Below are 144,179 nucleotides of genomic sequence, written 5' to 3'. Positions count from 1 at the left end.
AACTGACAAAATAATTCTTTGTATTCCACAATATAGCGTCTATAACCATCACTCTGTCGATGAAACTTGCAATGCGAGCATTGGTCAAGCAAAACAATTCCTTCTTCTTCCAGAAACACATCGCCAAACGACATAACTTCCAAAAACAGTGTTCTGAGCATATTTGTTGGAAGCTGTACTTGCTCGAAATATATGTTTTTTAATATTTCTACCTAAAAAGCAATATTTGTATCATTATTAATTGTAACTGTTAACGACCAGAGAGTTAATAAGTTTAATAACATAGGTACTCGGTTACTCTTACTATAAAGTCAGTCAACATAGGTACGTGTAATCGCCAAATTAATCATATGGCTATGATTGATTTAACGTACCTACATATTTGTTCAGAATTTACTTATATTATTATTGTATAAAACAAACACATAAGTTATCGTACAAAGAACTTAAAAAGAAGTGTGCTTACGTTTTCCTCTACGGACAGCAGGTTTTTTTCTATATAATCGATCGCATATTTGCGTAGCCGTTCGCTGATATTACTAAGAACGTAATAATGTAACGATCTTGGAGATTTGGAGAATATTTTGCGGATAATCTCCTTTTTTTCCATTGCAAAACTAATATTTAACGGAACAGAACTCCTTAATAAGCCGCGTTTCCCGCCTTTTTTATTTTTTAATTTCGTGACGTGACACCAACTAAGCCGCATACAGCCAATAAAAATATGAGTTATTCCTTTTGAGCAATTTGTCACGTTCGAAATTCAAATTCGTACAGAGCGGCGGAAGATCCGGGACCGGGCGAATTCTCCCTGCACATACACATGGTACTTTTACCCTGTTGATCCAAGTGAATGTTTTTGAAAAAAATATATGTTATAGAATATTAGTTTATACATAATATAACCAAAATTGGTGGGTGTCCCTATCACGGAAATATAAAAAAAAAATTTTTGAAAACTTTAAAGTGAAAATTTCACTACTTATAAAGATATTTGGAAATCCATTTTTTTTTAAATAATGCATCTTTATTGCTTACATAATGTGTGTAAGTTACAAAAAAATCGGTTTTGTAGTTTAGATAAAAAAAAATTAAAACCAATTTTAGATTTTTTTAATTTTCTCAAAAACCTGCAGCAAATAGGGTGTTTTTTTTTAATGAAAAAGCATCTTTCATTTGGGTTTATAAATTGGCAAAACGGCAATCGATTTGGCTTCTGGGGCCAATGTCCCATACAAACACGGCTATAACCTTTCAGCTTTCTAGTGCTAACGGTTACAGAGATTATCCGCGGACGGACGGACGGACGGACGGCCGGACAGACAGACATGGCGCAACTATAAGGGTTCCTAGTTGACTACGGAACCCTAAAAAAGGCATTTAATCATGCCTTTTTTAGGGTTCCGTAGTCAACATCAGTTTATGTAAAAAAGGGATGGTAGAGCACATGAAACTAATCAATTAAAGCAAGCTAAGCAATGAAAGGGTCGAAAGAAAACGAGCATAACTATCAACGAAACCATGTTTACAGTACATTGCTGCTGAGAGAATTAAAAATCTTTTTTCTCAGCCTATTTGAGTGTCCCACTGCTGGGCAAAGGCCTCTCCCCTGGCTCTCCATGACGCCCGATTATCCGTTTCCTCCGGCCAGTTCTTCAGGAAGGCGTCATAGTAAAAAAATATTTTGTGAAGATTAAGAGTAGCTTAAAAACACCTATTCCTATTAATTCATGATAACACTAATACATTATACAGGGTGTAAAGCTAATACGGGCGAACCTCTTAACGGTGGTGAGTAGATATAGGACATAAAAAATGGAATTAGATAACTTTTATTTAAAATTGAAATATTTTTTTTATCCATACAAATTAATTTGGCCCGTAATGTAATGCAAACACACTCGCGTTAAACGCTCGTTGACAGTTGTCATTGATTGTCATCGCAACCACGTTTACAGTACATTGCTGCTGGGAATTTTTTCTAAAATTAATTATAGGCTGAAAATTAAGAGTAACTCAAAAACACCTCTTAATTAATGATAACAATTTTGAATTATATGCCTGGTTTCATTTATCGCCCTTATTACGTTTACGCACTGTATAATATCTGGTTTATCTTCTAGCCCGTATTAAGGCATACGCACTGTATGAAACAGTAGATTGTACAACAAGGGTATAAAGTGACCAGGGTAGTAGTAATTTAATTTTATTTATTTAGGATTACCAACAGATTATACATCTTACATGCTCTTAAATCTAGTTACAAAAATCTAAACTGATGCTTATCTAATTATAAAATAAATAATAAAAATAAAAATAATTAATAATAATTAATTATATTACATTTCTAGTAAAGTACCTAGACGAGGGTAAACATGGACATTTATGCCCTAGTTGTACACTCTGCTTTTCACTTCGATTGCGAGGAAAAAAAATATTTTTTACTGCAATTTACACTACAAAATTATCGTAAAGCGAAAAAACATAATACATAACCAATTCTCTCCAACTAACTTTTTAATATTTTTTTTAATTTTCAACATGTGATCAAATTCAGACGCTTGGTTTTCTGCTAAATCAAACATTTCGGAGCATTTTTGTATAATCGACTCCTATTTTATGTGATTTACTAAATTTAATGACATAAAATACGGAATTTTAATAAATTGTAGCAATAGTAAAATAATGTAACAAGTTTTGTCATATACACAATAATATTTATTGCTCATTAAAATTATGCAACATGTTTTAACTGTTTGGCTGTTGAGACCAATTACCTTAGGCTTACATGAAAATTCACTTTTATGCTCTAGAGCATAAAATGCGATTTTATGTCGTCTACGCACGACATAAAGGTGCACATTTTGAGCATGAGAAGTGAAAAACCGGTTTTATGGCGGTCGGCGGTTTCAGTGGAGAAACGATCCGTAGCAGCCATATTATTGTGATCTAAAAAAGTGCTACGAGTTTTTGGAATTCATTTACATAACCTATACGTAAAATCAATTTCAATCAATCAATCAATCAATCAATCAAAATATTTATTCGTAATAAACTTAAAAACTACACATTATGCATTAAGTATGACTAAAACTACAAATGTACATGGGATGGATAAGTTTATCACGAAATGGTCCCGTCTCAGCATAATGCCGACCCGGAGGTCAGCGCTGATCTTCCGACGAGACCATTTGCGAGACACGAACGCAGCCGCACGGTACGGCCCTACTGTAAGTTGAACGCGTCCTTACTGAAGGCGCCATTTTGTCTATTCCATCAATTGACATTTGCATGATTTGCGTTACTTACAACATGGCCATACCGTACTGCACAATAATAATAAATTATTACATTACGCTATGACATAGATAGTTCAACTATAAATATTAGTGGTAAATCATTAAATAATGTAAACAAGTGATAAAAAACAGTAAAATAAATATTTGGTATAAGAAAATAAATGATTTGAAAACAACACAACGTAACATGGAGACTTATAATTATGTACATCTAATAGCTTTCCCGTTACCAAGGAGAAAGTTTAGGTAAAAAAATTAAGTGGAGTGATCATATCAAGTTTATATTATGCACACTACGGAAGATATAAAGAGAACAAAACACGGCTTTAAAGACAATTACAGGATAGAAACATAACCTCAAATATGATACAGAAGAAACAGACTAATCAAAACTATGAAAGGACACGAACATTTACATTACATTTGATAGTGAGGAAAGGACAGAAAAACAGGTACGCACTATTTAATATGTTAACATGTAACAGAGATCGAACATCAGACATAACTTGTGTCATGCCGTAATACTTCCTGTGACTGCTGGTGTTTGAGTATAAGTTCTTTAAATTTGGTTTTAAAACTTGTTACACTTTGTAGGTTCCTGAGGGGCGGAGGAATGATGTTCCAGCACTTGGTCGCTAATTTCGCATGTTAGTATGTAAGGACATAATGAAGTTTTTGTACGCCATCAGGCAGAGTATAGTGCTACATATATCATATTGTTTACCACCACTGTAATCAGTTTGACATATACTTACAAATAAAACACTTTGGACTTTGGACTTTAGAAATTTAACCCACAAATTTTACCTTAATGAAAATGAAATTATTAGAACAAAGAATAGGCATAAAATTGCAAACAGGGGGCAGTTTTTTTTCATCTATAATTATGGGCTTACTCGTGGCCGTGGATACTAGCCGAGGCACAGATGTCATATACATATACCATAGATCAAGCAAACGTATCTCCTTAGCGTGTCAATGCCATTCTCATCTGTAAGTACTTCAGAATCATCCAAATTTCAAAATTGGTTCAGAAATGACGGAGATATCGAATAACAAACATAAAAAATATATAGACAAATTGATAACATAATCCAACATTTGAAAGTATTTATCACCAGAACCCCAAAGGAAGGCGGTTTTTTTTTCTTAAAAATTATTTATATTGTGCCGTGCTGTTTTTGACAAATTATTAAAATGATTTAATCAATGTCAATAACCTAAACAAATACTTTCTTCACGCAATAGCCTTTATAAATAACCTACATCTATCTGAGCTCAAGGTGAGCAGAATATGGGATTTTCAGAATTTGTCGGTCTTTATGATTACTTACGAATATTAGATTTAATTAAAAGCTATTTCTTACAATACCTTGAAATTGATTAGGTTTTTGTTTGGATTTATAAGTAACTTAAGTAAATTATTTACACTATAATTTTATTCGCATGCGATTAATTGCCAATTACGAAAATAAAAGATTAAAACACTTATCTTAAAAAGTAACTTATTAAAACTGTGTGAAGTTTTAAAAAAAATGTTACTTTGGTTACTTGGCTTGGCAACAATGATTCAAATTTTAACATAACATTGATCTTCGCCAACGTTTCAATGTCTCAAGTCTATAAAGTGTTCTAAAACGTCAAAAAGTTATTGTAGACGCTTGGTTTAGTACCACGACGACAACTAGCATGTAAACTTCATCAATGGCCAACATCACAGTGTCACTCAAGCAGTCTAAGATTGAGAGGCACTAGGCCTCGCTAGCAACTTGCACTGCATTGAATAGCTAGTGGCTTTGATTCGATAGCTGTGTCACGTCAAGCAGTCTGACTGAGACTAAGAGTTGCAATGAATTGATTCGCTAGTGGCATACCTACCTAACAGGTACAAATGCTGCCTGTGCCGCTGTATACCTACACCGTGAGCCTGAATAACCCGAAAGATGGTTAAACCACGCATTTTTGATGTAAAAACAAACAAAAAAATATTATATGACTTATTTAGTATTTGAAACCAATGTTAAAATTCTTGCAAGCTTTAAATTAAATTCCAATGTTTATAATACTTATGTCTTTTCTAGTCAATTCTTAAAAGTTAGACCCACTTCACACATTTACTACATTAAGTAAATACATAGTTATATGTTGAATACTGTGACAATACTGACAATGTAATTTTTGTTATGAGCTGAGCTGAAAAAAAAAACTCTAAATTGTGTTTTAGTTTGCTAGAACTATTTCAAATATTTTTCTGTTAAATGAGCAATAAAAACTTGTACAAAAGAAAACAAACTTATTGCAATACAACATTAAACTTACTGTTTTTAAATTCCAAAGGTAGTATATATTGTGTCCACACTTGTTTTAAATATCCATGTCCGTGTTATGTACGGACGGCACTACGCAGCCTTCTCTGCACTACATAAAAAAAGCAAAAAAAATCTAATTCAGAAGAGTTGTTTGTAAAGTAGTGTGTAATCGCGATTCGCCTCGCCACGGCCACTGCGGTTCAGTTCAGTAAACACGTCGTAAACATCTGTGACGAACTAAGGAGCGGGTGATCTAACACATAATAGGATTTAGACTCATTTGCAGGCAAGTGTGAGTATACAAGAAGCGGGACATAAATATGACAACTACAATAAGGTTCTAAGAACAAATAAAATTATTTTCATAGAAAATATTTTGATTTATATTTTTTAAATAGTCACACAACTATTATGTATGTTATAAACATTAAATAAATGTCACGAAGTCGATGGCCGAGTGGTTCAGGCATCCATCCGGTAAACGGAGTACGTTGGTTCGATTCCAACACTTGGAGGCCTTGGTCACTTTTTCTTTGTAACATTTATTTAATGTTTACAATAAGGTTTATGGAAAATGCAGGCTATCCAGGCGGCAGAATGCACAAAGACTGCACAGCTTCCTTTGTAATTTGTAATTGCAGCCGGGTTACAGTTCATGTGTACCGGCACTTCACATTCACTGTTAATTCATAGTCAGAAAAATACTTGGGAAAAGCCGTCTGACTGCGCGCTGACTGCACAGTGTCCTTGCAGTCGGTTTACAGTCTGTCCCTACCGCCTCTTAAATACATGTAGTTACTCGCAGCAGGTCCAGGTATCACATATGCCTACTTGATTCAAATGAAATGAAGCATTCAGACTTGCTATAATAGAATAAAATTACCATAATTGGATCGAAAAATGTAACATTTTTACCTTGTTAAAGAACGAGAGTTAGGGCCCATTTAGACGGTACGAGAACTCGCATACGAGTTTTACTACATTGCGGTATTTGACGGCTGTGCTGAATATATTTAACCTCCACAGCCCGCAATGTAACTAAAATCGCATGCGAGTTCGCACGCCGTCTAAATCAGGCCTTAAGCAAGTCGCCAGAAAACGGTACGGCAACAACAAAGGTACCTTTTATCTTTTGAACTAGAACTTTTAGCCGAGTTTTCCGTGAAGTAACAAAAAATCTTAACGACATGTTGAAAAAAAAAAATTGAGCTTTGAATGCTTTGATAAATTTCAAAGAAAATTCACAGTAAAAATATAGGTAATTAAAATTTATTGATATCCCCCTGAAAGCTTATAAATGAAATCTATGTTGCTGTACGCCGAGCACTGAAAAAAACATTTTAAATTTATGCTAATATCTTCTGTTAACTTATGGCAAAAGATGAAAGTAGAAAATTCGCTTTCAAGTCAATGAACTTCTTGATTGAATAATGATGAGGAAGTCTTATTTTCGAACCCCTTAGTCAAATTTGCATTCCATGTAAATGTTTTCCAATTGTGTTGTAGCAATTTTAAATCAGTTCGTTAGATAGTTATTCATTTAAAACAGATAAATTCATTCGGATAGTTTGCTACCTACCTATGTATCACATCATCTAAAATCTAAATCGTATTTTTTTTTCAATAAATATTACTACCACAGGTTAAGATTAGAATGAATCCCTAAGTCCGTTTCATTATTGCTTGTAACGTTCTGTTAAAACAAAAGTTGGAATTATTCCCTTCCATTAGCAAGTTGCAAGCTCTTACGAAACGGTCCTTATTTCATAAACCTACAAGTTTACAGGCGTGACTAACCCGGCAATATGTGAGTGTGCTCGGAAAAATGTCCCAATTTGTCAATTGCTATAAAGCCGCTTTGTCAGTTTATTCATATAAAGATACAAGTAAATCTCGCCTTAATGGTAACCGTCAAAGTGTGACGTTTTACTAAACACATTCACATATGTAATTGTCACCTGCATGGTCAAGGATTTTCGGCCAGTGTTGCGAGTTTAGCTTGTAAAATTGTAACTCTATGAAATGGGTAGAGTAGTTTCTACTACCTGGCAAGAAAGAGTAGAAATTAAAAAGTGGCAACATCTTAGTGTCGTCCCGTTTACTCACACAAATTGATATGAAATTATAGTCTCCGTATCCCAAAACACGCAGTATTTATCTATAGAACAGCTAACTTCCTAAAATACCTACTTCTTACAAAGAAACAGGAACTTAATTACGGAAAGTTGTAAATGAAGATCTGACAGTAGTGTACGTACGTGAGGGACAGACTAACTATTGTGAAGTAAAAAAGAAGAGAAACGACGAAGAATATCAAAGGTCTACGGACAACCATGCAACATTTATTGAAAAATAGCTTTTATTCCAAAACAGATACTGACGGGATACATATTGCGCGAAATATTCCAAGAAACGGCGCGGAGTCTAGAAATAGTGCGCGTCCAACTTTCAAGAAGTGTCCGGTAAACAACGAAGAGTTCTGGAAACTTTGGTTCAACATCGTCGTCCTAGCTTAAACAATAAAATTAAAAATCTATAGTAACGGTTGCCTATGAGCAATGAACTGTTAACAGATTATGAAGTGGTTAGTGGGTGACGGACGTATGCACCGCGCAATATGTATCCACGTGAAGGTCGCGGAGGCTGTGGCCGGGAGGGCGGCGGGGCGGGTCGGGGAGGGGTGGGGGAGCATGCGAGATACCGCGTACCGGGGCGGAGCGCGCGGCGTGCGCTCGGGTCGGCGGGCGAGCAGTCACTGCCGCCGCGCGCGCCGCGGCCGCGCTCCAGCCTCCCGGCCGGCCGCCCGCCCAGCAGCTCGCCCTATTCTCTTCGAGATCGAAACGCCATCGAGACACTTAGTTGCGTACCTGAGGTACGTTACTGCTGTTAATGACCACACTAAAATGACGTGTGCCGGAAGTTATTCCGGGGCTTCGCGTTAATTTGCGCGGAACATCGTGACGCGCAAAACCACTTCTTATGAGGCTGCATTTTTTATTGGCTTCCTTCGCCTTTCTTTTTCTTACTATCTTTTAAGATTGTTAACAAAATATTTATTAACATGTTAATATATTAGCTAACTCGTAAAAACTAAATATCTGTCTAGTTCGAGCAACAAGTGAAAAGCGGCGTTCGTTGCCGTCTCGTCACTCGCGGCGGCAATTTGATGAATTCATGCACACACGGCATATTCAACAGTATTCATTCTACCAGTTCACTTTATTGCATATCATCGTAAGCCATTATAGGTATTCAAATATTTAAAAACACGGATGTAGTCATGTTAATATATCGCGATTGGCGACATGACTATATTTTTGTTTGATGTGCATATACTTAGAATTTGTATGATATCATATTTTAATAAAATCACCAACTTTGATATTAAAATCTAGTGACTCGCGAGTTTATGTTGCATCAAAATCTCATCACATCCTGCCGCGTTAATCTTACGGAGGTTGAAACTTTTCCATGCATGCTTATAACTTAAATTTTCGCAATTTTCATGTAAAATCGTTGTACATTTTATTATCGTTATAGTAAATTAAATATGTTTGTCATAACGTAAGTAGGCCGTTAAAAATATGTGTTTTTGATGTTATAGGCTATGTAAATTAATCATAAATTTAAAGTAGTGCCATGAAAAAGTTAGTTCGCGTAATTATATTAAATAAGAAATCCATTCCATGGTTGTTATTTTATTATGTGTTACATGAAATTACTCTTAATATAAATATTTAGGTATGAATTAAATTCAAGTATTTATTAACCTACCTACCAAACTAAGATAATATAACAATAGGCTACTTTTCTGCTAGTTTAATCAGCTTTTTTTTAAGAACTGTCAAAACGAATTTGAACGATTTACTAATACCATGGAATTAATATGAAATCGACTTGAGAGACGTCACAGTCAACTAATTTACTTTATATATTTCTATCCAACTTATGAAATATAAATTGGGTTTAAAAACGACTATTATTTCTGTTTTCATTATAATTCTCTGATGCCTTATTTCAAGTTATTTCGTACATTATAAAATATTTAAATTTAAGGACAGGCAAGTTCGCTAATCTACGATTCAATAGGTTATAAAGTAAAGTGAAATTTAGAACGGAGAAAATCATATTGTATGTACTACGTTGGAAAATTGAATGGGGAATAAATTGCGAGAAGCCCAATATGGAAATTGAACGCCAAGGACCCCTTGTCGGTTTCCCGGCGCATACTTCCTGCTCCAGCGTTTAATGTTCAAGCCAACCAGAATTGTAAATATTATAGATGCTTGTGTTGTGCGTAATATGCAGGGCCCGTAACTTTCATGCCGATGACATCACGCTGCATATAGGATGATTCAAATAATTTTATTGTAATAATTAATCATTATTCATCAATCAATTTAATCATGTACAAATGACTTCAAAAGTGAGCTACTCATACGTCAAATAATTAATACCTACTTGATACGTGAAACGAAAAGGAAACAATTTTGTTTTGTTTTTATAATTTATTGAAATATGGTAACAAAACTATTTAATAAAAGGTATGTATAAAAATAAACAAATAATTTAATTTACTATTACGTATCAAGTAGGTATTTTGCGTATGATTAGTATTGAAGTCATGATTAAAATGATTGATGAATAATGATTAATTATTAAATAAAGCTCTTGAATCATCCTATATGCAGCGTGACGTCAAATTTATGTCATCGGCATGAAAGTTACGGGCCCTGGTAATATGCAAATAGTTAAATAGGTACTTACGTAAAAAACAGCCGTGACTCAGGAAAATATCAGTGTTCATGACAATCAAGGTTGACTGGAAGATAATGCCATGTAGCATTAAGTCCGCCTTTTGTAGCTGTATTTCTTACTGTGCAGTTTAAATAAATAAATAATCATGATTTGATCCCAGGACCATCGACTTACCAAGTAAAGGGCGATTATCCACTAGGGCAGTTCGGTAACTTAATCTAAGTGTCCTTTAGTTGTACAATCCTAGAGGTCACTGTTGAATTGATGTACTTACTCGTATTATTGATTCTTGGACAGAGTGAGCAATCATATAGGTATATGTACTGTACATCCTGTATTAGAGCATTTTCAGAATTTGGGACCCCCCCAATTAGCGTAAGTTGTTAACAAAAATTAACTCACTGTCAGTTTTGTGACGATAATTAAGCATGACATTTGTATAAAAATATTGTTTTTGTGTTAATTACATAAACTTTAAGCAATAATCTACATTCAGAATGTGAAAAAAGTAAATTTTTAGACAGATTTTATGCTTAACTGTCGTCACAAAACTGACAGCGAGGTAATTTTTGTTAACAACTTACGCTAATTGGGGTGTCCCAAATTCTGATAATGCCCATTAATACATTCCTTGAAAAGAGAAAAATGTTTTATCAATGATAATAAAATAAGTATAGTCAACCAATTGGAACCCTAGGCCACTATAGAACTATGTTACAGTGACGTTATAAATCAGATTGTAAGAAATCTCTTATTGCTTGTCATTTTGACATGGTTGTAGAGTGGCCTAGGGTTCCAATTGGTTGACTGTACATAGGTAAATCTTTAGTGAGCAGCATCCGGGGACTACCTCGGTTTGTAGAGAGTAAGTCATGTTACTAATGTAACTACAGTTTTATGTAAAAAAGTACAATTATATAATATTGTCTTCGGTTACCGCAATAGTTACTCATGAAATAAAACTATGGAAACGGATTAAATCGCGTATAATGAATTTAAAATACATCCCGACGTTTCGAACTCTTTACAGCGTTCGTGGTCAACGGGTGACTGAGGAAAAATTACAATGTGCAAAAGCTACCCACATACAAGAAATGTTAACAAACCATGACCACAAATAATATAGATTTCTAAGGCAGGTTCACACACTATTAATAAATGCCTTAGAAATCTATATTATTTGTGGTCATGGTTTGTTAATATTTCTTGTATGTGGGTAGCTTTTGCACATTGTAGTTTTTCCTCAGTCACCCGTTGACCACGAACGCTTTAAAGAGTTCGAAACGTCGGGATGTATTTTAAATTCATTATACGCGATTTAATCCGTTTCCATAGTTTTATTTCAAGTACAATTATATTTATTCAAAAGACCACGGTACCTGTAAAACTAAATTAAAAATACTAATTAATGTAATACTACTCTATTAAAACTAACATTACTATAAAACTAAATTCTATTCACAAAACTCGTTCCGGGCCCTCTCAGATGCAAAGTAAGTGAAGCTGAAGTTTTATACATTTTGTGTAACGTTTAGCTGGACGGTCTTCAAAACGTTATTTCGGCATTCCTCTAAATTTTACGCTGATTGTTGGTATTAGTTAACACAAAGCGTTTGGTAAAAAATATAATTATCAACCTATTCGCATTCTGTGCGAAACCTAGTTTGACTTAAGAAATACGATCACACCTTAATCGAATATTTTTCTAACCGATCAGATTACAAATAATTCAGTTGAGTAAAATTATTCAGCTGAATACAAGAAGCAAAAGCAAATATTTACTTGTCTACATGTCTCGTCAGTTTTTATACATTTCGTGTGCCACCAATGTACGCAGCAAATAACGCAGAATAAGGACGTCTGATTGAAATCCACCCTGTCAATACCAAATGCCTGAATCTCTAAATCTAAATCTGAGAGTTTATTGCCTCAAGGGATTTAAGAATTCGGTACGCAGCGGTTCTGCTTAATGGACTGAAAGTAGCAAAATAGTTATGCTTAATACTGTTACTCGAAGTCCATATCATTAAGGTAAGGTACCTATTGTTTTCAAAATAGAAACGACAGTCGGAATCGTAATTTATTCGACATATCTAATTATCCGTAGTAGTCGTACTCAAAAATATTATACTTATAGGCTATTCATATTCAATTTGTCGGCAGAGTAATTGCTGTCTAAAAATAAACCTCATTTAAGTTGAGGTGTATTTTTAAACATTATTAATTCACAATCTCGAAAAAGGACGTCCGTAAACGAGCCTTAATAAAGCACGGAGCGCGTGTGTGGAATGCGGACGAATAATTAGGAGAGCAAAGAAAATGAAGGCGGCTGTCGCGCAGAAATAACGTGGGAGTGATATCACCCCTGAGTTATAGTGTAGACGGGACGTGATCCGAAAGAGGGCCGACTTTTCCGACCAAATCATCGGAGATAAACCTTTTTCTCATAATCCCTGTGAGTAGAGACCCTGTTGTTTAGCTCGGAAGACTCAAAATATAATTACAGTTTTAGCAAGTTTTCTTGTTTGAAATAATTTCGACCATTGAAGCCCCGCAAATCGGACGAAAATTTATGAGCCCAGGACCTATTCACCGAGCAGAAAAGTTTTTCGGCAAAATAACTTGTGAATATTGTCGTTCGTTATACGACAACGTCGGTTATCCTGAGATAATGATCCCTTCGGTGATGTTTTGTCAAGCGGGAGGAAAGTTAACACGGACTCAATTAAGGGTGAGAGAAAAGGTATAGTTTTAGTTTTAGTTTTAGTTTTATTTATTTCATAATGATAAATTACATTATAAATTATGCTATGTTAACCTATACGAATTTACATTATGATCGTCAATATAATTATTTCACATGCATTCATTCAATTGTATAATATCAATAATAATAATCAAAACAAAAGGAGTTAACATAAAATCGAATTCAAACTAAAAAAAATTAATACATAATGGAATACATTTCAAATGAACAAATCTAATAGGTGGGTATAGATATCTCATAATAATGATCGTCATATTAAAACTAAGAGCATTAATTAAGAAAATCACAATGTCGAATAATATAAATTTGACATAACATAGGTAGTACTGTCAGTTAATACAGTTTTAATTATAAATTCATGTAATCATTCACTGAATATAACGGATTATTCAATAAAAAGTTCCTCAATTGACGTTCAAATGCTTCGTCAGATATTTCAGTTCGTATTTCGGCGGGTAGGCGTTCATAATAAGTTGGGCCTATTACACGGGGATTCTTACATGAAAGTGCCATGCGACGCGGCACTGTCCGCAGTCTTCCCGTCGATCTGATTTGTTTGCCCATAACTTCAACACGCTTGAACATAGGCAAGTTTTTTCTGACAAACATCAAGACTTGGAACATGTATAGCGAAAAGTGCGTCATTATACCAAACTTTTTAAAAAGTTCTTTACAGTGGTGCATTTGTTTTACCCCAGCCAGTAAACGGATTGCACGTTTTTGTAGAATCAGTACTCGCCCGGCATCTGTGGAATTTCCCCAAATCAATGTACCGTATGACATCAAGGAGTGAAAATGCGAAAAATAAACAGTTTTAAGTGACTTCCCTGATATCAGAGGTTGTAGTTTTTTCAATGCAAATATGGAACTACTTAACCTGTTACAGAGCTGATCGACATGGCACTTCCAATTCAGATTTGAGTCAAGTATAAAACCCAGAAATTTTGTTTCCTTACATAATGGCATTGGAACACTACTGATCCACGGCGGTATTGAGGTGCTGCGACCAGAGAACATCATCACATTGGATTTAGATATATTTAACAGTAGGCCATTTGACGAAAACCATGTCTTTAATTGGTCACAAGCTTCATGTATTTTCTCAGCTAACTGCTCGTGTGTTTTTGCCCTAACAACAACAGTGGTGTCGTCTGCAAATAACACCGATAGCCCATTTGTGATGGCAGAGGGTAGATCGTTGACAAACAATAAAAAGAGTGTATTTCCAGCTGCTGACCCTTGAGGGATACCTAAATTGATATTGCCAGTATCTGAAATATGTTTTTGGCCATTTAGTGACGTTTGAACCACTTGTCGACGACCAGACAAGAATGATGCAAACAATCTGTGCGCGGACCCATTTATGCCATACATACTTAATTTATTCAAGAGCAGATTATGGCTAATGATGTCAAAAGCCTTAGACAAATCGCACAGTATGGCAGCCATCTTGTACCTATCATCTAGACCAGTCAAAATGCAGTCGACGATTTTGTGTGCTGCAGTAGTAGTGGAGCGTTTTTGTCTATAGGCATACTGGTTGTCGGTGAGTAAATCGTTCTGTTCTAAGTAGGTCATTAGGGACGATGACAAAATGGACTCCACAATTTTCGAAACCGTAGGTACGATAGTTATGGGCCTGTAGTTGTTTACGTCACTCTTATCACCCTTTCCTTTATAGACCGGACACACACGTGTATTTTTAAGCACATTCGGGTATATTCCAATTTGAAAAATGTCATTAACTAAAACTACTAATATGTCAGATAAAATAGGCCAAACACTTATTAAGATGTTTAAAGACATGTCATATATATCCAATGTGGTACTGGTCCTTAATATTGATTTTATAGTGTTATCCAGAAGCTCACGTGTAACAATAGGGAGTGCGAATGACGGCATATCAGTGCTGCCCAAGTGCCCACCGACGTACTGCTTGGACAAGTACTCATCACTGCTTATTGCATGTTTCTTAGCGATGTTCAAAAAGTGTTTATTGAATGCATTTGGAACCTCGCCATAGGACATATAAGTATCATCGTATTGATTTTTTATGCATACCGGCTGAGAAGTTGATTTTTTGCCTATCTCCTCATTTACAATCCTCCACAGTTCTTTTGAAGGGTTCGTGCTTTCTGCCAGTCTGGTTTCGATATGATTTTGACGGGCGCGGAGAGTCTCAGACTTAATGAGCCGAGAGTAATGGTCTATACAGTCCGATATGATTGTATTATTTGGATACTGACGTCGCAGTTCGTGAAGGTCACGGTGTTTTTGCATGTATTCAAACAGCTCGTCAGTTGCCCACGGAACAGGAGATTTATTTTTGGATCTTAATTTTTTAATAGGAAAATGCAAATCTATATAATAAGTCAACACATTAAATAATTTGTCAAATTTAGAATTAATGTCAATATTGCAATCATAAATAAAATTAAAATTATAATAAGAAATGTCCGTATAGAATGAATAAATAGATTCGGTATTAAATAATCGACGTTCAAATATTTGATTTGCTTCGGATTTTTGAACCTCACTTTCTAAAGTAAACACAAACCGCTGCGCGTTGTGATCGCTGATAGCAGTGTCCACTGGTGATACGGTTAGGCAGTCGCGCGCATAGTTCGCTAATCCGCAGTCGATGGATGACGCACTTTCGTCCGTTACGCGAGTGGGAAAAGTTACAGTGTTCAAACATCCAAAACAACCAAGTATATCGTCAACCTGCCGTTTTGAACTATTGTCAGATAAGTAATCCACATTTTGATCTCCGACTATGAGGAACTTTTTATTTTCGTCAGTTATCTTACTTAATAAAAATTCAAGTTTTTCCAAATAAATGTCGAAGTCGCCATTACATGTCCTATATAATACAATAATAATCAAACGGTAACAAGGTATTTCAACAGCAGTAAATTCTATGTGGTATGGGACACAAATACTATGAAGGTCGTTGCGAGGTATAAAGTGAACATCGTCCCGTAAGAAAACAGCTACCCCGCCGTGCGCAGCTGCGCGAGCGCGGCAGTAGCTGTTTGCGAGCGTGTACCCACTTAACTTAATGAATTCTAAATCACATTTACGACACCAAATATCACTTAATCCAAGAACGTCTGGATTTTGATTACAACATAATATTTCTAACAGTGATGTTTTACTACAAATCGATCGAACATTCTGGTGAATAATAGTAAATTGTGTTGTTACCGCATCGTAGTTCTGGCGCGTTGTACATTGGCGTTTTTTGGCTGTACGATGTTAAAATACCGTACTCCAACCCCCGTCGGCCAGTTTGCAGTATCCCTGGCAGCTTTCACCTTGTCGGCTGGCACATCCAGACGGAACGATGTGTAATTGCCACGAGTGACTACCAGCTGTTGGCAAACCGGTGACGCGATGCTCATCTTATCCTGGACGTGGCGGACGACATCCTCTGTGGTGGTAGCCTCGCTGAGATTGTACACGTGAAGGCTGACCACGCGGGGACCCGCCGCACGCAGGCTGCAGGACGTCAGTGGAGCTGGGACAGTGGGCTGTGCTGGAGCTGATGACGATAGCCCAGGATGACCAGGATCTGCTGCAGGGACAGCGCTAGGGAGGGGAGCAGTTGGAGCAATGTCAGCTTGCCTTTTGTGTTGGACTTATCCTCTTCTGACGCGGCAGCGGCGCGCCGAGGTCGGAGTCGGCGCGTCTCTGGCAGATTGGTGCCTGACTGTACCGGGGTGGACTGTCCTGACGCCGGGGACGGCATCACAGGGCTCTTGCTCTCCTGGGTTACAGCGACGGAGACTGCTGACTGATTAGCGGATGTTGCTGGTGTCGATAAGTGATCTTGGCGACCAGTGTCTAATTGAGAATCGTTATCGAGAAAAATGAGACCCTCAGGGCCAGATTCATTGAGCAGTTCGTGATGGTCAGTTGAACTAGTCAGTGGGAAGTCTACCTCAGTGCTAGTGACAGTGCTCAGGATTTTTTGTATGCACCTGCTTTGGTATGTAAGTAGCCTATTCTGTTGACTAATTACACTACTACACTGCGTAATTTCGTTTTTCATTTCTGAATAAGAATAAGAATAAGAATAAGAAATTTATTTGCTAGAATACTTATAACTAAGGTACAGATGTTCGTGTAAGAAGACAAGTAAAAGTATTCAGTCATCGTCATGACGACATGCAAATGTTTCTTAAAACTAAGTATTAAATTTATTAATTATACAAAATATATAACTAATATTAAAAAATTACAAAATTAAAATCTACACATTCAACAACAATAATAATTAACTTCATTCCATTGTTATATAAATAAAAAAGTATGTCAACGACTAAATATAATTAAAAGAGTTAATCTCACGTTAATCACAATTATTATTATTCAATATTTCAATATGTTTTAAAATTACAATTAAAAAAAAAAAAAATTCAAATTGATTTATAAAATTCAATATATCATTACTAGGATGTAAAAATAAAAATTATAAAATAAAACAATATTCCATTCAGTCACTTCCGTTCATTCGTTCATGCTTCCTTCCCGTTCCACTACCATCCATCCCTCATTCATTCCACGATATTGGCGGTAGCCACACATACCTTTGAAGTTGGCTCCTTCTTCATTTTTATTATCCTCCATTTTGAAAAATTATCTTAAAAATAAAAATTAATTTTAACTTACAAATCGAGATTTTGTGAACCCAGAACAGGCTGATCATGCTACAAAAGACCGTCTTCAAGTGTTCGTCGAGACTACAGGGTAAGTCATTAATCTTTTTTACTTTATACGATACTTGGATCTTTGTAGATTTAAAAGATGAGAGTACCCGTTGATTACTAAAAAATAATTATATATGTAAAATAAATGAAATTAACTATGTTTTCCCTTGTTACAGGACGAGAAACCGGGTGAAATAGACAGCCAACATGTACCCCTGCCGGACCAGAAGATGCACGAGGGTGATTTTATTGCGCCATTCGCTTACTAAAGTCAGTATATTCTTGTACACTATAGAAACAGTGCTCCAAGAGAAAACTAGTCAAGTTCTTTTTAAATTGCGTACCATTCAAAAGTTTTATACTATTTGGCAAGGCATTATATAGAGTTATGCACATATTATATGCGTTCTTTTTGTAAATGGCTAAGTGGCATCGAGGTTGGTGTAAAAGATTTAGATATTGTGATCTCTGGCTGCAGAAAAATTCTGACCTCATTTTAAATAAATCTGGGCGGGTTTTTACAAGTATACATGCTTTTTTTATATACATGCATGGCAGTGGCAATATATTTGATCTCTTAAAGAGCGGCTGACAATGATCATCAAACCACGCATTCATGATTGCACGGACACAACTTTTTTGTAATATTAAGGCTCTGTCGACATCCACCGAATTACCCCACAGTAATAGCCCGTAATTGAGCACAGACGACACAACACCATGATATGCAGTGAGTGCTGCTTCCATGCTAACAGTATTTCTCAGTTTTCTTAATGCAAATACGAATCTGGCTAATCTACTGCAAACGTTATTGATATGTTCCTTCCAATTTAGATGCTCATCTATAATTAATCCTAAAAACTTTATATTTTCACATTTTGATATAGGTACACTATTATAATCTATATTTAATTGAATTGGCACACTGTTATACGAATGAAATTGAATATAGAATGTCTTAGTCATATTAATATCTAGATTATTGTTACATGTCCAATTTTTTATGTCAGCTAACGCATTGTTTACAGTATTTTCGTAGGAATCAGCGTCTTCACCCCTTACTAATAAAGTTGTGTCGTCCGCGAAAAGTAAACACTTATGTGAGATGGCTAGAGGAAGGTCATTAATGTATATTAAGAATAAAAGAGGCCCTAAGATGCTCCCCTGAGGGACACCTGATTTAACTTCACGAACTGTTGAACGGTAATTAATTTTTGTAAAGGTTTTCCCGACCTTTTCAATTTTTAGTATTTCTGTACATTGTTTTCTATGTGACAAATAGCTTTTTATCCAATTATTCGCCAATCCTCTAATACCATAATACTCAAGTTTGGCTAGTAGTATACTATGATCAACGCAGTCGAACGCTTTGCTTAAATCCAGAAATATTGACAATACAGGTAATTTGTTGTTTAGACTTTCAGTAACATATCTGACAAAATCAAAGCACGCCAGTTCAGTTGAAAGACCTTTTCTAAAACCGTATTGTTCTGGTCGCAATAACTTGTTTCTTTCGAGAAATTCCGTTAGCCTTTCACACATTGCCTTCTCAATTATTTTAGAAATAACTGGAACAATTGTTATGGGCCTATAATTATTGGGATCTTTGCGGTCACCTTTCTTGAATAAGGGCTTTACCACAGACAGTTTTAACTGTTCGGGAAAAACCGCTTGGTCTAATGATAGGTTGATTATATGGGCTATAGGGTGACATATCCATAGAGCGCTTAGCTTGAGAATGTATGTTGTAATGTCATCATATCCGGACGTCTTACAATTGTTAAGGGACATTATGATTTTGAAAGCTTCTTGGGCATCAGCTGGTCTTAAAAATATTGTAGAAGGAAAGTTATTTATATTATTTGTTACATTATACACATTGCCATTTGGATTAGATTTTGATAAAGTTATGTCAATAAAATAATCATTCATTAAATTACAAATATCTTCGGGCTTACTAAATGTCATATTATTATAATTTAAATAATCAATTTCATTATAACTGTTAATGCTTGCAAATTTTTTTGTGATAATGTCCCATGTAGCTTTAGACTGATTTTTACTACAAGATATATGGTTTGAATTGTAAATTTTTTGCGATTTGTAAATACATTTTCTTAAAATTTTATTGTAATGTATTAGTTGATTTTTATAAATTGATTTATTTGTCTTGGAAAATTTATATTTTAAATACAGTTTTCGTTTAGTGTGACATGACTTTCGTAGTCCTTTTGTTAACCATGCAGTTCTTCTGAAGAGATTATTCATCTTGACCTTTACTATTGGAAAGCATAAGTTATAAAATAAACACACTATGTCATAAAAAGAATTAAATGCTTCCGTTAGGTCAGTTGAAGACATAACATCGTAGAACGATAACGCAGATATACACTGTATGAACTTATCAATATTCTCTTTATTGAAATCTCTCTTGTATTCAAACCATGTTTGACATATATTTTTTTGCTTTACCCTAAAAGTGATAGTTTGAGCCATATCGTGATCAGATAAGCATAATTGATGTGTAGCTACCTTAACTTTCTCTATGTTACTAGCTATCTGGTCGATACATGTATTTATTCTAGTGGGCGAATTAATGTGCAATGTAAAATTATAATTATGGCATGTACTTTTTAAATCTTTTGCGTGATCTGCCAACTGATTTTTGAGATTCGAGACCTCTTCCACTAACCTTGTAACGGCCGCTGCCTTTGTCACTTGTTTTGCCATCGTTGGTGCCATTTTTCGAATATAAATTATCGTCACTAAGTTTGTAAATAGCGTAATTCTTAATTTGGTTATAAAATTATATAAGAAATAATGATTTAACTATTTAAAATAAATAATATTCACAGGAGCTTTCAAATTTAAACTGCTCTACCGCACAGTGGCGCCCTCATTGCCCCTATACTTTATACATACAGTTTATTATACAACATTGGCCTACAAATTCATCGTTGCAAAAAAGAAAATTCACTTTACTTTTAAGTACGCAAATATGGAAGTTTGACATTATAGGTACACTTATTTTGGTAGTGTACATATTGCGTCATAGTCTGGTTCAGAGTATCAGGTCAGGTGGCAGTCGCTTTCGTAAAATTAGTGCCTACGACAAATCTTGGATTAGTTGTCACGTTGGACCCCAGGCTTCTATGAGCCGCGGAAAATGCCGGGATAACGCAAGGAGGAGGATGAGTTTGGTTCAGAGTATCTAATAAAATATCGTGAAATATTTTTTCAACTCTGTTTTTTGATCCATAGACGACTAACTAAAAAAAAACTGAATATTTATAACAGTAGGTCAATTCTACCTATATGTTATTATGTTTTACGAAAATAAATGTTAGATTAATATTTTAAGCTAGGAAAAAGGAAAGGATTTGTAAATATTTACTTAGATACTAGCATACTACGTAGATACTGCCTAACACGTTCAAGTCTATCGTTGTCTGATTGGTTGAGTACCACCATGTGAGCTTTCTTGAGCCGTGTGTGAGTGTGCGTTTACTGTGGGACTCAGTCAATCTGTGTAAGGATGGCCTTATGATATTTATTTATTTATAAATACAACTTATTATATTATAGCTTCGAACTTTTGGACAATCATCATTTCTCGCTGTCAAACTTCCAGTGACTCTGAATTTGATATCATATCTCACTTACTTTGATTGATTAATTACCTAATGCCTGTGGTGTATTTTATTGCTGGTAATAATTTACTAAAAGAACATGAGAAGTTGTCATTGAACGAAACACATTTATATCTGTAAAAGAACAGCGATATTTGGGTACCTTTTTGTCAGTTCAGGTTCAATAACGCGAAGGCGGTAAGACAGATAAGAACGCGAGTAAGGCTCGCTCGCTGTGACCTTTATTCCTATTGCAAGGTACTAAAATCAGACAAATATTCGGATAAGCCGTTTCAGAAAAAAGTTACTTCAAGATCTGTAAGAATTAGATTACGGGCAGTTCCACGTAACTGTAATGTAAGTGTTCATTGCAGCTTTATTTATTTATGATGCAAATTGAAATCTTAATATGTCTCTAGATTAGCTTACTTTTGATTCATAGACATTCTGATATTTAAATTTGCACCGTAATTAAAGAAACATGTCAATAATTGGTCACTTACATCTGTTACTTGGAATTGGCCCTGCCATTATTCTGTTTTCATTCCACTTGGTTTTGTATTTGGTTGGTTAACCGAAAAATTTTGTACTTACCCAAAAAATTACGAATTATTTGTTTACTTCTTCGTAAGTTAAAGCAAAACCTTAAAGCACAGGATATAGGTAAGTACAATTTTTATTCAATTTCATGCTTAGATAGATAATATATTAAATACAAGCTGTACTAATTTAGTAATCATGGATTGGATGAGCGGGTCGTCTCAACACAGGCGCTGTAAGCCTAAAGAGAAGTCCCCGCAAATTGTATATGCATATGTTACTATTTAGATAAATATATTTTTAATTTTTTTTTTTTCATTTTTCATGCGTGTCAAAGTCGATGCTTAGTTAGCGCATGGTTCCCATACCTATAGGCACTGGTCATACCGCTAGCTAGGAGGCTATGAGCTATCGCCTATGAAAACGAACAAAAGATAATCACTCCCGTGTAAATAAAAGAGACACGGCGATTTTGATAGCTCACCGCTGGGCGAGGAAGCTGATAGCTCGTAGCTTACTAGCTCGCGGTGGGACCAGTGCCATAAACTGCTGCCGGGTTACAGTCCGATTGTATCGGCCCTTATTTATTGGCAACGTGCATGAAGAAGTGGCGCTGATTGTCACAAATTCACGTTATAGGTATTAATATTAGCTAGCGACAGCCGTTGTCTTGAGAAGTCGACTAATTCTCAAGATTTAACATACATAAGAACACTCCCGACAAACAAAAAAAACTAAATCGAAATCGGTTCATCCGTTCGGGAGCTACGATACCACAGACAGACACACACACAGACAGACAGACAGACACACACACACAGACAGACACGTCAAACTTATAACACCCCGTCGTTTTTGCGTCGGGGGTTAAAAATGAGGGCAGCACCAGTCATGCACGCAGTGAATATTGGTTTACCTTAGACGAACGCTTGTCTCTCAGCCGACGACGTGAATAGGGAACCTGTTGCTCGGGGCGCCCCGATAAATACCTCGAGGCACGGAACGCCGATTACAAATGCTAACTTGACTTAAATAATGTTCGGGCTTATTTACACGGAGATTGTATCATGAATTCATCATATTTGAATTTTCGTGTTTTGAAAAAAACAAAGACTCATATGATGTAAATCAGTTTTGGCAACCAAGAAATGTAACTAAATGATGTAGTTACATTAGAACATTTTTAGGAACACAAAAGAAACAACATGGTTACAGTGGCGGTCAGTTACGTTTACACACACATACATATTTCTGCTCTGTGTACAGATGTAGCGAGAAAAGCTTTTTCTGCGTATTATTACGGAAACGTAACGAATGTGTCATGCTATTTCAGTCAGCCTCAGTACAAGATGTACTGACGCTAAGTAGCATGACAAATATGTACGAACGTTTACGAAAAAAAATACGAAGGAAAAAGTTTTAGCACTACATTTGTATCAAATATCTGGGCGACCGAGCTTCGCTCGGTTCTATTTTATTGCATCGCGTCTTTAGATAAAAAAAAACTTATAAATACAAAAAAAAAAAACTTTATTTCTGGCCGGGATTCGAAACCCTGACACCTGCGATGTGTCGAATTAGGCCGACCCTCTTAGGACTGAGCTACGTGCAGTCGATGCACGGGCGACGAAATTAGCGACCATTAACTTACATTTACTAACGCGAACGAAAAACGCATGAAAACTCGCGTTTCACCCCCGAAAACCTAGATCGATTTTTCACCCCCGAAGTCCCCCACATAACAAATTTCAGCGAAAAGTTAGAGCGGTTTCCGAGATCGTCGGTATACAGTTATAAATAAATATACAAGAATTGCTCGTTTAAAGGTATAAGATAAGATATACATTATACATAAACAGACACAGAGAGATGCGGCGGGATGATGTTTTACAAGGTGTAGTAATCTGCGATATATTTACATACCTATATTCGGTCCTGAATAATTGCAATTCAGGCCGAGCGCTCAATCCGCGCGCCACTAATGGCCGCCGACGCACGTCACTCGCGCACAAAATCCAATTTCACACAAATCACCCGCTTTCCGCCTCAAAATTTGATTGTGCATATGGGCAAAGGGACATGCAACACAGTTAACTCTATGTAGCACCACGATCTACATTATGCCACGTGGGGCGGAGGTTGAATATTGTTAACGAGAATATGTTTGTTGAATACTGTTAACGAGAATACGTTAACATATTTAAAAATATTATAAGCGGGTTACTCACGTGTTAAGTCGATATAACGTTCGACATTAAATGGATCGAAATATGTCGAACGTTATATCGACTTAACACGTGAGTAACCCGCTTAAAATATTTTTTAAATATGTTTGAGTCTCACGGGAGTTTCATAGTTAGAATTAGAGAAGGGCCGAATACGGACCTTTGCCGAATACGAATATTCGGTTCAGCTGTTACCGAACCGAACATTCGGCCGAATATTCGGATCCACCATATTTTAAATCCTAGCTTAGAGTTTAAAACTTTTCAATGATTGGTAATGTTTGGTTATAAAGGATCGTAATTTTGTTATAATTTAGTGCATAAGAAAATTTTGGTTTTTGTTTCTTAAGCTATGTTATTTTTACTTTTTTACATAATTATTGTAGGTATTATTTGTAGGTACCCTTTGGTGGTTCCATAGAAAGCTGAAAATAGGATGTCATTATCCATTGAATTACGAAACAACATACGCTATTTATTTACTTTGTTTATTCGGTAAATATTCGGCAATGTAACCGAACTATTCGGCCGAATACGAACATTGAAAAACTTGCCCAATATGCCGAATACCGAATATTCAGCCCATCTCTAGTCAGAATACGTTGTTTGCAATATTCTTATGCCCCGAGTTACACACAATGTTTTTCATTACACTTGCAATGTAACAAATATGTAAAGACTTATATTGACCGGGATATAGACCGTGATTACCTTTTTGATTTTTGTCGAGCTCCCGATATTTCGACGCAGTTGCATGCATCATGATCACGGAAAACTGACGAAGGCGGGTGGATGTTAAAGTTGTATAGACAGCGCGCGATCTACCCTCCTTCGCGCGCGTCGGCTGCGTTCACTTTCAGCGTTACCACTGGTCGCGTTCACACTCGATGGTCTGTCCAAACACACTATACTCACAGTGTCACTACGTTTGTTCAATTCTGACTTCACCGGTTTTTTACACAAACAAATCACTGGATTCCATACATTAGATAGTTTGAAGCCATGCTCACGATTGAAATTTTTATATTTGTGAATCTCAATGGCTTCTCTTACCAATCTCGGTATGTAGTGGCGTTCCGTCGAAATTACCTTAGGACTATGCAACTCGATCCAATGATTTGCACCCGACTCAATGAGATGTTGAGCAATAGCAGACTTGCGAGTATCGTTCTTTTTGACTGCAGCAATGTGTTCTTTAATTCTGCAGGCAATAGTGCGCTTGGTCTGCCCTATGTAAGAACTGCCACAACTGCACTCAACTTTGTACACACCAGGTTTTCCAGAGGAAAATTGTCCTTAGGTGACCGCAAGAACTGTGCAATTTTCCTGTGTGGGGTGAAGATAGTTTTTACAGAGTAATTGTTTAGTATTTTAGAGATCTTATCTGTCACTCCCTTTACGTACGGCATAAACGCTGGTTGTCTCTCTACGCGATGAGTGAGGTGCTTGGGTTTTGCATCCCGTTTATTAACGTTAACTCGGTAACCATTTCTCCTCAGGACTCTCTGAACATGGTTCAACTCCTGTACAAGATGAGAGGAGTCACACAAAGCGTGTGCTCGATTGGTTAGTGATGTTACGACCGAGTTTAACTGTCTGGGATGATGGTGTGAGCTCGCATGCAAGTAACGATCTGTATGCGTCGGTTTCCTATAGACAGAGTGTCCCAGCATGCCCTCGGCTCCAACCTTCAAGCTCACATCAAGAAATGCAATACCCCTATCTTTTTCCATTTCCAATGTGAACGACATGGATCGATGCACGCTGTTCAGGTGTCGTAACAACAGATCAGCTTCCTCCTTGCTACCCTTTATTACGCAGAACACGTCATCCACGTACCTCTTCCAAATTTTAACGGGAACTGGGGGCGCAGCGAGGGCTTTGTGCTCAAAATGTTCCATCCAGATGTTAGCCACAACTGGTGCCACTGGACTGCCCATCGCTACTCCCTCTGCCTGTATGTAATATTGCCCGCGAAACATTGAGATTGTACAGGACATTAGGATTGAACCAGATGAAGTGATGGTCAGTTTTGACGTAGAGTCACTGTTCACTAATGTACCTGTAACTGACAGCATTGAGGTAGTACGAAATATGATGCAGGAGAATGGCATCCCATTAGAATACGTGAAGCTTCTCGAACACTGCCTCACTACAAATTATTTTCTGTTTCGCGGGCAATATTACATACAGGCAGAGGGAGTAGCGATGGGCAGTCCAGTGGCACCAGTTGTGGCTAACATCTGGATGGAACATTTTGAGCACAAAGCCCTCGCTGCGCCCCCAGTTCCCGTTAAAATTTGGAAGAGGTACGTGGATGACGTGTTCTGCGTAATAAAGGGTAGCAAGGAGGAAGCTGATCTGTTGTTACGACACCTGAACAGCGTGCATCGATCCTTGTCGTTCACATTGGAAATGGAAAAAGATAGGGGTATTGCATTTCTTGATGTGAGCTTGAAGGTTGGAGCCGAGGGCATGCTGGGACACTCTGTCTATAGGAAACCGACGCATACAGATCGTTACTTGCATGCGAGCTCACACCATCATCCCAGACAGTTAAACTCGGTCGTAACATCACTAACCAATCGAGCACACGCTTTGTGTGACTCCTCTCATCTTGTACAGGAGTTGAACCATGTTCAGAGAGTCCTGAGGAGAAATGGTTACCGAGTTAACGTTAATAAACGGGATGCAAAACCCAAGCACCTCACTCATCGCGTAGAGAGACAACCAGCGTTTATGCCGTACGTAAAGGGAGTGACAGATAAGATCTCTAAAATACTAAACAATTACTCTGTAAAAACTATCTTCACCCCACACAGGAAAATTGCACAGTTCTTGCGGTCACCTAAGGACAATTTTCCTCTGGAAAAACCTGGTGTGTACAAAGTTGAGTGCAGTTGTGGCAGTTCTTACATAGGGCAGACCAAGCGCACTATTGCCTGCAGAATTAAAGAACACATTGCTGCAGTCAAAAAGAACGATACTCGCAAGTCTGCTATTGCTCAACATCTCATTGAGTCGGGTGCAAATCATTGGATCGAGTTGCATAGTCCTAAGGTAATTTCGACGGAACGCCACTACATACCGAGATTGGTAAGAGAAGCCATTGAGATTCACAAATATAAAATTTCAATCGTGAGGATGGCTTCAAACTATCTAATGTATGGAATCCAGTGATTTGTTTGTGTAAAAAACCGGTGAAGTCAGAATTGAACAAACGTAGTGACACTGTGAGTATAGTGTGTTTGGACAGACCATCGAGTGTGAACGCGACCAGTGGTAACGCTGAAAGTGAACGCAGCCGACGCGCGCGAAGGAGGGTAGATCGCGCGCTGTCTATACAACTTTAACATCCACCCGCCTTCGTCAGTTTTCCGTGATCATGATGCATGCAACTGCGTCGAAATATCGGGAGCTCGACAAAAATCAAAAAGGTAATCACGGTCTATATCCCGGTCAATATAAGTCTAATGAAAATAACCGTGAATCATTCGAAACTCTTAATATGTAAAGAGATAAAAAAAAGTAGAATACGGTACTAGATATTTCATAACTCCCTAGGGAGAACGATTTTTATACATATAACGCCCGTTCCGCCTGCGTGCACATTTATTGTCGGAGTGTAATGAAAACTTTATTATACGCTTAAATTGCTTATTATGTAGTGTAAAAATATGTATATTTACTCCGTACACGTACCCGTGTGATGACGGGCTAAAGAAGTTTGTGTTGCAAAGGAGCAAAACTACATATTTACAGCGAGGGTGTAAACAGAATTCTGAACGAAAGGAAGGAAGGATGAAAAGTACCCATTCCGAATGGGTGATGTAAAAAAAAATTACAACCACAGATAAGTAAAATAGCGCGGGTAGAATCTGCAATTTGCCGATTGTGCCCTGTGTTTCACGGAAATTAGATATCCATTTTCAGAATTACATCAGTTGTGATTCCGTTTTTAAATTAGTTATTTCTATTTGTCGTTCCTACTTGATTGATATCTATTTATTTACCATTTTGGCTGTATGCGGTAAACTTTAATACATTTTTAATTGAAAGGAACCATTTTACATACCTAAACTGTCGACGTTGAATTTCTACTACAAGTACTTGTTACACAAATACCCGCATGTTTCTGACTTGTAGACAAAGACAGAAGCAAATAGGAGCCTTTTCAAACTGTGCGGCGTCCCACTAACGGTATGCAGTCGTTTAGAAGTAAAACAGATTGCGGCGGTGTCCTGGCTCTTTGAATAAAACATTAATGGCATACCTTTCACGCGGCGAACCACGCAGACCTTGCCGCCTATTCTAAACATTATTCGAGCATTCGACGCGGTATCAGGACGAGTGAGACCTCGGGAACTATTTATTAACTATACGATAATCTTTGTTGACGTTCTCAATCAAACACTGTCCGGTTTAAAAAAAAAATGGTGTCTATATTGGCAACGTGAGCGAAAGAGTGGCGCTGATTGACACAAATTCACGTAACCCTAAGTCCGTTTTCACATTATCCGATCCGGTCGGAAGGATTTCAATGGAAAAAATCCAAGATGGCGCATGTAATGTATGGGATATTGGTCCTATATCCGTTATCGGATCGGGTAATGTGAAGACGCACTAAGGGTATGGCCAGAATTAACGCTAGCGGCGGCCATCGGAAATAATGTGGCTCCATAAGATTTCACATAAGAAAGCCTACAAAATCAGGGCATTACCAGTCGTATACAAATTTCGATGGAAACATAACCAGAAAATGTACCAATTGTGGTAGGCTTTCGGTAGCTTGTCGCTATGCGATGGTAATAATGGCGCTTTTATGTGTGTCAAAGGTAACAACACCAAGGCGCCTGATATTATCAGAGCATAACATGAAAGAATGCCGTGACTACACGTGTTGAAAAATAAAAATGATATTTAATATTAATGTTAACATTCCTTCCTTTTTTGTTTAAAAAGGTAACGAGAATAAAATTAGATTACGGAAGATAAGATACACGAGTTATATTAAAGGATCTTCTTAGCATGATCAAAATATAGAAGCGATGGGTCTGGGTACTGAGCGATAAGATAAATAAACGCGTACATCTTTTCTGTGTCACTATCTACGCTTTTAGTTAGAATAAGTTGCTATTGCGTAATTGCATAGGTACACTCTAAAAAATGAAGACCAACTAAGAGCAGTTTTCTCTTAGTTGACATTAAGTTAATCACTACAATTACGATCTTATACAATTCAAATAAAGCTGATTACTAAAAACAACAAGGAAATGTATGATTGAACTAATTACTTAGGTGTTTTGTTATTCCTAACCATTGTACACCTTGAATCAATTATTAACTTGTTAGGCATAACTATGTAACATAGGTTGATTCAATCCTTAGTTGAACTTACTAAGGTAATTTAGTTAGCATAATTATTTTTCATGGAATTATTGAACAAGATCTTAATCGATTCAGTTACGTTGCAAAAGTAAGAGCAATCAAAATTACCTTATTTGATTTGTCTAAGATCTTATCAGGCTCGTATGGAATCAAGATGCTTGACTACGACTATCAAAATATTGATAGGAGTAACCAATTTTTTTTTAGAGTGTAGGTATGTCATTTTATGGCATTCTTAATGATGCTCAGACGCAACCACTGAATTACATAAGTGCCTAAATTAAATTAATTGCGTTTAATCTTAACAAACCTCAGACAATATGATATAAAATAAAACTGAAAAGGTTTCATTGTGTGATTCTTAGTATTTTGCATGGCGCAGCCGGTAGGATGAAATAAAGTATATACATATACCTGTGAATACCAACTACGGCTACTTAATGATTGTCCGAGAATTTTTTTGCCGACAAAGATTCCTTGAATGTCATTTCGCAGAATAATCAAACTATCGATGTCACTTTTGGTTGACTAACGTTACGTAGAATCTTGGTCCGCAGTTCAGATCACTTCTGTGTAAATTATCAGATCGTTATTATTTTATACTGGCGGCTTTGCTCCCTGCTAACACTACAATTTGTGAGAGTTTTTAATGATTCACGGTTATTTTCATTAGACTTATATTGATTGACTTTTCCGTGATCATGATGCATGCGACTGTGTCGAAATATCGGGAGCTCAACAAATATCAAAAAGGCAATCACGGTCTATATCCCGGTCAATATACTTAAGCCTATATTATATGGGTATATAACGACGTGACATGAAATACAAGTACCTAACCGTTATGGTTCAGTCTATAATTAGCTGAAAAGGTTTCACTCTGATTCCTAGTATACAGATGGCTCATGTAGTTTTCAGCGTCGCACCCGGCCCTCGTATGAAGGGTCAATTAGCGTGGCGTTTATGTGTTAGCCACTTTATACGTGTCATGCGCCTCTTCTTCCTTGTTCGAGGTTGCGAGTAGGACGACTTTTCATAAAACATAAAACAGTGCTTACATTTGTGTGTATAGGCTACTTGCCTTCTAGTCAAATCAGCTTCTTTTTAAGAACTGTCAAAACGAATTTGAACGACTTGTTAATATGGAATTTATATGAAATCGAATTGAGTAAAGTCACGGTCAATTCAGTTACTTTATATATTTCTTATTTATGACTTTATATATGACTTATTAAACAGAAATTGGATTTAAAAATCACTTCTATCTATGTTTTTCTTAAAATTATCTGATGCTTTATTTCGTGTATGGTATAAAATATTTTTTCTACTTGTCGCCTGTAATCTGTCAATTAGGCCACCACAAACTAAACTATAAGTGCTAACTTTTCAGTGTTGGATACTCTATGGCAGTTCCGACTCAATTATAATAAGCTCATTATAGTTGACTTTAGTTAACTGTAATAATTTCAAAAATAGAACTTCATACAATTTGTATACTAATTTGCGATACCTGGCAAATTTTCCTGCATCAGAAACACATTTTTTTTTATCTGTCGCGTTATCGGCCAATCAGAGACGGTTATTACAAAAAATTGGTTGCTAGGTAATTCGATGTTGATACAACGGTGAACGACTGTATTAAGGCTGCTTTCAAAAAAAACGTCAAAAGAATGTAAAATTGTTAGTTTTAGTCGGTGAAATACTACACTTTCCGTTATCCAATAGATTTATTTAATTCAAGTTCCAGTTAGAGCATCTTATTATCTTGATTTTTATAAGACTGGATTTTTGAAAACTAACCCACTAAATTAATTATGAATTTTTCTCTAATGCACGTTTAGAAAAACGCACGTATAGAGCTGAATCAGTCGATCTTATTTGTAAAATTTGGACAATTTTGAATATTAAAACGGGTAAATTTATAATTCGTATATCCTGTACCACAATCATTTCAGACTAGATTTTTATTTTAAGTTTTTGAAAAAGAGTAAACTAGCCTAAGGCGAATTCAATTTTTTTCAGAAATCACCTAAAATTAAGTGACAATTTCTTTGAAAATCTACATCACATCGAAGTAAGTTTTGTACTAAATTAATCTGCAACGTTTACTTAAATTGCTGTTATGCCTTAGTGATTATAAATTGCTATTATTGATTTTTGCCAATTTTTTGAAAACGAGCCTTCACCGGTACAATTATTACCACTTTTGGACATTTTCTCATATTTTGTTAGACCAAGTAGAAAAAGTCCTATAATGTGATATATATTTATAAACTACTCGCAAAGCCCTTTAATTTGATACCACACACGGTATGATCGAGCGCTCGGTTGCGATTTCACTATTTTTAACACGAAAGCCCTCTTAACATTAATTTTAACTTGAATGAATGATGATATTTCCGTCCATTGATGATGAAGATGATGACTCGTAAAAAAAGTATTGTATACAATAGTGATATAATTAAGCTTTTCAGTCTCGTACCGTACTATTAGGCCACTCAGCAAGCTTCGTGGCCTAAACATGGTACTCGACTGAAAAGCTTTGTATTATATCACGATTGTATAAAATACTATTATTTTACTACAGTCAAGTTCCCTATTGCCACGTGCACGAGGCGTCCTTATCGCTTCAATGCTCTTTACATTGCAGGTTTTACTTAAGTGTGTTTGACACAGTACTGACTGAAGAAGTTAACAAATGCTCTTAAAAAATACCTCGTATTTAAACTAGAACACTTTAATATTGTCTTCGGTCACCGCGATAGTTACTCATGAAATAAATAGTTTTAGAACACCTTAATCCAGTCCAGTGCTTACTAATCCCAACATGCTCATAAGTATGTGTTTCTAGTTAGACCTTGTGTTATCCAATATTTATTTCAAAGTGTCAAGTTGATTCTTAAAGTTGATATTTTCATGACAGATGAATGTGGGGTTAACACGTTATTGCTCATGATTATTTTTACCCGTAAAATCTTTCTTAAGGTTAAAAATTCCTATTATTAAATTAAAACGGGACTTAATCGCGTAAAACTTACGTTTTATATTTAACCCGACGTTTCGGACATGACATTACGTCCGTGGTCACGGGTAGACTGGCTGGGAGTTGTATCAACATCTTCTAGCTGTACGAGTTTTTCGAACTACCCGCACTTGATTGTCATCAGTCACTTTTACGCTAGGGTTGCCACTCTGCCTACATACAACACTCACGACATCCGATGGTATGAGACGGGAAGTTTTCTCACGTTTACACTTGCTACGCTTACGCTTGCTTTGCGTTTGCTTGCTTGCTTGCTTGCGTTTGCTTGCTTGCTTGTTTTACGCGATTAAGTCCCGTTTTAATTTAATAATATGACTGAAGATCGTGTTAGTTTAAATCAATATATTAAAAATTCCTGTTTCATTTTTCCAATTAGTCCCTTATGGAAAAAGACTCGTAACCTATGATTTCTTGTCTAAGCTCCAATAAATTATATAAAAAGTCGCCCTCAACAATGGTGTCGAAAAGAACCCTAGAAAGGATGGAACTCGGATTCCACGGCCCAAGATATTGGAACGTGTAAAAATAGGAATGCTTGAGTAAATTGAAATCGAAATCAATATAGGGTAGGCGAGACCAAGGCAAAGTGTAAACAGGACGAGATTTAAGATGCTTGGCACGCCCGTTTGGCATTTCCTACCGGGCTTGTTTTGCGTCTCCTAATAAACTTGGGGTTTTTGAAAGTTGCGTTGTAATATGACACATGTATATTAATGGCGTTCTTGGAATATTAGTCCTTAGGATAGACCGGGGACAATAGTACCACGAGGCAATAGAATTTACCAACGTTGATATCGTATAGCTAAATTTACACCGAGTCTCAACGGAGCCACGCTGTTACGTCGTCTCCCATGTCTAATGTTTAATTTTTATTATTTATCGTTTGTGCCTTGTTTTGTATTTCGTCGTTTCACATGTAATGCTGTGTTACTTTTTGATTAAATAATAAAAAAGAAAAAATCTTCCTATAGTGCTTATTTAGAAGTTTAACTTACAATATATTATAGAACAATATCAACGCGGAAATGCTGCGAGCGTCATGGGTACTTTTGCACCGGGAACGACAGGGAATAGTTTATTTGGATAGTTTTATGTTTTTATTCTTATCAGTTATTAGTTATTAGGTATTGTGATTATATATATACAACATTGTTATAATCGCGGTAAGAGTGAGTGACGCGAATTGTCTATGATGCTGATGATATTATTATCCTGACCGATATCGGCCACAGCGATTGTGTGTTTTGGAGTAGCTATTTTAAACTTTTTAAAGTATCTAATGTTAACAGAGTGCAGGTGTTCCATTCTCTAGTACTTCTTTATGTGGGTTTCGTGAAGTAAAAATACCAGTGATCGACACGCTAATGTTCAATAAAAATTTAAGTACCCAAACTCTCTCTGTCACATTTATTGACACCACAGATGCCACTTTCAATCTGTGACTTAAGATTGAAAGTGGCATCTATTGGGTCACTATAGCACTGGCGTTGTACCTTAGTCTATCTTATTGCTAAATCTGTCTAGTGTACCATAAATAAATTAGAAAATATACCATTGAATGTCACCCTGCATTTAGATAAAAATAACGATGTGTTTATCAGTTTCAACTTCTATACAATGTATCATGAGTTATTGACGTCAGTGAAACTTAAAACTTCTATAGAATTGTGACGTTTACATAATTAGTGTTATGACATAAATAAATAAATAAATAAATAAATAATAAAGCCTTTATTATTCCCTTAAACTTAACCTAGTTACATATATACTTATTTTAAAATTACATATAAATTACAGGGACCCCTGTTGTAGGGTATAGGCCTCCTCCAGCACCTTCCACCTCATTCTATCCTTGGCAACTGTTAGCCAGTTTTTGCCGGTAAGCTTGGTGATGTCATCCGCCCATCTTTGTCGTGGATGTCCAGTTTTTCTTTTCCCAGATGGACCTTCCAATTTCGTGGCGGCGAGGGTCCAGCGTTGGTCGGTGCATCTTGCTACGTGACCGGCCCATCGCCATTTCAGTTTTAAGGCATGGTGTAAACCATCTGTCAGTTTTGTCTTTTTTCTAATTGTTTCGCTTTTTACTTTATTTATTTTTCTCAAGTTTAAGATGCTTCGCTCCATAGCTCATTGACAACTGACTATTTTGACATAATCGCCCTGAATTTAGCTTGGTCTGACTCTGGCTTTATTTAGTTTATCTTATCCGTTTTATGGACGGCGCCTAATTTCCTAGACATCGTCGCTGCTAACGTCCCATCATCGGGTCGGGTGTTGTAAGCGACTATTATTAAAATTCTTATGAATGGTTATTTTTTTATTTCATAGAGTATACCTTAAAATTAATTGAATTACACTAGACATAATATAAACAAGAACATAAATGAAAAACAGACAAAATTGTAGTGTCGTCCCTCGTTTCCTTAAAATATTGGTTTCAAAGGGTTGACAATTTACAATTTTATTTTTATCGGAACTCTTTTGTTTGTTGATATTGTTGCACATACCGTAATTTGGGGTGAATTGGACCAAATGTACGAGTAACTTTCAAACCTCAATACTAAATTATCTGTATTATGTAATAAAATGTGTATAGGTAGTCAATCTTCTAATTGTAACAGTTTTGTAGTTGGCTTTCCAAGCCATTTAACTTATTTTAATGACATTAATGAATTTGTAAACTACTTTTCTGCACAGTTTACATTGCTGCCATTGTTGTTTATGCACCCCGCATGTGATAAAATGTAGGCTTCTCTCCAAATAGCTGGTTTCCAAAACGTCTGTTTAAATTCATTTCGTTCGTATCGAGCTTTAATGCTTTCCACACTGCCGTATCAGAGCACTCTTTCATTTTTTTCAGCGCAATGGTGCGAGTATATTGGCACATTATTGAGTTTCAGTTCTACAAGTAACATAAAACTTGTTTTTGAAATATATTTACGAGATTATGATCAAATGTTTCAAAACGTGTAATTGCTTATTTTACCATTACGTAACCTACAACCTGCCCACTTACATTCAAATTGAAATTGAGCTTAACTTTTTTATTGACAACCTTTTCAGTACTACAGTCAATGTAGAAAAGTTTTACGCTCAGAGAATGAGCTTTCTAAAAGTTAGGTTTGGGGAGATTTAACTTTTTAAATGACTACTCATTGTCGTACAAATTCTGCTAAAGTAACAATACAAAATGATGTTGTATGGTTTTTTTTTTTACTTTATAATAATTTATATGTTGCGCCCCATTACGTGCAAAGTAAAACGATTTTTATTAAAAATGCAACGACGAACGTTTGAAAATACAGACATCTCATAAGCAGATGGACCATTTATTTCAAAGTTGTTCACCTCACTTTTTTTTTGGACTTGGAAAATTTTATGTGGTTTTCACTCAGAATCGCGAGCTCTTTCAATCCCAATAGGAGAAAAAAAGTGTCACAAGGTTTTTTCCCATTCCGTTACCATTTTTTCACACATTTTGTATGGTGGTAACGGAAGGGAAGGTCTGGAAAATGCATGGAAATCTTGGGACATTTTTTTTTCTCCTATCAGGATCGAAAGACTAAGGTAAAAAATACCCATGTTACAAAAAAGTGGGGAGGACAACTTTGAAAAAAATGGCCCAGATTATACTTAATCAACCCGTGTCCTACTAAGGCATGTTAACATTAAATACAATGCGGGTGTTGTCTAGTATTTACATCAGGGTTCAATAGATTATTCGGCGGTGTGCTTTCATTTCACGCCCGATTCACCCCCTACAAAAGTTGCCTCGAACGAGCCTATGTCAGCTTTAAATTCTAATGTATGTAGACGTGAAGCCGATTGTAACTAAAGAAATTGATATAATATGAAAGCCTTATTTTAAGACGACTCTGTTTGTATTACACTTGTTCAGTACAGATGGTGCTTTTTTTTAAGCACAATAGTGCGTGCGAGAAGTGATTCATTTTTTGTCAGGTCGCAACTTCGGAGGTCCATCTGTACTGAAAAACGTTGTCTCCCTTCGGTCGTGTTTTAATTTATCGGCACTCGTTTCGAACTCCCCTCTTTTTCGCACTTGTATCAAAATGTACTATTTCAGTACAATTGGTGCTACTTTATCGCACTAGTACGAGAAGTTGTACTTATGTGCTTACGTCGAAACTTCGAAGGGTCACATGTAGTACAACACACGTGCGAAGAGGAATTCGTAACACGCCTCGATTCAAAACACTATATAATATTCTGATTCTGATTCTGATTAACGCCAGTTTCTAACGCTGATTGGTGTGTAGGAATTTGCTTACGAAACGAAATTAGGTTGCCAAGCACGGTCGTATGATTAGCCTATCGCGTCTTTTTCGTACTTTCATTAAGTGCTATAAGGACTCACCAACGTGATAGACTATATGCTATATCACTCTAGTGTGTTGGTCAGGCCCCGTAGCCGAATGGTATTTCTACGACGCGAAACGAAAACGCAAGGCTGCGAAAGGCTAGCCTACTAACTCTGTCGCGCCAATACGCAAGAGCGATAGAGATAGATATCTACGAGCGTTTCGTTTCGTGATCGTTACGTGAGAGCGTTTGAGCATTCGGCTACGCACACAGTTGTCGTCAAATAAGAAATTTCGCACGGCCTTATTGCTTTGACTTAAAGTCTTATCAAAATAAGTAAAACATCTTATCAAATCGGGAAACAGAATCTCATCCATGTGACATTGAGCGGCGGCGTATCAGTCGACCTTCTTGCCACACGAGCATACAGAGTACTTCATAAAACCGTTCGACTGAATTATTACTTTTCTGCCCCGTAGCCCTTTATTCGGGTACAGAACGATCTAGTCCCTTGATGTTTTTAAAGACTTTGTTGGACTGTCTATTGTTGTAATGTGGGGAAAAATATTATAGCGGAAAAAGGGATAAACATTGTCTACTTCTCATGGCATGACATGCCTTAGGTATATTAAAATTACGTGACTATAAATTATTGGATGAAGGTAAAATCCTTCAAAGATAAAAAAAATTAACTAATAAAATATCAACAATCCAACTACGGACATTTATTTCTACAATATTCTAAAATACATATTATTGTTGATAAGGTATTCTAAAATATTACCCGACTTGCAAGGTGCATTAGGGTAATTTCGAAAGTCGTCTAATTTCGAAACTCGCATAAAATCACCATCATTTCCATCACATCAAGATTCCCTTTTCAGAATTACCAGAGCATTTCTGTCATTCGAAATTACCCTAATGCACCTTAGTAGGTATGCACTTAAAGGTAAAGGTGTAATGAACGTTACGCTTAACCCTGAAGTCATAGAAGTTCAACTCTGAATATCTGTAGGCAAGCATTCAATATTGGTATTTCGCCAACGTCACAACCGACGTTTACGTTTCTTAAGCTTTTCGTAGCTCTTCCTATGCCCCCCCTCCCTCCTCTCCCCACATCTAAGGTCTCGCGAGAGTGTATGGCAAAGCCCGACGCCGCGTCGGCGTTACGTCGACGCGGCGTCCTTTTCCATACAGTTGGTCCAACGCTACGCTAGCGAGACGCTAGATTTGTTGGCTATTGCTATAATTAAATTAACCCTTAAATGCACAGTGATGTAAAATCATAATTATACATGCATCATATATTTTTGACTCTATTGAATACATGTCAAAATTCAAATTTGGGTAAATCATTGTCAAGGTCATGCATTTAAGGGTTCAATTTAGATTCAGTAGCGCGCCAGACTACGTTTCGATCGCCACGTAGTGTCAATGACAGTCACCTTGGCTAGGCCGGGCCAGCAGAGCATTCGTAGCTAAGGCACTGGTCCCACCGCGAGCTAGCAAGCTATGAGCTATCGGCTATAAAATGAACAAAATAAATAAGCACTCCCGTGCAAATAAAAGAGACACGGCGATATTGATAGCTCACCGCTGGGCGACTAGCTATAAACATCGCCGTGTCTCTTTGGTTTACGTGGGAAATCTTTTGATGTTTTTATAGCCGATAAGCTCATAGTTTACTAGCTCGCGGTGGGACCAGTACCTAATGGCCGGGCGCTGCACAAAAGTCAAAGGGTCGCAATAAAATAACAATGCCAATTAAATTCTGATTTCCGTCGAGAGACGCCTGCCCGTTCGCAGGTTATTGTGATAGTCCCAAGTTGCGGCTACTAATCAAAATGAATATTGATTGACTCTCTTTTAGATTGATTAAAATTATTATAGAAATATTACTTTCGCACTTGCTGATGAGTTTCCTCTTGAAAATTCATTTAGCGATCGCTTAGCCATACATTGTCACAGCTCTGGAGTAAATTATTTATCGGCTTCCGAGTTAAGAGCAGTTGTTTATGACTTTATAAGTTGTTTAAGCTTGACTTATCCTGTTATCTGAGAGTTTACGGGTGATTTATGTTGTTCTTGATTTTCTTTTCGTTGGGTCAGTGGTTGTGTGATTTAGTTTCTGTTGAATGGAAAGCGTTTTAGTATCTTTGGTTCTGTTTTTATTTGAAAGTTGGTTTTGAAGTAATTGTAGCAGTAGTAATTAAACAATTTACAGGAATAGAGGTGCAAAGGTGAATTAATCACTATAAGGGATTTTTTCCAGCTAACATTAGCGTAGATGAGAGGAAAATTCAAGTAGGTACCTAAGATAGAAAAACTCATAGAAGTACAAAACAGTTTAGAAATAACCCAACATATCATATAGTCATCAAGTAAATAATCGAAATAAATATTAATAACATGATGTAATAAACTATATTAGTACTTATGTACATTCCTTATATCGTCACTACTTTTAAAAAAACTTGTATCTTCGTCTGTCTATGAAAAGAAAATTGTAGTAAGTATGTATGGAATGCATATAGATTTACGGCGTTTTAACTTTGAGGAACAACGTGAGATACGAGATTTTTTAAAAGTAGTGACGATATATACCTCAGAAATGAGTAGTTAAATTTTTTTAAAGTTTCTCATGTTACACGGTCAGTCGGTCATCATCATCCTCCTTGCGTTATCCCGACTTTTGCCACGGCTCATGGGAGCCTGGGGTCCGCTTTCACAGGTAATATTACACGGTGTACGTATTTATCTATGGTAAAAAGATATTCTGCAATAATATACCGTAGTAATATGTCATGTCATCAAATCCAGTCTGTTAATGTATAAGCTCCTACTAGCAATCTACAGTTGACCGGAGACAAGAGACAGTGACGTATCCTTGATCTATTGAGGGTTTCCGGACGGTTTCCGCTAACTACAGCTACGGAGAATCCATTATATTCTCGAAGCACAGAGAAGGGTTCATTTCAGAAATATGACTCGGTATGTAATATCTGTGGTAAAGTGCCTAGTTTCTGAACGCACTTTAAAAAATGTACAAATATCAACGGGCGATCGCCTCTCTTTGCTGTAAGCTGTTAGCTTAACGAAAGGTACCTACGCACTTTTGAAAATTAAGAACTTAATGATACAATAAACAAGTCGTGTTCCTCCAAACTGACTTTTATTAAAATATTACATGGCGCAGTCGGTAGGATTAATAATACAATCAATAAGTCGTGTTCCTCCAAACTAACTTTTAAAATCTACACTGTATGTAGTAGCTAATTCCTCGTCAGAGTATGTTACATATTATTTAAGTGTAATGAACCTACTAAAGATAAATAAACGTATTGGTTATATACATATACCCACAAATTAAACGAGGTTTACTTGCCCGGTTCAACATACTTTTCTATTTATATTTACCTAAATGCCAAATAGAAAATAAATCTTAAATCCCTCGCAAACCATTTTTTTGAAGTCATTTTCTGTCAAGGTAGCAGTTTTCGAAGGAGTAAAAGACCTATTATAATATCAAAAATCTATTATAATTCAGTTAAAAGCTCTGTATTTTTCTGTTTTCTTTACCCACACAGTATCTCGGGGTTCGCAATATTCTAAGCATAGGACCTAAGTACAGGGAAGGTTCAGCGCATCTGTCGGCGAAGATAATGAATAATGAATTGCCTTCATCGAGGATGCAAATCCTGTTCCAGTTATCCAATGAACTGGAATTTAATATTAGCTGATTGAGGTCTGTTTCAAATTTGAGTAATTTGCAACGTAACTACTCGTACTTATATGTTGGTTAAGTTTATATATGGGATTACTTCCGTGATTAAAAACATCAAAAACAAGTGAAGTGGTAACATACACACACAGACAGACACACACGTTCGTATTCATAATTGTATTGCATACAAATGTCTACTTTTCTCTGCAGCTGACTGTACATTAGTAAAAAATCTATATATCTAGTTGTAGCTAATTTATTATTCAAATACATGTAAATTCTCCCTTAACTATTTTTTTTGTGTGACAGACAATACAATCACGGAAACATCGTGTCATATCTACTCAAAATCATATTTAGAACGTCACACTTCGGACACTGGCGATCAAATATATGAAAGAGTCGCGTTCTTAGCACACAGTCTAAGCTCTTGTAGGTGAATGGCGTACTATGCTTGTATGAGTGAGATATGACAGGTTGACTGTTCGCGTTTTTGACAGGCGGTAACTGTCAGGTAACCGAGAGGGGGTGGGCGGCACTTTCAGCGGGGAGCGGGAGTGGCCATACTGTACAATAGTACTCTTTATTATACTGTGGTTCCTTATTTAACATACACTGTAGTTGGCGCTGCTGGGGGCTGATTTTTGAATGTCGATCGTGAATTTTGTTCAATAATAACTCCAGTACTAGCGATTTGAATTCTACTAACAGAAGCGAAAACGAGTGGTCATTACCTCTAAATTTAAAATTACTAGCCGTTCTTTTTTAAAAATAGGATTGAGTACGTTGTTTTCCACAGAATTTTGAATGGCGAATTCGTGCCTTTAGTTGGTCCCCTGGATATTAAAAACAACAACCTTACGTGAAAGCAGTGAGCTCTAACGTTGTAAACATGGAGCCAGCGCCACTATGTATCGATTGGCGAAGCTAATACTCACAGCTTTGACCCTCGTCACGGGTAGGCAGGAGGCATGCCGAGGAACTTGGACACAAATTGACACCTTAAATGCCTCTATTAGTTTAGGTGTTTACTTCTCTTTCACAGTATAAATCAATAAATTGATTTAAAGCCACATACAAGTCGAACGCGATTAATTAACATTTTTTAACCTTTTTTCCAACGTTTCGGCCAGGTTGCACTGGCCGTGGTCGCGGTGGTGGTGGTATTTACTTGTCTACCCCGAACATTTATATAAACTAATATCGGGTAGTTTTGTGTTGTTTACATCTTCGGTGGCACTTTACTGGGACGTCAGTCTTCCGCGATCACGGCCACCTTTATGACTTTAAATATTTGTACAAAGCGCGAGAACTTAAAGTGTTAAATAATTCGTGCAGTCACCAAATTATTGCACCATTAAGAATATATTTATCAGAAACAAAACGAATAACTAAACGTACCTATAGTCAAACCAAATATATCCAAATTTAATTATTAAAATAAGCCTATACATTTGCCTCGTCAAAGATATTATACCTTTACAATGAAAATGAAAATCAGAGCTAATTGAAAAATGTTAACTCATAATAAATTATAAATTGCATTTCGAGAGATTTATTTCATTTGTATGTAGGTATATTTTGAAAGAATTAATTGCTTGACTCTTCATATTGATGAATAGTTTATTTAAATAAAATAAACTGCGTTTCAATAAAGAGATGCTTACGATGTTTCCCAGATAAGCTTCCCTCGGGTTTAGAACGAACGGAAACAGAACACGATTTATACACAATGCTGGCAGATAACTAGCTGTATCGGAGCGGAGACAATAGACTCCCAACGACTGCTCCAGCCTCTTGTGGGTCCATGGTTCAGCCAGTATTGGAGGTATGTAAATGTATAGTGCGCTTGCAGATTCAATTTGCATATTCGCTTATGTAGCTTGCAAGTAGCTTATACGCTCTCTAATGCATTGCATGCGCTTGGCGCCCGATAAATTGAAAGCTACCTACTTATGTATCGATACCTTTTGAATTAGCCGGAATTATTGTGGTCATACTTTTGCTGCTTGTTACTCGATCTCGATTGCTACTCTCAATAAACGCTGATCATTGTTCAAAGAGGTAAAATGTGAAGGCCAGATACACTTCTCCGTATGACACACTTACCGATATTGACCTTTCATTAAATTCATTATACTAACTATTTAAAATAGAAAAACTAACATTAAGTGAACAAAATCACAGAAATATAAACGTACATTAAATTATATCGTGACATGTGGTTGTGGCTTTGCAGGTCCAGAGTAAAACATATCTATATCATGGAGTATCTTGTCTATGTCATTTGATATTTGCCAGTCGCTTTTCGGTGAAGGAAAACATCGTGAGGAAACCGGACTAATTCCAATAAGGTCTAGTTTACCCTTCGGGTTGGAAGGTCAAATGGCACTCGCTTTCGTAAAAACTAGTGCCTACGCCAAATCTTGGGATTAGTTGTCAAAGTGGACCCCAGGTTCCCATGAGCCGTGGAAAATGCCGGGATAACGCAAGGAGGATGATGATGATGATGGAGCTATGTATCTTCTTCCGTAGCATATTTTTCAAATGAACGAGCGGTTGTCGATTAGCTAATGTGTTTGGTACAAAATAAAATATCCGTTCAGCAGGCTGATTCTGGTTTGCACTATTATCTACAGGATATCTGGAGGATGTAATTGGGATATCGTGCATTTCGCTCGTGCTTGCCCGTAGCTGTATTGGTACGAGTGAGACGCATGACGACTGACTGAATGACATATTTCAGATATCGTTCTGATCGGCGGTTTACGTTTGAATCGGCCTGCAAGTCTAGTCAAGGTCCCACGCGATTGAAACCATAAATAAAAGATGAAATTATTTGTAGGTATTAAATACATACATATACCTAACTAAAAAAACTGTAAGTGCTGTGTACTTTTAGCAAGTGGCTTGCTATAAGTTGATAACGTGGAACCACTTAGAAATTACGTACATTGTGAGGAATGAATCATGAATCGAGTGATTGAAGTAAAGTGCTATCATATAAACTGAAATAAATGTCATATACAAAGAAAAAATGATGAAGGCCATGATGGATTCTATCTATCTATATATATAAGTATATATAAGTGGGCTAGTAGCTGGATACTATTACTAAGGACGTTTACGTTAAAAATGAGGCCTACAGGGCGGGCCGAATCGATCAGCAGGTACATGACTAATTAGGTATATCGGAGCTAGTCTCATCGTACATAATAGATGGCATCAGACCTTAGTAATCGACCAACCCGCCGTGTTGAATAAACGTTCTTCAAATGTCAAACGTATGAAAGAATATTTGGGTTACCTGTATAGATTTTTAGTTGTTGAACATACGTAGCAAGAAGGGTTAATATTTGAGTAGCATAGCTGGGCATTAACTCGTTAATCCGTTAATCGTTAATTAACGAAGTTAACATTTCGATTAACGGATTAACTTTTAAGTTAACTTTAAAAAATGTTAACGGATTCGTTAACTTCCGTTAAATTTCATAGAGTCCGTTAATCGTTAATCCAGCACCCCAAGCGGCTCGCTGCGCCGCGAAAACCACGTTCTTACTGCTACTGTAAAAGCCCGTAGTACGGCAAAACCTAGGTTTTATCAGTAAAAGCAGATCCGTCGGTTATAAACAGTCTAAAGACCAATTGGCGATTTCGGATCACTTATTCGAAATCTTCTAAATCCTATTAGGCGTGCTAGATCGATCACTAACCTGGGAATAGAGTGCAATCATCAAGCATGACAGACAAATCGCGCAACCGACGCATCGAGTTAGAGTCCGGCGTGGGCCTTAGATTACTCTACCAAGTTATCGTGGCCTACAGCATCGAGTTGTCATCCCAAATCTCACGCACCACGATCGCGACCACATGAATGACCCAATAATTACCAATCCGAAGTAAAACCTAGGATTTAGCCAACCAACGGCGGTAAAAGCCCGAAGAGACCGTAATTATTACATTTCGGTTTTTTACCGATTGGCGTCACAGGTTTTAATGGTTTTTGGTGGATACTTAGTAAATAGAAATACATAATACCTACAATGGAGTCCTATTTTTATGACGTGTTAACGGATTATCGATTAACTTTAACTTCCGTTAAATCTACTGAAATGTATCGCTTTAACGATTAACGAAGTTAACTTTTTAAGTAACAGATTAACGATTATCGAAGTTAACTATTTAATTAACGGTGCCCAGCTATGTTGAGTAGGCACCTGACACAGATAGGAACCTACTCAAATATTATTTTCACCTTTATTTCTTTTCGTGCTCTAAGTTAGACTGTTTTTAGGGTTCCGTAGTCAACTAGGAACCCTTATAGTTTCGCCATGTCTGTCTGTCCGTCCGTCCGTCCGTCCGCGGATAATCTTAGTAACTGTTAGCACTAGAAAGCTGAAATTTGGTACCAATATGTATATCAATCACGCCAACAAAGTGCAAAAATAAAAAATGGAAAAAATGTTTTATTAGGGTACCCCTCCCTACATGTAAAGTGGGGGCTGATATTTTTTTTCATTCCAACCCCAACGTGTGATATATTATTGGATAGGTATTTAAAAATGAATAAGGGTTTCCTAAGATTGTTTTTTGATAATATTAAGATTTTTGGAAATAATCGCTTCTAAAGGAAAAAAAAGTGCGTCCCCCCCTCTAACTTTTGAACCATATGTTTAAAAAATATGAAAAAAATCACAAATGTAGAACTTTATAAAGACTTTCTAGGAAAATTATTTTGAACTTGATAGGTTCAGTAGTTTTTGAGAAAAATACGGAAAACTACGGAACCCTACACTGAGCGTGGCCCGACACGCTCTTGGCCGGTTTTTCCAATATGAATATTAATATAAAATATGAAACACATATAAAACACTTTATGAAAAATCTAGGGAGCCGCCAGTAGTCGCAAAATGGCCCTACATGCTCTGCTGCTGGTGGTCAGGGCTGCAGTGAGAGGAACCAGAGCTCAACGCCTTCATCATTGGCCCTTGATTTTCCAGTACTTCGTTATTATGTGTATATAAAATGTAAACTTCTAAACTCGTGTATCTACTTACTCGTTAATACGCCAAATCTTAGGTTTAGTAAGTGTTATTTTTGTCCAAGCTAAAATATTAATACTTAACTCCTTTTACGGACCTTGACACAAAAAAGTGTAATAAAATGCCATTCGTCTTCCCTTATCTCATTCACTTGTTGGCTCCGGAGCAGCGTGTTGTCTTTTTCTTCCGTATAGATCAGCCGCTTTCACTTGCCTTCGATTCGTTTCTCACTGTACAGTAAAAAATAATAGTCCATAAATCATTTGATGGAACTTTGTCGGTGTTTGGGAAGTACGTCGTAACTCTTATTTGTTTTGAGGGTATACTTTTGGGTCGTCTCGTTCGTTTTTGGTCACGTTCCTAAATTTGTCCGATTCTGCTTTCGTCAGCCATTCTTTATTCGTCACGATCGTCGATGGTCTATCTTATCTATAGTCAGTGGTGGTATGGTTCTCTGTTAAATCTGTTTTTCGTGTTTTTTCATAGTCTTAGGAAATGACGAAAAACGATTGATACGAAATAAGAAAAAGGCCAACAACTCATTATGGTCAAAGACGATAATGACCCAAGACTAACTTGACGAATGAAGAATAGGCGAGATGACTAAAAAAAACTAATTATTCCGTCAGTTAGATTATCAAAGAATTTTAGACACGTATTTTTTCTTTTTTCTCGTAAACGAAAAATGAGGACGGTACAGTGCGTTAAAGTTTCGCGTGACGTCACGCCTAGGTACAATTTTTACTTAGAAGATGTGACGTCACAAGCCCCCACTCCGGAACTTTGATGCTCTGTATCTTTGCATTTTATCATTAATTAGAAAAACCGAAAAATATGTGTTTAGTATTTTTGGACGATGTAACTGACGGACTAAACAGAATGCCATTTTTAGGGTTCCGTAGTCAACTAGGAACCCTTATAGTTTCGCCATGTCTGTCTGTCCGTCCGTCCGTCCGTCCGTCCGCGGATAATCTCAGTAACCGTTAGCACTAGAAAGCTGAACTTTGGTACCAATATGTATAAAAATTACGCCAACAAAGTGCAAAAATAAAAAATGGAAAAAAATGTTTTATTAGGATACCTCCCCCTACATGTAAAGTGGGGGCTGATATTTTTTTTCATTCCAACCCCAACGTGTGATATATTGTTGGATAGGTATTTAAAAATGAATAAGGGTTTACTAAGATCGTTTTTTGATAATATTAATATTTTTGGAAATAATCACTCCTAAAGGAAAAAAAAGGGCGTCCCCCCCCTCTAACTTTTGAACCATATGTTTAAAAAATATGAAAAAAATCACAAAAGTAGAACTTTATAAAGACTTTCTAGGAAAATTATTTTGAACTTGATAGGTTCAGTAGTTTTTGAGAAAAATACGGAAAACTACGGAACTCTACACTGAGCGTGGCCCGACACGCTCTTGGCCGGTTTTTTTTATGTAGTCGTCATCCCTATTGCTGACGAAAGCAGAATCTGACGAATTTAGGAACGTGACGAAAAACGAACGAGACGACCCAAGAGTATACCGTTTTGAGGCAACATGCATACCAGTACGTCCCCGGAAAATATTTTTATTAAAATAAAAGCTACGCCGCAGTCGATACCGGGCCGGTAATTGAGAGTACTTTATTGGTTTATATCGAATACTGAATGTGAAGGATGGGAAATGAGAAAAACATACGCTTCCTTAGATGGTGACACTGGTGAAATACCGAGATATTTTAGTAGTTCAAATATTATTCGAATTAGCCGTGACGAGTGGCGGAAAACAGGGGAGGCCTTTTCCCAGCAGTGGAGGAACTGGGACACATTATAGGCTATATAAAAAATAAAAAAAATATTATTCCGACCTTTAACATGAATATCAGCATAATAAGAACAATTCGCGTTTAGCGAAAACAAATAGTTCTTTAAAAATTGCTGAAGTAAATTTTAGAAACTATTAACAAAATCCAGAAAAACTACACACCTGTGGGAAAATAAAGTATTTTTTTAAAGAAATAAATAATATCGTGACAATCGTAGGTACCTACAACTCATGAATTCAGGAATCAAATTGTTTTCGTGAAATCGTTTCACAATTATTTCAAGTATCACAGCTCAAAGTGGTTTTATTCATTTTCGATTGAGAGGCTGCGAGGGCGTTTATTTAAGGAAGACTTTTAAGGTTGAGCATTGAGCTCGACCGCTTTGTATTAATTTATACGGGAATGCGGGTCATATATGGCAATTAATTTTAACTGCGTCTCTTCTATGTAAGTACCTATTTATTATTATTATTTATAATATACCTACTTACGAGTATCAAAGTATAGAATAGAATAGAATAGAATAGAAATAATTTAATCAGGAGACACATCAATAGGTACAAATCAATAGATGAAATAGGATAAAAAGTAGTAATAACGATGTGAGGCCTAAAATGGTCTCCACTCAGCATTGCAGCTGACACGGCTAGCGTGGTCAACGGCGCTGGTTTTCTATGGAGCCAGCGGCGTTTGTGGATAAAAGCATTACTTTATTATGTGCTTCGCTTGCGTTAGAAAGAGACAAAATGTAGCCTATGTCACTTTCCATCCCTTCAACTATCTCCAATTAAAAAATCACGTCAATTCATCGCTCGTTTTGCCGTGAAAGACGGACAAACAAACAGACATACACACTTTCCTATTTATAATATTAATATGGATATGGATGTTAGGTGTACTAGCATTGGGCTAGCGGACAATCGGACGTCCTGCCATACCACTCGCTAAATTATTGAGTGAGTCTCGCAATGGTCGTACCTATACACAGTGCGACAACATAGAAATACTCAAGAGCAATGAAATTGTGAGGTTGTCGAGAGGCGAGTCTTCTTTTCGTTAGCCAAATTCCGGCAATCTGTTGAGAAAGCTGCTAGTGTTATGATATTTTAAGTTTCAGATTCAAAAGAAGCTTTACAACCCAAAGAAGATAATGTGCCTACAGCATGTATTTTTTTGTGATTTGCTGCTGACAAACACGGGCTACTCTAGTTAGGACTTGTTTCGAAAACATATTTAAAATGTGTTACCCCGTGAAGTGTTTACCCTATTAGGATCGATTTTTCAAAGGTCGTAACTAAAGTACCTAAAGTACCGCGGCGACCTGAATAAAATATTTCCCGAAAATCTGTGAATATTGTCGAAGAATTTTTAATAACCGCTTGATTTGCCGACCCGGTTGAAATAGTGGGATTTTGTGGAAAAACACATTTGTCCGCGCGACGGCGCCTGAGGATTTATTAGGGGAGAGCGTGGGCGAGCCCGGAACGTTGTAGATAATTAAGTAAGTTGATCCGTTACGCGTCGGCCCTGCGACATGTAGCGTACAGTCAACAACATAGCTGTGAATACAGACAAAGTGCCAAAAATATGTACACAGAACTTAATGTGCCTGTACATTAAAGTTCTGTATACATATTTTTGGCACTTTGTCTGTATTTACAGCTGCTGTGTTGTTGACTGTACGAGTGATGAGGGCAAAAAAATATACATGACCAGAGAAAACCATATTAAATTGATTTATGTTTGACCAATGGTTGACTTTACCCTATATACTACGTTGGTGGCAATCAAGCATACCTAGCGCCCGCCTGATGTTAAGCAGTCTCTTTTCGGTACGGACCGTGCAATAAAATTGCTCAGTAAAGTCAGTCAGTAAACGATAGTACTCTTTATTATAGATACTGTGGTAAAGTTGTCTACGGGCCCAGTACATAACACACATGGTAAGTTTTACTCGATTACGTCCTGTTTTGTTCTAAAAATTAAAATATTAGCCCTAATAAACATTATTAGGGCCAACAATTCTAATCGATTTTGATCACCATCTGTAGAACTCTATAACATCACCATTTCAAAACTTTAGTATGTATTATAATGGTTACTTAGTATTTTAAATATGCCCTTTACACACTAAGATGATCTTAGATGTATAATTAAGCAAGCACCATCCACATAATAGCACGTCGACGGAGAGATGCCTTCTAATAAGTAGTCCCGTTCTCAGGGGAACTACTCGTACTGATGCGCATATCGAAATTAGGTATACGAAGTTAGTTGGTTTCTGCATCTTTTGCTTAAGAGATGATTTTGAGTGGTAAAATAAATCACAGCATTAATTTTGATTTGAATTTTCTCGTCTTTGTATGGTGCCGCATTCATTCATTTGGTAGGGGGTGCCCTCTATTTCGCCTATCATTAATTCGCATAATTTGAATTCGCATAACAGATTTGGCATAACATAATTGTTCATAACATTGAATAAGCATAATATTAAAAATGCATAATTCTTATTTCGCATAACAATGAATCTGCATAATTGAAATTTGCATACTACTATTACGTATAATTTTAATTATCCTAAAATGAATTGCCATACTTACTAACTGTATGGAGCAAGCGATTAGATCAATCAGGGGCTGATTTTCCAATTTCGAGCGCTCGATTTTGAGTGTTTAATTTTATACTGTCTCGCTTACTAAGCATGAAAAAAAATAAGGGCAAGTAAGGTACAGCGGGGCAAATTTCGAGTGGGAGGCAGATGTAACTGGTCCATTTCTCCCATGTTTTACAATGTTTGCATTATTAAATAGAGTGTCCACCGGTTATATATGGTAGGCGTGTTCAGTGGATAGATGTAATAATGGAATAATGGAAAAAATGGATTAGTTAATTACAATTGCCTCCCAGTCTAGATTTGCCCCGCTGTACTTCTTCTTCCTCCTACCCTTATCCCACGTTATGTGGGGTCGGTACAACACGTCTTCCTCTTCCATTCTCCTCTATCTTTCGTCATCTCAACACTCACATCTTTCTTCCTCATATCCTCTTTCACACAATCCATCCAGCGTTGTTTGGGTTTACCCCTCCCTCTCCATCCATCAACCTTCATCTCCAACATTCTTTTGCCTATATGACATTCATCCCTCCTCATTACATGACCGAACCACGCCAACCTGCCACTCCTCATCTTTTCCGTTATAGGCGCAACTTTCAAACTTCCCCTAATATACTCATTCCTGATCCGATCCATTCTGGTCACTCCACACAGATTTGCCCCGCTGTACCTTACTAAAGAAATTGAAAATGAAATAATATTATTTAAATACTATTAAATAATATTATTTCATCGTTCAGATTTTCGAGCGACGAAATCGAGGACTCGAAATTTTAATATTTGGTCACAGGGGTAAGTTAACAGGCCAGTAGCCTCACTAAATCCAATGAGGTAGTACAGCGATATAAATAAAAAGGTTGTATACTAAACAACTACTTAGCTTAAGATATCAAGTTAAAATTTTTATGAAATTACTTTGCACTCTTGTGGCTAAAATGCAAATTTGATATTTGTTTTCGAACAGCAAAGTAAGCCTTTACCCGTTAGTGTGGAGAAAATATAATTTTCTTGTATGCCATTTAATAATTCTACGAAACAAAGTTATGCTTATTATACCTATACCAATTCATCGTTATACGTAATAGTTAAGTAGCAAAGTTTTATTTGTTCGGATATCATTATTTGGATGAACATAACAATTACCTCTTTTATTTCAAGCAAATAATTACAAGTTTGGCCTTTAGGACTTGAGTTCTCATAACTATAGTTTAGGTTGAAAATTTTGACTTTAAGGGTCATTCTCATAGAGCGCGAGCGCGGTGAGGCAGAAAAATCTTTGAGTGAAATTTGGTCGTGCAATTTGATTAGGTTTTGACATAAGTAGTTTTGATACGACCAATGACGACCTTGACTCATACTTTGTCGGGATTATATGGTCAGTGTATCACTTCGATCGATTCCAAAATGAAAATGATGAAACTAAGTTTAGGTACTTACTGGATATCGGCTGGTTGCGGAGGTTATCGGGAAAAGTTTAAATAGAGTTTATCCAGCTGCATTCATTAGAAAGGAGAAAATTGAAACCCAACTATTATTAGAAATAGCACGTTTATTATGGAAGCTATGGCACTTCGTTACGCTTATATGTATAAAATAAATTTCACACGTAATTGTGGCTTAAATCAATACAAACAGCACAATACAATACAACATACATTAGGTATTTACGAAGGTACATGTGATCTCAAACAGATAGTGAAATGATTAATTACTCTGTTTATGGATTGCTATGAAGGTAGATTATGAGAATATTATAGTTTATTTCATTCATAGAAACACATTTTTCTTTTCGTGTAAAGGTCTATAGTAAGTATAGTTTAAATCACTTTTAGAACAGGTAGTTCAATAATAATCTCCGATAATATCAGAAATTGTATTGAAGGGTAACCTTGATTTTCCGAAATTATAAACGACACGTACATATCATGTTAAGCATTAGGTAAATATTATGATAAAATTATTTAAAAAAAATAGTTTTACTGACTCTCTTCTCCTTGGTAAATGTTAAAGTAATATTTACTGATTAAATTAGGTATACGTATATGGCACCAAATACTGTCTAAAACATGTATAAAAGTATATAAAATAGGCACATACTCGTAATATTACCTCACCTGCTGAAGATTAACCCCATATAAATTTGGAGTTCAGTTGTCTGTAAACGGTGATAGACAAAAATATCGAAACTGTTAACAAATCCAAAAATGTAATACTTATTAACTATTTGTTCAGATAGTGTTAGTTCGTAATCCGCTTTATTATAGCTGCATCAATATTAGGTATAATTATTAATTTGAAGTCCTCTTTCTGCAAAAAGTTTTGATTGACTGTACACTTATCAGCGTCAATATTTTTGCAGTACCTCGTAAAATTCATAGGCAGTCAAAATCTAAGCATCTATTTATTAAAGCTATCTTAGCCAACATCCCGGACAGCGCGGTCGGCAGTAGCGCAAGCATTGCAGCAATACTTCCTGAACTGGGGAAGTATGCAGTTTCTGCGAAGTTGTTCTGCTGGGAAGAGCTCGCAGTACTTGAGGGTGTCTGCGGGGCAGGGCGCGGGGCGCGGGGCGGGGCAGCGGCGCAGGCGGCAGCGGCGGCGGCGCTCGCGCGGCCGCGCTCCGCACAGGAACTCCTGTTCCGCGGGACACACCAGCGGCCGCCGGGATACGCCGCGACCGCATGTTGTTGAACACTGGGAAAGTAGTATGTTAGTAAATACAATATCAGACATTTACATCGTATTTTTTCGCTAGCAATTAACTTTAAATAGGACAAAATTGCGGGCTTTGTTGACCTGAAAAATCATCTATCAATAACTAATTCCTTGAATCTGGCGGATGTTTCAAGGAAAGTTATGGTATGACCAGGATTTATACTCATCATTTCAGGTAAAATATCCGTCGGTATAGATGGTCGCTATAGAGCATTTCCAATCAAAATCAGTTGATCAGCTCCATTCTTAACTTAATTTTATTTACTTGAAGGTCATAATTGCAACATGCTGGCAACAGGCTGAGTGGGATCCCATTTAGCATCTAGTTTGTGTTGTATGTACCTCTACCTTGTATTTGTCCAATTTGATGTTAAATAAAGTATATTCTATTCTATTCTAATTAAGATACACATTTTCGATAAGCCACTTCGAAGTTAAAACTAAGTTACTGACACAGGCTCGGATCTAGGGGGGAGCGAGCCGGGGCACATGCCACGGGCGTCAAGTCCTAGAGGGGCGCCAAATTCGAACTTCGTCAAGTCTAAGAGCGCCACATTTGAATTATTTTAGTTCCCCCCTCGAAAAAGTCTAGATCCGGTGCTGGCAGTAACTGACATACCGGCGTCCAAGGCATCTCCTGCCAGTACACGGGGCAGGGCAAGCGGTTGCAGGCCTGCTGCTGCTCCGGTCTCGGCTCCGAGCACAGCGCCGGCGACACCATGGTTCTGATCAGATCTCTTTGGTGTGTGGAGCTGCGAAAACGTCGACAAGTTTAGTTCTGCCTTTTTATACAATATTACTTTTATTCAATACTAGCTTTTTCCCGCGGCTTCGCCCGTGTACTAATCTAATCTTGTTTTCCCATACAAACTTGGACCCCCGTTTTACCCCCTTTCTTAGTACTCCTCTACACCTTACAAGGAACCTACGTGCTAAATTTGGAATCTCTAGGACCAGTGGTTTCAGCTGTGCGTTGATATGATATGTCAGTCAGTCAGTCAGTCAGTTTCTTCTTTTATATATTTAAAACTTCATGTAAAAATTTGTAGGTAAGTAATTGTCCAAGCAAGTACTCGAAATTCAAAAATGAAATCACTTTGTCCGGGTTTCAGAATGATGTAAGAATAACTCTTAGAAAATGTTTAATTCTTCTCTGTAGATCTCATTTTGTATGGTATTTTGAACAGCGTTGGTCTCGACCGGGATGTTTTAGACACACAGCATACCTATATTATTATTTATTATTTATTATTATTTATTATTTATTATTTGGAGAACCAACAGCTTACAATTCAGGATAGATAATATAACCCTAGTAACAAACAGCCAATTATAGGTTCCCACCAGTAGTAACAGGTTATCAAACAAATGGTGGCTAGTACTAAATTACTAACTATGTACGTGTACGTATATAAATAATTTAGTCGAAAACGAAACTGTAACGTTTTCGAAGAAATTTATGTGCTCAAAATAAAGTCATGTCATGAGATTTCTTAGTTACATCAGATGGTTATACTTCTGCACGAGAAGATAACTGTTATAGGTTTCGATACTTGTATCTCGTTATTTTTTAGCTGTTTCGCTACTACAATATCTGCTGGTTGTGTTTTTTTTTAGCTATACATAAAAGGTTTTATTTTAGACCGTTTTATGGCTCATTTTGTCGACGGAGAAGAGTAGTATTTCCTAGGTAGTAAAACGTGCTCTCAACGCAGGCTGTTACGATTTGGTCACGCCTGTCGAGTACCTTGAGTAAGTAAATTTCGTTTAGTAGCATGACATTGAGGGGAATAGGCAGGTGCCCGTTTTATGCTAGCACTTTTTTGTACCGTAGTATCAAATCTATTAGAGACGGACAGGTAAATTATAACAAATTAGGTCAATATCATTTTGACATGGTAATGTTCTTATTTAAGAGCAAATAGCACACAGAAAATTTGCCGATCCTGCAGTTTAAGAAACGATGAGGGTCACCGTCCGTTACGAATACAGCGTTTAGACTTTTAAATACTACGACTGCTTTAAGTACTTATGATTAATATAGCTCCAGCAGAATGGTCAGCAGTCAAAATATTTGCATTTCTGGTGAGCTAGTCGGTTCACAGCAGAAACGTAGTAGGTATATACTTATTGAACGTACTTTAGAGTAACGGGCACGCAAAAGAGCTGCCGCTCCTGCAGCCCGGAGTCCCCGCAGGTGGCGCTGCAGGGCTCCCACTCGTCCGCCCGCCACTGGAACTCGCATCTGGAGAAAATAAATAGGTTATTTTGTGACTGACAACTGGTGACTGGCTGGACGGTGGTGGCTTGCTGGTCTGGCTGGTGGTGGTTGATGACTTTAGCTTTACACCTAACGCTATTCCAGGGTGCGTAGCCAACGTGCCAATCGTTTCGGCCATTCGTAGTAAACGAAATGCAACTTTTATCTAACTTTTATCTTAACTTTTATTATTAACTTTCTTACTTTGCTCATTTCCACTCTATCATGGCATACGGATCACTGCTCTGGGGAAACTCATCAGATAGAATAACAGTCCTTATAATGCAGAAATGCGCAATACGTATAGGTACTTCCTAGTGTAAGAGACAGGCACCCTTGCAGAGAGCTCTTTATTTCTCAACGTATAATGACGCACTACTCACAATATATGTTTGATATACTGTTATTTGTTAGGCAAAATATATCTCAATTTGCTCGCGTTGCCTGTCCGGGCAAACAGCTTCGAGCTACAGGCCGTCTGAGAACAGTCCCCCGTCGCATGGCACTTTCAAGAAAGAACCCGCGTGTCATCGGCCCTACTTACTACGAACACTTACTTACCTGCCGACCTTAAGAATGAGCCATGTGACGAAGCATTTAAGCGCAAATTGAGAAACCTTTTGATAGATAACCCTCTGTACTCTGTAAATGAGTATATAGAATTGAATTTGTGATAGCATGCATTTGATTACACTGACTTCGGATTTTATTTCATTTGTTAATTTTATTGTGCTTTGTGTAATTCTCTTTGTAAATGACGATATTGACGATCCTTATTGGGAGAAGCTATTCATTTTATTATTTTAAATTTAATGTAATTTAATTTTTGACGTTTTAATAATGTAATTTTTGACGATCATGATGAGAAGATAAACATAACTTTGGCATGTAACACATTTACAGTGTAATTTTTATCATGAAATAAAGAAATCTAATCTAATCTATGTCACACTAAATATGGAGGACTAAATATAAGTTATATTATATAGAGAGAGTATTTGCATTATAAATTTGGGCATAATAGGGATATTTGCGCACATACATTACTTATCCTCTCAAAATACGGTCTTCTAAGAAATTTACAAGTAAATCAATGTTAAATAGACGGGATAAGTTTTAAGCAAGTTCCACGCAAACCTAAATAAACAGCAATCTAATCCCGGTTGGTAAATAGCTCCCCGGGCTAAAATAGCGCAAGTACAAAGCGGTCTCACCTGATGTTGGACTCTCTAGCTTTGAGAGGGTTAAAGGACTGCCGTACTAACCCTTACTTAATTCTATGTCTCTGACCGAGTGAGATTTGTTTACGCATTGTTGTGATGAAAATCGAAATAAGTTTTGCTGGCCGCGAACATAAAACCGGACCCGAGTTTTTACATTTTTCTATTGAACCAGATTAGTAACCCTGAGGCACAGGCTAATAGTAACCTAAATACTGATATTTATCAAATATTGTGATATCAATGGATCGTCTTGGCTACCTATTCAAAAAAATAACCACGATCTACATTTCTGGATCCTAGAGTTTGATAAATATTGAGATATATCAAACGACCCCACGGCAGCTAAGGAACCTGACCTTTAAACGAACGTGATAACTACTGCACGTGTAACCTTGTGGCTAAAACAGGACCCCGAGGTTGTGATCCTTCAATATATAGTACATCACACGTCTTCTTCTAATTGTATTAATGGCATAAAAACGGGTAATCTATCTCGCGGTGACATACTCTCGCGCCAATCATATGCTAATGCTAACCCAGCAGATTATTCACGGATCACATTACTTACTGTACGTGTAGCATTCTAGGATTTTCTTTGGACTTTCCGTCTAGGATTAAGAAAATAAATTAAGTTTTTGTACTAGTTTATGAGCGGCGTTAGTTCGGCAAGTCAATACAACATCAGGTCACTTTAACGAACCGTAGCAAGCGTCTAGGCGCTAACGTCAGAATTGCCTCACTGACTTTATTAAATCCGCTTCAGCGCACACAAAGCGTTTGAAAGCGTTTTTGCTAACTCGGCAATTTTAAAGGTATATTAAATGAGAATGGAATGAGACAGAGGCTGAATAATTCACTAAATATTACTTCTTTATTTCGATATCGAAAATATTTAGTAGCGAAAAACTGCCCAGCCTTGCATATTAAATGTTATATCCCGTCAAACATTATAAAGAGGAAAATGGTTGTAAAGGTTGCTTAAAAAAGAACCGAGCGAAGGGACACATTATTATTTATACATATCATGTTTAGGGCTGCATATTAAAAAATGTACAAAAAGAACTGTTATAGTGCGACTCTGTCTGTCTGTCGTCCGTCTGTCACAAATCTCGAGAACTAGGTACTTAAGCCATCAATGGGCAGTCTGTTTTATACTTACCGGCGGTGCAGGGCTGAGCAAGGAAAACAGGCACATACCGCAGTATCGCGTAATAGTCAACAAACCGCGTACTGGAAGAGAGCAGGTGCTCGAGAAAAAAATAATGGCCTTCTGCTTGTCTAGCCAAGGACAACGAAGCGGTTTGTGCCTCTATCTTCCATAATTATAATAAATCAATATTGGGGACACCTTACACAGGTCAACTTAGCCCCAAACTAAGCAAAGCTTGTACTAGGGGTGCTAAGCGATGATATACATACTTACACAGGTACTCAAATAGATAAAACATCCATGACTCAGGAACGAATATCTGTGCTCATCACACAAATAAATGCCCTTACCGGGATTCGAATGCACTAACGAACGTTCGGAACGGACCGGTCGTCAAAATCCGTTCGCATATTAATGCAAGTCGCCTTTCGATTGTTACGTAGCTTGGCCTTTGGTCTACATTCTCATATCAGTACCTACCGGTGGATATTGCAGGCTTCGTAGCGCGCAGCGGCACACTGCTGTCCGCGCAGGCAGCGCGGGCGCACCATGCGCACCCCGCCGCCGCACGAGGCGCTGCACGGCCCGCGCACTGGCCACTTGCTGCAACAAAGTTTGAACATCAACTATTTCAGTGCCAGTGACTCGATTGTCGGATTTTCTCGGAAATTTATGTTATTTATTACGCTCGTGGCGCGTAGCACGTGCTGGCACTGAATACACTAAGACGACGGAAGGGGACGACCGCCCCGAAACCGCCCAGTGTGCGAAGCCGAATGCACAAACGCTCACGAAACGCTCACTATATCTCTTTCGTAGCTAGCTATCTATCTCTATCGCTCTTGCATATTGGTGCGACAGAGCCAGACTACCTTGCGGCGTTTCGGTGGCGTTTCGGGTCGCAGAAATGCCATTCGGCTACGGGGCCAGGCCTTCTAATACAATAAAGTTTGACATCACCAAATTCAGTGCCAGTGGCCCGATAGTCGGGTTCTCTCAAAATGTATACGTTATCGAAGTACGTGTTGACTCTGTGTACGTGTTCCTGTGTGGTGACGGGTTAAGAATTTCACCTCCCCTTTCTTCCCGTGGGTTTCGTAGAAGTCTACTATGGGATATGGGTTAAATTGTGGCGTAGGCAAGAGGCTGGCAACCTGTCACTGCAATGTCACAATTTGGATTTCTTTCAACCCCTCTTTGCCAAGAGTGGCACTAAAACCTTAGTAGTTTATGTGCTCTGCCTACGCCTTTATGGGATACAGGCGTGATTATATGTATGTATGTATGTATGTATGTGTTGACTCTGATTGTGTTAAGACGAATGGGCAAGTCTGCAACGCAATATCAGTTAGCCCAATATTTCACAATCCTACCAGTTATCGCTCTACTTTTTCAATCCACAATTCTTTGTTGGTTCCGACCATTCATTAGGCCTTCACAAAGTTTTACAGTGAGCGAGTAAATCACACGGGCATTCAATTTGCTGGACGCTTTACGACCGCGCTCGACTCGGCTCGGGCAACTTTATGATGGATAAGCTCGCCCTATGTACATAGCCAACGTCACTATCGTTTACGATTAGTAGCATATTGTGGCTAGCTCTCTCTATCGCTCTTCCGTATTGGCGCGACAGAGTCAGCTAGCTCCTATAACGATGTTATCGTAAGAAATCGTGACAATGGCTAAGTACCCTGTGAGGAAAACATTCCGAATACAGTGGTACTTAACTTATTCCTAATATTGTTGCGGGCTATGAAGATCAGTGTAACAGTTCTTCCAATTCGCTTTTGGAAGAACTTATTTTAAAAATAACTTAAGACATAGGTTTCACAGCTCTTTAGCTAAGGAGAATCAACTATTTAAGCAATTACAGGGTTGGTTGGATCAGGCAGGATGGATCGTCTAGAGCAAGTATTTATTCAGTTTGTAAAATACTGCAGATTATCCAAAAGCGGGTTCGAACCCCGGCTCGCACCAATGAGTTTTTCGGAACTTAAGTGAGAAATGTCATTTGATATTTGCCAGTGGCTTTTCGGTGAAGGAAAACATCGTAAAGAAACCGGACTAATCCCAATAAGGGCTAGCTACCCTCGCAGATGACAGTTGCTTTCGTAAAACTAGTGCCTTCGCAAAATCTTAGTGTTAGTTGTCAAAGCGGACCCAGGCTCCCATGAGCCGTGGCAAATGCCAGGATAACGCAAGGAGGATGATGATTGCAGATTATCCAAACTGTATTCTTCATTTGTATCTTCAATGTTTTGCTTATTTGGATTTTAGTTAGAATGCTGAGAATGAACTAGAATATTAACTACACGTACAATATGTACCCACATAATTATATACATACATAATAAAGATGTATTTCATTTCTCCGGTAAACTAAGGTCCCACTTCACTTGTAATTAATGTTTGTATAAAGCAAACAGAGTTGTCATGAATATTTGGCTGAAATTCGAGACAGTTCTCGCTTAGCCTTTCAACGCTCATTGTAAATGTAACTGCGAACTGAAACACGTTTACTACTAAGACAGTAAATTCACTAGTTTTGTTAAACTCTGCCAGACAACGAAACTGTGGTTTATCACATAAGTAAATGCTAGTGTTTTGCCGAGTTAGGTCCAGCTACTCTTCGAAACTGTTTATATACCTAAAAGTTAATGAAAGGTTCATGAAATTGTGTTTTGTAGACTATCTTCTGATCGATCAATTGGATGGTGATAAGCAATAATGTGTCAACCCACACGCCAACCATTTTGAGAAAATGGCGTCTAAAGATTTTTTCTCATTTTTTTGTGTTTCTCTTAAAAAACATTGTTTTTTATATAGATTGTTGTGTTTTTCAGCTATAATACGTTCAGTAGTAGTGATTATTGTAGCTTAATTTCAAAACAAACTTCAATTTGACGAAATAATGCCCTTTTCTTTTATTGCGAATTGTTCGACGACGTCAAACTTTTTCAAGACTGTGTTATGATACTTAACCCACTTTTGCTAATTGTTTAAAAATATCTATGAGTCTTAAATAAACATGTTAAAGCACATAAATTGTTATTGTAAAATACTCTACCTATGCATATTTTTAACTTTATAAGTGTTAAGTAACATATATCAGTCATGGTCACTTATGTATAGGACATTCTTACACAGATTGACAGAGACCCACGGTAAGCTCAAGAAGGCTTGTGTTGTGGGTACTTAGGCAACGATATATATAATATATAAATACTTATATACATAGAAAACATCCATGACTCAGGAACAAATATCTGTGCTCATCACACAAATAAATGCCCTTACCGGGATTCGAACCCGGGACCGCGGCGTAGCAGGCAGGGTCACTACCGACTGCGCCAGACCGGTCGTCATGTAGGAATCAATACATTATTTATTAATCAAACCTTTTAATGATTTTTCTACTCCCGAACTGTTATTCGTCATTTACAGGATTGTGCGTATCGAAAAAACTGAAAACGCATTGTTTGGTTCTGTAATCATGGCAACGCATTGCATTAACGATACTGCGTGCGTGCGCGGGAAGGCTTTGGGCAGCTGAGCTGACAGTGCAAACCTTTGCAATACAGGAAACAGTGTGAATTTCGCGAGAATTATTTAAAAAAACTATTAAAAACTAAGTGCATGGTCGTTGTAAAAGTATTGTATGCAATGGTGTTTAACTGACTCCAAAATACTCGTGGAAAGTACGCCCCTCATATTTCTTGACCTCCTTTAAACGCCTGTTGAATAAAATACTATAAATTAACTATTAGAGTAATGATCATTTCTAGACACATATTTAAATTATCTGTGCTTTTTCAACAAAAAATCGTTACAAAAACCAAATAATCATCTTTAAAAAAAACAAACTACTTATCTAAAATATACAACAAAATATTTTTTTACGCTAAGAAATAGACTAAGTCATTTAAATTATGAATAACTCATGACTTGTACAAGAACAAAACATAAAATATCTTTAACAAAATAATAAACTACCATTCAGTAAGTATTCAAAAATCAATCAATATTTTTATGCATACATTAACACGTCTTAATGTAATTAGTAATTATAAAAAAATAGTAGCTTATATTAGATTTTTATATAAACACGTACTTGTAAAAAATGTTTGCATCAATTCATTTTACGAGTTTCCGTCTTGTTATGTTAGGAGAAAAATACGTTTTCACTGGATGTTCAAAAGGAAGGTGGTTTAGAGATCTCTGAAAAAATGCTAATGAATTTTTATGTTTTCACTTTAGAGAGAGTAGAAACGCCTCAACTCGAAATTCGATTTTTTCTAAAGATTTTAAATGTGTTAATGATTATTAAATTGGTATTGTCAAAAACTTGCTTTAAAATGCGTGGTGCAAATAGGGGCCCGCCCCATTTGTATACGAAACATTCTGACATATACCTATACCTACATATAGAATATATTGGAGGAAGTGACCCGTTGTAATATACATACATAAAATTACGCCTGTATCCCATAAAGGGGTAGGCAGAGCACATGAATACTAAGTTTCAGTGCCACTCTTGGCAAAAAGGGGTTGAAAGAAATCCAAATTGTGACATTGCAGTGACAGGTTGCCAGCCTCTCGCCTACGCACGCCATAATTTAACCCATATCCCACAGTTGACTTCTACGACACCCATGGGAAGAAAGGGGGTGGTGAAATTCTTAACCGGTCAACACACGGGGTAATATACATATAAAGCATTGAGGTTGTACCTGTATTCCATTGGTCGGCTCCTGCCGTGGCCGGCGGGTGAGCTGTAGTTGACGGACACCTCCACGATCACTGGCTCTTCGGACTGCAGTTCATGCTCGGGTATTGCCTAAGGTGTAGCACAATTATTGATTATTATATTCGTAGTACGATTCTTATAACTGAGGCAACTAATTTGCGATAAATTACTTAAGTTACCTACCTTACTGCTGTAAAAATCTTTAACATCAAAATTTTGTAATTCTTTCCAACTCGAAGCTTCTTACAAACAAGAAAAAATAACGCAATTTTATTTATATCATTTCAGCTCTATTCAATTATTCCAAAAGGTTTATTATTTTGAATATAAAAATACTTTTTTCACATGATAAACCCGAAAAGCTGCCTGTTACCAAAAATCCCCAATTAAAAATAACACAATGGTTGAACAATCAGAAATACCAAATTACTCCGCCGGCTTTTTTGAACGGATTTCACTCTAACATTTAAAAAATACTGAACCTTTTTTTAAATAATATACGATAAAGGGAAATGAGATATGAAGTCGGCGGAGTGAGTTCTCAATTAACCCGGACCGTGGGTTCCCGTTTACAAAGGAGCGCAGGTGAGGTTCTCTGACAAAAACCAAGGTATGTTTGATCCGTCAAAACCATACCACTGTGATAGATGTCGAGGTCACTATATTTACAGCTTTTCGATAAGCAGAGGTAAGCGAGTTTAATATTAGCTCAGGAGCGGAGTTGAAAGCGCTTCTGAATAATTAAGCCTTGGTCCCTTATCATCAAATGTTTCACTTTGTTACAATTTTCATAGTTTAGTCCATTTTGTTGCCGTTTACTTGACGGACTCGTAATATAAATGGAATACGTGAGTTAGGGCAGAATTTTAGACCTTAAATGTCGGGTCGCGTATTGTTTTGAAATTTTGATTAAGTTGGTAGTATGAAGGTTTTTGACAAAATACAATGTTTGTACCTAATAGTAATTGGGCAACAAACGAAGGTAAGTAGATGGAATAAAAGCTCGGAGACAAAAAAGCCATTAAGGGTTTCAGGAACGAACGTACTATATTCCACATTAGTTAGTTAGTTTTATTGGGCATTTTCCGCAAGTCGACATCCATTGTGCCTATTTTGCGTGAAATAGACGGGGTAGCACTACTCCAACCACCCCAGCTCCTCTACGAATCCTAGCAGTGTTTTCAGGTTGCTAAATACCTCTTTCAGTGTGTTTGGCGTACCTAGATACTTGTTCCTATATACTTCTACCTGTTTACACATTACTTCTTGACCTAACTTCTTGTTACTAACGTTTTAAAGATTCGGTGTAGAAAATAACTAACTATGATTTTATTTGCATAAGTATAGGTATGTCAGAATAGGTAATTTTTAAATTGTATGCTTAAACTTAGTATCAAATAAAAATGTATTGGTCCAAAAGGTAAAAATAAGCTATTCTGATATACAAATACATACTTTTTAAAAATTATAATTATGAGCTAAGCATACACATGAATTAAATTTCTTTTTTATTTATTTAGACATAAAATGATAAAACATAACCTTGAGGCATGCTACTCGTACATTCATAATAAGGGTTCCTTCTATACATTTTTAGATACGCAACTCTAAAAAAAATGTAGGTACATAATTTACTTGTAGATGTGCAAAAATGTCCCACTAATATTATGAATTTCTCACGAAAGACACGCGGGAAATGAGTCACTCACCATAATCATGAGATCAGTCTGCAGCGGCGACTGGGCCGATATATGCACATCTGCATCCGTCTGCGTCCATCGCAACACACTGCTGGCCGCAACCACCCGTCCCTCCCAACCGAACCGTTCCTCCTTTATATCTATCACGTTGCTTTCCAGGTCTATTATCTGAAGATTTTGCGGCACATTCGGGTCATATTTGAGGTAATTGTGCTGATGGTCTAGCTCGACCCGCTTCGAATGTTTGCGCAGCTCTAGAATGTGTTTGTCTCGCTTGCGTTCACGGATGGCTATCGAGAGAGGGACCGGTGTAGCGATATGGATGGAGAGATGATTCGCCTCGTGCGGGACCATAGTTATCCTTGTCCAGCCTGTAGAAATATTAGAATGATATACATAAATATCGATTTTTGTTTGAGCGACCAATTATCGCTTTAAAAAAAAACGAGGAACATATTTGACCAAGGACCGCGATTATTAGAGATAGAGGTTAAATAGTCAGAAGTCGCCTCATAATAAAAAAAATATATACTCGTGTCGTAAAGAAAGGCGATCTTATAATAATTTGTTTCCTAATTTTTTGTGAAAGTATTCAGAGTTTTGATAGTTAACCACCAGCCAGCAATGGTTTGTTCTACATAATAAAAACGACCCAGCTACGTTTTTTTATCATTTTTTCATTGAAAAACAAAAAAGTTATGTAACTTGACGTTATTGCCCTCGTAAAGGCAGACGACCAATCGATTGAGCACAGAAGCACGCCGGGTGTAAAACGGTTCCAGTTCAGGCCATTACCTTAATGTTTATCGTCGCCATAGAATATTACGCTCTCAAGTAGGTTTCAGTGTAAACGGGATGCTTTCAAGACGCCATAAATAGATAAAAAAAACACTAGAGGCCATTACAGTGCGATATTTCTCATTTTAGAGAAAAGTTACCTTTATACATATTACTTACAAGCCCTACTGCTATACTTACATAATTATACATATATTAACTGCCTAGCTTTTGCCCGCGGCACTTCGCTCGCGTTAGAAAGAAACAAAAAGTAGCCTATGCCACTCTCCATCCCTTCAACTATCTCCATTTAAAAAATCACGACAATTCATCGCTCCGTTTGCCGTGAAAGGCGGACAAACAAACAGACACACACACTTTCCCATTAAAATATTAGTATGAATTAATACTTGTATTAAATTTTCTCAACAAATATGTCTCCGGCCCAATTACTGTGAGCCTAAAAAAATTTTTGCATTTGAGCCAAAATGTATGAAAAGAGTCTTGAGATGAAACCGCTGATATATAAAATAGTACATTTCGTTATAAGTGCGAGAAGTATGTCGAACGACGTTTTTTAATACAGTTGCGAAAAAAACACTACTACAACGATTCCAAGACTATCCATTGTACTTCTACCCTTTCTGAAGCCAAATTGTGAGGAGGAAAGAAGGTTATTAGACTCGACAAACCACTCAAGTCTGTTTTTAATCAAATGTTCCAAGATTTTAAGAAGTACAGAAGACAAGGCGATAGGGCGATAAGAACAAGGGTCGAGAGGGTCTTTGTTTGGTTTAAGGATGGGAATTATTAGCTGTTGCTTCCAGAGTCGAGGGATTACGCCGTGAGTAAAAATAGAATTGATGAGGTCCAGAAAATATGATGTCAATTTTGGGGGAGCGTTCTTAATGAATGAGTAGGGGATACCGTCATGTCCTGGAGATGAATCCTTGACTCGGTTTAGGACCATATTTAGTTCCACCGAAGAAAATAACTCATCTAAAGACGCATGAGAGGATTTACAGTAATCCGCCCTAATTTCCGAATTGTTTGGAGCATATTGCGGAGCAAGGGAATCCATAAACGCTTCTGCCCATTCTAGAGACGGTGGATGGGAACGGGATGAAATTTGTTGACAGCCTCTAAATTTTCTTATGTTATTCCATAAAAAGCGAGCTGGAGTGGAGGGAGATAACGATGAGCAGAAGGACTTCCAACCCTCGCGTTTCTTTGAACGAAGAAGGAGTTTTGTTTCCGCAATGCATTTGTTAAGTTCAATGTATTTAGCCATGCAAATGTTGTTACGGTATTCTAATTCGCATTTCTTCCTTTTTTTAATTGCCAGTGTGCAATGCGGATCCCACCAAGGAGGGGAGCTAATTTTCCCTGAAGGAGGGTTCTTTACTGGGAGGACTAATTCTGCACATTGTAGTAAAATTTTAGAAAAAGCCTCGGCACAGTCGTTGATGTTTTCTGGGAAAATCGGAGGAAGAAGGGAGGCAGATTTATTTAATTCATTTTGAAATTCAGGCCAATCAGCATTAAGTAGATGAAATTTGAGGAGTGGAAGAGATGGAGTTTGGAATTGTTTAGACGGCACAAGTGATTTAATTAGAATAGGAAAATGATCGCTGCCAAAAGATGAATCAAGAGTTTCCCAGGAAAGAAGAGGTGTAAGACTGGAAGAACAGAGAGAAATATCAATCGCACTAGCTATCTGACCAGGGCGGGAGCGTCTCGTAGGAGAGCCAGAATTTAGGATACAGAGATTTAAATCATCAATTATTTTCAGAAGTTCGTTACCTAACACGGAGTCAGACTTGCTACTACCCCAAACTTGATGATGGCAGTTAAAGTCTCCTAGAACTATAAGGGGGGGAGGAAAGGATTTTAAAATGGAGGATAAATGGGAAAGAATTGTTATGGAAGGATTAGCTAAATAAACCGATACATAAGTACAGTTAGCAACACGAGCAGCCACCACATCAAAATCAGCAGGATGGGTAACATTAATTTTATTTGGTATAAGAGAGTTCCTAATTAGTAGAGCGCAACCAGCGTAACCATCAGGTCTGTCATCCCGAAAACATGAAAATCCAGGAACTCTGAAATGATGTTCTGGTTTTAACCATATTTCCGAAATCGCAAGAATGCTAAGATTACATTTATTGATTAGATAAATTAACTCCGACTTCTTATTTTTAATACTCCTACTATTCCATTGGAGAATAGTTTGGTCCATAATCAGGGGAAGAAACAAAAGAAGAAAAGAGAGAGGCAACGTGGGACATCATACTATTATTATTGGGGGCTGAAAATAAATTCGTTAAAACAGATAGCAGTTTTAGAATAGCAGCAAGCACTTTTTCTCCCTCTGAAGAGGAAAGGGGATTGTGAAGAGCTGTTCCATTAAAAGCTGATAACGGGTTATCATTCACCATAGCCCTATGGGCTTTCTGATCATAACCACTTCTACGAGGGGAGGAGAGCGGGCTCTGGAAAAAATCGTTTTTTTATAGGAAGAATTGTTGGTAGGAGAAGCTAGGATGTTGGCATAAGACTTGCCTCTCATAGGATGAAGTTTGTCAGCTTCTAAATATGAAATATTTGTCTCCGCCATCGTTTTTTTAATATTGCATTGCCTTACGTATTCCGGGCAAGATTTACTTGAAGCAAGGTGATTAGCTTCTCCTTTACAATTAATACATTTAGCATCCTCAATTTGACAAGTCTCACCAAGGTGGTCTCCGCTGCAACGGAAACAACGAGGAGACGACCGACATTTTTCTTTAGTATGGCCAAACCTGCAGCATCTGAAACACTGGGTGGTGGGAAATGTATAGAACTCCACCTTTAAAGAATTATAACATACAAATATCCTGGGGGGAAGAATTTGACCATCAAAGGTGATAACTACTGTCTCAGAGGGGACCCAATTAAAAGTACCGTCTTGATAATTCGTTTTTTTGTAGTTCAGTCTACGAGATTTCAACACTCGACCGCATCCCTCCGGAACCTTCACGAAATTGATGATAAACAATCCGAACTCCCAATATTCGCATTGACATTATAGACGTACCTATCTATGAAGCTTTTAAACTTGCGTTCATATTTTCGATTTTGCTATCCATCCAACACAATTTATTTATTTTCTTGTGTGCCATAAATATATAAACATTTACGATTTGACACGATTGTTATTATATACCTACATTTTAATTCAATCAACCATTTATGCCTCGAAGTATTGCAAATAACATAAAATAATTATGACAAATCGCGTAACATATTAAGGTTTTTGAACGTGCTTGCATTAAGTTAATAAAATTGGTAAGACGCCATTACTTTAAATGACAGACGACGCGTTTCGTTCCATTTCACGTTCTGTTTACACGACTCAATATGAGCCACTTTTTCAAAGTATAAACCATTTTTATAAATTATGTTTAGGTTGACTAAAAATAAACAATAAAATAAATATCAATGTTTTAAACATTAATCACTTAATAGTATGTTTATAGTTTTATTCCGTCTTAGTAAAATATACTAATATTAAAACAGCTCGGTATGTAGTCGTAAAATGGAACGCATACTTTTTACGCACTAGTGCGTACAATACAACTTCTCGCACGCTAAACAGCCAAAAAACGGGCACTTTTTGAGCAACTGTACTAAAAATGTATTTATTCTCAAAATATTTAAGCTTAATAACCTGTAAGATACTTTTTATAGAATAAGAAAAAAGAAACTATCGTAAAATCTGCTTGCACAGGTAAATAAAGGACTTCGTGATATTAGAAGTTGCCATGGGGACTGCTCATAGAAGCGATAGCCACAAGGGCCGAAGGGTGGCCACGTTTCATCACCTAATTAGAACAACAGCCTAACGAGATAACAGACCACGAGTTAGCTCCGAAAATTGTGACATATTCATGGTAAATGTACCAACTACATTGTCGTTTAAGCACAGGAACGCTCTAACAGGTAATTCGTATAAATATACGAGCAAATTTCGCGAGTATGCGACAACGACAATGTGGGTACCTTTACCGTGAAAATACGAAACTATTCGTAGAATCAACCAACTCCATAATCTCCATATCCGAGCTTTCGGCCGATGCGTGACCGCAGTGGATAATATTATGCGTAACTTTCCTTCTTATTTCAATATTATGTATATCCGACTAATTAGATTACTGGTAAAAGTTACATCCTTCAACTCGTTTGCATGATGGTCACTTTTGATGAATAAGTGTAGACACATATATTGACCCAATAATAAAAAAAAATCTGTTAAAAAGTTTCCTTGCTCGAAATCGTTGATTAATTTTCGGGGTCGTATCTCCGACTACTATCCAGCGAGCGTCCGAACGTAATTACTTAGCTGTAAAGGTTGGCATGCCGGGATCAGCCGTCTTTGTGAAAATTAAATCGTGAAAGTCCTTTTATTACCTCCATTATTTGCTCTTTGGCGGAAAACAATGTAATAGTTTCGTGTTTAATGGTCCATGTCAAAATTTGTTAGGTTCGACAAATTGAGCACTTTTGGTTTTTAATAGACAAACGTTTTTAATTTTTGCCAGAAGGTTATTATAGATCAAGAGCCCAGGCCCGCCAGACCTTCCTCAAATTCTCAAGGATGAAACTTTGGGACAATGTAGAGTTCACATCTGCGTTTAATGTGTGCATATTTTCTAGTTCGGCCCATCGGCCAATTTTTTGCTATCAAGTGATGAAGGTGAAAAAAAAAAGTGCTTACTTTCCTTAAATTCTCAAGGCTGATTTTTATATATGTTTTGAGCACGTTGTTAGAAATTGGTTATCATCAATGCCAGACCGTTTCCGCCGGCCATAACTTTTACCAGACGCGACAAAGTTGGCAAAAAACGACCCTAACTTACCTCATTTTCTCAAGCCTGATTTTGATATATGATACGCAGGGACCTATAACTAGACCGTTTGTAAGCAGCCAGACCAATCGGATGGACCCAACCATCCGCCAGACCGACTTAAAGTTTCGATATGAGCATTAGTAGAATTGAAATATTCCGGGTCTATAAAAGCTAAAAACTTGAATTTTCTACATTAAGCTACTTGTATATTGTATACTTGACGTAATAAGCGACTTTCAAAAATTTTACTTCTAAGGAAATAAAAAAATGAAAGTTTATATGTGGTGCAAGATTAATTTTAAGCTATGAATTTTATTTACACTGCGTAAGTACATGTGTATTTTATTATAAATATAACTTTTACCAGACGCGACAAAGTTGGCAAAAAACGACTCTAACTTACCTCATTTTCTCAAGCCTGATTTTGATATATGATACGCAGGGACCTGTAACTAGACCGTTTGTAAGCAGCCAGACCAATCGGATGGACCCAACCATCCGCCAGACCGACTTAAAGTTTCGATATGAGCATTAGTAGAATTGAAATATTCCGGGTCTATAAAAGCTAAAAACTTGAATTTTCTACATTAAGCTACGTGTATATTGTATACTTGACGTAATAAGCGACTTTCAAAAATTTTACTTCTGAGGAAATAAAAAAATTAAAGTTTCTATGTGGTGCAAGATTAATTTTAAGCTATGAATTTTATTTACACTGCGTAAGTACATGTGTATTTTATTATAAATATAACTTTTACCAGGCGCGACAAAGTTGGCAAAAAACGACTCTAACTTACCTCATTTTCTCAAGCCTGATTTTGATATATGATACGCAGGGACCTGTAAATAGACCATTTGTAAGCAGCCAGACCAATCGGATGGACCCAACCATACGCCAGACCGACTTAAAGTTTCGATATGAGCATTAGTAAAATTGAAATATTCCGGGTCTATAAAAGCTATGTAAAATCTTCGCTGGTCTCAGGTCTTCGTAGTGGTGGTAGAAATAATAAGCGGACTGTAGTTTGGTGCTGGTTTTAATCCGAATTGTGGAAGACAAAGAAAGTGGTACAGTGAATGTCGTTGGAGGCGGAATAACCGTAAGTTTTTTAAAAAGCTCTCAAAGCTGTCAAATTTGAACTTATCACATTGCCATTTGTAAAGTTAGATTTAACTAGAGATTTGAAATATTATTATAATTATACAATTCAATGAATATTTTATTTAAAAAATAGTCAAGTAGTATGTGAATGAATTAAAACATTACCAATAACATGAAATTAAAAATTGAATAAATTAATACTGAAGATTTATAAAATGCATAATGTCGACTCGAACAATACTGAATATTTTAGTCAAAGAATATACAAATTGAAATGTCAACAGATACATGATTATTAATTAAAATTAAATTGAATTATTATTATTAAATTGATAAAAATTGGAAAAATTGATTTTAATTATAGAAAATAAATGCCTTAACCTAAACGAAGAAAGGATCAAAAACCAGGGTGGTTTTTGAACGGTTTCGTAACATGCTCCCGCCTTGAAGTCTGTGACTTCAACTGTATGCCGAGGGGGAGGGTAGATGATGGTGCAGGCCGTGAGATACCGTCGCTGCCATGGATGCCTTCCAAGTTGTCCTGCAGATGAGTGCCACGAACTGGTGATGTCTTGGAGGCTGCAATCTGTGCATGTGGAACGAAATGTGTGGATCGCCCATCAGGAAGTGGAAAGAGAGGAAAGGACTTTAGGGACTGAAATTAAATTGGATTGAACTGCCCTAAGTTGGATCAGTAGGTATATGTGCATTGTGCAATGTACCTATATGTATGTGCATAAAATGTGTGAAAAATGTGTAAATGAATAGGTGAATCCTCTAGCGCTTCACGCTCTCTTGTTAAGTTACACAACAAGAGCTGTACCGTTTCGTTATTCAAAAGAGGCCCTGCATGTAAGAACGTGAGGCGGTAATATTTGAATATCATGATGTATAATTGATGACACATGAAACTGAGCAACTCCGGACTTGCAAGAATATGATTATGGATGGAGTTGATCGGTGCTCCCGCCACACGATTGGGATTGCATACGTGAATTATATAGCCATCTGGCGGCGGTTCATACAACTCGACGGATTGCTCGTCAGGATCAGCTTTTGAACACTGACATTGTATCGTACAACTGTCTCTCGGAACATTTGAATCTAATTCCCTAACCATAAACTGAATATTTGTATTTGAGGGAGTTTTATGTGCGGATATGGATACTTGTGTGTTTATCGTGCTATCTAACATATTTTTGATAGCCTGAGCGGACACTTTCACTGTTGAATTAAGCTTTGAATACTTATGAATTAGTACTTTCGCTAGCGACATGCTAGCGAAGTAAATGTCTTCGAATAGTGCCCGCTCATCTTCTATACACTCTTCGCTTGTGCATTCTGACAATATGCCTATGTCTAGCAGCAAAGTCTCGAAATCATTGTACAAAGGCCCTATTCTGTCAAATCGCAGCTGCAGCTCTGCAAGCTGTAACTCGTTTACTTGCGGTTTAGCAGCAAGTTGCGACACAAAATTGTGAAAAGCAGTAAGCTTGCCTTTAATAAGTCCAAGCTTGTAATTAAGTTTATGTAAATCATGTTCCGATGACATTGTGACATAATAGATAAATAATGAGCCTATAAATATTGATACAAATTATGACCTTAAATAAAAACTTTGCTCTTAAAAAATCTCCAGGCGCTAAAACTATTTGCTATGCGAATCAGGTATGCACTTGTATTACGTAATCTTGTTTACGACTTATTTGCACTGCAGTTAGTTATCAAGATTGTTTTAAGAACGTGTTTGCCTATTGTTTTTGAAGTTTTTAATTGAAATTAGCGTAATAAAGTTACAAAATTATTGAATTATTGTTATCGTATTGTATAGGAATTATGTGAAAGTGATAGTTAATATTAAAATCTTATGTATTACTGTGAACTGGGTCAAGAGGTTATACCTACTAAAATGAATATCTCTAGTGAATAATCCTATCGAAATGTCTACTGGCTTCTAATCCAAATGATGGCAATGAATTAACTTTCTGCACTAAATGGGAAAGCAATGAATTAGGTATTTGAGTAGGTATGATTGAATACTAATGAATAATACCTAATGAATTGTGCAGCTACACAGAAAAGGAAGAAACAAAGGAATGTGGATAAAAAAAGAAAGGAATGGAACGATCTCACTTTGTTCGTTTTCCCTCCTGTGCTGGCTGCTGCTTGGTTTTGAATGCTGGCTCCCGCTGATCTCCACTGAATACTCCTGGACTGGTCTAGTTGGCGCTGAATTGGCTGGATCCCGCGACTGACTGCTGGTCACGGATGGATGCCCACTGCAATGGGATGCTGCGTGTGCTCGTCGCGACTTTCACCCGTCCTGGATCCTGGCTGATGGGATGGGACGCGATGAGTGGAAGCCCTGGAACCTGCACGCAGCTGAATACGCCCTGCGCCAACCTGGTCGACCCACGGCTTCGATGATGAAGACCCGTTGCATAGGTGGAGCCTGACTCGGTGCCACAGTCCTGTCCTCTCACAATCCAGAGGCTTCGTAAGGACCATGTAAAATCCAAGTTACATGGATATGGATTACAAATTGTATAAATATGAATAATTGTGGAAAGAACAAAGAAAGTGACACTGTGAATTGTCGTTGTGGAGCTGAATAACCGTAAGTTTTTTAAAAAGCTCTCAAAGCTGTCAAATTTGAACTTATCACATTGCCATTTGTAAAGTTAGATTTAACTAGAGATTTGAAATATTATTATAATTATACAATTCAATGAATATTTTATTTAAAAAATAGTCAAGTAGTATGTGAATGAATTAAAACATTACCAATAACATGAAATTAAAAATTGAATAAATTAATACTGAAGATTTATAAAATGCATAATGTCGACTCGAACAATACTGAATATTTTAGTCAAAGAATATACAAATTGAAATGTCAACAGATACATGATTATTAATTAAAATTAAATTGAATTATTATTATTAAATTGATAAAAATTGGAAAAATTGATTTTAATTATAGAAAATAAATGCCTTAACCTAAACGAAGAAAGGATCAAAAACCAGGGTGGTTTTTGAACGGTTTCGTAACAGCTAAGAACTTGAATTTTCTACATTAAGTTACGTGTATATTGTATACTTGACGTAATAAGCGACTTTCAAAAATTTTACTTCTAAGGAAATAAAAAAATGAAAGTTTATATGTGGTGCAAGATTAATTTTAAGCTATGAAGCTATTTCAATTCTACTAATGCTCATATCGAAACTTTAAGTCGGTCTGGCGGATGGTTGGGTCCATCCGATTGGTCTGGCTGCTTACAAACGGTCTAGTTACAGGTCCCTGCGTATCATATATCAAAATCAGGCTTGAGAAAATGAGGTAAGTTAGAGTCGTTTTTTGCCAAATTTGTCGCGTCTGGTAAAAGTTATGGCCGGCGGAATCGGTCTGGCATTGATGATAACCAATTTCTAACAACGTGCTCTAACACATATATAAAAATCAGCCTTGAGAATTAAAGGAAAGTAAGCACTTTTTTTTTTCACCTTCATCACTTGATAGCAAAAAATTGGCCGATGGGCCGAACTAGAAAATATGCACACATTAACCGCCGATATGAACTCTACATTGTCCCAAAGTTTCATCCTTGAGAATTTGAGGAAGATGTGGCGGGCCTGGGCTCTGGGTCTAATAATAGGCTACTTGCCTCCTAGTCAAATCAGCTTCTTTTTAAGAACTTTTAAAACGAATTTGAACGACTTGTTAATATGGAATTTATATTAAATCGAATTGAGTGACGTCACGGTCAACTCAGTTACTTGATATATTTCTACTTGAATTATTAAATATAAATTTGATCAAAAATAACTTCTGTCCGTGTTTTTTCTTATAATTATCTGATGCTTTATTTCGTGGATGGTATAAAATATTTTATTTTAACTACGGTCAAGTTCCCTATTGCCATTGCCTTGTTTGATTTTACAGTCAACAGATTATGTTATTATTTTAAGAATCGCTTGCATTAAAATACCGACGTACGCAATTGAAACTTATTCGAACCGAATAGATAAAGTAAGGGTAAAAAGATCTGTAACGAATTAACTGATATTTTATCTATATTCAAAAATAGGCTGTATCGAGTAAAATACTTATCTTGAGGTGACATTCACAGCGCCGAAGTGGATTTTTTAGTCATCTAATATTAGCAGCTTTTTCACCCTGGATTTTTGTACATTTCCAATTTAATGCTTACTTTCGAAGTTGTTATTCTATTTTCAGAATATCGCAATGGGATCAATAAGATACTATTGCAATATTCAAGATGATCATGAAGTAATAGAAATAAAACTATGGAAACGGATTATATCGCGTATAATGAATTTACAATTTCATCCCGACGTTTCGATTCGAACACTTTACAGCATTCGTGGTCAACGGGTGACCCGTTTTCATAATTCCGATCCGTTTCCATAGTTTTATTTCATGAGTAACTATCGAGAATCCAATTTCATAGTTTTATTTCATGACTCATGAGTAACTATCGCGGTAACCGAAGACAATTATCATGAAGTAATCCATACTTACTAATATTATAAATGGGAATGTGTGTTTGTCTGTGAATTTGTCCGTCTTTCACGGCAAAAGGGAGCGACGAATTGACGTGATTTTTTAAGTGGAGATAGTTGAAGGGATGGAGAGTGACATAGGCTACTTTTTGTCTCATTCTAACGCGAGCGAAGCCGCGGGAAAAAGCTAGTAGATTATATACTGAGGCGGAGCCGAGGTCAACAAACATGTGATCTGAGGCTTTTTTATTTACTGGCCAAGGTGTGTGTATTTTTCCACTTAGTTGACGGAGCCGGGAAGCGGTAACTTTGTTTAGCGCAGCGGCCTGATTTAACGCTTTCAGGCTCCGTAGCCGAATGGCATTTCTCCGACGCCAAACGAAAGCGATACGCCGCTGGCTCTGTCGCGCCAATACGCAAGCGCGATAGAGATAGATATCTACTAGCGCTTCGTTTCGTGAGCGTTTCGTGAGCGATTGTGCCATTCGGCTAGCCACCCTGGTCGGAGGACCGATGTTTTTACAGTTAGCGCTGGTAGCTTAGCGGTAACTACAAGCGACTTTCGCTTCGGAGGTCGCGGGTTCGAACCCCGGCTCGCACCAATGAGTTTTTCGGAATATATGTGCGAAATATCATTTGATATTTGCCAGTCGCTTTTCGGTGAAGGAAAACATCGTGAGGAAACCGGACTAATTCCAATAAGGTCTAGTTTACCCTTCGAGTTGGAAGGTCGAGGTGCTTTTGTAAAAACTAGTGCCTACGCCAAATCTTGGGATTGGCTTCAAATAATCTTGGGATTAGTTATTATTATGTCGTATGGCTTTATTCCTGTTAAAATTTAAATTATTATACATGCATTAAAGTAAAATTACAATTTAACAAAATTTGTTAAATTGGGATTAGTTGTCACAGCGGACCCCAGGCTCCCATGAGCCGTGGTAAATGCCGGGACAACGGATAACACGGAGATAATACGGGATAACAAGGAGGATCATGATGTTTTTACACTTACCTTTGGCCAGTTGTCTATGGTAAAGATGCGTGTTGTTGCTGCAGTAGCCGTCAGGACACCAGTTACAGGACGAGTCCGATGGGTTGCATTGCCCTTTTACACAAGCACCCTGAAAAAATCGAAATTATGAATTTTGTCTCTCTAGTTTTTGATATTACATGTGCCTTGATTGTAATACAAGTATTTGACTTTTGCATGATAAAGGGTGTAATTTTTTATGGACTTAATGGCGTCGCCACCACGCTCGTTCTGTTCTGCCCCAGGCGGTATAGCCGAATGGCAATCATCGATGACAGACGCCGAGAGAAATGTAGTCTGGCTTTGTCGCGCCAATACGCAGGAGCGATAACAATAGATAGTTACGAAACAGATATTATCGTGAGCGCTTGTGCATTCAGCTAAGCCGGATAGCAATATGATGTACCTGGTAGCAGAGATCGTAGGGTCGGTCGTAGCTGCAAGGCGTGGCGTCTGGCAGAGAACCATAGCTCGAGGGTTCTCCTCCCGTGTAGTCCACACACCACATCTCGCATTGTTGGGATTCTATGCACAAACAAGACACGTATAAATGGTTATACCGGGTGCCCGGTAATTAATGGACAACCTTTTAACCACCAAGAGGGCACCTTATACTGATCCAGAAAATCGATATCAAGGTTTAGTAAAAGTCGCCTGGCTTTCGAGATTTTCACATTTTTTTTAATTTTAGGTAGTATTAAAATTTTAAAAAGTGTGAAAATCTCGAAAACCAGGCGACTTTTACTAGTACAGAATTAAGTTATATGTATAACTTAATTCTGTACGTAAAGTTCACGAGGTGAATGCCCACAGAATTAGATTTAGATAGAAGAAACGAGTTCATTTATTTGTATGGCGGCCGAGCGTGTCAGATTTTGTACTGAAGTTGTTACTTGCCTGTGATTTTAAATATGTCTCAGGCCCTTGAGTGTTGATAAGTTTTATGTTGTTGCAATTAAATATCATGTAACAAGGCATTTTTAATGTTTTTGTTGACTTCAACTTACAAAAATTGACGCCCGAAAGCTGCAAGCTGCGATTAAAGACGGACAACTCAGTGGATTTCACTGAGTTCATTTGACACGCTAAGTAGATACGTTTGCTTGATCTATGGTTTATGCCTAATAATTTCCCAATGAAGAATTTGCCACAAAACAAGTCGGCTTCGCATGGGAGCCTGTTTACTTACACATTTTTCAGATTTCAGTGCAATTCATACATAACTGACGGATGCATTGTCAAAAGCGGTAAGCAGATCACATGCAACATCTCAAGTGTTAGTTCTTAATAATTAACCCTTAACCCTTCGTCTGTGTCTGTCAAAAAATTGTCATAAAACAATTAACTTCGATATATTATTTTAAAGTCCAACGCCTTATGTTAGGATCCTTATCAAACACAGACGAAGGGTTAAGGAATTAAAAGGAAACATGTATCGTGACAGATTGCTAGCCCATCCCATCCCACCGTCAACTACTATTACGACATAATTGCTACTTAAGGCTACTTTTAGCTCGTATTAATCACAAATCAATGTATAAAATGTCTGTTGAATGTTTATTTTTTGTCATGGGTGTTTACTAAACTTGCATAAGGTACAGTGAGGCAAATCTCGACTGGGGGGCAATTGTAACTAGTCCACTTTTTCCATTATTACACTATGATGTTGAGTTCTACATGTATTCACTGAACACGCCTACCATATTTAACCGGTGGACACTCTATTTAATAACGCAAATATTGTAAAACATGGAAGAAATGGAGCAATTACATTTGTCCCCCAGTCGAGATTTGCCCCACTGACCTTATACTGAACTTTTAAATTTGTCCAAATAAAATTACAACTTAATTACGCGAAAGGGATAATCGCGCATGGTTGGTTGTTATCGGGCCCCAAAATGTGTTTAAAACGCCATTATCATTGTTTGTTTCACATAATTAAAATGATTACAGAGCTTAAATAAAGCTCTATTGTTCGTTGTTTGGATTCAAAATAACAGGGCTGGACCTTTGTGTGGCAAATGAATCACCAAAGTCGGAATGCCTGTACTTTTTTTTAATTTTTTGCAGAAAATTATAGGTTTAGGATTTTTCAACATTGATTGGCGACAAAATTTCTTCATGTTTGTGTAAATGAATGAGCTGTCTACTAGTAACTAGTGTGCGTAGCCTAATGCACAAACGCTCACGAAACGAAACGCTCGTAGATATCTCTATCGCTCTTGCGTATTGGCGCGACAGAGCCTTTCGCGGCGTTTCGTTTTCGTTTCGCGTCGTAGAAATGCCATTCGGCTACGGGGCCAGGTCAAGAGCCAAGAGCTGAACAAATGAGTGAATGAAAATATGCATGTGTGTGACAAATTAACCAATATACTCGTAATAGAAGCTCTTGACAGTTACGACACTACGACTGTTATGTATACTGAATGAGATATGTCACTAACACAGTCAAATCCCCTAAGATATTTAGCTACCTACCTAAAGTATAAATAAATAGATAAATAGAGGCGCCATCTGTCATAATCTTTGGTTGACTGATAGAGTAAAAGTACTGTGTAGGTCTAAATACGGTGTGGCATGAACAAGAGATTTTCTTAAGTGGAATTGGTCTTTAGACCCCAGTGGAGCAACCAATATTTTTAACCGACTTCAAAAAAGGAGGAGGTTCTCAATTCGACTGAATGTTTTTTTTTTGTATGTATGTTATTCGATATCTACGAGAATCATGGACCGATTTTCAAATTTTTTTTTTCATTCGATCAGGTATAACCCCGAGATGGTCCCATTGGCACCAAGTCGGGGTCTGATGATGGGATCTTGGAGAAATCGAGGGAACTGCTCAAATGTTATAGGCACATGTAATGTTTTTAGTGTATTTTTCAAAGGTACACCAGTATTTACGCCTGATGGTGATAACTTTATGTGGCTGAGCTGATGATGGAAGGTCAACTCCTCAATGGTTAGGAGTTAAAGGATAATTCTTTCACTACTGTACATATATTCGGACTGATACATAGAATATCAATAGGAACCACTAAAAATCAACAAATAAATAAACTTTTTAACAAAAAATAAAACCGCCTTAAAAAATAAGCGCGTTACAAAACACGGAGAAACTAAAAAGCAAAAAATAATAAACCTTTGAATTCAGATTTCTTATCGGATTGCAATAATCTAAACATCCAAATCATAAATAAATCAATTATTTTTGGAGTCGGTGCCAGCCTGCGTATGGTTGGGTGGAGCAAACAGGAATAGCAAGGCGATGAACAGGTCTGGTACCGACTACAAAAGTAATTGATTTGGATGTTTAGATTATTGCAATCCGATAAGAAATCTGAATTCAAAGGTTTATTATTTTTTGCTTTTTAGTTTCTCCGTGTTTTGTAACGCGCTTATTTTTTAATTTACATTCTGAGGGGGAGTCTGGAAATGGGGGCTTGGGCGGGGACTTCCTTCCTAAACTTAGTACAAATATTTAAGTGTAGGCCATACCGTCCGGGTGTATGTGAGGTATGAGTGAGCCGCGGCGGCGCCGGCACCAGTCTGACCGCGCATCACGAACAGCTGCGCACGCGCTGCCTGCCCAGCACGTCGCCACCTGCGACGCGCCGCCCTCGCACGCGCTGTCTGACACCTCCCTAAAATCATACCTTGTTTAGATAAGGTAAAGTGAAAGCTTAGAATCCAACAAGACAAGTCCAGCAAGAACCTACACTTAGCTCACTAGATAACCGCCATGTGGGATTTTGATTTGACGATCATTTTCCCGATAGGCATTTCAGTGAACGGTTTGATAGTGAAAAGTCTCGCCAAAATGGTCTCACCGGAAGATCACTTTTTAGTCAAAGGTAATGTGCAATATAATAAAAATATCCTAAAAATAGCTCCCTACGCGTATAAACATTTTTGAAGTTAACAATATCAGTAGGTACCTATTTGAAAGCCTTTTCTATTCACTACAGAAACTACGCCCTTTGTCGTCTCAGCCCGGGTCTCTACTTACTCTCTGAAAACAGTCTTATTCTTGAATAAGTTTATACAGAAAAGAAATGTTTATTTCCAAAATGACTGTTCAATACACTGAATATAGTAGGATGTCTTTTTATTGTTATACAGTGTGTATTTCTTTTTCAGGTGGAACTAAAAGGATCTCTTTATTTCTATTTAAGGATTTCTTAGTGCCCTGAAGTAAGTTTAAATATCAATAGGTACTTTTTAAAGTAAATGCATTATTGCAATTACAATACAATCTCTTGAAATATAAGGTACAACACGAAATACCTAATAAATAAACCTCCAATGTTTATAAGCCTGGCTTAGACCTATTGCCGAAGCCAGCATTCGCCGTAAACACAATAATTCAAATTGATTTGGTTGGAAATTATCATAACGTGCATGAAATTCGTCTGGAAATCACAAAACATGAGTCAGCAGTTCTTAAAAAGTTTGTACAATAATTAAGGAAAAGTTAAATATGTTTTTTTATTCCTATTTTGTTACCAAGATTTTTTTGATGAAATAATTTCGATGAAGGTTCTCTATAGTATCTATATTTTCCTAATTATGACAATTATCCTGTATATATCTTACGAAAGTCGACTTATAGTACTAAATGTTGGTAACAAAATAGGATCAATTAAGATTTGCTGAGGTGGCTATGTACAAACTTTTTGAGAACTGCTGTAGTATTAAATTGTCGCATCTGAATACGGCTCTAGTATAAAACAATTTTCACAGAGATCGAAAAACTCAACGCACATTGACTGTAACTTTTCAACTTATTCTCGAAACAAATGCCAGTTTACAAAGAAAAGTTTTATTGGCTCGCGTCGTTATTGGCTTCATTCGTGAGAAGTTCTTGAAAGGACATTGGTAAACTGTTTTAATGACGCCATTATCTCATATTTTATTTAGTAAGTACGGTAAAATGATTGTCTATAGGCTACTAGACTCTTATTTAATTTGGCAGAATAAATGATTGCCTTCTGTAATACTTGACATAAGAAACTCAAATCCATAGGTACGACATACCCTTTGTACCAGCATCGCCGTGATCTGGTTCGCAGCCCGTAGCCACAGTCAGCGTTGCAAGCGCTCCACTCCCCCCACTCCTCCCAATGTGGTCGCTCAGGAAGCTCTTCAACTCTGTCCTCACTTCTGACCCCGTGTCCTGGCATTGGTTCACACACTCGGTCCACGCACCACTGTAACAATTTATTGTGAGATCACATTAGTATGTGATTATTATGGGTCGTAGTTGGAACCATATAGGTAATTATAGGTATAGGTAAGTAGAACCCCCATATCTAGCGTAATAGCGTAGCCAACTGTATTGAAAAGCCTGACCCCGCGTCGGTGCGACGTCTTTTTTCATTTAGTTGGCCGGACGCTACGCTCGCGAGTCGCTAGATGTGGGGTTTTCATAACTAGGTATCGTAATAAATTAATTTATACGTAGATTTTTCATGTAATTATTAATTAACGTTCATATTTCTGTTATAAACCCGAGCTAATCCAGCTGGATTCGGTCTTTTATATGTAGCTTATTGGATTGGTCATGACTCGTTGAAATGAGACGTTACAAATAAGAAGACATAAACAAGAAGGAGGTGCTACGAAATCGTCTTATCTCAGCATATTGCTGGCGACTTCCAGCGCTGATCTTCCGATCAGACCATCCGGTGAAACAATCACGACAGGTAACAAAAATGATAAAAAAACATACATTATAGAAAATTACAGAAGCATATAGAAGCAAGTTACATTATATAAAATCCTGTTGTACCTTTTTGGTACGGAACCCTAAAAACACAAATTATACTACATGCTTTTAAACCTAAAATTAATGATTACGATTCCATAATTGCGTAGCTCTGAAAATGGCAACTCTATAAATGTATTTACCCTATAAATGGTTTATTTATCTCTTAACACAACTTTTTTCTAAAAGATATCGCATTAGCGCGAGACCTTGTAGATAAGTACCTACATACAATATTTACAGCCGCACTAAAACTTTCTGTCGTAAATTTCTACCGGAATGTCCGCTCCCAACATATGGCTAAGTGTTTATTTCTGTTTTATCAGTTGAATAAAATTTAGCAATATTATTTGCTAGTTAGGGTACCTATAACATTTACATAAATGTAGCAGATAAAACGAGTTCAACTAAAGAAATAAACTATGTAACTGCTGCCCCTCTAGCACAACTTGCCTTGTCACACGCGAGTCCATACTTGAAGTCGCGCATGATGTATGGACTCGCGCGCGACAAGGCAAGTTGTGCTAAAGGGTCAGAGCAATGTTAAAATTGCTGGGAAAGGCATATAACATTAGAATGTGTCCTGATTTCTTTACTCTCAAATAAATTACGGAGTGTTTCAGTGATTTATTCAAGCATTTACAGGATTTACTAGGTAACTTTTAAATATCTGACGAGAACTGTTTCATTTCAAACCGTTTCGTTATTGGTTATACAAGGGGGCAAAGTTGTATTTTAACACCGAGTGTGGAATTGAAAAACGAGGAAGGGAAAGGAATCTATAGTTGAACCACGAGCGAAGCGAGTGGTTCGAGAATAGAATCCTGAACTTGCGAGTTTTTTAACACACGAGAAGTAAAATACATTTGCACCCGAGTGTAACACAAAACTTTTCCTCTCACTATAGCGAGGAAACTACAACGCAAAGATTGCGTTTATCACTGCTTCCAGTAGTTCCACAGGTGGCAAATCATCTTTATTACTAGATTCACCTACTGTTATCAACTTATCAACTTTACCCACTAGTGGATAAAATGAGTTTTTACCCGCTGGTATTAAAGGAAAACACCTGTTTCCGAGCTAGTGAGGGAAAAAGATATTTTTTTCGTATAAATTTGTACCTAAGTACGATCACACCTATGTACATACTGAGAGAGTACACAAGTATAAACCATATAAAAGTAGGAACATATTTACAGTAAGTATATTCTACGCAGGTCGCAAAATTTGAGACTCCCAATCAACGAATTGCGCTGGTAAAATAGTTTTCCCGAGCATCTGCATGAGAATAGGCAATATTTACGATGCTATGCTACGCCCGCGGCGAGGCGAGCGCTCGATTTGTAACAAATTAAATAAGCGCCGTAGTTTAGGCCATTTACACACGACGACTTTTGTGGAGATACAGGGACCGATTTTTATTTTCCATTTTGTCACTCGAATATCTGTGAGAACGGCAATAATAAATAAATAATAATAAATAAATATTATAAAACATCTATGATTCAGGAAAAAATATCTGTGTTCATCAATCAATCAATCAAATATATTTATTTCGTCATCACAGGTAACAGTTAGGTGACAATATGTTATATTATTTATATCAGCCATGATGAGCCGTGTAGGCGTACGAAATATAATTTGGCAATATATTTACAAAGCAGATCGAATAGTTATTTGTTGAATAGTCAAATTAACTGCTTTAAAATTGATAAAAGTAGGGGTAAAGTTGTATTTTAACGTCGAGTGTGGAATTGAAAAACGAGCAAGTGAAAGGATTCTATAGTTGAACCACGTATAACAAATAACTATTGTTATACAAGGGGGTAAAGTTGTATTTTAAGCGAATTGAAAAACGAGCAAGTGAAAGGATTCTATAGTTCGAGCGAATAGAATCCTGAACTTGCGAGTTTCTTAACACACGAGAAGTAAAATACATTTGCACCCGAGTGTAAGACAAAACTTTTCCCCTCACTATAGCGAGGAAACTACAACGCAAAAAATGCGTTTATCACTCTGCTTCCTGTAGTTCCACAGGTGGTAAATCATCTTTATTACTAGATTCACCTACTTTTATCAATTTTCAAGCAGTTCATTTGACTTTATTCAAGGTCAAATTACTCTACCCCCTAGTGGATAAAATGCGTTTTTACCCACTGGTATTAAAGGACAAAACACGTGTTTCCGAGCTAGTGAGGGGAAAATACATTTACATAATATTTACATTAAATAATTTATATTCAAAGTACACATGCAATGTCAGGGAAAAATCAGAAAAAATATGGTAGGTATTTATGTCAAATCACACAAATATCACACAAATAAATATTATTATCTTTGATAGAAATTAGGAATCTAGCGGCAATAACTAATCGTTTTCAATCCGAAGAATAACGACTATCAGTTAATTTGTGAGCAACTATGAACTAACCTGCAATAAACGTGTTAAATAAAATCGCGGCCTTCGAACATGTTATTATGCAAGTTAGTAAGTACGTGCTCAAATTAACAAAAAAAATGATTATTTTGACATTTCTGACCGCCAACATTAAACATTAATCAATATTCAAAGTTATTCATGATATCACATACTTTGAGGTTGTTTCATTCGCTAGTATTGATGCTGGCTGTACCTACATAGCTACTCAGCCGTCGAACAGCGATCGGATCGCGGAGCATTCGCGCCAACATTCCTCGTATCGTACGAGGCGCGCGTGTGTCGGCATAAAACCGTCAACGTGAAAAGCTCACGAATATTTTACACATGCACATTTTAGCTGGGTGTCGCTGATAACACATGTTTTATCTATGCACGGCAGGTTGTAGCAGTAAATAGGAGTAGACAATTTTGATGTAGCGATGTTTTTGTTAATAGAGAGCGAGTTAATACACTGTGTACTTTTTAATTTTAAGTCGTTAATATGTTTATGATCAACCACAGTGGAAACTTAATTGATCAATTGTTTCTGATTTTTGTGGGAAAGTTTGTCTAAAATGTAACTTGGAAATCATATATTAGGTAATTTACACATTACATTTTTTACGTGTTATATTTTTCTAAAAATCGTTATGTACAGCTCTCATATTAATATTCAAACACGTTTATCTAAACTACCTAGGTTCATAAAATGTTGAATCATTGGATTTTTACTTTGAGGATTTCTTAATTCGAGAGGACAGGTGCCGTAGCCGCATGGCATTTCTGCGACACGAAACGAAACGAAACGCCGCGAAAGGTATAGTCTGGTTCTGTCGCGCTAATACGCAAGAGCGATAGAGATAGATATCTACGAGCGTTTCGTTTCGTTAGCGTTTTGTGAGCGTTTGTGCCATTCGGCTACGTACCCAAGTAAACTTGGATGACTTTCTAAATTTATACAAACTAAATAAGTTGTTTTGTTTGCTTCTCAAGTTGAAAGTAAACCTTTTATCCATCGGTTACTCCAAACTTCGGAACATTATTGGCTTGGCTTAAACTCTTCGGAGCTGACGAGAGGTCGAATGTTCCGTAAGCTTTAACAATAAGAGTAGCGTTTCAACGCCCTTTGCACAAAGGAGCTGGCCATAAAGAGAAGGGCTCGCAAAGTTTTCTAATACCCAAAGTACTCTAAGGGAAGATGGTAAAGTGCCTAATGATTAAAATGTCAACTTCGTCGCTTTGATAAGATCTTTCAAACTTTATTTAACGAATTTACGGATTAAAAAAAAAGTCTTTGTTTCACAGCCGGTATTGCACCGAGCTTGTATCGGTTTTAGCTCAGTTAAATTGAAATGTTTCACGTTGAAACGGATGCGGGGCTTTGCAATGGCCATTTTATACCGGACCAGCTCGGATATCAGCCTGCAGCTAATAACACAATACACTGCTCGTTCAATCAGTTTGCCAGTTCAATTTGACAGGTAGTTTTTAACTTCCGTATTCAAGATAATTCTTTCTGTATTCGCGTTTCAATGTAATGCTGCCAAACATTAGTATGATTGACATGTACAGTAGCGGAAAATAATTTATTATATTTTTTAGTACCTACACATTTGCATACTTATTTCATAAATTAAAAAAAAAACGGCTATTGCGATGTCGATGAAATCAAGCGTATGAAAAAGATGATTTGGCAACTTAAGGTTCATTTTTAGAACAAATCGTATGCCTGAGTTATGCAGGGTAGCCCTTTGGGCCTCAAATAATAGAATAACGATGTGGTTTCATTTTTATACCAACGACTTCTGAAATTGAAAAAACAATCCATCTACATTATATTATTAGTAGGATTCGATATTTTGTGTTCTTATAATAAGAAATTCAATATTAGTAACATACACAATTGGTGTGTGTAGTCTCTAATCCGCAAAGGCTCTCGTGGATGTCCACGGGCCACATGCAGTGAGTCCTAAGACTCGTAAGTATTCAAATACATATTTGTAATAATCATACAATAGTAGTTTAGTTGATATAAAGTCTAATTTTAAGAATTTTCGACTTATTGTTTTCGATATATAGTCACTTTGATAGATTTCTTTCCGCTACTGTATGTACCAGAAACTTGAATTGGGTAGAACTTTGAGCTTTCTGCATGAATGTGTGCGCGCACAGATCCGCCGACACGGTTCCTGTGACATGTTTTACGTCGCTGGTTACCTAGCCGGACTAGCAGCGCGTGCCGTCGGCACTCGTTGGGGTGAGCACGGTGCGACACAACCGCCGACACGGTCTTGACATCATCCACGTCGCTGGTTACCTGGCGGGTCCGCAGGCCGTCGCTTTGAACGGCACACGTTGGGCTGAGAATGTGCGTATACAGCCACCGAATTGTTCCTATAGTTTGTTATATTTTAGTTTCGAAACCGAAATCCGATGAAATTGTAATACGAAGAACCATGAACAATTCCAGCCGCCGACCCGGTCTGATATGTTCCACGTCACTGGTTACTGACTAGGTACTAACACCACACCGATAGTTACCTGGCCGGGTCCGCAAGGAGTGCCGTCGAGCGGCGCGCCGCGTTTTGAGCGGCACACGTTGGGCTGGACACGGTGTGCGCACCACAGCCGCCGACATGCCGACCGCACCTTCACTGATTTGCACACCGAAAATCTATGGACAAATTGTAAATATGTACAAACTTTGCACTATTGTGCTTTTATGAATTTCACATAGCTACAAAACATCTGCTGGCTTAGTCTTAGCTTCTACTTTGTATTGTCTCGATATTTTGCCATGGCTCACGATCATCCTGATTCTTGAGATTTTTCCTATTAATATCAATTTCCTGAAATTTACTTACTATAGTTTTTACTTTTAAGCTTTGTGGCCTATAGGTATATCTTATGGAGGAAGTCAGTCACTCAAAATTCTTGTTAGTGAAAATGAAAACGTATTCTTATTTTTCCGAAGCTTGCTGTTATAACTTCTTACACTTTGTTTTTTTTTGCTCGATGTCGACAGAGCAAATGTTAAAGTTGAAAAGTATATTTTACCGTTCTTAAAGCCGGGCCAAAGGTTTGGTTTTGGACAGCGAATAAAGAGCTCACTCCGGCAACAAAGAGGGCATCGTGAAAGAGTGAGCGTTGGCTCTGCCCCTTTGTACGGTACTTTTTCATTTCAATTTGTAAGAGAACTGTATATTTAATGTACCGATCTGATCTGTTTGACTTTCAGTATTAGCCTCCCGATTCTCCCGAAAGGTAGGAACTCTGCCATATAAATTGTGAAAGGAATGTGTTTTTCAGGGCAACTTGTGCAATAAATTGGGGAGACAATAAAGGATATAAACCATGTCAAATGCACGTGGAAATAAAAGGTAATGTTTGAAAATTGTTGGTCGTATTTTTGTGGATATAAGAGAAATGAGTTTTTAAACAAACGTTGAATTTCCTTTATTACTTTAAAGTGCCAAAAGGTCTAAGTGGATTGGATTAAAATAGGTATTAAATAAATTGAGTCATGACATTTTATTTAAATGTATTATTTGTTTGTCGGCGCGACTATGTAACCATAAGTGAATATATAGACAGTGTATAAAATACTAGCTTTTGTCCGCGGCTTCGCTCGCGTTACAAAGAGACAAAAAGTAGCCTATGTCACTTGCCATCCCTTGGACTATATCCACTTAAAAAATCACGTCAATTCGTCGCTCCGTTTTGCCATGAAAGACGGACAAACAAACAACACACACACTTTTCCATTTATAATGTAATTAGTATGGATTATATTATTAAATCTCTCTGCCAGATTTCTTGTCTGCAGTTATATATTGACCCTTAATTATACTCATCAGCCGCTTGAACTCCTAGACGTGATCGTCCAACTGTAATGACAGTAATGGATCTCGACTGTGGCTCTAATCCCCCATAAGGGGATTGCGCAAAAACCTTTGTGAGCTCGTCCTCGTTTTATTTGGCTACACACTGTTGTTTGGTAGCGCGCAGTAAATTTTCTATGAGGATTATCCTTCCCCAGACGAACCCACTGCGAGTATTTTTACGTCGATATAAAAAATCTAAAACGTGAATCGGCGGGCGTGATTTTGCTCGCAAAATAATGAAGACGTACAGTCAGCTGCAGAAATGCATGGAGAAATTGTGAATGAATTCACTGATAAGTTCGCCATGCACTTTTGCAGCTCACTGTACATATATACTGTTACTAATATCGCACATTAAGAACGCCGCAAACATATCTGACACAATCTTATTTCTAGAGCCATTAAGAGGGTATCAGATATTTATGCAACCTTCTTTTATACCGATATTATTGCTTGAATGTTCCTACTGTATTTTGTGAATAATTATTTATTCCTTGAATGAACATTAACTGTTAAATCATTTATAGCAGTGTTTATGTTAGTGGTACCTACCTACAGGAGGGTAATAAACGTATTAGAGCAAATCTACATAATAATGTAATATGACTAATATGCATAAGTAATTATTAATTTTGTTCGGTGTCTATTAAGAGCATCGCATCATATACCTACAATGATACAAATCCTGCGCTTTAATTCGTACTTCGATTCTTTGATGCCACGCCGACCTGATTAATCTGGAGGGCGCCGGGTTGTATTGGTAATTACTCTCTTTCATTTCACCCAAAGATTGAGATAGGACTATTGTGTCAGTACTGAATTATTTGGAATAACAACCAACTGTATTTGGGAGATTAGTCTTAATTAAATCTTGATATTTTCACTAAAACAGTTAATTACTGTCTTGACTAGGCGACTGTTGATAAAAAGGTTAATAATTAGAGTATATAATATCTTCTGCTCTGTTGTTTGTGTAGCTATCATTAGCTGCCAAAGTTTCCGTAGCGCTACATTCTTATCTAGTTCAGGTGCCGTAGCCGGATGGCATTTCTGCGACGCGAAACGAAAACGAAACGCCGCGAAAGGTAGTCTAGTTCTGTCGCGCCAATACGCAAGAGCGATAGAGATATGTACGAGCGTTTCGTTTCGTGAGCGTTTGTGCCATTCGGCTACGTACTCTGTTGTTCAAATATCATTGGCTGCTAGCTATCATTGGCTGCCAAAGTTTTCGTAGCGCTACATTCTTATATCCAGTTCAGTCGTTTTGTGTTTTGAAGACTGGCTACGCACACATAATCCGCCGATCGGGATCTCGACACCCAATAAATGTGTTAAGTCTTAGGGTGCTTTTCACATCATGTACGTAATACGTGGATATTTTTGATATCCATCAATCATGTTCATTAATCCACGTTATCCATGTAGCACGCGTGAGAACAGGGAAAAGAGAGGGTTGAACTAAGCTGACTGACTGGTTGACTGGTGGATTATGTATTAGACCAAAGACATATGTAACTCCGTATAGACAGATAAAGTCTAAGAAAAAACGTACTTCAAAACCATAAAGTAAAAGGTACGGTGGCCTAGATGGCGTTACACCTTTGGGGGACGCTCGACTAGGTGGCGCTAATATTAATATCTGACATTTTAATACATATCAATCCAGCTAAGAATATGGGCCAAATTGGCAAAATTGAGGTTCAAAAGTTTTAAGCCTATGTCGAGAGGTGGCAATCTATGCACTGTAATTACATATTTTACTTTGTCAGTCTCTCGATCCTCTTTGATTAAACATAAAGAAGCAAAGGAAATGCAAAAAAATTCAGACATGTTTAGTACCATGGAACAATCTTGTAATAGCGTTCATGTATCACAGGATAGGATTGTTAAATAGTTTCATAAATAATGACAAATCAATGGCTCTATTGCTGTGTGCTGAGTGGCGTGTGTGACTCAACTCAATCCCATATAGTTGTGTCCGGATTTACCACTCAAACTCGATAATCGCTTTAGTAAGCAGATTGATTTGCGATACAAGTGCAATCATACGTTTTCACTCTATATAGGTTGAGTCACACAAACTTCGGTAGGTATTGTTGTTGTTGTTGTATGTCCTAAGGCACCCCATAGGTGCATAGGGCCTCCACAAGATCCTTCCACGCCTTTCTATCTTGAGCCACCGCCTTGGCCTCGTTCCAGCTCAGTCCATATTCCCTCAGCTCGTTCTCAAAGCTGGAGGCGGCTCCAGGTGTGTACGGGGCGTTTGCGAGCCCTCTTTCCTCCTTGAGGCCGCCACTCAAACGCGATACTGGCGCTGTTAGTAGCTCCTCTTCGAAGGGTATGACCGATCCATCTCCATTTCCGCAGAGCCACTTCCTGGGCGATCGGAGGTTGTCGGCACATACTCCACAGATCCTCATTTCTTATAGTTTTCTGCCAAAAGATACGGAGGATCGACCGGAGGGACTTATTGACAAACACTTGAAGTTTGCGCGTCAGCCCCTTTGTCACTCTCCATGTCTCACAGCGTACAGCGTCGGTAGGTATTATACTTCTATATCAAAGATACTAATAATCCTTTTTCCAAATGAGATCACTTGAGCTATTTGAGAACTAGATGATGTGAATTACATGACATTGCATTATTTGATCCATTGGCTAAATTGGATGTAATCTGGCCTCTATTAGCTAATCGTGAAATCGTTGACCCTGCATATCGTTTTGTAGTTCTCTCTCTTGCGCCAATTAAGAAAAGCGATAGATGAGCATTTTCAGAATTTGAAATCCCCCAATTAGTGTAAGTTGTTAACAAAAACTAAGACACTGTCAGTTTTGTGACGATAATTAAGCATGATGTTTCTATAAAAATATTGTTTTTGTGTTAAATACATAAACTTTAAGCGATAATCTAAATTCAAAATGTGAAAAAAGTAAATTTTTAGACAGATTTTATGCTTGATTGTCGCCACAAAACTGACAGCGAGTTAATTTTTGTTAACAACTTATGTTAATTGGGGGGTCCTTAATTCTGAAAATGCCCAGATAGATAAAACTAAGAATAGATACGGAGTGACAAAAACTACACACTTGGCTCTTAGAGAGCCTGAACTTGAACAATACACCATAATGGGGACACAATGTAACTACTTTCTAGTTAAATCAGTCTATACTCACCCGTCACCGAATTCAGTTCGGCACTGCTCGTCCATAGTGAAGGCGTATTTGGGCAGCTCCCTGGCACCACCCAGCTCCACTCCATCGTCCTGGCTGCGAGTGTGGAGGCACCACCATTTCCTGGAAAACGCAATTAATTTATAGGCTACGTTCGTATAATCCTTCATAAATCGGAATTGAAAATTCAATGTAGGCAGATTATGTCATTCATTTGTAAAACAAAACACAAAAATTTCCCGTGTGGTGGCGGATTAAGAATTTCACAACCCCTTTTCTTCCCTTGGGTATTTTTATGTGCTCTGCCTACCCCTTTATGGGATAAAGGCGTGGTTATGTGTATGTATGTAAAAAGACATCCTAAAGTAATGGTGTTGTATGTATATTTTTGCAGACGATTTCAGCATCGTCTATGATCCAGATACAGAGCAATACTTATTTTTCAAACAGGAAACAAGCGGTTATTTTCAATAGCTATAATAAGGATACAAAAACTGTTGAAAAATTCAATCTGAGTACAAGGCGGTGAATTTAGGTGTTCCCCAGGGCAGTATCTTAGGCGACAATGCCACAATTTTATTTTCTGGGGAAACTATAGACGACAATTTTTGCTCAAATATTAGCAATACAGTAAAGACAGTGGTTGATTGGTTAAAATCTATAAACCTAAACGTAAACTTAATAAAAACAAAGCCTATGCAATTTAGAAACTGCAAACAAACTCCAGCAAATTTGAATGTGATAGAGTCTGGCATTTCGATAGAAGAAGTTGACAACATAAATTTCTTAGGTTTAACAATTGATCCACTGTTAACATGGAAACATCATATAGAGAAGATTAATGGTAAAATTTCCAGTCAGTGTTACGCATTGTCTATATTATCCGAAACGTGTTCTGAGGATGTTGTTATTACCACGTACTACGTCAACGTGTTTTCTCTATTGACATATGTTATAAATTATAACATATGTTATATATTAAAACTTATAATATACTGGGGCAACTCAATGGACGTGCAGACCACTTTCATTTTGCAAAAGAAGTGCTTAAGAATTATTTTTCGCCTTCATCATAGACACTCATTAAGACGTGTTTTCAAGGAGAAAGGTTTTCTAACCCTAACTGGCATATATATATATACGAGCTTTGTAAATTTCTGAAGAGCAACAAGAATTATTTTATAACATTAGCCTCCCTCCGTGACAACTTCCGCTCTCAATACTGTATGATTTAAAATTGCCTCAAGCCAATAATAAAATCTTTGACAAAAGCACATATATTTCTGCCATTGGAGTTTTTAATCAGCTGCCAGATGAATTAAAAATGTTAGAGGACTCCAAATTCATCCCTAGTTTAAAGAAATGGTTAATTAACAATGAATTTTATACCTTAAAAGTCTCCTTTGAAAGATATGACTGATAATTATGATTCGCCAGGACATGATTGCTAATAATGTTTACCTAGTATAGTTTTTTTAGCTTTAAGTGATAACACTAGTTGTAATTTGTAATTTGTTTAGGCACTGGCTTTCTGTGCACCTAGACGGGAACAAGAAATAGTGTACAACTATTTTAAATTGTTTAACTTTTAAGTTTAGTTTTATTTTAATATTAAGTATTCCTTTTGGCTAAAAATCTAAATTTTACTGATATGGGTGTACAACTGTACGTGTTGCCTGAAATAAAACTTTATTTATTTTATTTTATTTTATTTTTATTTTATAATTGTATACCCGAATTGGGTCACCTTTGTAACTTACTAATGTGGAATTAACACCTGTGTAACACGGTTGAACAATAAAGATCTATCTATCTATCTATCTAAGAAGAAATTAGGAATTTTAGTTTGACTAGCGGATATACACTAACCTAGTGGTTAGTGGTTAGTGAAAATGAAATCGATCGGTCCCGTGTTCGAATTCTGTTAAGGCTATTTAAAATAAAATATAAATGAATATTATAGGACATTCTTACACAAATTGACTGAGTCCCACGGTAAGCTCAAGAAGGCTTGTGTGGTGGGTAGGTACTCAGACAACAAATAATAAATAAGAAAACACCCATGACTTAGGAACAAATATCTGTGCTTATCACACAAATAAATGCCCTTACCGGGATTCGAACCCGGGACCGCGGCTTAGCAAGCAGGGTCACTAGGTCACTACCCGCTAGGCCAGACCGGTCGTCGGTTATTTGAATTATTAACACGAAGTTAATAATTGTTTCTGGCTCAGAGATTTAGACTAGGTATATATAATTACTTGATATTAATATTTAATTTTATTATACAATGAATAGTAAAACCTCTCAAATTAGAGCTGACTGTTTAGAGTGCGTCTTCTCGTCTTTAGGTTGTCCTCTTTGTCACGACCTTATTAAAGTGTAGCTCCAAATTGTCACTAATGGCTTCGCTTCTCCTCGTTTCGTCGTGTTGCATATTACGTAATTCGAAATCCCTTAAGGGAAATATCCTATACATAGACAGTTTTAGATCGCTTGAGATATATTACACCATCTTCGTCTTGACGAGTAATGATACTCATTATTTAAAAAAAGAATACTTAGATAGGTAATTTGAATTGTTACCTAAAGTTGCCTTACTCGTTATACCTCAGAGTAGATATTAACTATTCTATAAAGCCCCAGTAGGAATATATGTAAGTATACAATTCCATTAATAGACGACGTCTAGAAGATAACTGTTTAGCATAGAAACCATCTGTAGCATATTATTGTAAAGTTCTTTGTTACAAAGTGATCTCATAGTCCGCATAATAGGCAAACATCCACCATGTGTGCACCCAAATAGATATCACTTCACATACATACCCAGTTGAAACTTAGCTCGCTTGTATTCTCAAGGCGCAGTACTTTAACAAAGTGAGAGCTGTATTCTATTACCAGGAATATTGATCATGAGGACAACTTTATAAATGTAGCAAGTCAACTAACTTAATGGGCTTCGTTGTGCTCGGTGCTCGGTGCGCCCCATTCACTCCAGTTAAGCTCATTAAAGAAATTCAACTCGATCTGACGTTTTTCCGTTTAAATAGATGCGTCACATTCGTACAAGATCTTTTGGTATTATTATGTGCGTAGCAGAAATTGTAGTCATAAGTATTTTTTGTTATACATGACAATATAGGAGAGATTCCGGCTGTTGTTCTGAGATTCTGTACAAACTTTGCCGAATTTTTATCGAATACATATCTAAATATCGGTGTGTAAATATTTTTAAATTTATTGTCAAATTAATGTTTTACAATTATTACAGAAAATAGGTAGGTACAAATATGTAAAGGAAGGTGTGTAAATATGTAAAGGAAATATGTAGGTATCAATATTTATAAAAGTTCGGAAGTAATCAATCGTGTGTGTGACAATTTTAAAGTTAATTATTAGTGCAGATGATACTTGTTAACAGCCCTATGTTTTATGATTATTAAAATATATTTTCACCACACCAACTGGTAAAGGCTATCTTTGCTATTCGAAAATAGATAGCAAAATTGCATTTTATTCAGAAGATTGCAAAGTAATTTCATACAAATTTTAACTTGATGTCTTAAGCAGGCTGGTAGATTTTACCTATAAATGATAATTTTGAATCATAAATATTTAATAAATTGATGGATTTGATTTAGTTTGATGTTTTATAGCCAGTATTTTGTTCGTGTTGGTGTGGTGAAAAATTTTGTGTTTCACTCGTTGGCAAAGTTTGTTTAACCTTCGTGCCTTGAAACCCTCGCCACGCTCGAGATTCCACTTTTTGAAGAACTCGCTAAGCTCGCAGTTTAATACTGGAATTTTTCGCTTGCTCGGGTATTGCAACAACTTTGCCTCCTTATAAAACAAATAACTATTGTTACGAAGACATCAAAAATACAATTACATCATGAACATTTTACTAATATTTTGTTTGCTCGGTACTTGACAGACTTTACTGGGTTTCAAGTTAAACTTAGGCATTTACACAGCCAATTACTTTTGGAAGAATAACCAAAGAACCGGCCTTGAAGCTCTACAAATATACCAGGCACTGAAATTACTGGAAAGCAGAAACAGTAATTAAGAACGAAAACTAAACTTATCAAGCTTTAACTTAAAAGCAACTGGAATTGCAACTGAGTAGGAACTTCTGAGATTGCTTACTTATACTTAGTATAAATTTAAATTAGGTACTTATAACAGTTATAACTGGCACCATAATACTCATGAAACTTTTCATAGGATATCGCATTTACTTCAATGTTTAATTACCTGTTGTATTTTCTGAGTAACCGCCGAAGTAATTGGAAACGCATAAATAATACACAGCTGAAAAAACTACTAAAGAATAAAAGAACAAATGGACCCAGCCCGCGAATCAAACATAAAACATAGATATATATGGCATTATTTGGGACCTCGGCATTATTGGTTCAGCCCGCAACACGAACCCCGACAGTTTATCATCGAACATTTTCTTTCTTTCCTTCTTGCCTTTCCTTTTTTCCGAGCAATAAAATTTTATTTGCAGTATTTCCACCATATACTTAAATGGATTGATACTGATCACTACGAGTATATGAAAGGAATATTGTCAAGACCCGTCCTCTTGACAATTTCCATTCTGTGGATCTGAAAAAATTGAAAAAAAAATCGTGAAATTGTCCGCCGGACCAGGCCCCGTAGCCGAATGGCATTTCTCCGACGCTAAACGAAAGCGATACGCCGCTGGCTCTGTCGCGCCAATACGCAAGCGCGATACAGATAGATATCTACTAGCGCTTCGTTTCGTGAGCGTTTCGTGAGCGATTGTGCCATTCGGCTAGCCACCCAGGAGAAATTCTGTAGAGCCAGGATTGTTCACGCTATCAACGAGGCACGCCTGTGTCGCTATGAACCGATTCTGAAGGTTTTAACAGACATTCAAAACGGTACTAACCCGGCCTTACCATTTAAATTTTTTTTGTGAATCAAGAGAAAGTCTGAAGAGAAACCAGATCTGTCCACACTACCAACGACGCAGTGACACCACGAATTGGTTCTGCTGGTGGTTTGAATAGAAATTCAGAAAGGTACTGATTTGTCTTTGTGTTGTGTCTAAGAGCAGGCGGAACAGGAGAAGTTCTGAAAAAGTACTACTTAGAGTACTAGGGCTGTCCGCGCTAATATCAACGATGCACACAGTGTCACCGAGAATTAAATTAGTTCTGGTGGTTTGAATAAAAATTCAAAAAGGTACTAACTTAGCCTTGTCGTGTAGTTGTTTCTTAGAGCAGGCGGACCAGGAGAAGTTGTGATGCGACGCTAGTACAGTTGGAGAATTGTTTGCGGAAATAACTGGTCGGTACTAACTTGATTTTGTCGTGTAGTTCTTTCTTGGAGCAGGCGGCAGATCAGGAGAATTTGTGATGCGACGCGAGCACGCCATCTTCAAGCTACAGAATGTTACTGTCGCAGGGAAATGGCCAAAACAGAGATTTCATCAAATCTCTAAGACATCACGCAGGATGTCAAAATGGCGAATCCATTTCATCATTTGTTGTAAGTTCGTTTCGTCCACTTACTGTCGTGGTTCAGGGATTTTATCAGATCCCTAAACAAATCTAGTGAACTGACAAAACGTGGCGTGTCTTGGCCGATTTTGTGATTTCACTGAACAAAGTCAGGGATTTAGTCAAATGACTAAAATTTTCTAGAGAAATGATGAAATTGATTCGTTATTGATTCGTTATATAATGTAATGTCTGTTATAAATCTTTGTTGTCTTTTGTATATTTTCTTTTTTGCTATTTTTTTTTTATTATTGTATTCTTCAATTGTTACCTGTCGTGATTGTTTTCACCGAAAGGCCTCATCGGAAGACCAGCGCTGGAAGTCGCCAGCAACATGCTGAGATGAGACCATTTCGTGGCACTTTTCTCTGGCCTTTTGTGTGGATGTATGATTACTTGTTTGTGTGTCGGTAATTTTTGTGTAAGTATATTATATTGTTATCGTCGTTGTTAAGTGCTTACGAATAAAAATATTTCTATTCTATTCTATTCTATTTTGACATGCTAACATTATGACATCCATTTCTAGTATGGTGTAAGGTATAGCGTTTCAGATAAGTACTCACTTGGCCTTGTCGTGTAGTTGTTTCTTGGAGCATGCGGACCAGGAGAAGTTGTGGAGCGAGGCGAGGACAGTGGGAGCCATGACGGAGCCGCGCTGCGCCGCCGCTGCACACTGGTTCTCGCCGTCGTGCGTGAGGCCCAATCTGGAAACAAAATTTGTGTAATACTGATGAAATATGTTATTACTGCACTTATATAATACTAGCTTTTGCTCGCGGCTTCGCTCGCGTTAAATTCGAAAATTGCGGAATGCTCCATGCAAACTTCCACCCCCATTTTAGGGAAGTGGTGGGTTAGAAAGAGACAAAAAGTAGCCAATGCCACTTTCCATTCCTTCAATTATCTCCACATAAAAAAAAATCACGTCAATTTGTAGCTCCGTTTTTCCATGAAAGACGGACAAACAAACAGACACACACTTTCATTAATTATTATGGATAACTACTGCGGTACTTGGACTATTTGGATTTCTTGTAATGGTAACTACTCCAATAGGTAGTCAAAAACTTAACTCTTCTGAAGTCACATAGTATTTTAAAAGAAAAGAACAACGTGAAATTAATCATTTTAATCAACCTGAAAACATACGTTACCCTACGTGAAACTGTGAAAGTCAACTCTTTAAATGCGGAATTTCTTGCATGCAGTCTTTTAAAAATACTTAAAATACAATACAAATACAATATATCATTTATTCGTGATAAGCGTTACAAAAAATACAATACAAAAACATTTAATTATTACAACACAATATAAAATTGTCGTTTACCACGAAATGGTCTCGCCTCAGCATAATGCCAACCATATTATGGTCAGCGCTGATCTTCCGGCGAGACTATTTGTGACTAAAATACAGTATTATTTCAGCAAAATAACCTATCTGCAATATTTAAGGTACCTACTTTTATTCCCTTCCATAGTCTTGAGACACCCCGTACCTATACTCCATTCTCTTTAATGCAACGTTCGATCCGCACAGTTCGGAAATGAACACAGACTGTTTACGTTAGACTATCCACGTGTACGACCGCTGCACGTTGATTTCGTCTAAAATAGACAATATGTTTACTAAGTCCATTTTAGTACCGGATATTACAATAAAAATAGGTTATATTTAACAATAACAATAGTTTAACAATAACAATAACACATGTTGTTACATGATTTAAGTTTGTAACACGTAATAAATGTTTTAGATAGATGTATGTATAGTACAGTCTGACCAAAAAGATTAGAAATTAAAAAGTGGCGACATCGTAGTGTCGTTCCGTTTTCTCATACTTATTGATTTGAAAGGGATGACACTACAAAGTTGCCACTTTTCAATTTCTACCCTGAAGAAGAACCAATTTGAACCCTGTCTTATTGACACCGTGCATTATTGGCCATAGAAGTCTCTTTTGACATTGATTGTGAAAAGGTTCTACACTTCTACAGTGGCCGAGGAATTAAATTGGTTGATTATACTTACACGGAAAGAAAATAGTCATGAGACTCGTGAAAGAATGTATAAGGAAAGCGAAACATGCAAAGATTTTTCCCTTTCCACGCAAACCCTTCACGAAATTGTATACATCATTATCATCAATCCCACAAAATTATTAAATAGATAACAACAATATTTCCAATAACAAATTTAATTATGTACAATATAAAACTTAATAATAACTATACAAAACTAAAATATAACTAATTGAACTAAATAGTTAAAAATAAACTTATAATAAATAAAAATAATACTAACAGTTAAATAATAAGTAAATTTGTACTAAAAAGGAAAAAAAATCATAGAAAGAAAACCCTATCCAAAACCCCACAAAATAAAGAATCAGGTTTAAAGTTATAGAATTCTAAAAAGAAGGGGTTGGTACTTTCAAACTTGTTTTGAAAAAATATTTGCTTCTTTTTTTTCCAAAACGACTGTACCAATGATATGTATCGCTTATTCGATATCAAATATAAACTTACCACGTCGGTGAATCAAAATAGATATAACTATGTAGTGTAGGTATTTTTTCCCAGGACTAATTGAGACTGCATAAAACTTTAAAATAATAACATTTTCTCAATAATACTTTTAAAACCATTCGTCATAAAAAAAGGTTTAAGTATAACTGCCCGGCTTCCCTCTTTTCCCTAAAGGATAAAAAAGGCACAAAACTTTCTTCTTTACAGACAGCCTGTTGTCAAACTTGGTTATCTACCAAGAAAATGGCATTATTTTAAAAACCAAAGATTTCAAAAGTAAGGATAAGGCATTTATATAATTTCGACTGAAGGCAATTTATATGGTTCAAATGGTCATCAAATGTTTGCATACAGTCGATGGGATTCTACATCTAAAACGTGATTGGTTGATGTGCACAGCGGTGTCACTGATAAAACTGTACTGGCGACATTTTTCGTGCACGTGTGTCACGCCCTTACTTAGGTAAGTGAATGTTAAAACCATTCGAATAAAAGGTTAGCCGGACCAGCCGAAGTAACAATCGTTGACGCTAGATGGCGATCGAAACGCAATCTGAGTCTGTAGCGCTAATACAGAGAACGATAGGGAGAGTTAGCTACGATACGCTTACGAACTCAAAAAATATACCCATTTTCTTAAATCTGTGCTTACGAAGCTTACGCGATTGTGACGTCAACTAGGTACATACACCTAGTGCCTAAGTAAGTGTGCGTATTAGCCGAAGGCAGAAACGCTCACGAATCTCACGATAATATCTCTTTCGTAGCTGTATATATCTCTATCGCTCTTGCATACTGGCGCGACAGAGCCAGACTGCATTTCTGCGGCGTTTGGTGTCGCAGAAATGCCATTCGGCTTCGGGGCCTGTGCGCTGTGCGACATTTGGTACGTGTTCGCGGGTGGCGGTCGCTTTGAACTCTCCTATCAATTCTCGTCGCGTCCGCAATTAGCGCGGACACGAAACGGCACGGTTCAATACCATCTGTTACAGACCATTCAGAAGTACGCGACAAAAGTTTATGTACCTACAATAAAATATATTCTGGCTGTTTCACCTGTAATAACTATTCCGATGGATCACTGCCTATTCATGTAATAAAAAAAATACGGAGTCTGGTCAAAATGACGAGTACCTACAACTGGTAATTTTGAAAACCTCTTATTTCATCTTTCTTGCACAAAGAAATATCTTACATTACAGTACAAAAAGGCTGACTTACATTTTTTACAATGAACCTCTAGGATGAATACAGCATAAAAGCAAATAAATAAAATATGAAAAATACATACATGAATAATTACTCTTTCATATTAAAATTTGTACGACAATATTAACCGTTACGCTTTTTTCGCTACCGAGAGCAGACGATTAACACGTTGGCTACCATAATAAGTAGTTTTGCTGAAGCAAGTGCTAGCATTCGGAATGCCTACGGCAAATATCGGTATACAAAGATCGTGTTACTCCATGTCCATACATCGTTTGCATAATTAGACTGATTGAGCAGAACACACGAATTTTAGTGGTAAGCCAGGAACTAACGATATATTTTTATATTAAAGGAAAAAATGGAAAAATTTACGCTTCCGGCGGGACTTGAACCCGCATCATTTGCAATCCGTGCAAGGCTCTTAACCAATTGAGCTACGGAAGCCACGCCGGACATCGCAAATCTTTCCATGCCTTTCCTTATGTACACACGTCTTGGGGTGACGTCTAGCGCCATCTACCGATAGACTATTACATCTTGTAACGATATAGCCGTACGGTAGTGGAGGTGAATCTATTGAACATCATATTGATTCTGCTTATTTTTTGTCTCATGATTCCCAGCGTTTCTTGTCATTTTCCCAGTCCAAATTCAATTTTAGGCACTTATTAGAGAAATAAATATCAAAACTGAAAGCTGCTACATATATCTGATTCTTACAATTATCTATGAGTAGTGGTGTTCGGCAGATGTTCTAAGAAGCCATAAGGCCATAACACAAACATTTCTACCAGAACGGTAGTACCAGTACCTCGTACCGACAACATGGGAGGCCATGCGACTTACATTTTCTCAGAAACGCCCAATTTTAAACGTGGAATATTTATATGTTAATCCTTAGCAATTAATATATATCCTGAGGCTATCCTCCGGGTATATGTATATTAAGTTATTACTCCCGCTGGTGTACCAGATCCGAGGTCCCAACCTTTTTGTCCGAGCAACCGATTTATGGAAGAAATAATGATTTAATCGCTTTTGGTCATAAAGAGCACCCTTTTAAATTAAATACCATAGGCGCCTTGCCTTTAGAGATAACATACACTAGAGAAATTTCGACGGGTACCTCGGCGGTCGGGGTGGTGTAGCGGTTTAGCACGCCAGTCGCGATAGCTGGAGACCGGGTTCGATTCCTGGCTTCGCCACCAGTGGGCTTGATCGCTTTTTCTTTAGTGTATGGTATCTATTTCAGTTTATAATTTATATATTATATAGTAGTGTTACTACGTAAAAAACAAATCAAAAAATATTTAATAAAATAATTAGATTTGTTCCCTACGTCGAAGGCGCGTTACGTTATATTTCATTTAAAATACAAGCTAATTTAATATTGTTTATGTACACATGTTACCATGAGTAAATATAAACAGCTTACCAGCGACTTAGAAACATAAAAATAAAGTCATGTTCGTCTACTTAGTAGTAGAAAACAGCATGTGTTTATGTGCATACTTTGGCCTAAAATGGAAACAAACACGTCGTTTGCCTTATGAAGCACAATTTAACTGGTTGACATCTAAGATGCTGTCGTAATATTTACAGCTATAGCATAAAGGCTAGACCACATTTGAGGGCCTACTGCACGAAAATCTCTCTATTGCTCGAATGCCCGTACAAGAACGATACAGTAGCACATTAAAACCGAAATAAATTACACATAATTATGAAAGAAAAAGTGACTAAGACCTCTGCAATCGCGACAGACGCCTATTACCGCTCGGCCACCCCGTTCATATACATGTGCATGTTCACATAGCAAGTTCGAGCTCTATGGCTCCCTTTCCGCATTCATTTGTGAGTACACGCGAATCGAGTCGAGTCCGTGCTGAATTACGCATGCTGTGTGCATCGGGCTTTACATTGTGCTACTGCGAAAGAACATGCATTATACATGTCCACGTTCGTGACTAAATATCGATAAACGCTAGGAACATTATAAGGGAACACCGATATTATACAAAGTGACGTTTTTAATACCTATATATTTGGGAAACTCGAAGTCAAAGAGAGTATTATTTCATAAATTTATATTTCATAAGGCGTGGTAGGTATCTATAGTTAAAATATTAATTGTTGCTCTTTAAACTGTTACTACTTGTACTAATTATGTATTCTGTGCTGTTACTGTAATTATAATGACTGGCATGTACTAATTTTATAATTATCTTGACTACATTTAATTTACTTTAATTTGCTATGGAAATGCTATCGTGTTGATAATGTTTTCATGTTTTTATAATTTTTGCATATCGTTCACCGACTGAATACTGTCACCTAATGTACCTCAACATCATGTACCATATGTTAATATCTGCGAATTTTTTAAATCTCATTCTCAGCGATCACATCCTCTATCACAATTTGAAAAAGGCTTAAGGTACAGCGGGACAAATCTCGACTGGGGGGCAATTGTAACTGATCCATTTTTTCCATTATTATGTTGAGTTCTACATGTATCCACTGAACACGCCTACCATATATAGGTAACCGGTGGACACTCTATGTAATAATGCAAACATTGTAAAACATGGAAAAAATGGACCAGTTACATTTGCCCCCCGTCGAGATTTGCCCCGCTGTACCTTACAAAACTATTTGACTAAAATCAAGCATCTGCAAAAGTTTTCCTTTCATGTTTACTCAGGAGCGGGCTCACTTCTCGGTCCTCATTAATTGTACCAAATGAAGCTAATTACGCGTGAAGAGCCGTGAGGCCGGCTTTGACATGAGTAATTACCAAACCGAACAAACTTATTCTCGAGCAATACCAGACTTTGTCTACTATTGAATTAGTCACAGTTTGGAAAGGCAAATACCACCACACATTCTCGAATTGTACATTTTATGCTTGACTTCTTGTATGGGGTACTTTGTTGTTTATAAAGAAGATTTTTTTATGGAAACCTGTGAAATTTCCTAGTAGATTTTAAGATAGATAAAAAAAGATAGTACAGTATTTGTGAGTGTGTTTCGTAAAACGTCCCACTGTGTCGATTGCTATAAAGACGAGATTTGCTGGCATCTTTATATGAATAAACTGACAAAGCTGCTTTATAGAAATCGACAATAAAAATTTTGTACGGTGGGCGCTACGAGATTAATGAAAAAAACATTACTTAAACGTGTAGAAATAGCCAATTTGCTAAAATAAATAGACAAAGAAAATATAAAAGAAATAACTGAATTTCAGCATGGATTTTTATTGTTTTTTTCGCTTCACTTCGTATCTGAAATGTTTTATCGGTTCGGTAATAAAAGCGAATGGTTTTAATAGACATAAAAAAATGTTAAAGGTACAATCAATAGGTGTTTTTACTGGCTGTATTCTTTGTTAGTATGGTGGAATACAGTGATTTTAGTATCGAAAAAATGTTTCATTTACACTTTAAATGGCCATGAAAACATGATTTGAAATATTTCTTAATAGACATATAAGCAAATTGAAATTTAATAAATACTTAACTTATACACAGAAAATTATATTAGATAAAGCTGTAGGAATTTTGATTGTGCCACTTGAGAAAAATTGCCACGTCCAGTTTCATACATTTTGAACCAAATCCTAAAAAAAATCTAATTTCTATAATTGAAATTATATTATTTAAATGATTTTTCTATGCAGAAAACCCATTTATGTCTCAAGGATTTCAGATTTCCAAAAAATAATATTTTTTCTCACTGTTGCAGTGTAGTAACACATTGTTAATTTCATTGTAAGATAAATCGTCTAGTTAAACATCTTTCTTTGAGTCATCCGACCCGCTTCATCGCTTAACGAGGCTGTTAAATTTAGAACGGCTATAAACTAGCCGAGGTTTTACCCTTTATGTCCCGCGGTACGCAAACATCCCATATACGTGAAGTAAATCATTTTAATCATTCCAAGCTGTGCCACCATAGTGGGGACGTTTATCGACAAAAAGAGGCCAAACCTTCTTTTTCTTGACCAAAGCATGAAACTTGGCACAGTTGTTCCTTATATCAAAATAAGCCGATTAAGATCGGGAGCCTTCGGGAGCCTCCCCCCTGGGGCTCGGGAGGGGGGGTCAAAGTACCGCTTCACCCGGCTTGCTTAGAAAAATTCTAACATAGCCCGTTTAGTTCATAGGTCATGTTTGGTATCGTTTTCGAGTAAATCAATAACGTAGAATTCATTTTTGGTACTAAAATTATGATTTAATGGTAAATAAAATAAAAAAAAATTAAAAGTTTGAAATTTTCATCTACGATTTACAAATTCAAGTCATCATAAATGTCAAACTGTTTGCTTTTTCTACAAATGAAAAATATGATATGAAAGCCTATTTAATATAGATTATGAATAATATAACTTTTACCCACCTTTACTAACGTTAAGTTTCATAAAAAAAACTTTAAGCCGCGCGGCGTCGGGACGCCGCGAGCGTAATTTTAACATACCTTTATTTTAAAAAACTCTATTAGAACCCGTTTAGCTATTAGGTCATATTTAGTATCGTTTTCGAGTAAATTAATAACGTAGAATTTAGTTTTGGTACTAAAATGACCATTTAATGTTAAATGAAATAAAAATAAAAAATAAAAATTTTCTGTGAGTTGCAAATTCAAGTCACGATAAATGTCAAACGGTTTGCTTTTTCTATAAATATAAAAATATGATATTAAAGCCTATTCACAAAGGATAGTACGCGTTCACCTACGCGAGCTTAGACTGTCTGCGGGGAACGCGCCTCTTTCATATATTTGATCGCCAGTGTCAGAGGTGTGTTAATGCATAAATAGAAAAAGATTCATTATTATTGACGTGTCGACAACGGCAACACTCGGGTCGGACCACACGATCTAAAGACCGACTGTACCTGTTATTTATTCATTGTAGTGAATCCTGAAAGAAATTTATATAACAGTATTTTATACAATCGTGATATAATACAAAACTTTTCAGTCGAGTACCATGTGTAGTACGGTACGAGAGTGAAAAGCTTAATTATATCACTATTGTATACAATACTTTTTCTACGAGTCATCATCTTCATCATCAATGGACGGAAATATCACCATTCATGCAAGTTAAAATTAATGTCAATAGAGTCGTTCACCGTTGTATCAACATCGAATTACCTAGCAACCAATTGTTTGTAATAACCGTCTCTGATTGGCCGATAACGCGACAGATAAAAAAAATGTGTTTCAGATGCAGGAAAATTTGCCAGGTATCGCAAATTAGTATAGAAATTGTATCAAGTTCTATTTTTTAAATTATTATAGTTAACTAAAGTCAATTATAATGAGCTTATTATAATTGAGTCGGAACTGCCATAGAGTATCCAACACTGAAAAGTTAGCACTTATAGTTTAGTCTGTGGTGTCCTAATTGACAGATTACTCATACTCATACTCATACTATACATTCCCGTCACAAAAACATAGCTGGGTACATATGGAACTGCATAAAAAAGGCTCTACCCTCTTTATGCAGTTGCATCGGTTTTTGCAACCTGATTTACATTTACATCTTGTAACTTCTAAGCATATACTGGCCACTTCAGTGTTGTCTGACCAGTGTGGTACCCATTCGTCTCCTTCTTCCTTCCATCCCCAAGAAGACGGACTTGGCAAATTTTGGTGTGGCACCAACGCCAACGCCTGACTCCAAACAAGAACGCCCTGAGTCCCATTTCTCAAAACTGAAAGTTACAAGTTACAAGCGGAAGTCTCTTTCCAACTTGTCATATTAGACATTGACAACCAGTTGAAAATTGTAACTTGTAGCTTCGAGAAATGGGCCCCTGGTACACTGTGCGCAGTATATGCTGATCCAAGGCAGCCTCTGAAGGAGGTATGTTCTCCAATTGTCGATCTTTTCTGGTACTTAAAGAGGTAGGTACTTCGACCACTCATTCACCGTTGCGCAACGACTTGGTCTGAAACAATATGTGCATTATCATTTTAGAGTCTACAACTATCAAATTACAACTTTTTGGTGGATCACGTAACCTTCAGTATTACCCACTTACGTTACGTATCATAGAAAATTATTACAAACTTTAGTAGAATCTGATTTGCCTCTGATATTGCTCCATCTTGTAATAGTTTGACACCTTGAGTGGCCTGGCTAAGCTTCAAAGCCAAAAGAAAACGTTTCTAGATTAGACATAGTATGGGACAGGTACGATAAACGCAGCTTGAAACGATCAACAAGGGAGAAACATGGCCACCCAAGGCTTCAAACTATTACGAGATGGAGCAATATCATAGATAGGCTAATCAGATTCTACTAAAGTTTGTAATTATCTTGTATGATAGGTAAGTGTGTAATAGTGAAGGTGATCCACCAAAATATTGTAATTTGATAGTTGCAGAATCTGTTTAAATAAAATGACAATGCACATATTTTTTCAGATCAAGGGTCCTTACGCAACAGTGAATGAGTGCCGGAAGAACCTCTTTACTAGAAAAGATCGACACTTGGAGAACATACCTCCTTCCGAGGCTGCCTTACTTCATCATATACTGCCATTTGTCTAAGACTGGGGCTAAAGACATGCCAACCACACCCTTGCTGCCGACGCATTAGGACACCACGGACTCCACTGCCAGTCTATTGCTGGCCGAATTTTGTGACACACTGCACTTAACGATTTAATCCGCAAGGCTCTCGGCACAGCGAACATGCCGACAACCCTCGAACCTGTCGGCTTGTCAGCAGCAGACGGAAAGCGGCCTGATGGTTGCTTGCTTTTGCCTTGGTTTCTGGGACGACCCTTGGCGTGGGGCGTGACCTGTGTGGATACCTTGGCTCCGTCCAACGTCTAACGCTCGGCCCAGAAACCAGAGACTGCTGCTGCAAAACGCCCAGTTTAAACGCGCAAATATGCATTTTTAAAAAACAACTACATATTTGCGGCAATTGCATTTGAAACATTTGGACCATGGTCATCAGACACCAAGCAGTTCGTGAAGGAAGTTTCCACCAAACTTGTCTGGGTGTTTGGTAACATAAGAGAAAAAGCAAACGGTTGACATTTTTGTTGACTTGAATTTGCAAATTATAGATGATTTTTTTTTTTAATTTATTTACAATTAAATTATAATTGTAGTACCAAAAATAAATTCTTTGTTATTAATTTACTCGAAAACTATATCAAACATGACCTAATAGCTAAACCGGGTCTAATAGAGTTTTTAAAATAGAGGTATTTTAAAATTACGCTCGCGGCGTCCCGACGCCGCGCGTCTTAAAGTAATTTTTTAGTGGAACTTAACGTTTGTGAAGGTGAATAAAAGTTATATTTTTTATAATCTATATTAAATAGGCTTTCTTATCATATTTTTTATTTATAGAAAAAGCAAACAGTTTGTCATTTCTGATGACTTGAATTTGTAAATCATGGATGAAAATTTAAAATTTTTTAATTTTTTTTAATTTTACTTACCATTAAATTATAATTTTAGTACCAAAAATGAATTCTACGTTATTGATTTACTCGAAAACGATATCAAACATGACCTAATAGCTAAACGGGGTCTAATAGAGTTTCTAAAATAAAGGCATTTTAAAATTACGCTCGCGGCGTACCGACGCCGCGCGTCTTAAAGTAATTTTTTTGTGGAACTTAACGTTAGTAAAGGTGGATAAAAGTTATATTTTTTATAATCTATATTAAATAGGCTATCATGTCATATTTTTTATTTATAGAAAAAGCAAACAGTTTGTCATTTATGATGACTTGAATTTGTAAATCATGGATGAAAATTTCAAATTTTTTAATTTTTTTTAATTTTATTTACCATTAAATGATAATTTTAGTACTGAAAACGAATTCTACGTTATTGATTTACTCGAAAACGATACCAAACATGACCTATTAACTAAACGGGGTAAGTTAGAATTTTTCAAACCAAGCCGGGTGAAGCGGAACTTTGACCCCCCCTCCCGGGCCCCAGGGGGGAGGCTCCCGAAGGCTCCCGATCTTAATCGGCTTATTTTGATATAAGGAACAACTGTGCCAAGTTTCATGCTTTGGTCAAAAAATTTAAGGTTTTTCAATAAACTCCCCAGCTACCATGCCCGTATAGACGTAGAGGTAAGGAATTTTCAAAACCTACTTGGTGTAATAAATCTGAAACGCAGGTGAGTGACTGAAAAACGCAACTTGAGTAACATTTTTTAAACAAGGGAATCCTGAACTTGGCGAGTTTTTCAACACACGAGAAGTAAAGTACATTTGCACCCGTGTGTAACACAAAACTTTTCCGCTCACTACAGCGAGGAAAGTACAACGCAACAGAACGAAAAAGGCATTCATCATCACTTCTTCAAATGGTTCCACAGGTGGCAAATCATCTTCATTCCTAGATTCACCCACTTTTCGGTCAAATTACTTTATCCACTAGTGGATAAAATGCGTTTCTACCCGCTGGTAATAAAAGATAAAGCACGTGTCTCCGAGCTAGTGAGGGGAAAATGTAATTTACTTAAGTGGTAAGACAGGCCTACTCTAGTAAATATATGCAATTTTAATCTGACCATCTTCCTATTTGGCAAGAGAGCTTCTGAGGTGTATTTTATTTGATTTAACATCAGGTTTGTACGACAGATGACAAGGTTAAAGAAACAACTATAATATTTATAATCAATACCAATAGCCAATTTATGGAAACAGTCACGAGACTTTTCCTTCTATCTCTTTACTTAGGTATCACCACAATTTTTTTTCACTTTCGTTTTGTGTTTGTTTATGCACGATTGTTATCTTAGCTAGACCCCGTGAGGCAATAGCTCGCCTTGCTAGCAAAACAACGCTCAGTCAACGTCAGTAGAACAGCGTTGCATTGTAACTAGGGCGAGTCTACTCAACTAGGAGCTGGCATGTAAATATGGCAGAGATTATCTGCTTAGCCCCAGACACTACTGCTAGGTAATTGAGATAAGCGTCGTCGTGTCTTACCTTAAATGGCGATTATAACCAAAATTGTATGACTGAGACACTTAAACCTAAAAATATAATGTAAGGTAATAGCTTTGTGTGTCACTCAATACATAGATAATTATTTACTAGTTTTAGCAAAGTAAAGACTTAGTAAAAAATTATACCTACATACCCACCTATACAATTTAGTGTTATTAAACTTATCGACCCTATTGAAATAGTACGGAGTGATCTCTCTAAACTTTGTTTTTCTATGATCTAGGTAAGTTAACTTGACGAGCTATTATACCTTCTAGCAGTCATTATCATACAATAATCTTCGAAATTTTGAATTAAAGTGGGCACTTGCTTTGAAAATGGTACTGGTACAATATCAGTCCATGTACGATAGCTAGCTGCACGTACCCAGGCGAGATCGCTTGCAAATAGATAGATCCATTTATCATAGGTAGGTACTTGTATCTCTAACCTCGACTACCGCTCAAACTCAAGAAACAGAGAAAATAAAACTGTTTCTTTGGGATCATCGACGATCTTTGCTTTGAACTGGATGATATTTGAATATATACACCGTGGACCGAAAGATATCAATCGGTAGTCCCATGTGGCGCACTGATTTGAAATTGCGAAGAAAATCCCGGTCGAGCCCCGAAGTCCCGCAAACAAAATTATCACTTTGGATCGAGACAAGACTACGTAATGCCGAGTACTTTTGTCGGAATCCCTAAAAAAGGACATAGGGCAAACAGGGTATGTATATCGAGGTCGAAAAAAAACGAACACGTGTGGATTACCCACGGCTGAGTTAGATCCCGTAAAGTGACAGATGACCGCAATGGAACGGATATACATTTGCGGACACGCTGTGCGAACCTCGAAAGGTCCGGGCATATGTGGAAGTAATGTTATTTTTAAATATCGTATCGAACTCGCAGATGCTATTTTACTACGGGCGGGGTCAATGGTTTAGAAGCCTCAATACTTAGGTACTGACACAGGTAAATACTTAGGTATACCTATAACATAACGTTCCAAATGTTACGTAGTACGTATATCAGAGACATCTTTGAAAATGATAATTAGGTAGGTATATAACGCTGTTAACTCGTCAGGTTTTTTTTCGCGGTTTTCTGATTATTTCATGCTCAAACCCCGTAAATAGTGATAGCGCTATCCCACAGCGTGTGCGATAGTAATGGTCTGCCTCTTAACACCGCAACCATTAAGATCACCACTCAGCTTGCAGAATGCACACGTGCGAATCTAGTTGGAGTTGAAGCCGGCAAAGTACCTAGGTACCTAAGAGTAAATACTACCTAGCCAACGTCACAGTTGATTTCGCTTCGTGTTAGCATCGTAGCTTGGTCGTCCCATCGCTCTTATGTACCTAATTGGAGATGGCACGACGAAACTGCGTTTCTATCGCCACGTAGCGTACTGACAACGATTGTCACTTCAGCAGGGCCGACTGAACTTACCCATATCAGGGTGGCTAGCCGAATGGCACAATCGCTCACGAAACGCTCACGAAACGAAGCGCTAGTAGATATCTATCTCTATCGCGCTTGCGTATTGGCGCGACAGAGCCAGCGGCGTATCGCTTTCGTTTGGCGTCGGAGAAATGCCATTCGGCTACGGGGCCTGGCCACGTAGCCGAATGGCATTTCTCCGACGCCAAACGAAAACGAAACGTAGTCCGGCTCCGTCGCGCCAATACGCAAGAGCGATAGGGATAGATATCTACTAGCGCTTCGTTTCGTGAGCGTTTCGTGAGTGATTGTGCCATTCGGCTAGCCACCCTGGGATTGCTTAACTTTAATTGACTGAATGTTAAACTTGCTTGGTTCAGCCCGTGATTTCTATCTAGGTAGTGCAATTGAGAAATTTAAGGCCATATAGATGTTAGTTCATCTTTTGGAATACCTACAATATACGCACGTTTATTTAATGTTTATTTTAGTCATATGTTCACTTGTTACCACGTGCTTTATAAAGATTTAAGTACGTAGTAACCATCTTTGCATACTTTTGTATTTTCAATATTTATTGTATTATGTAACCTTAGCCTTACCTTAGCATAGCTTTGCTAGTGTTATGTATTTTTACTGTTCTAAATTTTATGAACCTCCAGGTCTTTTTTAGAGTAAGTTTGCATGCGTATATTTATATGCACCCTTTTCATATGTATAAATGACTGTATGTGTTCTAAATAAATAAAAATAAAATAATTAAACAAATATAATGGTTTTAAATCAAAAATCAGTTATAAAGTCCGGTGATAAAATGTGGCAATATTGTAGTTACCTTTTCAAATAAATGTGTGTAATAAAACTCGACGACACTACAATGTTGTCACTTTTTATTTTCTTATCGGAATGTAATTACATCTCAGCGAAGTAGCTATTAGGTAGTCACGAGTTAGCTACCATCAAAGAGAACATATTTTAAAGTAAGAAGTACTACAGTTTAGTTTATTTTAGTCATATATTCATCTTTTAGAGCGTTAAAAACGTCACACGTTTAAATTTCCGTGCTCAGTTTATAAAAATTGTAATGTATTTCTATTTATTAACTATCATGAAGTTAAAAATCGAAATAAGATGTCATATATGAAAGAAAAAAAAACGGTGACTTGACGTAGGGGTTCATGGCGCTAGTCCGGATTGCTAAAGACGCCGGTTCGAATCTGGTCTTCGCCACTGGTGGTGTCCGTCATTTTTTCTTTTATATACCTATGACTACTTAAAAACACAAATTAAAATATTTGTTAAAAATTTGTTCCCATAGTTGCGTATAATGATGTTTGACATGCTTTCATCTGCATCAATAAGTCAGCAAGCCGTCCACTTCTTATTTTAAACACAGATGCGAAACAGATGCGCCCACAACTTACCCCTAAGCTTCAGTAGAGACGAGCAAAGATAAAGATTGTCAATTTTGTTGGTATTCAAACTATTCAATATCAAATTTGTCATCACTGTCTTTGCACATCATCATCATCCTCCTTGCGTTATCCCGGCATTTGGCACGGCTCTTGGGAGCCCGGGGTCCGCTTTGACAACTAATCCCAAGACTTGGCGTAGGCACTAGTTTCAACGAAAGCGACTGCCATTGCCATCTGACCTTCCAACCCGAAAGGTAACTAGGCCTTATTGGAATTAGTCCGGTTTCCTCACGATGTTTTCCTTCACCGAAAAGCGAATCACTGTCACTGTCATCACTGTCTTTGCACGACATTAAAATTTTCTATGTGAAGACAATCCTTTGCGTAATAATATGCACCACTTTTTAACAGACAAAGTGAGTAGGTCAGATTATAGCTAAATGGTTTATAGCTATTGAGTATTTGTATGAATAAGTACTATCAGCTGCAAAAGTGCATGGCGAATTTATCAATGAATTCATTCATAATTTCTCTATGCACTTTTGCAGCTACCTTTTACCTTTGGAACTTATAACGTTTGCAATTAATTATGTTCAAGACAGAAAATCAACGAGTAGGTTGCGCAGTGTTTTTTTAAAGGTGACTGAAAGTTTGCTGATCGTCAGAAAGTCCCGAGAAAATCGAGTCTGTATATTTTACTCGTCTCTGTATGCACTAATGCCAGCTAATTATCAAGACTGACCGAGCTTTTGCTTCGATCTGTATATTTAGATCTCCGATTTTGTAAAAGAATAAGAGGAATCTAGATAATTATTGCCGCCATTGACTTAGTTAACAACGTACTCGAAAGCTCTTGAGATGTGCAGGGGAATTTCTACCAAGTGCGAGTCGGACTCGCCCACCGAGGGTTCCGTACAAACTTTATTTCAAACTACCTAGTTAAAATAATCTCATGTTTCTCATATATTATAACTCTAATGACTTGACTACAAGACAAAAGTATAGGTACTAATGAGCATTATTATGTATAGCACCATCTCTCGGTGAATTCGCTAATTTGCGCGACCTGTATAGTATGTTGGTTTTTCATGGATAATTCTTTATAATGTTAACCGATTTTAACAGTTTTTACTTCATTTGACAGAAGGTAGTTTACGTAATATCTCGTATTAATTTTAAGTACGATATACATCCGCAAGGGTGGGTAAATTAAAAGTAAAAATCTGAAAAGTTTTCTGTGAATTAAAAAAAAAACTTTTTAAGATACAAACACGGCTATATTTTTCCTATAATATATAGCATAAAACCAATGTTTCCTAAAATTTTCATAATTTTTCGTTGATAAACATCGGAGATAAGGGTGGGGGTGGGGTATTTTTTTATACATTTTCCTTTAAAATTATTTTTTTTCCACAACAAAAAAAATATAAAAAAATAGTTTATTTACGTTCAATTTACGCTCTGTCTAACGATACCCCACTTGATCTAGTAACTTGAAATTTACATTTTGCCCCCGTTTCATTTTGGCCATTTTCTACAATTAAAATTAATAAATTAAAAAAAAATCCGCTTTCTATTTGTAGAGGATTACAATGTCCACAACTTCCAAATTTCAAGTTGATAGCATTAGTAGTTCTCGAGATATTTAAGAATGTGACAGACGGACAGAGTCGTACCATAAGGGTTCCTGTTGTACCTTTTTGGTACGGAACCCTAAAAAACATGTAGTAAGGCTCCTTAGCTCTTAGGTCCAATAATAATGGTTATTAAGATACCTACTCGAACGTATGGAATACACACCCTGTATAAAAATTAATTTTCAAATCTTCACAAATTATATATTGATTTAGACTAACACGATTTGCACTCATAATTTAATTACACTGTCGGGCATAATATAAATTAATTTTCAAATCTTCACAAATTATTTACAACATTCAGCAAATAGGCCACAGAGGCACTTTTACACATCAACAAACAATAGATTTAAAATAGAATTGAAATTACAATTGGTAATATAAAAAAGTCAATACACATATTAAACATTACACACACTCTTAGCGAATATAGTTGTACATACATGTAACCTTGCATATCGAGATCAATCGGGCCGAACGAACCGTACAGAAATAGACCAAAGAGATGTGGTAACTATCCATTGAGCAACAGACCTGAATGCTTATTCCTTTTTCCAAAAAGGTTTCTTTTGTTGATCCAAAAAGTCGTGGACAAGACATGAATTGAATATTTTTATAATAATTAAGTAATAGGAATATTTTTCTAAGAGTAGCTAGTTGCTTGTTGAGAAATATTCGAATATTCATTTTCGTTTGTGTGAGCATTTTTGTTTGAGACATAAGCTAATTGGACGGACAGGACGGTATCTAACGAGACGTTTTTTGCTCATTGTAGGTATTTCATAGTAGGGTGCATTGGGGTAATTTCGAAAGTCACATAAAAATTACCACTATTTCCATCATATCAAGATTCCCAGAGCATTTCTGTGATTCGAAATTACCCCAATTCACCTATGATATGTATAATATTCTAATCTGCAACTTAGATTAAGATGGCTATTTTATAATTAAGGTCAATATCATGATTGATACATCGCTGCATATTGTAAGATGACATCATCATCGACTTACTATTAATTCGCCTTTTAGTCTAGACACCAACCAAAATAAACATTAGAAAAGAAGAGTTGTACTCATCACCTATAAATAAGTATAAATATTTATAAACACTACTACATATAGAAGTTTGTATCATCTTCGTTCCCTCAATGCTGAGGATCGTGACATCATGTAATTCTGTTGAAGACTAGGTCCCTCCATAGGCGTCTGTTCCTCGCCAAGCGCATGGCCTCATGCAGTTTTAATCGCATGGGTGCAGTAATTTGAACGCGCCATCTAGTAGGAGGGAGCCTGAGGTCTCGTATGCCTTCAACTTTGCCCGTCATAATTATTCTCTCCAGGGTACGTAGCTGAACGGAACAAACGCTCACGAAACGAAACGCTGGTAGATATCTATCTCTATCGCTCGTGCGTATTGGCGCGGCAGAGCCAGACTACCTTTCGCGGCGTTCGGCTACGGGTGCCGGCTATCTGGTGGGCGACGTGAAAAGTTTGTATATATAGAGGTGCTAAATAATAGAATTAAAGTAAAAGTATAATAGTATCAATATTATTTATTCTATAAGCACATTCTAGGCAAGAAATGTACCACGGAGTCGTCCATATACCCTGTAAGTACCTACGAGTACGTTTGTCATGTTTCATGTATGTAGCTTCTTATAGTTACTCTCATACTCTAATTATATTTAATACTAGTGGTCCTGTGAATCATCATGATTATGTAGTTATAGTTATATCAAACATTTTCTGAATCTTTGAGTTAAGTAAAGAGTAAGAGGCCGTAGTCATAACCATAGCAATTTGATAACAAGAAATGGTTAAATGGTATCTAAATATGTAGTTCAAAAGTTAAATCCGCCCTCACTGTTCTCTTTGGGTTGCGACATCAATGGCCAATTTCCTCTGAAACTTTCTCGATATAAATTCAATTACAAAAGTTTCAGCCCTAAGTTGTATAAAGGAGGCTTCATTGCTTTTTATTTCCATTCTTAATCGCTTAAAACTTAACTTCAGGCATATTCAGAGAAACAGAACGAATATCAAAATAACACGCGTTGCCTGGAGCCTAATAATAAATATTAGTACCTAAGCTATGAGACATTTTTATTATAGTTCTCAAGTATCAGTTTTCCAGAAAATGGGTTATCTATCTATAAGCATCCTATTCAGAATTTATTAGGAAACTACTCTTGGAGTAATATGATTTGAGCGGCATTCATGTTTTGAACGTCTGAATGCTCTTGATATTAAGTATCCGTTAACGTTGCATCCTTACTATAATTGGTTCCTATGTCCTTCAATTGTAATTAGAATTAAGACGTTTGTAGACTTTGTAGCATTAGCTGACATGAGCATAATACATACATAAAATTATCGTAGAATGGTACAGAGACAATATCATTATCATTTTCCAACGCACTAGTTCTAGTAAAGCACGATTGTCGACAAACGCAAAACAATAATAGTACATTTCGATACAAGTGCGAAAAAGAGGAAGTTCGAAACGAGTGGCGATAAATTAAAACACGACCGAAGGGAGTGTTTTAAATCGACACGAGTTACGAATTTCCTTTTCGCACGTGTATCGAACGACGTTTTTCAGTACAGATGGACCTCCGAAGTTTCGACCTGCCATATAATGAACCACTTCTCGCACTAGTGCGTAAAAAAAACACCATCTGTACTGAAAAAATATTTTTGAATGACATTTTCCATTCAATGTTATGTGCTCCGGTCTTATTCTTAGGTGCGAACACGAAGCATGGAATATCAATATCAAATCAAGGATTGAGTCGGAAAAACCTAAATTCCACTCCATGACACCACTCTCATATTCCAAAGCAGCACGTGTGCTCTGGAACGAGACCACTACATGGCTCTTATATAGGTGTATGTGACGCTTGAAATAACATTTTATGCTTATTCAGACTAAAGTCGGGTACAACATATCATGCATTTGCATTTTAGAAAAGCGCTCGAATCGTTTTGATAACCTCCGATAATTGCATGTCGTAGCATATTAGTTTTCTTCCACAACATACGGTATAGGTACGGTACGGTATATTTAGTTTTATTCCTAGTGTTCAAGCCGAGGTACAGGTGTAAAGGGCATAAGTGTGTGAAGGTTTAGAGCATACCAGACATGAGTTGCGCGAGTTATGTTGTACCCCATTTCTCTATTACTATTTTGAAGGAAATTTTGAAAGCTTTTTTTTTTCATAGCTCGACTGAGTTCAACTACTTACTATTTTATACAGGTGACTTCTTACAATATTATGAATGCAGGTCATGCTATTTCTATGTAGTTCTGTTTTCATACAGAAAATAAGTTAGTTTTCGTTTATTTCATTTAAAAATAATATGTTTTTCTTATTACACGAGGCTGTATTTAAGTTCGGCGCGTACAATTTCGCGCTTGTCACGAACTCACTCGTTTCATAAACATGTTGTTTCAACATCTCATGTAAACAGTTTAGTGACGTAGTAAAAGTTTAAAACAACGGTTTCGAAACAATAACAGTCGTTTCTTGGCAAATATTAGAGGAAGTGTAATTGCAGTTCCTTTTGTTTCCTTAGGCGGGTGATATGTGAATTTAATTAGAATTCATTGTTTGCTTTCCATTAGGGTTTAAATGCGTCCCAGGGTCGGCTGACGACGTCGCATGTAGTTGACCCTTTATTGTCATCGCTCGCAGAGTATTTTCAGTTCAATTGTAAGCATTTATGACATTGTTAGTGCGTAATATTTTGAAGTTAAATAAAAATAGGTACACGAAGCTAATATACAGGGTGTCCCAAGAAGGACACGCCACAGCGACACTTGAGGTAGACCAGCCCAAGTTCCATTCCAACCAACCTAACATGACCCCAGTAAAGGTTGCACCGGTTTCCAGTTATTGGCAATTTAAGTTTTTTCGTGAATTTTGACCGTTTTCAACATACTTAGACTCAGTGTGAATTTAGAAAGCCCTCGATGTGAGTTTTTTTTACGTGTACGCTGCCATGAATTTAATAAGGTTAATAAGGCTAACAAAAGAGATATTTCATCGATAACCGACGTAAAATGTTAAAAAAATGGCTTGATCGATTTTGTATTTTCTCTAACTTGTCTTCCACATGCTAAATTTTTTAAAGTGCTAAATTTTCCACATGCTATTTTACTACAGTTATGGACTCCGTGACGTTTAAGCAGTAACAATAGGTACAGTGCCAAGCCTTTGTGCGACCGCGGGCGTGACCACAATTCCGGGCCCGGTGGTTCCGTCTGTTCCTGTCCTTGATCGTGCTTAACGACCGTCTCTCGGTTATGCACTATGTACCTAGTTTACAGCTTAAGCTAATAAGCTTAATGTGGTTATATCAGCTGTAAATCGATAAATTATACTTTTTAAACTTAGGCGATTTTCACTTGTTAATAATGCACTATTTACAAGCATAAACTCACGTCACACATCTGTAATCTATCTATAAGCATCCCTATCATCCTGCAAATGTACCTAAAAAAAATAGGCAGAATAATTACATGAAAGCCGAGCCGGGATCGATACCTCGGAGGTCAAGTAAAGGGGGCCAAACTTCATAAAGTCCAAGGCCGCCAAATTCGAAACTCTTTTGCCCCCAAAAACCTAATAAAGAAACTCACAATACATACAAACAACGAACGCTGAAAACAATACACTCTTTTTACTTGGGACAGTCGTGTAAAAACTAGGGTGAATGAAACTATGTGCATTGCGAACCTGAAGGAATTCCCGGTCACTGATTTAACGTCTGTTCGTCGATGTGAGTCAACAAAGAACCCTTTGCACTGTAATTAGCACTTGGCCAGTTCAGCCAGTAAACGGCGACGAGGCCCCGTAGCCGAATGGCATTTCTGCGACGCGAAACGCCGCCGAAACGCCACAGAAATGTAGTCTGGCTCTGTCGCGCCAATACGCAAGAGCGATAGAGATAGACAGCTACGAAAGAGATATTATCGTCAGCGTTTCGTGAGCATTTGTGCACACTGTGGTGGCGCGACGGAGCCTGAATGCATTTCGATTGCTACAATAGCGTCAACGATTGTCACTTCGACTAGGCCGGCAGGGTGGTACTAAGGTGCATTAGGGTAATTCCGAAAGTTGTCTAATTAGGAAAGTCACATAAAAATCACCATTATTTCCATCATATCAAGATTCCCCTTTCGGAATTACCAGAGCATTTTTGTCATTCGGAATTACCCTAATGCACCTTATCAGAGAGCAAGTCGCGTTAATGAAATAATCACTGAGACGTGAACTCAAGAATCATGATCCACTAGTCTTTCCGCTGCAGTATAAAATAGGTAGGTATATTTAAAAATAATATTGATGAATGAAATAAATTACACATGTAAGAGAAAAAGTGTACGTAACTATACCTACAACATATTACAAAGCTTCACACAAACTACATCGACATACAATGTATAAAGGCGGACTTATTACAAGGGAGAGATAAGCCATAAAACAAGATAAGGTACAGCAGGGCAAATCTCGACTTGGGGCAATTGTAACTAATCCATTTTTTCCATTACGTTCTTTAATATACGTATCATATGTAACATAATAATATGTGAGTTTAGGTACCGTTAGAGCGACTGAATAATGTTGTGGAGCGTTTTAATTGAAGGTTGAAGGTATGTTTTCCCTGGGGCAGGACCATTTCGCCCGAAGCGGTTCAAATGTCGCCCATTTTAATTGAAAGATTAATTGGATCCCATCTCAATATTATTTCATGTACTACAATGTTGCCAAAAGGAAACTTTAAAGCTCGCACTGTCAAAAAGTTATCAGGGTACGTAATCAAATGCACAAACGCTTACGATAATATCGTTAACAATTATTATTTATTTTATTATTTATTTAATAAAACATCTTACATAGAAACTTAAATGTAAATACAATGTCCCCCAAAACTGTTTACACAGTTTGACTGTGGGATCTGGGTGAGTCTAAAGGTACAAGCGCCTCTATCTGCCGCGCGACAGAGCAAGAGTGCGTTTTGATTGGCGCGGCGTCTAGCGTCAACAATTGTCATTTCGGCTAGGCCAGCTGATCTTTTTTCTGAGCCTCTCTGTCTTCACGAGTTCAATTTCACAATTAGATTAACATTGTAATGTTACACTTTTTACCGATAAGTTTTATTGTCATAAAGTTCAAAAAAATCATGTACCTACAGTGTGTTACCAACAAGTGGGCTTTTTTAAAGGAACGTAATCTTACATAGTTATTTAACTGAACCATGCCCTTAATTAAATAATAATTAAAATTTTCGATTTTATAAACTTTTAACAAAAATGTTATTGCCAGTATTACAGCACACACATTTGTCAAGTGAGGGCAATAACAGCTCATAAGTTATGAGCGATGTGAATAATGACAATTAAGAAGTGCACGCATTACATTGAATGTTGGGATTTGGGAAAACTATTTTTTCAGTTAATTTAAATAACTATGATTTGCTGATATACGCAAACGATTGCTGGTTGACTGTAGGTATTATTATTGGTTTTAATAAATGCCCGGGTGGTGGTACACTCTGTATCACACACTAAACTAAAAAAATCTGTCAATTAATTATCTTTGATGAGTTTGATATTTCTACAGATGATTACGGTATAAATCCGATGGGATTGAAAACCAATCCGGTTTGCAATCTCTCGATAAATAGGTAAGAATTCGTCGAATATGTCTAAAACATCACACTAAAGTGTTAAAACTTGTAGTAATCATCAATAAGCATACTTTAACTTGTTTAGTGACATCATGTTATAGGTACAAGTGTGAAATAAAATAAATCATTTTAAGTTTTGAATAGGACTCCGTGCCTCATGGTCACAGATTTATTATATACTATAGATGTTCTTAGCCTGCCAAGCAAACTCAGTCAAATCGTCTAGGCAACTAATTAGCCCGTCCCTACATTCCACAGCTTGCAGCTTTCGCGAGACTACATCATCATCATCATCATCATATCAGCCCTTTATCGCCCACTGCTGCTAGGCCTTATATAAATTAGGAACACTTTTAATATTACTGTGTAATTATAGGGCTAGCGACATTTATCGTCACTACTTTGAAAAAATCTCGTATCTCACGCTGCTCCTCAAAGTTAAAACGCAGTAAGTTTATATGCATTCCATACATACTTACTACAATTTTCTTTTCATTGACAGACGAAGATACAAGTTTTTTTTTTAAAGTAGTGACTATATTTCCTATTACAGGTATTTATTCAAGTAATTACACATAGATTAACTTATTTCTTCTCTCCAATACCTATACAGAGTGTAACAAAAATGGTGGTGATCCGTTTAAGGGCGTATTCAGTATCGTATTCTGATCAGGAAAAAGTAGAAGAAAAATTTTTTTTCGCGAAAAAAATTTTCATTTTTGTATGGGCCGGGCCGCGAGTATCGGCCGAACCGCCATACAAAGGTAAAAATTTTTTTCGCGAAAAATATGGAGATTCGACCGATTCGCGCGGCCCGGCTCATACAAAAGTGAAAATTTTTTTAGCGAAAAAAAATTTTTTCTTCTACTTTTTCCTGATAAGAATACGATACTGAGTACGCCCATAAACGGATCACCACCATTTTTGTTACACTCTGTAGATGTGCTCATGGCTCATTGCTATTAAAAATATGAAGGTAAAATAAGTTTCAGGGTTAGTCCTAAATAATTATATTATATATTTATATTAGAGGTTACTAAATAAACACATGTAGCAGAATTTTAAAATGTTTATATACAGTAGTCGATACGCTAATATAAATGCCACTTAATACCAGGAAATGTGTGTAGCCAGCCATATAGGCAAATGGCAAACCATAAAATAAATATCATCAGCCTGGTAAGTGCTTCTTTAGTACCGCTTTAATTTAATAACAACTAGGTGTTTACGACGTGTATGTTAATTTTAGTTTATTTTCGATATAAAACAGTCGTATGTTACTGGAAAGTATAAGGAACAAGATGTTAAAATAAGTGGTTTGCCATTACCATCATGTGAAAGTAATGATTCTGCTACGTAATATGCATAAAAAAAGTTATTCATATTAGAAGACGAAGTTGTGTTAGAAGACGAAGGCACTTTTGAGTCTCTTCTCTCGGAAAATAGTAAGCCCAACACAGACCCCGGTCCCAGCCCTACTCAATGGGTGGATAACATGGAATAACCTGCAAGAAGAATCTGCCTTTCGGGCCTTCGTTAGCTCTTCCTAGCTAGTTGCTTGACCTGGAGATTGGAGGAAAGTCTCTCGATATCAGAATATCGAACCCTGTCGGACGCCGTACGGACGACGCCCTATCAGCGGGCGCCGGCTCCGAATAGACCACAGAGTAGACCACAGTCTACATTGTCCATCAAAGGCGTCTGACAAAATTGTCTCATCATAAAATTTACTCTGTGCCTAACCTGTGAACAATATAAGTTGCGTAAGCATATAAGGTACTTACAGATGAGCCAGCTCGTGTGCGATGACGAAGGCGCTCGTTAGCCCCTCGTCGCGGATGATGGCGGCGGAGCGCTCTCGCGAGCAAACTCCGGAGACGGGGGCGAAGCCCGATGGCCCGCCCAGCGGAGCGCGGGTCAGCCAAGCCGCTGCGTCCCAGCCCGCGCGGTCTGGAAACAGGTGTGTATTCAGTGCTGGTGCATCGATATACGAAAAGGTGTAGACCTAAAGCTCAAAGAGAGACCTGCAAGTCTGATCGTCAAGCCCAGTTCACGCCTTCCTATCATCAGCCACATGACGCTTGTGAATATTTAGACAATATAAAAATATCATATATTGCAGTCGCAATTATGAAGGCAAAAGCGCCTTCCTATGTATCCAAGGCTGTATAGAGACGTACAAAAATCATTACATCTACATCGAAAATGGCAACAGTGGAAGCTAGTATTTAAATGGATCCTCCGATGTTTTGTACAAATCCTTGTAAAATGTTAATATTGAAAGAAGAACAGTGTCCAGAGGAACTCATGTCTATCGACTGAATGCTAACTTCATCTGTGAACTCCCTGAGGGTTCAAACAACGGTACTCGATAGCACTGGGCTCAATATCTCGAGTGAGAGTATGTAATTATGACTCCTAAATGTAGCACTGAAATTCGATAGGTGTCAGGTATTTGGAACAATTAGCGCCATTTCTCTACGCACTTTACTATTCTTACCAATTTTACCGAAAATTTAAAAAGACGCCATTTTAAAACAAACATTTACACTATAATTTTATCCATAGAAAAGATAGTTGAGTAAGCATCACATTAAGTTCCGAGAAACACATTCGCAGCTACAATGTACATATCTACAAATCAGGATTTGAACCCACGACCTCCAGTTTGAAAGTCTCACGCTGACAGCTACTTAGAAATTTTATAGACTTTCTAGTAATTGCGATATAAGGTCTCTCATTTCTCTTCTACAGTTTCCCCTATTTATAAAAATGTATTGTGTCTGTAAGTACCTAAATGATATATCAACAGAACAAGAGGCTGGCGGAAAATATACAGAAAACAAAATAAATTCGCGGAATTTTTACTACTCTTATAAAATGTTGCTCTTATTACTACGTACCAGCTGTAGCGCCGAGTTTTGTTATGCAATAAAGATCAATTTAAAGTGCCTTAGTGTATATCGATCTGACAGATATTAGTTTGGAACGTGAAGGAGTTTATACGTCTCCTATATACGTGCTAGTTGGAAGCGTTTTCGATGAAAATAATTGTAATTAGCTTCGGCAGTCTATCTCCGCTCCGAAGCCACAGGTGCAAAGTCGTGTCAAAACCAAATGTCGTGGTACGAAATTGACCTTTTGCTCGTTACGTTTTTGTTTATTAAAGTAGTTTACGTAAAATTACTATTACTTAAAACTGTAATTTATACCTATTATTTAGGTTAGTTTTGACTTATTACTGTTCTTAGGTACTTTATAATTTAAAGATATTTACCTACGTATTTAACTTTTTTGTCAACTCTTTGTCCTAAGCAATGTAATCGATTAAGGTATATAATAGGGATGACGACTACATAAAAAAAATTGCATTCTGTTTAGTCCGTCAGTTAGATTGTCCAAAAACACTGAACACATATTTTTCGCTTTTTCCCGGTGGGGGCTTGTGACGTCACTTCTAAGTAAAAATTGTACCTAGGCGTGACGTCACGCGAAACTTCAAATCACTGTACCGTCGTCATTTTTCGTTTACGAGATTAGTTTTTTTTTAGTCGTCTCGCCTATTTCATTATAAATAGTTTATATTAAAATGATGAGATTGATACTGAGGAAACTGCATCCAAAGGGATAATACCTAATATAGATAATTATAAACTTTCACGTAAATATATACAAGTATCTATACACGTAACTAATTTCATTAGCTAGGTACCTATAAATTTAATACCTATTGCTATTTATTCTTAGTTTCAAACTAATAACGTTTCTCTTCAAATATACTGACAAATATATTCACTCCGCAAAGTTATACAAATTGTGTTAGGCTTTATAAAGTATTTCCAGACTTTATAAATACCAGCCTGTTGCATATTCAACGGAGACTAAGTCCAACTTTCGTATTAAGTGCTAGTTTTGTTTTAATGAAATGTTTCATAACGAGGGGTGCAGTTTCGTCCCCGGTCCGACTACTTGAGTTGAGATATACTTTTCTGGATACGAGAGTAATCTAGTTGCAAATGTTCATTATAAATTGCTTATATCCAAGAATTATATTTGATGAAACGAACTAAATTATATATTTTGATGAAAAAAATTATATATTTTGATGAAACGAACGGTGAATCGAGTAGGTATGCTTTATGGATAATTATAAATTCGAACGAAGTTGTATCTTCGGAAGTTGCTATGATGACTTGATGACAGCTTAACAATAAGCGGGCCGTGTGTTTGTTTGCCATCGACGCGGTAAACATATTAATTTATGGTGATATCGGATCGGACAGTGAAAACAGTCGATGATTATGTTTATTCATTGGGCTTACCAGGTGGTAACTTCATTAAATGTCGATAGTTCCATTTGTTTACAGCTTCCAGCGCCTTCTTCACATTCCCATATTTCACTACTGGATCGTTTTCCAAGTACAGCTGGTTGATTACTAGCGTCATGTTCGAGCTCACCGATGGATCGTTGAAGATAGCACTGACCTAAAACGTTATACTAATAAATAACAATGTACTAAATATACTAGCGTGCACCGAGATATCTCTCCAATAAATTTCACCGAAACGAGTGTACTTACAATATTCATTAACGCTAAAATATAGTGCCTCACTCGTGTTTCATCTTGACCGTGAAACTTCATCATCGTGTGATCCGCCACAATGGCCATTTCCAACCACAGTTCCTGGGGGCCTGTAAAGATAAATACACCGTCAGAAATGCCACCACCGAATTTGCTGAGGTACTTTGTAAACATTACACACCTTCCACAGGTCTGGACACTATCACATTTCGGTATTCCTGGACGTCACGGTCATGATTGTGCCGCAGACGCACTTGCGGCATCGGCGTCGACGTCTCCTCATCAGACAGGTCAAGTTCAAGATCGGACACAGTGTCGCCTGTGAGGTTATACGCCGCCGGCTGCTCCGAGAGTAATACATCTCTTCTCCTGAGCACATGGGCACCATCGCTGTTCTCTTTCCCTGTCGGCTGCAGTACAAACTCCTCTCCGTCAACTTGTAGCAGCCCGTAGAGCTGATCGCCACATTCTGTCACTGTCACTGATGATTTTTCCTCGTACAGCACTCGTCCTTTATAAAACTGGCACTCGTTGTAGTAGGGAGATCGTATAGCTGTGTTTTCCTGAAGCTCCAAATGCCAGCCGAGCAGATGGAGGTGTCTCGTGCTGTCGGCAGCTTCTCGCCTCGTGCGCTGGAGGGTGTTGAACAGCAAGGGTTGCGGTGGGGGGCGCCAGGCGCCGGCGCAGAGGCCGGCGAGCAGCACGAGCGCCGCCCTCAGCCAGCGCACCATGTCCGCGCGGCGCCGCGGGCTCGGCCTGTCTGCGCGCGCGTCGGTCGGGCTGTGCACTCACGCGTCCGCGCACATGGCGGCCGTCTCGGCGCGCGGAAGGTAAACGACTCCGCGGTTTATAGATTGCATGGGTTCACGCAGTATGCGTCATAGTAAACAAAGGGCGCGCTTCTGTTTTTGTTTTGTAATTGCCTAGCGTACGCGGCTATCTAGCGGCCCTTTATCAAATGTGGCCATATGGTATCGGAAATATGAGAGTAGCATTGGTTGATACAATTTATACCAGCAATTATTTTAGTATTTGCTTTTACTTATTTAGCAGCAGTCAAATATTATTGAAGTAGTAAATAAATACGTTTTCTTTTTAGATAGGAAACAATGAGATAGGGTAGTAATGATACCCAACCTTATCTTCGTATTCTTATTACATTTATTACTGCCTATTTCCCCAGGGTATTAGGTCGAGTATTTACTTAGTAATAAATCCGTAACATATTTGTATACAGTAGGTACATACGTTCCTCCGTCAGAGCCTCAACATCTTATTAAAACCAAAACAACACGATGACAATGTTGCTCTTTCCTTAACGCAACAAATCGTACTCGTATTATTTTATTATAATTTATCCATACTAATATTATAAATGGGAAAGTGTGTGTGTCTGTTTGTTTGTCCGTCTTTCACGGCAAAACGGACCAACGAATTGTCGTGGTTTTTTAAGTGGAGATATTTGAAAGGATGGAGAGTGACATAGGCTACTTTTTGTCTCTTTCTAACGTGAGCGAAGCCGCGGGCAAAAGCTAGTATGTAATGTTGTAGGATCTGTATACTTATATGTATTGATCTTGGACAATCAGGCACGGGCATGATTCACTGATATGACTGAAATAGAATACCTTAGCGTACCTTATTCAGAAAAACATATCAGATGTATGATTACTAGTATTTAGTATAATTATTTATATACATACCTATTTAGTTTCATACATATATGTAGAAGTGTTGCATATAATTATGCTTACATGTCTTAATTATAATATCTATAAATCTTTAGGTAGGTCTGCCTAAATAAAAAAAATAAAATCTGCCTATGCAGTGGGGTGTTCATTTCTTTTCCCCTCACTAGCTCGGAAACACGTGTTTTGTCCTTCAATACTAGCGGTTAAAAACGTATTTTATCCACTAGTGGGTAAAGTAATTTGACCTTGAATAAAGTCAAATTAACTGCTCTAAAATTGATAAAAGTAGGTGAATCTAGAAATAAAGATGATTTTGGACTATACTGGAAGCAGTGATAAACGCATTTTTTGCGTTGTAGTTTACTCGCTATAGTGAGGGGAAAAGTTTTGTGTTACACTCGGGTGCAAATGTATTTTACTTCTCGTGAGTTAAAAAACTCGCAAGTTCAGGATTCTATTCTCAAACCACTCGCTTCGCTCGTGGTTCAACTATAGAATCCTTTCACTTGCTCGTTTTTCAATTCCACACTCGGCGTTAAAATACAACTTAGCCCCCTTGTATAACAAATAACTATTAAAGCAATTTTTATATTGGATTGTGGAATACGGTTAGGTGAGTACCTAAAACTAAATTAAATCTGTAATGGTCCAAAAAAATTAAAACTTCTATTGTGCTTAGTACTTTTATTAATCTACTTCATAGTATGGGTAAAGTAAGGTAACAACGAATTACCGTGAAGTAACTATTGTTTTAGAATAGACGCTAACGCTACGTGACGATTCAATTCACCATGTCAGACACAGTTCTTTTGTTGCGGTGAACTCTTTTGACAGTGTCCAAGTACCTATAGATATTCTGCCTTTCTTCTTTACTGAGATCCCCAGTCTTATGTACGTAGTAAGACAAGGTGCCATCTTCTTGGTTAGTGCTGGAGCCGTGAGGCGCAGGAGTTCGGTTGGAGTAGTCAAGAGTGAGAATGACGCCCTCGTCTTTAGGATTCACGTTGCCGTGAAAGAGATAGTTGCGCAGATTCTGAGACAAGTACTTGCCAACGTTGCCAACCTGGAAGTAGCCCGTCTGCCTGAAGCCCTCGATGGTGAACTCGGGGTGGTTCCGCAGCTCATTTGCAAGTGTCTGCACTTCGCTCATTCGTATGGACAAGTCCTTTAATGGCCCGCCGGAGTCTTCAAAACTCTGAAAACATATTTGTCTCATAAGAAAAATCACTGTCGAGACTTCTTCGTTGTTTACATACGTTAAAGGAGAGCGTGACACACGAGATCAAGTAATTTTTTTTTATTTTATCACCGAGGTACAGATGATGCCACCACAACTACTTGCGTAAAATATGTAGTCGCGCATGGCCGGGAGTTCAAAAGAAACTTGTAACAAATATTACACAACACTCATAACATGATAAAAAATGGCGATAAAATTTATTTTATTTACAAATGTGTAAGGCACTCTAGAAGTAATTAACCATATAATTACCTGAAGATTAGCGAGCGTAATCAAATATCCGACGACATTCATCTTTTCTCAACAAATATGGTGCGATGTGTTCACTTCAGCTGTCCCTCCGACTTTGAGCCTCGATTCCACTTCCAGCATTTATAATTTGTATTCGGACGAGACCACGTTGACTAACATTATTCCAAATTGTTTTGTGCCGATGTTAATAAGTGTCTGACAATTGGTCTAAATTTACATAAAAATATAGGAGGTTTCGTGCCATTTTAAGTGTTTTGTTTTCATCGTGTACATTTTGTAAGAAAATGTGAGTGGAATTCATTGATGACAAGCTTTTTGCGACTGAAGAGTAAATTGCGAATGATCTAGAACAGGGAGTACATGTGCTTTACGCTGTTCAAGCTTTAGCTACGCTTGGATTGTGCTGAACTGACGGTGTTTACTGTTTACTCGTGACGCAGGTGAAGTAAAACTGTAAGAGCACTGTATGATGTCTTCACCAACTGAAAATGCAAAAACAATACAGTTACTTTGCGATTTTTTCATTATTAGGTACATCGTTATGTTTGCATCGTATTAACTCCGACTCAAATTAAATAATGAAGCATGACGTAATCGACGTAACCGTATATTTCTTAGGATTATTCAAATGTTCTTATGCACAATTGCACATGCATACATATACATATGCATACAATAGGGAATTTTCAAAATTGGCTATCTGATAAGATTTTAGGTGCGCGCGGCCCTCGATCAGACCAAAAGATCCATAGTATGGTTCCATATAATGACATAGCTTCTCGATGTCTTACATTTAAAGTGGTAGGTACATACTTACGTTAGAGTAGGAGTTGAGAGACAGGTCTGTGATGCAACCCGCAGTGAGCACGAGCGGCTCTGAGGCCCGCGTGAAGACCAGTTAGAAGCGAGCACCCCGCACCTTCAGTCGGAGGAATACAGGGCGTTGCAAATGCTCTCACTCTTACACACGTTATTAGGGTAGGAGTTCAGAGACAGGTATGTGTTGCCGACATACGTGAGAGTAGGAGTTGAGCGACAGGTCTGTGATGCCGCCCGAAGTGAGCACGAGCGGCTCGGACGCCATGACACCAGCAAGGAGCGAGCGCCCCGCACTTTCAGCCAGAGGAGTACAGCACGTTGCAAATATTCTCACTCCTACACACGTTAAAGTAGGAGATAAGAGAGTTAAGAGACAAGTCTGTGATGCCGTGGTACACACGTTAGAGTAGGAGTTGAGCGACAGGTCTGTGATCCCGCCCGCTGTGAGCACGAATGGCTTGGAGGCTCGCGTGATGACCAGCAAGAAGCGCGCGCGCACTCCGGCCATGTTGGCCACGCCGCACTCCCAGCCGGAGCAGTATAGCGCGTTGCGTATATTTTCGCTCTGGGATTTAAAAAATATGATTATGTTTCAGTCAAATTGAATCAAACACCACGGAGCCCTCTTTATTCAGAACATTTGGGAGGTGTGTGCGGAGCCGAAGCCAACTCGTAGATGCCCTTTAGACACTTTAATGATGATGATGATGTAGGGAGTACACCGAACGGATGCTGTTCATCTATACTATACTTACTATTATTTTAATATTATAAATGGGAAAGTGTGTGTGTCTGTTGTTTGTTTGTCCGTCCTTCACGGCAAACCGGAGCGACGAATTGACGTGATTTTTTCAGTGGAGATAGTTGAAAGGATGGAGAGTGACATAGGTTACTTTTTTTCTCTTTCTAACGCGAGCGAAGCCGCGGGCAAAAGCTAGTGCTATTACATTGTAAGGACTATTTGTCAGGGTGTAAGGAGCATTTGAGAGTTTCATAGAATCTAAAATAAACATGGCTTCATAGCTAAGTCCATCTCCTAATAGAGATGAACTTAGTACCTACTATGGGTTATGGCCGTTATGGGATAGAAACCGGACGCGTGCCTGAAAGCATTTCATACGTTGAACGTTTAAAATCGTCTTCCTCAGGGAAAAGTTGCGTTTCTAATATGATTTATTAAGGAAAGACCCATAAATTATCAAAATGCCGCAATCGCAATTTATAGCTCAAGTTGGTTTCATTTCCTCCTTTGACCCATTTTCTCCAAGTTTTTGCTATCTGTATGCAAAATGTAAAATATAGCTGTTGTTTTTCAGTAATCATTAACAATGTAACGTTATTGGCTATCAAATATCAATCACTCATAATTTAATATTCATAATACGGTAGTAATACAATACAGTATTAAAGTTATTATATCCTTTAGTGGCAATTCAGATTATAAATCAGTCTATTAAATATTAGTAGGTAGCTGTAGGCACCTGTTATTAATACAATTGTACAGGGAATTAACAATTTAAGTAGAAACTCTTGGGCCGTGGGGCTAAAAACATATTCAATGAAATATTTCAACGCCTGGTTGACGTATCCGGTGACCAGAGGGCTGTCAGCTACTTTGGCCAGCGAATAAGTTTATGGCCATTCAAAAAGGCAACACTGCCAGCCTACTGGGCACCATGGAACTAATCTGGGCACCATCACCGTGGATGACCTGGGAAGCATTTTTTATTTGTAAATATTATATTAATTTGTATAGTTTTAAGTTGAACATATATTAAATTGTTTAGTTTAAGTTGTTGCAATTTAGTTTCTAATGGGTCGGCAACGCGCATGTGACACCCCTTGAGTTGTAGGCATCCATAGGTTACGGTGGCCGCTTTCCATCAGGAGGACCGTATACCTGTTTGCCACCGACGTGGTATAAAAAAAATCACCTGAATTTTAATCTCGTCGCACCATCGGCAGACTACGAACAGCTCGAACAAGTTGTAGCCGAGGAACAGCAGACTCATGAAGAACTTAGTGAAGCTCGCCGTCAACGTCTGAAATAATATCTAGGTAAGTTTCCCATTTCGTTAATGAGATTTTAAGATTTGCAATTAGTTAGATTTATTTAGAACTCTCCTGAGAAACATATTTGAAACCCGTCACTCACGTATTATTAATATTTTAAGATCAATATCGGTAAATGTGTCTGTTTTTTTTTGCGAGTGCATAGTTTTGCTACTTGCTTCTCACAGTTAGGAGTAAACGTATGAAAATACATTAGGTATACAAAATCATTTATTCAGCAAATAGGCCACAGGACACTTGTACATATCAAAATTACAGAGTATTCATTAAAATTAAACAAATTATACTGATAGAAAATAATAACAACTGAAAATATTAATCCTAACTGATTTAGAGTTAGAGATGTATAAAGTCTCTAAATGTCATATTATTACTAAAATACTTAATACGTAAATAACTAATTTGTTCCGGACTACTTGCTTGTTTTTGTAGTTGTCAATATTTTGTATTTCATTTTATTATGTAACCAGGATCTCATTAATTTAAATAAATATACTCCTCTTGGTTTCTTCATTAAAAAAAAAAACTTAATACGTAAAACAATCAAACAGATACAAGGAAAAAAATCTATAATAATTTTAGAGTTGTAAATGACTCTGAATGTCACAGGTAAAGATATTATACTTAATCAAATAATCCATGGAGATGTATTATAGGCTCTTCCAGAGTCAAAATTATATGAAATTAAAATATTTAAAAAGTAAAACCCTTTAAATGTCTAATCATATAAAAAAAGTACAGGAAATAAACAGCTAAATTATACATTTTAAGAGATGTGCAAGTCTCTAATTGTCAATAATTAAAGTAACAAATCAAGTTAGCAATAAAATATACCTAATAGGTAACTCTCAATAAACATTGATCATTGATGGTTTAAATAGGCCAAATGTGAAGGCCGGAGTCCGGACACTCTTCAGTTTATTACAATACTTACCCGTATTGACCTATTAGGTGTCATATGTATTTAATAAAAATCAATTATTTAAATAAACCAAACCTTTTTTGATAAAAACAGGATTCTCCGTGATGATATCAGAAAGCACAAAGTTACCGCCGAATATAAAAGCTATTAAGGTTAATGAATATTCGGGGAACCGAAATTGATTTGAAGTGACCTATATTTTTATTAGATATTCAATTTCAGAGGTTAGGCAAAGTCGAAATATAATTTTATATCAGCTGTTTTAGGGGGATATCAATTTTGTTTGGTCTATTATTATACACTCATATACTATATGGATATAGTCGTTCAGAGCCAGGACAAGACAAGTTTGTCACGATTTCGTTATCCCCGGCTCTGCAAGGGTTAAGTAAACATCATAATTACATCGAACTTTGACGTTTAAAATAACATTTGCACCGGCGACGCTGTCAAGATTTGTTTTTCTAGAGTCAGGCCAAAATGTTGCCAACTTATTTTGGCCTGACTCTAGTCGCATTGTGCATTACATAAAGTTAATCATTGATATACTCTGTCAACCAAGTCTGTCAGTAAATAAGAACAAAGAAAATTATATGCAACCTTTTCTTTAGGGTGCTAAGAAAAGGATGCCTATAGTTTTCTTAGTTCTTATTTACTGACTTGTTTTTTTTTTTTTTTTTAATTTATTGAATAATAAACGACTTGACCCATCGTTTTGACAGAAGATAGATTATCAAACTTCCATAAGTCTTACGTCCTCTGGCACCAGAAGATAGTATCAAACTTCCATAATACCGAGTAAACACTACTATATACAAGGTGAAATAAAAATAGACTGGTCAAAAAGAGAAATAAAAACCGGCCAAGTGCGAGTCGGACTCTCCCACCGAGGGTTCCGTACAAACTTTCTTTCAAACTACCTAGTAAAAATAATCTCATATTTTCATATAACTCTAATGACTTGACTAGAAGACAAAAGTATAGGCACTAATGAGTATTATAGTGTATAGCGCCATCTCTCGGTCAATTTGCTAACTAATTTGCGCGACCTGGTTTTTCAGGGATAATTCTTTATAATGTTAACCGATTTAAACAGTTTTTACTTTATTGGACAGAAGATGGTTTACATAACATCTCGTATTAATTTTAAGTACCATATACATCCGCAAGGGTGGGTAAATTGAAAGTAAAAATCTGAAAAGTTTTTTGTGAATTAAAAAAAAAGTATTCAAAATACAAACACGATTATATTTTTCCTGTAATATATAGCATAAAACCAATGTTTACTAAAATTTTCATAATTTTTCGTTGGTAAACTTCGGAGATAAGGGGGGGACGGTATTTTTTTTTACATTTTCCTTCAAAATTCTTTTTTTTTCCACAACAAAAAAATTATAAAAAATAGTTTATTTACGTTCAATTTGAGCTCTTTCCAACGATACCCCACTTGACCTAGTAACTTGAAATTTACAGTTTGCCCCCCTTTCATTTTGGCCATTTTCTACAATTAAAATTAATATATTAAAAAAAATTATACTTTCTATTTGTAGAGGTTTACAATGTTCACAACTATTCCAAATTTCAAGTTGATAGCATTAGTAGTTCTCGAGATATTTAGGAATGTGACAGACGGACAGACAGACGGACAGAGTCGCACCATAAGGGTTCCTGTTGTACCTTTTTGGTACGGAACCCTAAAAAACAAAGTGTGATGTAAAGCTGCATTTTTGGTATATTATTTAAGGTCCTTGGAGGACTGTGAAACTGTGTTTTGCAAAGGAAAAAAGGGTGTGCTTTTTTTTAATTTGAAAAAAACTTTATTTACCAAAATATGTAATACCGAGATATGTTTTGCTGAAATCTGTCTCAAAATATTGGCAAAACGATTTTTTTCATAAAGAGGGAAAAAAATACCCTTTTTTAAAGCGTCATATCTCAAAGACTATTTGAGATACGACATTGCGAGTAGGCTCAAATGATTTTAAATTTAATGTACTTTCAACTTTGTAAAGCAACTTATTGCATAAAATCTCCAATTTTTAAATGACACTGTAAAAACTAAAACAAAAACGCTTTTTTGCAGTTTTTTGCAAATTAAAAAAAAATCACACCCTTTTTTTGCTTGCAAAACATAGTTTCACATTCTTCCAAGGACCCTAAATAATATACCAAAAATGCAGCTTTAAATCACACTTTGTTTTTTTAGCAGATTTTCGTGTAAGATTTGACCGGTCTAAAAGGCCCGTTCAAACTTTGCATAATTACTTTTGGGGTCATAATGAACAACTTTTACTATGGGACCAATGCTGAAATCGCGAAAAAGAATTGAATGTTCCATAGAGAAATCATGACAGTTGAAATGTATGATACAACCAAATTTTTTTTCACGATTTCAGCATTGGTCCCATAATAAAAGTTGTTCATTATGGTCCTAAAAGTCACTATGCAAAGTTTAAACTGTCCTTCTTATTTCACCGTGTAGGGAACCAACTTCAGCCTTATTGTAGCGTGAAATATGGTATAATTATACAGCCAGTTAATTTACTAACATCTTAATAAGTAACTTACCAGCGCGACTTGGTAACCAGCAAAACAAATTTGCAAGCCGCTTGCCGCCACTTGTCCCAACATCGGGGGGCTTATGGTTTTACGGAGCTCCATAGTGTGCCTGAAGTAATAAGGGAATATTAAATTAGTGTGGAGCTTTGTGAATACTAAAATACTTTGAGCAACACCGGCTTGCGATATGTCGGAAGGAGCGAAAGCGATATCTTATTAGGTACCGTACAAATAGTTCTGCCGTTTTTTTTTCGGGAGAAATAGGAAAAACTTACTCATATTTTATCTTCAATTCAAGCAACACATAAGGGAGTCGACATTCGTACTAATTCCTATCTGCGGAAACATAAATCCATACGAAATACGAGTGTACCTATTATGTCGTTATTACATGTTAGATTACGCATAGAGCCATTTCATATGTATTATATGAAGTGAATACGAGTATAGCCGCTGCTCCCTTCCAGGAATTAAAGTAGGTGCCTAAAGTGGTGTCGGGTGTTAGTTACTTTACAGTTTTTAATACGTGTTTAAAACAAAGCCATCACGCAAAAAAAAATACGCTTTTAAGCTCATCATAATATTAAGTATAGTTTATGAACAGTAACTTACATCAAAATATTTTTGTGTTGTTCAGTCAGCAGGCCCAGCCGAGAAATGTAAACTTTTCTGAAGTGGTTATCACAAACAAGTTCATCTCTGCTCAAACCTAAAAAAATTAAGTGTAAACTTCATTAAAACTTTGTTTTAAAAAACCTTATTACGAATTTGGAGTACCAAGGCCTTTGACCATATTACTCATATTACAGTCACGCACTGTTAATTGATAAGCTCATGTTGCTGACTCTTTTATAGGCACCCTTCCTTATTAAGACACTGAGTTTAATTTACAAATATTTGCTTTTCAAATGAAATTACACCGGCCGCGGCCAAGAGCATGCTGATGACCAATCTCAATTAGCAATGGTAATTCATGGGCACTTAAAACATCTTCCAGGATCGTAAACGGACGAATCCGTCATGTTTAGGTACTCATTTACCATTTGCAAACATAACGGATGCCACCTGAAGCCCACTTTACTGTTACAGTGAATATCTAGGCATCGTTTTCTAAGCTAAATAAAATTATTTATTTATTGTTGTTTTCTCTTCAAATTCATTGTTGAATCTTTGTGTTTAAAATTAAATTAAGATATGCCTTATAATGGACCCGGTACGTCACAGTTTTACCTTTGAAGTCCTTCTCGCAATCGACCAGAATATTCTCGAAGCAGTCAGCCAGGAACGTGTACTGGCAGATGAGGTGTATGCCTGCATGATGACGTCATTGACCATGATGAAGAAGGCCGTGTAGTGGAAGGCAACGATGTGGATGGTGTAGGCGATGGAGTAGCGCAAGGCTCTGCTGAAGTACACGCCTAGTATATTTTATATGAATCTGGAACGTCACAACTTTACCTTTGAAATCCTTCTCGCAATCGACCAGAATATTCTCGAAACAGTCAGCCAGCACCGTGTACTGGCAGATGAGGTGTATGAGGTGCGCCTGCATGATGACGTCATTGACCATGATGAAGAAGGCCGTGTAGTGGAAGGCGACTCCGTGGATGGTGTAGGCGATGGAGTAGCGCAAGGCGTGTACTGGAAGATGAGGTGTATGAGGTCTGCTGAAGTACAACGTGTAGTATCTTTTATATGAATCTGGAACGTCACAACTTTACCTTTGAAATCCTTCTCGCAATCGACCAGAATATTCTCGAAGCAGTCAGCCAGCACCGTGTACTGGCAGATAAGGTGTATGAGGTGCGCCTGCATGATGACGTCATTGACCATGATAAAGAAGGCCGTGTAGTGGAAGGCGACGATGTGGATAATATACGCGATGGGGTAGCGCGAGGGCCTGTTGAAGTCCACGCCTAGACGTAGGCCCACAGTTAGGTTGTACTCTATGTCGTCCACCAGAGGGTAAACGTACCTGCATGGCAATTATAGGTAATGTTCTAGAGCTGGCGCGAATGGATATAATGTATTAAAAATATATAAGTATGTATGTATCTCATTAGCCAATAAAATTAGTGGCTTTTGACAATCTTGAACTTTTGACTGTATACCGATATTACCGATATAGTTGTCACACACAATCAGTTTCTTTTATTTCAGTTTAAAAGGCTTTTATTTCATTAGTGCTAGCTTTCGTAAAATCAACATATAGGATAAACGCACTGATGACAGCCACAAATTCGTCCACATGTTGTTACCGTTATGTGTGCAAACGTCGACTAATAAAGTGTCGTTAAAAGTCATTCTGACAGTGACATTGACAGCCACAAATTCGTACACATTTTGTTACCGTAACGAGTGCACACGACGACTACATTTTGTTATTGTATCAATACGGTCGCATTGTTTGCACGACGTTACCACGCGTTATGTCACATTTAACAGTTAGTTACTGATTTGAAGATTTTGCGACTGAAATGGTTGTATGGGCTTGCAATATGGCCTTCGTAGCTTTGGCGCCGCTCCAATGCAAATGAAAATTATTCAATTTTAAATAACCCTCAATTTCCAAATAGGTTTGGACGTTGTCTTGAATTATCTCTTAAAAGTGTCTTTGCCTTAAGCTTTATTTCTCGGCCCCTAAGACGAAGTGTCGGCCCTTTTCCCATTTGTCTTTCTATTTCTTACGGAATGAGTGCACAACATAAATACGAATAGATACTTACTCGTTATGTTATGCTAATGAAATGTCATACAAATCTCAAGCGGCACTGTCCTATAACACGTACGAGTTTGTATGATATTTACAAACAGCACCAAAACGAGATCGATATCGACACAACTTCTTTTCCGTGTATAAAAAATATTTTTAAGTGTAAGTAGTAATAACTTTAACATTAAGCAAACTATGTGTACTTCAACGCATGCTGTGGTCTTCTGTAATTGATAAGACCTATCTTACCTTTTTTTCTGTGCATGTTAAGAACGCTAAGAAACTGTGTATTGTTGAAGATCCAAATAAATTAATAGTTATTTGTTATACAATGGGGCAAAGTTGTATTTTAACGCCGAGTGTGGAATTGAAAAACGAGCAAGTGAAAGGATTCTATAGTTGAATCACGAGCGAAGCGAGTGGTTCGAGAATAGAATCCTGAACTTACGAGTTTTTTAACACACGAGAAGTAAAATACATTTGCACCCGAGTGTAACACAAAACTTTTCCCCTCACTATAGCGAGGAAAGTAAAACGCAAAAAAACGCGTTTATCACTGCTTTCAGTAGTTCCACAGGTGGTAAAACATCGTCATCACTAGATTCACTCATTTTTATCAATTTTAAAGCAGTCAAAATTACTATATTCAAGGTAAAGTTACTTTATCCACTAGTGGATAAAATGCGTTTTTACCCGCTGGTATTAAAGGACAAAACACGTGTTTCCGAGCTAGTGAGGGGAAAAAAATATTTTTTCACCACACCAACTGGTAAAGGCTTTCTTTGCTATTCGAAAACAGACCGCAAAATTGCATTTTATCCACAAGGGAGCAAAGTAATTTCATACAAATTTTAACTCGATGTCTTAATCTGGCTGCTAGATTTTACCTATAAATGATGATCTTAAATCATAAATATTGAATAAATTGACGGATTTGATTTATTTTGATGTTTTGTGTCAGTATTTTGTTCGTGTTGGTGTGGTGAAAAATTTTGTGTTTCACTCGGTGGCAAAGTTTGTTTAACCTTCGTGCCTTGATGCCCTCGCAACGCTCAAGATTTCACTTTTTGAACCACTCGCTACGCTCGCGGTTCAATATTGGAATCTCTCGCTTGCTCAGGTATCAATATTGGCACGTGCGGTTAAACAACTACTTTGCCCCCTTGTAAAACAAATAACTATTAAGTGTAAGTAGTTATAACTTTAACATTAAGCAAACTATGTGTACTTCAACGCATGCTGCGGTCTTCTGTAATTGATAAGACTATCTTACCTTTTTTTCTGTGCATGTTAAGAACGCTAAGAAACTGTGTATTGTTGAAGATCCAAATAAATTAAATAAATAAATGTCATAAAATACCTAATAGCCGGGTTTTCGACACTGAACCTTTTTGACGCAATGATAAAACTGAATTTGAAATTTATCTACATGCACGAAAATCTATGTGCCTCTGTGGTTTGAGACGGATTTAATCGATCATGCCTCTTTGGCGTGTAAAGGGTAATTTTATTTTTGTGTGTTCTCATACCAGGCAGCTAGTGTGAGACTGCCCAACCCCAGCATGAGCTTCAAGTACGTCTCGCTCCTCTCCATCCAGTGCTGCGCCAGCGCCTTCCTCGCGGGAGTCGACGTGTCCAGGTTCGACATCTGCATTAGGGTGGAGCGAAAAAACACTTTTCTGGAATTAGCATACCTAATAGTTATCAATCAGTGCCCCTTAGTCTATGAAGCCTTTGTGCAAATTTTCAGCTTTTTAAATCAACATCTTCTGCCTCCGCATTAGGGTTGAAATTTTGAAAATCTCATACAAACCTAAAAATTCAACTTTCAGATAAAAAAAAAATTTCGCCAGTATTATGTTTAGTATATGTTATTGATACATATCATTATGAGAAACTACAAAAAGTTGCGAAAATAGCGTCAAGAATCGCCAAAGTTTGTTTAGTTTCAGTACATTTGCCAAAATAGCCGCTAAAATACTGAAAATTGGCGATTTTTAACGCTATTTTCGCAATTTTTGGTAGTTTCTTGTAATAATATGTATCAATAATGTATACTAAACATAATACTGCCGAAAAAAAATTTTTATCTAAAAGTTAAATTTTCAGGTTTGTATGAGATTTTCAAAATTTCAAACCTAATGCGGAGGCAGAAGATGTTGATTTAAAAAGCTGAAAATTTGCACAAAGGCTTCATAGACTAAGGGGCATTGATTGATAACTATTAGGTTTGCTAATTCCAGAAAAGTGTTTTTTCGCTCCACCCTAATCTGCATGGACATGGCTAGTTTCTTGTACACGTTCTCGTGCATTCTCTGGATGAGAAAAAGTTTTTAAATAAAGCATAGGAAAAATCTCCATTACAGCACACCTCGGACACTGGCGATCAAATATATGAAAGAGCCGCGTTCCTAGCACACAGTCTAAGCTCGTGTAGGTGAACGCGTACTATGCTTGTATGAGTGAAATGTGACAGGTCGACTGGTCGCGTCTTTGACAGGCGGTAACTGTGAGGTAACCGAGAGGGGGTGGGCGGCACTTTCAGCGGGGAGCGGGAGTGGCCATGCAGTACGATAGTACTCTTTATTATACTGTGATTATAGTCTGTATAGTACGCAAATTTTACCTAAGTAAGCAAATTTTCATTTTATTTTAATCCAATTTTCGGATTTGGTGTCGACAGGTTTGCGTGTCCGAAAATAGTCTTGTTTAAAGCCTGACCAGAAATATATGACTATTGTCAGGAGGGCGCTGTTATTTTGATGTATGGGGCGACAGTTCAGTATAGTATGAAGAAAATAGTTCTAATAAAATTCCGCAAGATGGCGCTTAGTTATATATTTTCTGAACAGGCTTTAAGTAAAAAGTTCGGTTTCATTACCTTATCGATTTTTTTTTTCTGATCTTTAGTGTAAGGGCTATCTATACTTTGTCAAACAAGTCCGTCAGTAAATAAGAACAAAGAAATATATTTGCATCCTTTTCTTTAGGGTGCTATAGAAAAGGATACCTATAGTTTTCTTTGTTCTTATTTACTGACAGACTTGTTTGACAGAGTATAATTTTCAAAGGACGTAAATATTAATTTACATTTTATTAATGAACCGTTTTTACCATCTACACAAATATATGTATGTTACGTTTAACACATGCCTAAAACAGTTCTTTGACATATTGATTCAACAAAATGAAAGTTTTGGTCTCAGCCGGAATTAAATTCAAATCGAACCTCGAGTTTCTTCGACTATTTCTTTTGGTTCGGCACAAATAACTGTTCCGGTTGGACACCAAGAATATAATAAACATAACCTAACCTAACCACATCATTAAAATTTTGAAAAAAAAAAGTGATTTTCATGAAACATGGCTAAGAACACTACCGAAACAGACTAATGAGTTTTTCGGAACTTATGTGCGAAATGTGATTTGATATTTGCCAGTCGCTTTTCGGTGAAGGAAAACATCGTAAGGAAACCGGACTAATTCCCATAAGGTCTAGTTACCCTTCGGGTGGGAAGGTCAGATGGCAGTCGCTTTCGTAAAAACTAGTGCCTACGCCAAATCTTGGGATTAGTTGTCAAAGCGGACCCCAGGCTCCCATGAGCCGTGGCAAATGCCGGGATAACGCAAGGAGGATGATGATGGCTAAGAGCACTACCGACTAACTCAGCCTTCAGACGAAAAATAAATCGATTCATCCGTTCGGGAGCTGCGATGCCACAGACATACACACACACACACACACACACACACACACACACACAGACAGACAGACAGACAGACAGACACGTCAGACTTATAACACCCCGTTTTTGCGTCGGGGGTTAAAAATCTTTAAGCAATACACTTACCATGTACCTGTACCGGAACAGGGCCATCACCTGTATGACCATAACATTCATCTGCTCGATGACCATGTCGAGAGAACTCACGAAGGTGAGCATGTACCACATCTCGCCGACCATGAACGTCGCTATCATCAGCTTCACCGTGGTGCTGTACAGCTTGTAGAAGAAACCGTGGTCGGAGATCGACAACCCTTAAAGTAACCTCATTATTTGTAGAAAACTTGCATGCTGATTAAGGTACTGGCGCCTAATATGGCCCAGATTGGAACCAGCCCACTGTTCCCTCGAGGAACAAAGATTCTTAGTTTTAATTTCTTTTCCTTATATAGTTAAATAGATACTTAATTTCCGGTGCGCCTCCAACTGGCTGGCTCCATGATCTGCGCTCCCGTTAAATCGAATTATAAGTAGTTATCGGTTCAAAAGTGAAAATTGACATTCAAGTGATAGGAGAAACCATGCAGTGCCTATAAACGTGTATATGGGGCTGTCGTTTTGAGTGAGGATTTTCCTAAGTGTATCCACGTGGCCACACAAACGCCTCCGGACAATGTAAGTAGCCTCTCCAATCAAACGCCGCTAAATCCACTTTCAATATTTCTAACGTTTGTAAAAATTCTAACACACAATATATAATGGGTTACCATTACTGGTAAGTAATGGTAAGTGGTGTTAATGTGTTAGAATTGTGCCCATGTTTGTTAGTAATTTAACCAAAATAAAACTGCACGTACCTTAGGTTACAAAATATATTTTACAAAATTCGAACCCGGGACTTCCGCTTTATAGCGACTAGCCTAGGAGGTTATCAAAATGTAACCAAATATCATAATTTTGGGTGCGTATCGATCGATATAACTTTTTTTTATATATTTTTAGTCGTTATAACGATAATTTGATATAATTATTGAATCATATAACAACAAATAATATACTAACAAATTGTATAATTCTTATTTAATATAATGATCATTTTTTCGAATAACATTTATTATAACATACTTTGAGTATAATGCTTATTTCCGATAATAAATAAATTGTATAACACAAATTCTGTCTAAAGCACAGTTAGAATAAAAACAAATTATACAATAAATTAGATCCATCATGTACCAAAAAAGTAGATTAGGTTAGAACTGTGACCCCTACACACAACGCGCTGCCAATAAATTCGATCCATCATGCATGAGAAAAATAGATTAGGTTAGGTTAGAACTGTGACCCTTAAACATATATACTGCTATTAGAAAAGTAGGTTAGGTTAGGTTAGAACTGTGATCCCTTCAAAAAAGAATAAAATTAATTCATGAAATGTTTATACTGTTCGCTAGTTATATGATACTAGTCGTATATCAATAGATAGTTATACCATATAACGGTTATTATAAATAAGTGTTATACGAAATAATTATTATACAAAATAAAAGTAGATATTTTGTGGTTATACCAAATGTTAATTATGTCAAATGAGTGATTATATCCTTTAAATTTATACCAAATGTTGTTATATCAAATGTTACTATACCAAAAAAAGTTATACCAATCATTACACACCCCATAATTTTGAGTATCATTTTTGGTGCGTAGCCTAATATTCGATTAAGTACTGTACTAATGAAACCAGTAAGTAGATACAATAGGTATAGAGACGAGCCTTTTATTTCTAAGAAACTAATACTTAGTAATTGGATTCCGCTGAAACCGTTTGCAAAAGGATGCCGACATAATTGATTCGGACTCAACGATTCGTTCTTTGCTGAGCTTGTTCAAGAACAAACAGATTTTTCTCCTTGCTGCACGACAGATAGGGAAAAAATCCTCTTTTATAATACGCGATACTAGAAATGCATAATTGAATTTCTTCTCTATAATTCTTAAAGGAATTTTCCATTGTACCAGCGAGAAAAGCGCCGTTGATGAACTTTATAAAAGTTAACCTTATTTATAGTCAACGTTCTCGTCATAAAGTCTAGTATTTTTATAGATAGGCTAAGTAAGTATGTGTCCTTATTTAAACTCGTAAGAATATGAACGATGCTCTTATGAGAAAGTATTCAGGTATCGTATTTCTGCTATAAACTGCAACTTTAAAATCACTTGCTACATAGGTAAGTGATTCGATATAGTATCTCAAAAAACGTATGTGCTCGCCATTATTATATTAAATAGTATTTCTGCTGTCAATTGAAATTACCTGCAATATAAGTGATACGATACACTGTTTCAAAAAACGTAGTTTCCAATTCGCCACTGGAGTCCTCCAAGGCTTTGGTATGGGTTATCGCCCGCCAGATAGCCGTCAGGAGACCCATTTTGCCACCCGAGTCCAGTTACACTATGGCGACTAGAAACATAAGACGCGATTAAAATTATATGTAGTCAAATTACACGTGCTTGGTAGTAATTAAATGTAGATCAGATACGGGCGCGTTTCCATTTCAGGCCCGTGCCCGACGCCCGGCGGCGACCCGCC

At 37.1% G+C, this 144,179-nt stretch overlaps 5 protein-coding genes across 6 annotated transcripts in view; all 5 read right to left on the bottom strand.

Annotated features, from left to right (window-relative positions):
* Positions 1-8,331, bottom strand: part of LOC125224657 — a 58,570-nt gene extending 50,239 nt beyond the window's left edge. Inside the window, 1 exon segment of the mRNA XM_048128084.1 lies at positions 8,317-8,331. The gene's annotated coding sequence lies outside the window, so the exon portion shown is untranslated.
* An 8,313-nt stretch (positions 8,332-16,644) lies between these two features.
* On the bottom strand, positions 16,645-20,611 carry LOC125224655. The gene is made up of 2 exons (XM_048128083.1): positions 20,497-20,611; positions 16,645-17,189 (listed from the first exon to the last, which is right to left on the bottom strand). Exons 1-2 carry the CDS (start codon positions 20,585-20,587, stop codon positions 16,645-16,647), a joined length of 636 nt encoding a protein of 211 aa, XP_047984040.1. The 5' UTR covers positions 20,588-20,611.
* Positions 20,612-51,709: 31,098 nt separating this feature from the next.
* LOC125242568 (A disintegrin and metalloproteinase with thrombospondin motifs 3-like) lies at positions 51,710-126,425 on the bottom strand. Of its 2 annotated transcripts, none has more exons than XM_048151342.1 (17): positions 125,771-126,425; positions 125,587-125,699; positions 125,329-125,491; positions 122,791-122,956; positions 97,643-97,783; positions 91,540-91,659; positions 87,023-87,155; positions 81,333-81,505; positions 79,794-79,951; positions 76,705-76,823; positions 76,281-76,389; positions 63,983-64,344; positions 62,257-62,363; positions 58,007-58,129; positions 55,034-55,138; positions 53,513-53,645; positions 51,710-52,872 (listed from the first exon to the last, which is right to left on the bottom strand). In XM_048151342.1, exons 1-17 carry the CDS (start codon positions 126,318-126,320, stop codon positions 52,594-52,596), a joined length of 3,054 nt encoding a protein of 1,017 aa, XP_048007299.1. In that variant the 5' UTR covers positions 126,321-126,425; the 3' UTR covers positions 51,710-52,593. The 2 variants fall into 2 exon arrangements, with proteins under 2 accessions (XP_048007299.1, XP_048007300.1); XM_048151343.1 differs by having other exon boundaries at positions 79,794-79,939.
* Positions 126,426-127,949: 1,524 nt separating this feature from the next.
* LOC125242768 lies at positions 127,950-128,929 on the bottom strand. Its single transcript, XM_048151703.1, has 2 exons — positions 128,773-128,929; positions 127,950-128,475 (listed from the first exon to the last, which is right to left on the bottom strand). The coding sequence occupies exons 1-2, from the start codon at positions 128,812-128,814 to the stop codon at positions 128,062-128,064; spliced, it is 456 nt and encodes a 151-aa protein (XP_048007660.1). The 5' UTR covers positions 128,815-128,929; the 3' UTR covers positions 127,950-128,061.
* A 133-nt stretch (positions 128,930-129,062) lies between these two features.
* Positions 129,063-144,018, bottom strand: LOC125242767. The gene is given in 11 exon segments (XM_048151701.1): positions 129,063-129,254; positions 129,992-130,156; positions 131,526-131,633; positions 135,155-135,254; positions 135,758-135,854; positions 136,604-136,783; positions 136,786-137,120; positions 139,388-139,506; positions 140,123-140,173; positions 141,710-141,897; positions 143,901-144,018. Coding segments are annotated over 11 exon segments (1,518 nt in total). The 3' UTR covers positions 129,063-129,197.
* Positions 144,019-144,179: the final 161 nt, after the last annotated feature.

The sequence above is a fragment of the Leguminivora glycinivorella genome, chromosome 3, assembly GCF_023078275.1.
Source record: "Leguminivora glycinivorella isolate SPB_JAAS2020 chromosome 3, LegGlyc_1.1, whole genome shotgun sequence".
Classification (NCBI taxonomy): domain Eukaryota; kingdom Metazoa; phylum Arthropoda; class Insecta; order Lepidoptera; family Tortricidae; genus Leguminivora; species Leguminivora glycinivorella.
The sequence above is the reverse complement of the archived record's forward strand: the minus strand, read 5'-3'. Positions and strand labels throughout refer to the sequence as shown.

Excerpts from the sequence above, each read along its gene's own strand:
- LOC125224655 (XM_048128083.1), bottom strand. The coding sequence starts at position 20,587 with ATGGCACCAACGATGGCAAAACAAGTGACAAAGGCAGCGGCCGTTACA. Across the intron at positions 17,190-20,496 it reads TCTCAAAAATCAGTTGGCAG|AAATGAAAAACGAAATTACG; the intron begins ATCACGCAAAAG and ends ATTCTTATTCAG.
- LOC125242568 (XM_048151342.1), bottom strand. The coding sequence starts at position 126,320 with ATGGTGCGCTGGCTGAGGGCGGCGCTCGTGCTGCTCGCCGGCCTCTGC. Across the intron at positions 125,700-125,770 it reads AGTGTCCAGACCTGTGGAAG|GCCCCCAGGAACTGTGGTTG; the intron begins GTGTGTAATGTT and ends TTATCTTTACAG. Across the intron at positions 79,952-81,332 it reads CGGCGATGCTGGTACAAAGG|GTATGATTTTAGGGAGGTGT; the intron begins GTATGTCGTACC and ends TATCTAAACAAG.
- LOC125242768 (XM_048151703.1), bottom strand. The coding sequence starts at position 128,814 with ATGAATGTCGTCGGATATTTGATTACGCTCGCTAATCTTCAG. Across the intron at positions 128,476-128,772 it reads TTACGCTCGCTAATCTTCAG|AGTTTTGAAGACTCCGGCGG; the intron begins GTAATTATATGG and ends ATATGTTTTCAG.